Source organism: Aricia agestis, chromosome 9 (assembly GCF_905147365.1).
Source record: "Aricia agestis chromosome 9, ilAriAges1.1, whole genome shotgun sequence".
NCBI classification, from domain to species: Eukaryota; Metazoa; Arthropoda; class Insecta; order Lepidoptera; family Lycaenidae; genus Aricia; species Aricia agestis.
Window position 1 is genome coordinate 9,294,614 of NC_056414.1, and position 137,922 is coordinate 9,432,535.

The window sequence follows — 137,922 nt, forward strand, 5'->3', positions numbered from 1 at the left end:
TATATTCGTTATTTTTAAATTGTAACTCAAAATGACCAGAGTTGAAATAGACAAAATGTGATTATAGAGAAAAAATACAAAATATTATATTGTAATGAGTGGTAAAATTCAATTTCAATAAACCTAATAATGATCAAGAAATATAGTACCTATCTCAAGCAATAAAAATGTCAGGAGCTACTATATACCCTTTACTATGTACCTACCCTATTAACTATACCGTATTATAAGATACCGTAATATTATAAGATAGAGGTCAGTGCTCGATACGCACAAAAAATGCCGCCATTTTCTTAGCAGAGCTTTGATACATGTGAAACGATCTCATCTACGATGGCGACCAAAACATAATTTTATCATAGATCTTACAGTCTCCAAAATAATATTATAAAATCAGGAACACCATGTTAACGTTATTATTACCTAGGTATGGATAATAATAATTTAACACAACTATTATTTAGTTGTGAAGAAAGAACGAACTACAGAAAGAACTGCAAGAAAACTATTATTTAGATGTGGCCAGGAATTGATGATAGGTAGGTATTATCAAAAAATAAATAATGTGTTAAGATTTAAGAAAAATCAACAAAAACACAATCCTGAAAACCTATAGCACACATTAAACCTACGCGAAAATTAACTTGGCACCTGCGTCCATAGAGTTTCCTTGAAACGAGTCGCCAAGTTAAATTCTGCGATTTATAACTCAAAAGTGGTTTTGTTTATCTCGCGAAACATTTTACAAATTACTACTAGTGAATAGTGAATTTAAAAGGAGTTCAATGACCAAGTGTTTTAGACAGATCCTCACCTAAGAGTGCATGGCTACTTTTGTAAGATCTACTACTTTTTAATATGAAAATGTATTTTTACAGGTTCAGGTTGTACATAGTATATAGTTATCACAACAAACGACACGGCTTTTACGTAGACAGAACGCTTAGGTTATCTATTGCCCTCGTAATTAAATAGGACTTTACTTACGGATACTTAAGGTTTTTTTAGAATAAAGCCTTCTTATTAGTTACCTATAATGTTTCTGTGATAAAAGATACAACAGCAATATTCTGGAGGAGTTCTAATTTTCTTCTATTAATATTAAAAACTTCTATAATTTCTTCTTCTATTTTATTCTATTTTAGTTAATCAAAAATGTAAACCAGTAAAAGATACCAGAATATCAGAAAGGCCTGATAAGCGTAAGATAGGTATTCAAAATATTTTCCCTTTAATGTGTGCTAACTCAAATACTTAATAATAAAGGTCAATGCAGCTGTGTGACCTACGTTATAGGCAGGTACTTAGTTAATTTCGTACTGAATGCAATAATCTGATCTAGCTATGTATTATAATGTCTCTTGCTATTGTATCTTTGTCTGTTTAAAAGCTTACTTTATAAATCGTTATTAAATTTAAATTCCATGTTATAAAAATAATTTATTAATTTAATAATGTTTTCTTTTTGTGATATTGAAACTTTAATGCATTTTATTGGTGAAACCTATTTTATTGTTGTAAATTATTATTATTATATTTGTTTTAATAAAGCATACTAGTTAATACTTTGTCTACTTAATTTTACACAGCCCATAATAATAATTTGCGTAGGTAATTCATTAGTAAATTATGCTGGAAAATGGGAAACTTAAGGCATACTTACCGCATACCGCATGTGAGTCTTCGGGTATTCAGTTTTCAGAACCTTGTAAAGGCTATAAAGGCAATAAGTATTAACTTTTTGTCATACTAGATAAGTTTTTGTAGCCAGATTTTCGAGTATTTTTGTAGGCACTCTACTAAAAAAGAATTGGAACTGTTTAGTGTTAAAAACAAATAAAAAGCTTGGCTGGGGCACTGCCGTGCCCCCAGATAAGTAGATAACACTAAGTGACCTATGCATCCTCTAGTACCTATATTTTTATTTTATATTTATATTATCACCTTTACAATCCATTTGAGAATTGAGTTTCCCTAATTAGACAGTGAAGTACCATTCTACCAGCATTTTAACTTGCATACCTAGTCCTTTAGGCTGAGCCTGTAAATAAAGTGGAACACTCAATGATATAATATGAAAAACTCAGTCTGCATCGAGCGCAGTCACGAACGTGCCGCGTCTTGTCTTACTTGTTCTTGTTTCGAAAATGCACCAATTATGACTCGAAAGTAAACAAAACACATGAAACCTGTTACCACATGTCTTGATTGCAATAAATACCTCGATTATTTACATTTTCAATTATTTTTTAAACAATCTGGAAAAAATTGAATTTTCGTCATAGCTCAGGCGAAGAAAGAGACAGCGATACGATTGGACGTTTAAAAATATAACTGTCTCTTTTATGTAAATGGTTTATCATATATTTTGTTTGAAAATTGTTCGGAAGAGATTTAAACCGGAAAATAGTATGGACATAACATATCTGTTTAAGTAAAATATCATTGATATAAGGTCAAATTCCGTACTACATCCAATTAAATTATAAAAGTACTAAATATGTAAAAAATTGGACACCCAGACACTTATTATTAATTATAATGATTTTTAATAATAGATTTTTAAATAACTATTCGATATTTTATTATTATTGAACAAAATTTTGTTGTAATTTGACTACCGCAATGGCGGCCAAGTAAGCTCGGCAAAGCTTTAAATGCAGGTTTTTTTTTTATGAAATAAGGGGGTAAACGAGCAAACGGGTCACCTGATGGAAAGCAACTTCCGTCGCCCATGGACACTCGCAGCATCAGAAGAGCTGCAAGTGCGTTGCCGGCCTTTTAAGAGAAAATAGGGTAATAAGGGAGGGTAGGGTAGGGAAGGGAAGGGAATAGGGGAGGGTAGGGAAGGGAATAGGGTAGGGGATTGGGCCTCCGGTAAACTCACTCACTCGGCGAAACACAGCACAAGCGCTGTTTCACGCCAGTTTTCTGTGAGAACATGGTATTTCTCCGGTCGATTCGTGCCGAAGCATGGCTCTCCCACGTATAAAGCAGGTGGCGAAAAAAGGAACTAACGCTGGCACATACAAAAACGACATATTTGACAGTTCTTCTTTACCAGCAGCGCCCCCGCCCAAGTTCATATAAAGTCTTGTCGCACACTTCGAAGGATAATTTTCATAAATTTCAATTTGAAATATTTCCTCAGAATTACCGGTGAACCCACTTTTTTTGGGCTAAAAAAATCGCAAATCGTGCAAAGAAATTAATAAGCAGTTTTTTAGCTGCTTATCTTTGTTACAAACGTCGTGCGAAAATTTTTTTTCTCGTCATTTAATACTTAACACTGGCATTTATTATGGTTATTTATAGCCAACAGCCATTAAAAAAACAGGCACTGTTGTCACTTATCACTTAATCACTTAATCACTTATCATTTTGAAGTTTGGTGAAGCTGTCAAGCTTAGTGATCATATTTACTACATAGACATAATATATGATTTACTATATATTTTAGTGTTCGATTACAATTTGAACTACAGTCGTGAGTCGTGACTAGAGTCCGGCTAGCGAAAGATGAGACTGGCTTTTTATCCCAAAACTGATTATGCTAACACTGTCATTAACGTCAGTGTCACCTATAGCATCTGTTGTTTATGTGTCAAAGTGAAAAATATTTCTGTGGTTTACGTGATTTTCTAATTTAAACGTGATGAAAACTTTGAAAAGAGATTTGCGAAAACTGCTTTTAGCTATGATTAGTAAATACGAACAAAAAAGAAGTGAAAAGGATGCAATTTTTAAACAAAAACAAGATTGTTTACATGAAATATCCCAAGTACAGGTAAAAGATTTTGATACTTTCAATTACAAGTAATTAAAATCATTATTATTTATCATGTAATTGAATTTATTGTTTTGCAGGTGACATGAATGATGCAAAGGATTCAGTTATGCAAGTTAAAATATCAAGTATAAATAAATTATGTGATATTATGTTCCAAGAAGAGTGTTTAAAGACAAAATCAGTTCCCTGATGAGATTTCTTCTTACACCGGTAAGACCCTAACGTTACAAAAGAAATACCTGAAAGCAACCTTGTTATTGAATGCTAACTTTATTTATGAACATATTTTCAGATGTCAGTATTTGTACCCTAAAAAGGATTAAAAAAGAAGGCCACATAAATAAAGGCGTGTGAATACGGGAGTTTGGCTGGGAGGTGTTAATGCATCCGCCGTATAGTCCTGACCTTGCACCTTCAGATTTCCACCTGTTTCAATCGCTGCAGGATTCCTTAGGCAGTATCAGTTCAGTATCACCACTTTCGCAGTTTTGTCATCAGAAGCCCTAAAATGTTTATAGCAATGGGATCGTGTCCCTACCAACAAGATGGCAAAAAGTTGTCAAACAAAATGACACCTATATATTTTAGTCAATTGTAAATAAACTTTATAAAAAAAACCTGACGAATGTTTATATAAAATGCGAAAAAAAATCCGCAACCTTTGATTTTCTGTGTTGTTTTTTCATTTCCCCTTATTATTAGTTTCAGGCATGTACAAGTATGTATTAACATATTTGAGTATAATTAATACAATCTATGATGCTTGCGAGTAATAATATAATATTATATAAAATTATTTAACATTTAAATTAAATTATATTTAAACTTAGAAACAGTAGTGACAATTTTAAGTTTAAGAAAATGAAGGTAATTGTTTGGTTAAATTATATTTTGTAATATATTTCATGATGTACGGTAAGTATTAAAGAAGAAGTTTTAATACTCCGACAAAAACATGCAAGAGTTTTCGTCAAAAACAAAACACAATGAAATGTATTGCAAAATAAAATTTAAGTAAAGAACAACAATAAACTTATTCTTGAAATGAGTTATCCAAACTAAAATATAATATTATTGTCCTAAATAATCAAGTATCAAAACTAAAATTCCGACTATAGACAAGGTTGCCATACGTAGATTTTTTTAATTTGCCGCCTTTTTCCAGTCTCATCTTTCGCTAGCCAGACTCTAAAATAGTAGGTACCATCGAGAAAATTGATTCCTAAGTAGTTGACAGATCAACGTCATGTAGTCGGATCATGTCAATTCAATGTTAATTGTGATCTGTCGGTTGGGTTTAACTTTAAACGCAACCAAATTACTTAGGTCCGCCATCTGCCTAGAAATTAATTTCTCTAATTGTTCTATTGTAATTTTAGACTATCACTAAATATTATAAAACAAAGTTTTTTCCCCATGTCCCTTTGTTCCCTTTAATCTTTAAAACTACGCAACGGATTTTGATGCGGTTTTCTTTAGTAGATAGAGTGATTCAAGAGGAAGGTTTATAGGTATAATAACATTCCTTAAATAGTGGAGAAATACTGTTATTGTTGGGGTTTCTAATGTGATGTCGTAAATAGGTGATTACATTTTTTTCCGCTTACATTACAAACGCAGGCTGAACCCTACTAGATTATCAAAATAATGTACCAAGTACTGTACACATTGAAAAGGTCTACAGAAAACTCCGCAATGGTATATGTCTACCTCTTATGGAAATCCCACAATAACAGTTTTTTGTCATTTACTTTTAACGACAAAATATTATAATGGCTAATTTGCGAAACGATTTTAACCAATACGGCATTAATCCTTATTCAATAAAACCACTTTAAATACATTATAAATTGAATATCTATACTAATATTACAAATGCGAAAGTACCTCTATCTGTCTGTCTCGCTTTCACGCCAAACACTGAACCGATTGTAATGAAACTTTGTAAACAGATAGTCTAAAGTTTGAGAAAGGACATAGGCTACTTTTTAACTGGAAAAAGGGGTTGTAAAGGAGTGTTTATACGTAAATTTGTTCAAATTAAGCTAGTTCCAAAAATTCATTATAGATGACGCTGTGCGTCGTCCTACATCGCACAAGTGCTTACTCAAACGTGTTTCTATAAGATGTGGTAAGGATAACGAAAGTTTTTCGCGAGTTCATTTGAAGTTAGAAAAAGATTTTTGAAGTTTGAAATAATATTTATATGTGGGAGAGCCATGCTTCGGCACGAATGGGCTGACTCGACCGGATAAATACCACGTTCTCACAGAAAACCGGCGTGAAACAGCGCTTGCGCTGTGTTTCGCCGAGTGAGTGAGTTTACCGGAGGCCCAATCCCCTAACCCCTACCCTATTCCCTTCCCTACCCTCAACTATTCCCTTCCCTTCCCTTCCCTACCCTCCCCTATTACCCTATTCCCTCTTAAAAGGCCGGCAACGCACTTGCAGCTCTTCTGATGCTGCGAGTGTCCATGGGCGACGGAAGTTGTTTTCCATCAGGTGACCCGTTAGCTCGTTTGCCCCCTTATTTCAAAAAAAAAATCGTGCCGCGGAAGCATTTCTGTAGCCTACATGGAAACGGGAACTACCGCACGCTACAAGCTGAAGTCCTCACGGACGGAGTCGCGGGCAACAGCTAGTAGATCTATATGGCCTTTAATAAATATATTTTCGAAGATATTACAAATTTAAAAATTGCGAGACTTAGCTTTTCCGGCGGTACCGACCAATGCGGGCCACCGGCCACGGGCAGATATAGATAGAGTATAAGTAAAGAATAGAAATCAAAACTGCTGAATCGATTTTAATCATTTTTTCAGTGGCTATATATTTTATTATACCCGGGCCGTGCGAAGCCGGGGCGGGTCGCTAGTTATTATACAATATTATACATAAAGCTAAGTGATAATACTTTAGGATGTGTATGTGTTCCTAACATAGAGTTCACTGTGAAAGTAGCAGCGCTGAAAGACCATTTTTTTCACTTCTGTATGGAGAAAAAGAATTTGCTCATTCAACGCTGCTACTTTCACAGTAAAGTTTTTTTTTTTATTGGTGTCAAGTATTTCTTTTTGGCAATCTATTGGGTATCAATGTATTTTTTGAGATCGTTATTTTTATTCCCTTGTATAATTAAGTAGTAATAATTATTATAAACATGCAAAGAGTCTTTTGTAATACCTAAATAACTTAATAAGCACAAAATATATGAGTCAAATTAATTTCATTTGCTATCTAGTATTTACTCTTTCAACTTGCAAAATGATTAAAAATGATTCTTGTCAATACCACGTGAACAATTGAAGGGGGGGGGGGGCATATACCACGTGTGGTCACCAGGGGGGGGGGGGTGCAAAAAATCTTAAAAAGTAGGTCACGTAGTATGGGTATGCTCCCTTACTTGTCGGTAAGGTATTGATTTTTTGGTATCAATCGATGCAGGATGTTTTATTCTACTATATATGTCGAATTTAGGTCAGAATCTTTGAATTTATAAATGTTATATACATCCTTATAGAATATTGTTTTCCCGCCATAATATTATGCTCGACACTGGCCATGGTTATAGCCGAAGTGCCATAAGAAAAAAAAAAGTAATTTGACATTGACATTATGTCGAGAATATGTCGAATGTTTACGCTTGTTTGCTATTCAGTATTCACATCAGTCAAAAGCGTAATTATTTATAAAATAAATAAAGACGATAAAGCTACTTCTATGTAACCGAATAAAAATTCATACAAGAAAAGAATAGCAAGTAATTTCTCACAGACCACGATGCCAAGCCAATACGATGAAGAGCGGGTCTGGGAAGGATCTACACATGGACAGTATGAGGTAATTAAGATAATTCATACAATATTCAGTATTCATTTTGTAAGTAAGGTAAACAATTCTAAATACGTGAAATTATATTTACAGGAGGAAGGCGCAGAAGATGTTATTGATAACCCTGAAGAAGTACTACAAGAATGCTTGGAAAAATTCAAGACACCCGACTATATAATGGAACCAGGAATATTTGGCCAACTTAAAAGATATTTTCAAGCTGGAGGAAACCCAGAACAAGTGATAGAACAGCTATCAATAAACTATAATGCCGTTGCTCAAATGGCTAACTTATTAGCCGAATGGCTTATTCTTGCAGGTATATTTGTTATAGAATACTTATTAAGTAATAATTTTATTTGTTGTGCTTATCAACAAGCTAATTGTTTATTTACATAAAATGATGTTATTTTTAAAGGTGTCAAAGTAACTGAGGTACAGGCGATGGTTGAAAACCATTTAAAAGATATGATATTGAAAACCTTTGATCCTAAGAAAGCAGACACGATCTTCACTGAAGAGGGTGAAGTAAGTATATTTTAACAAGTAAATTTATACTGCTACTAATTCAACCTTACAATGTTCTCATTTCATTCAAATAAATTCACAGTCTACCTGAGTTTTTATTTATATTAAAACTCTTATGACGGCTTTTTAAAACTTTCCTTATTTTTATGTATAAACATAAAATTGTAAATTTTAGACTCCAGCTTGGTTAACAGAAATGATTGAACATCCAACATGGAGATCTTTGATCTACCGTCTGGCTGAGGAGTACCCGGACTGCTTGATGTTGAATTTCACCATTAAGGTAAGCTTGTTACTTGTGCATTGTTAAATTGACAAAAAATATATTTTTATTTTTAAGACAAACAAGAATATTGATCATCATATATAATCTTATGGAAAAATCACAGATGTAGCTAATACAGATAAAAAGAATTATATTAATAAAAATACTTCATTTTGAAACCTTGTTTTTACCAATCTAATTTTTTTTTGCAGCTTATTTCCGATGCTGGCTTCCAAGGCGAAATAACTAGTATATCAACAGCAGCACAACAAATTGAAGTATTTTCTAGGGTCTTGAAGTCATCAATAGTAGGCTTTCTACAAAGTTCTGTTGATTGGCAAAACAGTGTTACAGAGTGTGCTGTAAGTTATTTTGTAAAAATATTATAAACTATTTTAATAACTTTAAGAAATTTCCTATTATCAATAGTAAAAATTATTATTATTAAATATTGTAGTCCCATACTTAGATGTTACCAAACAATCTTTCCCACTGGAAACATAATATCACATAACAGCTACAAATAATAAAAACTATTATTTTGCCATAACTATACCACATGGCCACTTTCTAAATCTATCTATGGTAATGGGTAGGACACCTGGACAGTAAGGGAATTACCCTTACTGTCCAGGTGTCCTACCCATTACCATCTTATAATTTCTCATCTTAAGTAGTGATGGGACTCGAATCAAAATTGAGTATTCAAATCCATTCGAATCACCACGAAAGTGATTGAATCGTGATTCGAATCAACCTTTGATTCGAATAGACTTTTGATTCTAATCAAATCTTTAATTCGAAAAGATTGTTGATTCAACTCAAATCCTTGGTTCGAATCACGATTTAAATCAATAATCATACAGAAAGACATAACTACACCAAAATGAAGCTGTCCATTTATCATTCTGTCTGTGTCTGCTACACTTTCACGCATAAGCCACTGAATCGTTTTCAATAGGCGCCTTCGCGCCCGCACTGGCCCAATGAGAGCTCGCGTCTCTATAATCGTGGTATATAAAATATACGTGGGAGAGCCATGCTTCGGCACTAATGGGCCGGCTCGACGGAAGAAATACCACTTTCTCACAGAAAACTGGCGTGAAACAGCGCTTGCGCTGTGTTTCGCCGAGTGAGTGAGTGAGTTTACCGGAGGCCCAATCCCCTACCCTATTCCCTTCCCTACCCTCACCTATTCCCTTCCCTTCCCTACCCTCCCCTATTACCCTATTCCCTCTTAAAAGGCCGGCAACGCACCTGCAGCTCTTCTGATGCTGCGAGTGTCCATGGGCGACGGAAGTTGCTTTCCATCAGGTGATCCGTTTGCTCGTTTGCCCCCTTATATCATTAAAAAAAAAAAAAAAGAAATCGCACTGAACATTACTTTATATGGTACTAATCTATCGCGGGGCGTTGCATTGACGTGATTCGAATCAGCTCGTGGAATCGAATCAGCTCGTGGATTCGAATCAACTCGACAATTCGAATCAAATTATGTTCGAATCAATTTAAAAACTGACTCGAATCGAGATGTAAACGTCATGATTCGAATCAAATGTGATTCGAGTCCCATCACTAATCTTAAGGATATTAACAACTTAGGTTTTAACGTGGTTTCAACCAATATGTCGAGCTTCATTGCTATATTATAATGTTAATATAATTTATTTTATGTAACATATTTTGATACAGCCACAAAAACTATTGCAACTTAAATATTTTTCTATCTTCTATCTAATAATATAATACAGGGTGCAATTAAACCTTCCTGCCAAATTTTGATATATTGATCCTTGTTAAAAATAAAAATACACGTATTTTTTCTTTTATAATCACTCAGTACTAAAATGTTGAGAAATAGCTTCCGAAAGTTATCCTAAAAACACTACAATTAATGGATACGATGCGTCGGCAGCGCGTGACCACAGAATATATATTAGTAGTACCAACAGAATTCCCACTAGCGAAACCCGTTTAAAGAAATAACGACTCATGCTACGATACTATAACGTTCAAATTTCGACCGCGCAGTGCTAGACTACAATTATATTTACCTACATGTCCACACTCTTTCTATCGCATAACTCGTACCTTTTCTGACGAAATCAAGGTTTTCGCCTTTTAGAAAACAAAATATATATTTTTTAATTACTATTGGTACGAATAGCAAACCTTTTTATAGTAATATAAAATTTTAGTAATCCAACCTGTATTTTATAGTAGTTTTATATATTCGATTATAGTGCTTTCCTGCACTATAATCGAATATATTTTTTACAATTTAAACATAGTAACTTGTGTTTATTTCTGTGTAGTTTGTGTGTTTCTTTATATGAAATTGGTTTATTTGCTATGTTTGTATAGTTTTTATTTACTTTTTGTATTTAAATACCTTATTCAAATACATATTTCATTGGCCTTTTTTAATTGTTCATTTTTATAAGATTTATAACGATTTTGTCACAGTGGTTAAATCAGTATCATGAATCGAATTCCTCTATAATCAGTAAATAGTAAATACGCGACGAAAAATCTTGCGCGTGCGTCACCGCTCGCTTGTGAGGCCCTAATGATTTGCCACCCGCGGGTGGTACTTACAGTTAGATACCTACACGTACGAGTGAGACAGGCCTGGCGTGATGTGCCCTCGCGCGCGCGCCTCCCCCCGCGTTACCCCCGATCATTCCCCCGCACCGCGAGTAACCGTTCTGCAACGATTTTAAATGGGATAAAAAATGTCATTGAAAAAAAAATAACACCCATTTTTTTTTTGTTAAATGGGCTCTCCTAATGATACCTAAGCCCTGGAAAAAAATTGGCAGGAAGGTTTAATTGCACCCTGTATAATATCTAATATACAATGTGCCCGAACACCGGTGTCCAATCCTTTAATTTTATGATGTATGGCATATTTTAATGACAAATTGGCTATCAATTTTTTTTCTTTTTCCTCTAACCTTTTTTTTTTAAATCTCTGGCCCTCATACTAATCTGACCAATATTTCATAAGGAAATCGTTATAACTTACTAAACTATCTGACTTTGAATATAGAAGTTAAAGGAATTTATTTAGCAAGAAAACCTCCTCTGTCTTTTTTAAATAAAAAAGAACCAGTTTAATGCGCTAGATTTTCCACAAAAACCCCTTTATTAAAAAATACACAATTTTTTTCTTTAAAATTTGATTTTTCTTTGTTTAATTCCACGAAATTCATAATGTGTAAATCACTACCTGTGTGACCGTAGTCAACAAGGATATTCATAGGATATTTACATGAGAAGTATTGGTCAGATTAGTGTGAAAGCCCGAAAAAGACTAAAATGGCTGCCATTTTACAACCGTGAGTGAGAGAAAAAATTTGAGTGCCAATTTGTCGATAAAATATGCTATACATTATGACATTAAAGGATCGGACACCGGTGTCGGGACACATTGTATATCTATAGTAGAATACAGCTCGACAAGGCTTTAAATGAACGTGGCGAGAAAAGGAACTAACACTTCCATCATACAAAAACGTCATTTTTGACAGTTGTCCTTTACCAGCAGCGCTCCCGCCCATGATCATTTAAAGCAGGGGTTCCCAAACTTATTTTGGCTACTGCCCACTTTGAGAACAAATCGATGGCCCCAACGAATAAACGTGCAATCGAAAAAAGACAACTTTTCAGGAAGACAAAAAACGTTTGGAACCACATAAATTTGACTACATAATAAATAGACAAATATAATGTATAATCAAATTAAAGGTAAAAAAATATCTTTCAGCTCATATATTTATTAAAAATCCAATATTAACCGTTTACCACATATATACAAGAAAAAACATATTAAATTATTATTCTAGTGACTAATATGTGACTCGTTAACACTATTGTATCAATGCACGTTTATTCGTGTCATAAATGAAGTTTTAACAAGTGCAGGGAAATGTTGCATAGTTATTCCACGTATATTTTTTTTTCCCCTGAGCCATGCTCTGGTCATTTACACGCTTATTCCTGTATATTTTGTTGCTTTTACATGTTTGTAAAGATAAAAGCCCGTATATTAGTGTTAAGAAGATCGACTTATTATTTATGTAATACGACCGTATAAGTGCTTGGTATAAAATATAAATCTATACTAATATTATGAAGTGGAAGAGTTTGTTTGTTTGAAAGCGCTAATCTCAGGAACTACTGGTCCGATTTGAAAAATTATTTCGTTGTTAGATGGCTCATTTATTGAGAAAGGCTACAGACTATAAATTATCACTCTAAGACTAATAGAAGCGAAGAAACATAGGAAAATGTGGAAAAAACCGGGAAAATTACTTAAATTTTCATTTATTAACATTATCTCGCGAACTACTGGATGAATTTTTAAGTTACTTGGCACAGATGTAGAGTAGACCATGACGTAAAGGAACATAGACTACTTTTTGCGAGAAAATGTACGGTTTCCGTGAAATTTATCATTTATGTGGTCGAGGCCGCGTGGAACGTCTAGCTAGCTAACATTTTCTTGTTAATGGTTCAGTGAAAAAATATTGTTGACCTATTGTTGTTGTTGATAAATATTGACCTTCCTCACGCCTATGCGTGACATATAAAATGGAATACAACCTTGCCTATAGATCCTTAAAGAGAGAGATCACTCGGGCAAAGTAAACAGCACGTCAATAGTATTGGTGAGAGACGCGAGTGCCTTCCTTTGGGAACCCGTGAATTCTGGTCCCTGGCCTAAGCTATTGAAGGATATTTCTGAAAGCCATCCTACCATCCCTACAAGTCAGCGCCCAAAGTGAATAGCCCCGCGTGCCCTTGATATCCAAAAGTCGAGTGGGCCTGACGGAAACCCTCCTATTGCGTTGAAAAAGTGTGCTTTAGAGTTGGCTCCGGTCTTAACGCGTTGTTTTCGGTTCTCCTACCCTTCTGGCATAGTCCCGGCTTCTTAGATGACAGCCTTAGTGAACCCGATCCCCAAAAAAGGTGACTGCTCAAATCCTTCCAACTACAAACCAATTGCTAAATCCTCCTTCTTCTCGAAGATAATGGAATCCATTATCAGCTCTTTCAATACTTGGGCGGCCAGACATTACTAAGCGACAAACACGACAAATAGTACGGGTTCCGAAAGGGTCGCTTTGCTGGTTATGTCTTGGCGTACCAAACTCATCGTTGGGCTCAGGTGCTTGTATGGAGAGGAGAGGCATTGGCTGTTAGTTTGGATATTGTGAAGGCCTTTGATCGGCCTTTGATCGCTGCTATCAAAGCTTCCATCATAATAATATGGGCTTCCCGAGAATTTATGCAAATAGGTCACAAGTTTTTTGGCAGATCAATGACATGCTACAGACCAACGGCATTTATTTTTATGCAGATGATAGTACAGGTGATGCCCTATCTACCGGCTTCCACCATATTTCTCGGTTAAATGTCATTGACAGTCGAAACGAACTTATGTCTCAAATAAAGAATTCACAGGAGAAAGTCTCTGAATGGGGTAGACGACACTTAGTCCAATTCAACCCCACCAATTCTGCCCGTTCACAACTAAAAAGTCACCAATGGTATCATCGTTTTCAATCCCCTCCTAGCATTAAGTAAACATATCGAGCGAAGTCCAGTTCCGATGTCATCTAGAGGGTGATGCCAAGTTAGCCTCAAAAATCTTGGTGTTATTAACAGGCGAGACAGTGTTTCAGTCTGGACCAATGACTGCAACTCTACAAGATGCAGGTTTCTCCTCATATGAAATACTGTTCTAATCTCTGGGCAGGGGACCCCAAAATACCAACTAATCTCTTTGTATCGTATCCAACGAAGAGCCGCTCGAATTGTTTACTGCCATAATGTTTCAAACATGCTGAACCCCCTTGGAATTACGCCGAGATATAAATAGCTTCACTCTGCATCCTCATTCGGTTGTATCACGGGGAGTGCTCTGAGGAATTGTTTGAAATCATACCTTCTGCAACTTTTCGCCACCGTTCCACGTGAAAAATATACCATCCTTATAACTTTGATAACTGGCAGTCTTCAGCAGTCAGCAGTATTTCCGGACCTATACGACCTGCAAACCTTCAAGAAGAGAGCGTATTCCCTCTTAAAAAGACCGGCAACTCACCAGCAGCTCTTCTGATAAACTTTACAATGGCTATTCGAATAACCTTTAAGAAAACAGAGAAGACAAGAGAAATTAGTAAAAGATAATAGAATAGCTGTGATTATTAAATTCAAAGTTTCGTCATCTGCAATGAGGCATTACTCATAAGTCATAGAAGTCGCTTGCATTTTTACACGAATAATCGTGCAAGAGTTATAACCCAAAGGAAAGGATAGACACGTGCGCCAGATTGTTTTAACACGTTTATTCAACGAACTCAAATAAACAAAATAATCTGCAATAAGCGCATGTTTTATTATTAATGTGATATATGTTATTATTTTTTCCGTACAATAAAGGTCTACATTGCTATAAAATCGTTATTTTAAGTCAAAAAAATTCCAAAAAATTTACATAGGTGTATCATAAGCCATGCAAACGAAAAATCAAAAAAAAATTTTTGGGTAAGAGCTCTTGCACGTTTATTCGTTGGGGCCATCGAAATTATGTTTTAGCGCCCCCATTGTTTCAATTTCAAATTAATCCCCATGCCTCTACAAAACGCCTCCATTTCTTTTCTGGGTCCCACACCGCCTTTAGACCTTCAGCGCCCACAAGGAGGCGTTATCGCCCACTTTGGGAAGGGCCGATTTAAAGCCTAGTCGCACTTTACTAATTATTTTGTTTTTTTTTTCAGAAAATGGTATGTCATGGTGCCCACACATATGTTTATAGTCAAGTTATTGTACACATTTTGTCACAAGAACCTCGAGGAGGTGCCATTATGAAACGATTAAGCCAAGAAATAACTCGCTGTGCTCAACAAGGGTAAATTTTTCCTAAATACAAGCCATAGTATGGGCAGGCCTGTCCCACTCGCGCCTGTAGGTATCGAACTGTAAGTACCACCCGCGGGTAGCACATCACAAGCGAGCGGTGACGCACGCGCAAGATTTTTCGTCGCGTATCTACTGTTTACTGATCATAGAGGAATTTAATTCATAATACTGATTTAACCGCTTTGACAAAATCGTTATAAATCTTATAGTTGGGGAGGGGAAGAGGGGATTTCGGGAGTAGCTCCAGCGTGTTAGATTAAGCTTGTATAGGCTTCCAACATGTGTCTAGTTATCATGGTATAGAAATCAGATTTCTCATGTGGTGGGTTATTTTTTTTTTCTTTTTACATTGAAATGTCATCGGATCTATCAGATTAAGATACTGGATGTTTAATATACCCCAAAGAAGCTTCCATATAAAGCACTGACGATTCAAAGGGTTGGTAAGCCTGTAGGTACATTTTAAAATATAAAAAAGTAAAATACAAAAAGTAGATAAAAACTATACAAACATGACAAATAAACCAATTTCATACAAAGAAACACACAAACTACACAGAAATTAACACAAGTTACTATGTTTAAATTGTAAAAGTTTCCTGCACTATAATTAAATATATAAAACTACTATAAAATATAGGTTAGGTTACTAAAATTTTTTATTACTATAAAAAGGTTTGCTATTCGTACGTACCAATAGTAATTAAAAAAGATTGTTTTGTTTTCTAAAAGGCGAAAACCTTGATTTCGTCAGAAAAGGTACGAGTTATGCGATAGAAAGAGAGCGCACGAGTAGGTAAATATAATTGAAGGCACCTAGCACTGCGCGGTCGGAATTTGAACTTTATAGTATCGTAGCATGAGTCGTTATTTCTTTAAACGGGTTTCTGTTGGTACTACTAATATAATATATTCTGTGGTATGGGCTATAATGCAACCAATTTTTTTCTCTGGTTAAACTTACTCAAAATTAAACTTCTCTGGTGTAATTTGTAGTATACCTACTTGTTAATGTAATATACTTTTTTATAAATTATATAACCAAATTTATTAATTATATTTATGCAATATATTGAACATATTATTTTCAGTGGGCATGATGTTACACCAATCACTCTAGCACTGACGCCCGGCGAGTCGTGGCGCAGCGCCCGAACTGCTCTGGCGGCCATGTTGTCGCGTGGTGCACTTAACCCGGCAGATATATCAGTATTATTCCGAGCGTACACGCAGCCTGAACCCCCACCAGTACACCTGCTGAGGATACCACAGTTCCTTGGTTAGTTTGACTAATAAGTTTAACACCCAACTAGTGCTCTTGTGCAGTATGCCATCAAAAATGAGATGACAATATTCAATGGCGAATCATAAAAAAACTATAGATATTAAACAAATGTCACAAAGTTTATAATTAAATTTTACTAAATTTTAGAATTACTAGTGGATTCACTTTTTAAACTTGGGAGCAAGTTGAACCCTGAACACAAGTCAAAATACATGTACTTGTTGGCATATGCCGCTAGTATATGTGAAGGCCCAGCCCCCGGGAGACCTGTGAGAGAGGAGCTGAAAGCGACAGTCCAGGCGATTGAGAAAATCCACACCGTGTGCAGCAGCTCCGCTAGCTCCAGTGAACTACTGGCTGAGCTTCCCTCACTTTACCATTGTATAAGGTAGTTTACTTTTTTAATTTGTTATTGTTTATTTAAGTACTTACATAAAATTGTTTTTAATTTTAACCAACAAAAATCTACCAAGGAACTTATTTTGCATCATTAAAAAAACTCAAGTCTCAAAATCACACTAATGTTATAAAAGCGAAAGCTTAAAAATGTTTATTTGTGACTTATTTACCCAAAACTGGCTGACTATTTAACCTTTGACATGGTAGTAAAGATAAACTACTGTCTCATATTACATATTATTTGGTTTCAGATTTCCAGTAGTGGGCATGGGCGTACTAGTATGGGTGGAGTGTGTAGTGACAGAGCGCTCGTACTTCAAGCTGTGTACGGAGCACTGTCCCGTTCATCTGGCACTCCTCGACGAGGTCGCCTCCTGCCATCCGCTGCTGCACCACAGACTGCTAAAACTGCTCATCAAATTGTTTGAAACACCACAAGATGAATTGGAAATTTTAGTACAGGTATTGTACTTTTTCTACAACATTATGATTTAGGGTTGATGTAAAATGACGCTTATGCTGAAATTCACAGATAAGCCGTGGTTACTTTTGCAATGCTAACTTAATGACAAAAAGGATTGATGAATTTGAACACTGCATAATTGTCATTGGAGAAAAACAAGATTTTATATTCATACCTACTCAAATATGTATTATTTCACTATTTTATCATATCCCAGTTGGAGCTACGGAAGATGCTTCTAGATCGTATGGTGAACCTGTTGAGCCGTGGTTGTGTGGTGCCGGTGCTGAGGTACATAAAGCAGTGCGTGACGCGTGGTGACGTCGATATATCACTCATCAGATATTTCATCACAGAGGTACTATACTTCTTTTACATTAAGGGCCTGTTTCACCACTTCCTGATAAACTGCCGGATAGGCTATCCACAACTTTTTTGACAGATTCTCCATACACTTCTGTCAAGTTAAGTGGAGGATAGCCTATCCGGCACTTATCAAGAAGTGGTAAAACAGGCCCTAAATGGGTTGAATTTATTATTTAAGCTTCGCTTAACATTTCAGATGAAATTTAAATCGAAATATTGCAGGAATAAACTAACACTATGTTTAAGATAGAGGAACACATATGGCTCACATTAACAGTTTGTATACACTATACAATGACATATTATGTAACTGGAACGAATCATAAATGTGGGCAAGGATAGTGTAGCTATAGGTGCAATAAAAAAATCAGGACACCAGGATATAGTTTGGTTTTTTGGGCGGGGAATTCCAGTGTCCACAGAAATATCGAAAATATTGAAAATTGGTTAACAAACGGCGGAGTAATCGTTGAATATAAAAAACGAACATAACAGCTCCCCCATTTTGAAAGTCGGTAAAAACTGTAGCCTATGTGTTATTCTAATGTATAAGCTATATTATTGTAAAGTTTCATTAAAATCCGTTCAGTAGTTTTTGCGTGAAAGAGTAACAAACATCCATACATCCACACATCCATACATCCAAACAAACTTTCGCCTTTATAATATTAGTAGGATATTATAATATAAAAAGTTGGAATTTTGGTAAATTAACAAAATATTCTGAAACTTTGAAAGACCCAGGAACTCATAGTCCCTACTAGGATTTCCCACAGGAAATACCAGTAGTATAGTCTCTCTGTGTGTCCATGGTACACATACCATGGACACACAGAGAGACATACACAAATAACACTCAGATCCGAAAATAGATATTCAAACTCATCATTATCATATCTACTACAGCCGGGAATCGAACCCGGACCCGGACTTGATGACACAAAGTAGGTTACTACTTTATAGTACAGTTAAAATATTTTTCATTAAAATAGGAAATCCAAAAATCACGAAAGGCGAATTTACACGCATCTATTCGTACATTCATTTGGGTATTTTGCTAGCTACACTTATTTTAATAATAAAAGAAGATAATAAAGTAATTCCTTAGATTGTTTTACATGTTTATAAATATTTATTAAACTATCAAAATCATCTACTTAATATTTGTTATTAGTTTATTACTCGTACTAATCGCGGCAATGCAACGTGACGTATCGACAACAAGAAATGACAGGTACATCACTATCTCACGGTCACGGCGCTTATCAGCTGCCGTGCACGGAAAGCGACCGATTCAATATGCGCAATTTTCATTGCTCGCTTAGACTGTTTTTAACACCAGGCACGCTACACTTAGCGAGCAATGTAATGCGTTCAATCGTTAGGTTACATATTTCTCTCAGTACCCGATTGAAAATTTCTAATGCAATTATTTTAACGAAAAAAATGAAATTTTGGTGGAAAATGCTGGAAATACAAAATTGTTTTTGTACTTACCTATGAAAAGTGACCCCTTCAAGTTTATGGTCACTTCGATTCTTGCATACAACCACAGAACAGGCATTTCAAAAAAACACTCCCGTAGTAGGGTTGCTGAGGATTCCTCTTCCTCTTCCTCATAATGAGGAAGTTCCGCAATATTTTGGGTTCCTCAACCGTTACCGCATCCTCAAAAATAAAAATACAAAAATCCTCTTCCGCTATCGCTTCCTCAAAATTTAGGAGAAATTTATGAGGAATTTCACTGCGCATGCGCATCGCGTATCCAATCATGGCAACGCACACGCCAGAGCGCGATGCCGGACCGAACGGGCGAGCGAGACCTCCCCTCTCGCCACCGCGCTGTTCCTTGCTTGTTTGTTTTAATTTTATTGATATAATATAGCAAGCGTTGTTTTGTTTACGCGTGTACGCAGCTACGCACGCAGTGCGATAATCTAATAATTTGAATTCTTTTATCGAAAATCGAAATGAGACCGAAGTGTAGTGCTATATCAGGGGTTCCCAGACTTTTTTATCCACTGCCCACTTTGAGAACAAAATATGTTTTAGCGCCCCCATTGTTTCACCTACTTTCTTTTCCTAATTTAAATTAAGGGGCTTTTGCCACAAATTTGCCGGTATTATTAGCCCCCACCCTCTACAAAACGCCGCCATTTTTTCTGAGTCCCACACTGCCCCCCTTTAGACCTTCAGCGCCCACAAGGGGGCGTTATCGCCCACATTGGGACGCTGTACTATATGGACGTACTTCCTCTTCCTCACCCGCATCCTCTTCCTTAAAAAAATATCCTCTTCCTCATCCGCATCCTCTAAATTTGCGCGTGACAATTCCTCTTCCTCCTCCTCTTCCTCATAATCACTTCCTCAACAACCCTATCCCGTAGTACGAGTACGCGCTAAAACAATCACGTCCCGACTAATTGTGTTTTCGCGTAGTTTGCCCGTTTTGGTCATACTTCACTTACACTGGCCACGCCCCTACAGCCACTCTTGTTGGTTTAATGGTACAGACTTGCTGCCGATGACATCAAAGGTAATGGGGAGTTTAATTCTTAGTAGACTTCTGCCCATAATAAAGGAGAAAAATATTATACCTGACCACCAGTTCGGTTTCCAGCAGAAACATGGCACAATAGAGCAGGTCCATAGATTGGTCAAACAAATAAATAGAGCTCTTGAGAAAAAACAATACTATACAGCTGCATTCCTAGATATAGCCCAAGCTTTCGATCGTGTATGGCACGAAGGTTTGCTATTTAAAATAAAAATAAATATTACCAACAAGATATTATGAAATCATAAAGTCATACCTGGCAGACAGACACAGTTTTTTGTTAAAGTGGGTGACGAAATAACTCCCTTATATGAAATCCTGGCTGGAGTGCCCCAGGGAAGTGTCAGTTGGGGACGCCAACTCTACCTCATTTACACAGCTGACCTACCAACTTCAAGTGCTACTGTAACTGGAACATTTGCCGACGACACGGCCATCCTGGCAACTGATAAACTTCCGGATCTGGCTTCATCTAAACTTCAAAAAAGTTTAGACCAAATAGCTAAACGGCTAGTAGACTGGCGAATCAAAGCAAACGAAACGAAGTCTGTCCAAGTTACCTTTACAAACAGACATAGTACCTGCCCGCCTGTTACATTTTTTTTTTATGAAATAAGGGGGCAAACGAGCAAACGGGTCACCTGATGGAAAGCAACTTCCGTCGCCCATGGACACTCGCAGCATCAGAAGAGCTGCAGGTGCGTTGCCGGCCTTTAAGGGGTAATAGGGGAGGGTAGGGAAGGGAATAGGGGAGGGTACGGAAGGAAATAGGGGAGGGTAGGGAAAGGAAAAGGGTAGGGGATTGGGCCTCCGGTAAACTCACTCACTCGGCGAAACACAGCGGAAGCGCTGTTTTACGCCGGTTTTCTGTGAGGACATGGTATTTCTCCGGTCGAGCCGGCCCATTCGTGCCGAAGTATGGCTCTCCCACGTCAAAAATGGTAATTAAATGGTATAACAATCCCTGAAGCCAACGAGGCAAAATACTTAGGAATGTACTTGGACAAAAAACTAACCAGGAAAAAACATATTTACACCAAACGCCTAGCATTAGGCCAACAAGTCCGAAAAATGTACTGGATGTTGAGACGAGAATCTCAGTAATTGTCTCTTACAAATAAACTCCTATACAAAACAATAATAAAACCAATTTGGTCTTACGGAATACAGTTGAGGGGTACAGCTGCTAACTCCAACATTGAGATTTTTCAATCTAAAATGTTAAGAATGATAACAGGTGCACCCTGGTACATAAGTAATGATAGACTACATCATGACCTCAATATAATTACAGTTAAGCAAGAAATAAAAGATAAAATAAAAAGTACAACTCGAAAATTGTAAATCATCCGAATGTATATGCCAAAGACCTAATGAGCAATGACGAGCCACTAAGGAGACTCAAAAGAAAACTACCGCAGGACCTACTGTAGAGTGTAGGCTGCGTATAATATAGAGCGTACTTGATGCTGGTCAAGTAACGCGCAAGTCATCTAAACAACACAACAATTACTCAATGTCAGGAGACAGATTGTAATATTAAATATAGTAAAAAAAAATATAGACCACAGTTGGAGAAACAAGATTATTATTATTATAAGAAGATCTTTATTACTTTGCTAAATTGAAAATTGTTTTTAGGTACTAGATGCCATAGCTCCACCTTATACGCAGGAGTTTGTTCAACTGGTTTTGCCAATGGTCGAGAATGAGGAGATCACAGGTACAATGAGGGCTGAGGGAGAAAATGATCCTGTTTCAGAATTTATTGGTAAACTTAAAATATTTTTTGCTGTTTATTATGCTTCATCTAACTAGATTTAGTTGAACTGATCATACTATAACTCCTAGAACTGCACTATGTCATGCATTTTTAAATAATTCTTGGTTCTCTTTACATTTGTATGAAACTCATGAGTGGTCTAAGAGCTGGCTGACCAATGGGCAATGACTTACAAGATCTAGTCAAATCCATACTAATATTATAAATGCAAAAGTGTGTCTGTCTGTCTGTTACCTCTTCACGCCCAAACCGCTGAACCGATTTTGCTGAAATTTGGCATGGAGATACCTTGAGTCCCGGGAAAGGACATAGGATACTTTTTATATCGGAAAAATGTACGGTTCCTGCGCAATAAACTAATTTTGGCGCAACGGAGTTGCGGGTATCATCTAGTCAATTATATTTTGAAAAAATAAACTACTGATTAGGCGCTTTGCAGACAACAGGGCTGAGCACATGCAGCGCGGTCTTTTTGCCCGCCGTGTGCGTTGGTAATATAGGATTCCCTTTGTGCTATCGTTCGCGGCGAAATTGACCGGCCCGCCCCGCCCCGCCCCGTCGTCTGCACAGCGCCATAATATAGACTAATTAATTATTATTAAACTTAAAATATTTTCTTTGTTACAGTTCATTGCAAGGCACACTACATGGCAGTTTAGTTGAAATAATAAGACTAAATAAAAAATATTTTATATTACATAATTAAATTATTAAATTAAATCTTATTATTGATCTTTTTTATAGTTTCTAAATATTTCGTGCCGCCTTTCTTTCATAATACCTCTTAAGAGCTTGATCAAAAAGCTCACCAACACATCTTTTCTTCCAAATATCAATTTTTATCTTGGGTTTCTCTGGTGACATCGGAGTTTGTGGCTCCTCTTGGTTTATTTTTTCTTTTTTCTCTTTTATTTCTTTTACATCTACAGACTTAACTTTCTCTTCAATATCTTCTTTTTCATCTTCTTTTGTTTCTTCATCACTAGACTCCTCTATAGAAAAGTCAGAGTCTGCATCAATATTGTCTTTATCTTGCTTGGACTTCTTGGAAGTCTTGATATCTTCTAAATTACAACGATTTATTTCTTCTTCTGAGTCTTCAATTTCACCTTCTGATAACTTAACATCATGTGAAGATTTCCTCTTTCTGTAATTCCTTTGTTTTGATTGCACTTTGTTAACCTTCTTGTTCTTATCTTCACCGTTTGAGCTTTCAGATGGTTTATTTTCTGATGTTTTCGTAGTTTCTGTCTTCTCAGATCCTAATTTTTGTTCATACAAATGTCTGTAGAAGCCTCCTGTAACAAATAATTAGATAATTTATTCATTAGTACTTCAATACAAAATACAGCACAAATAAGCAAAATCAATTTTATTTTTTATACTTTTCCTTTTCCATTAATACACTGAGACCGAATTTCCTCGTTGATTTAAATAATTCTACACAGGGTTGACTTTGGTACTGGTGATTCTCCCTACAAAGTTCATCATGTAACTTTCCACAATCATAATCTGATAGAAGTTTAAATTTTTTAGATATTGATAACGTTTTATACTAACGTTTGCACATTTTTACACACTTATCCCTTGCTTTTAGGTAAATAACTGAGATAGTACTAACAAAAAAGCATTCACAATAGAGGACGCGAAATGTATGTAAACAAACAAGTTTTGACATAATGTCAAAACTTGTTACCTACACCTAACATAAATTGTCTCAATATGCAGGTTAATGAGTTACATATCGAAAAAGTCTTACTGCCGCACTCAGAGTGGAACATTAATTACTTAATTGTAATTAATTCAAAATTTTGACATAAGCCCCATACATTATCTGTCAAACTCTATGAAATGTCTCTGAGTACGGCGTTTAGAATTCTAATCTCATTTGACTAGATTCAAAAATTCCATTAACAGAGATAATTTAATGAAATAGTGCCGGGACTTTATTGCAACTGTCAATAATAGAGCTTTCACATTTGGCCAGGTCCCGCTTAACCAGGTTTCACTGTATTATTAGATACAAACCTAAATCTTTTTGTCGAGTTACATCTCCAATACTTTCTAAATACTCCTCATATTTTTCTTTTTCTTCTTCTAATCTCATTTCCTCTAATTTCTTTTTATATGCAGACGTAACAAACACTTCCTTGTCTGCAAATTCTTCTCCCTCCTTTTCCCGTTCTTTTTGGACCTAAAAAAAAATAACATACTACACTTACAATATCATAAAGTTTATCTCTTTACACTGAGGCTCATAAAGTTACACTAACAATAATTTCAATCAATATTTTTGAAATACTAATTATTATTGATGTTTTTCTGTGTTTTTTTAATTGCATAATAGAAACTTGTCTTGCAAAAGCACATAAAACATATTATACAATGTGTCCCGACACCGGTGTCCGATCCTTTAATGTCATGATCTATGGCATATTTTATCGACAAATTGGCTCTCAAATTTTCTATCTCTCACGGTTGTAAAATGGCAGCCATTTTAGTTTTTCTCGGGCTTTCACACTAATCTGACCAGTAAATATCCTATGAAGATAAAAAAAGGTCTCATTTGATAGCTTAACTTGTGGACTACGCTTACACAGGCAATATGTTATAAATTTCGTGGAATTAAACAGAAAAACCAAAGTTTAAGAAAAAAAATGGTGAAATTTTTAATTTATGGCTTTTTGTGAAAAATCTAGCGCATTAAACTAGTTCTTTTTTATTTTAAAAAGTTTAAGGAGGTTTTCATCTTAAATAAATTCTTTATTTCAATGCTCTCAGTCAGATAGTTTAGAAGTTATAACGATTTTCTTATGAAGTATAGGTCAGATTAGTATGAAGCCAGAGAAAAAGTTTTTTTTTTCAAAAGTTGGAGAAAAAAAATATTTGAAAGCCAATTTGTCACTAAAATATGCCATAAATCATGACATTAAAGGATCGGACACCGGTGTCAGGACACATTGTATTGTAGTACCTTAGATACTAAAAAACCATAAGTTGAGTTTGGAAATTTTGAAATGTTATTTTACCTGTCTTTCTATACGTCTTTCATTTTCTATTTTCCTTTTGTTAGCTGTTTTTATCAAATTTTCTATATACTTGGGTTTCTTCTCTTCTTTGCTCTTTTTAACTTGATTTTGTTTATCTACTGTCATTGAATCATAAATTTCATCATACTGGTAAACAGTAGGATCTTCCAGTATAGCCTTCTCTTGTGTCAGTTTGGTCTAAAATAAGACAAAAGTATAACAAAGATTTTTCTCAATCAATTAAAAAATACAACTTAATATTTTACTTTATGTTGGATAATTTTTAAATTTTACCTGTCTTTTTACATTAGCGTTGATGCCTAGTGGTGGATTTTTTTTCTTGTTTGTGTCATCGTCTGATTCGGAATCATCTCCAAAAACATTTCTGGTCGCTTTGAAAGATAACTGTGGCTTGGACTTGTCTGGCAATATTAAACCATACCTACAACATACAATAGATATTTACGAGTATAAAGTTTCACCGTTCTCCTAAGATAAATATAATTTGTAACATTAAGTATAACATTAAACCTATGTTATGATACAACAATAAAGTATAGTTTATACACAGCCAATACTGGTAGCCAATAAGACTGGCAGCTAGTATTGGCTTGGTATATGCCGCGTGTGAACAGTTTTTCAAGCCAGGCGAACGCTGACTGCCAGTATTGGCGAGAATAAAGCGCCCGTCTCTTTTTCTAGCCAGTGACCTCCGCCTGCATACCCCTCGAACCCCGCGCCCACGGTGCGGTCATGTGTAGACGCATCTCACCAGTCACTGGAGAACGTCTGCACGGTATACATGTGTTTAGAATTTCTAGGACAAAATGCTGAGAAAATTCAACGAAGAGGATACTTTAAAATTTATATAACTTTATAGGGAGCTCGAATGCTTGTGGGATAAGCGTTGTGATTCATACAAAAATAAACAAATTATACGCGCTTCAGCACTAGAACAACTTCATGCCGGAATGAATATAAATTAAGAATTGTTTCGTTTTCTTTTTTTCTAATATTTCAATCAACTCTTCTGTTAAATAGCTTGGGATAATTAGGAAATTCAGACTGAATAATTCGTGTAGTTTTGAAAGTTGGTACAGTTGTTCCTAAAGGTGTCCAGATGAATATACTAAAAGTTCCCGAGGGTGGGGCAAGAGCCGGTGGTGGGGGAGGGGGGAAAGGTCTCTTTTTCAAGGTTTTTGCTTGTGACTCGAAAATTATTTATAATATCTCTTTAGTGACTTCTACAATTCTACATAAAAATTTCCTTTAAATTACGTCCAAACATTTTTACTGAACGATCATTACTTTAGGAAATACAGAGTATTAAAAAAATTACACTCGCACTGTTTTTCCATACAAACGTATTCCCCAATTTACTCCCTGGACAATGCGTTTATGATCTGTTATAGCTACTTTTGATTTTATCTAAATTTAATAAATAATAAATAAAGCCTTTATTCACTGACTGTAACCATACAATTTTTATAGCAAAACAATAAAAAACACATTTAGTCAGGTTGTCCTTCGACATAGGCCTCCCCCATTTCCTTCCATTTGTCTCTGTCCCTGGCAAATCTCCTCCATCCTTTTGGAAGGTCATCCTCCCATCGTTTAGTCTGACGTCTTTTTCGTCTTTTCCCTTGTCTAGGATACCATTAAATTAAGTCCTTGGTCCATTTTTTCCCATTGTCTGTTCGTGTTATATGTCCAATCCAGTTCCATTTTAGTTTTCTAGTTTTTATTAATATGTCTGTTACCTTAGTTATTTTTCTTATTTTTGTTTTTGTCCACCGGTCTCGTAGCCTTATATTTAGCATACTTCATTCCATGCTTCGTTGACATACTGCGAGCTTATTGGTGTTTTTGCCCGTGGTTGGCCAAGTTTGGCACCCATATGTAAGGCATGGAATAACACAGGTATTGTACAATTTACTTTTAATCCATTCTTGAATACTTCTTTTAGAGACCAGTACCTCTTCCATGTGTTACATATTCTTCTTTCTATTTCCTTCGAATACTGGTCGTCGGTGGTTGATATTATTTGTCCTAAATATATGTACTCATCAACGTACTCCACAGCTTCTTCTCATAATTTTATTTTTTCTTTTATTCCGTTTGTCATTACTTTGGTTTTCGTTGGGTTCATGGATAGGCCTGCGATCTGACTTTCGTAGCTTAGTTGGTTTAGCATTGTTTGTAGCGTTTCAGGTGTTTCTGCGAATATTACTATGTCATCGGCAAACCTAAGGTGATTCAAATTTGACTCATTGATGTTTATACCCATTGTGTTCCCGTCTAAATTCCTGAATATATTTTCTAATACTGCTCTAAAAAGTTTTGGGGATAGTGGATCACCCTGTCTTACTCCTTTCTGGATCTTAAATTCTTCACCCTTTCGTTCTAGTTGGATCGTAGCTGTTATATTTTTGTATATTTCCTGGATAATTTGAATATATTTTCTTTCTAAGCCTTGATTTTGTAACGTTTTCCAAATGTAGTCGTGATTAAGTGAGTCGAAGGCCTTGTTGTAATCAACAAAGGCGATATAATACTTTTGGCTATATTCGTTTAGTTTTTCTACGATTTGTTTTACGACATAAATATGATCGATGGTGGAGAAATCTGCACGGAATCCAGCTTGTTCTCGTGGTTGGTGTTCGTCTAGCTGTCTTGTAATTCGTCCAAGTATTATTTTTTAATTTTTTTATATAAATTGGACATTAGGCAAATCGGTCTGTAGTTATTTATTTCGCTTTTATTTCCTTTTTTGTATAGCAGAACTATTTTCGATTTCGTCCATTGGGTCGGTATTTGTTTGGTGGTCAATATTTCGTTGAAAATTTTTGTTAGGAATCTAGATGTCGCTGTTAGATAGTTTCTGAGTACTTCGTTGGAAATTTTGTCATCCCCAGGCGACTTTCCGCTTTTCTGCGTTTTAGTCGCTTTTATTACTTCTGACTCTAAAATTACAGGTACTTCTTCAGCGTAAGTATCAGTTTTTCTTGTTTCAGTTATTGTTTGATCATTTTTCGCGTATAAGTTTTTGTAAAATTCTGTAGCTAGTTTTGCTATTGAAGTCCTCTCTATGATTAATTTGTCTTTCTTGATGTTACATTTCATGTTAGGTATCCATTGTTTGTATTCCCTCAACTGTTTTAGACCTTTCTTAATTCCGTTCGTTTTTTCAATTTGTTCCTTTAGTGTGTTAAGTCTTTCTGTTTTCCTATGTTTTCTTATTGACATTTGTATTCTTTTGCTAATACTTGCGATGTTCTGTTTGTTCTCCTTTCTTTTGTGTATCATTATTTTCCTTTCCTCCATCAGATTTAGTGTTTCTTCTCCTAATTTGCTCTTTTTCTCTTTTTTGCAACATAATTTGCTTATGTTTATCAATTCTTTTTCTAAAATGTTATACTTTTCTTGAATTGGTTTGGTATCATCTATGTTGACTAGCACATTTTCTAATTTTTCTAAGACATCATTTGGTATATGGGTTGGTGCACTGGGGTATTTAGTGGCGTTTTTAATGATATGTTTCCTTGATTCTTTCGCTTTATTTTGAATGACCCCTCTTAACATATAGAATGTTAAAGTAAGTCCGAGTTAAAGTTTAAGTTGTTGATTACTTCGACATCTAAAAATATGTCTGTCCCTTGATAAGATGAAATCTATTTCATTTTTGTCTCTACCATTTGGGGATATCCAGTAGTAATGGGAATTAATGCTATTTTCTATTAATTTCATTAACATGCTAATTTTGATGTCACAGCATGCTAAGTATTATTTCTTTGCTATTTGCTAAAAACGCGGCATTGTGAATTATCGGTTCGCATCCCACCGCTCGCGTCGTGTATTATTTCGCATCGAGTGAAAAATAGCAATTCATTAAAAGTTAGCACCGCGGTGCGAAACAGCGCGGACGTGATTTTTATCATAGACTTAATATAATAGGTTTATGATTTTTATCATGATCGCAGACTGTTGCTGCGCACGATAATATTAGCAATCGTATTTTTTAGCAAGTACGATTAATTTAATTATTGCTAATAGGCATTTAACAATTAATTATTATTGCTAATGCTATTTTTACCATTGTTTGCACATTGTTTGCAAAAGCGAAATCTATAAGTCTTTGCCCGTTTCCATTTCTGTTCAACAAATTCTTCCTTGTTTGTTTTTGTGCCCACTTTTGCATTAGTCTTTATTATTATTTTTTTATTTTATTAATTTATCTTATATTATATCTTTAAACGAGCAATTCTTGTGTATATATATATATATCTTAATATATATATTTCTTGTGTGCGTGTGTATGTGACTGAACTCCTCCTAAACGACTGGACCAATTTTGATGAAATTTTTTGTGTGTGTTCGTGGAGATTCGAGAATGGTTTAGATTTACAGTTTGGTCTACTGGAAAATGTTTTTTCAATTAATTTCTCATTTATAAGGAGTTGTTGATTTTGGAATGTTTTACATTAGATCCGGCGGACGGCGCTATCATCGCATTCAATATTATTCTATTTCAATTTTAGTTTGTCCTGACAGATGGTGCTACGATTAATTTGAAAAAAATTTTGTTATTCAATTCATGTGCTGATTAAAATATTAAATAAATAACACATAGGCTACAATTTTAACCGACTTTCAAAATGGGGGAGGTGTTATGTTCGTTTTCTTATATTCAACGATTACTCCGCCGTTTGTTAACCGATTTTCAAAATTTTTCTTTTGGTATATAGGGTATCATCCCAATTTGGTATTATATTCCGAAAAGTGATGATCTGATGAAGGATCCATAAGTAATCGAGGGAACTCCTCAAAACTTATAGGGAAACATATGGTGACTTCGGTTTCGTGAGAAGTATTCTAAGCATATGCTACCAACAAGTAAGATTTTGCACCGAGATATACCTGGTATACCGTGGTTCGGAAGGTGCTGAGAGAATTCCTGATTCTTTATAGATACAAGTTTGGGAGTTTCGGCGTTGTTTTAAGAACAGAACGCATATGCTACTATGCAAATTACATTCTTCATCATCATCATCATCATCATCACTACCATATTATACCATTTCATAGTCTTTTAGATCGAGACTCGAGTTTGTCAAGCGATAATTAAAAAAAATCTATATCTACCTAATATTATAAACCTGAAGAGTATGTTTGCTTGAACGCGTCAATCTCAGAAACTACAGGTCCGATTTAAAAACTTATCTCAGTGTTAGATAGATCATTTATCGAGTAAGACTCATCATTTATCGAGAAGGTTATATTATATTATTACTCTAAGACTAATACGACAGAAGAAACTCAGGAAAATGTGGGAAAAACGGGGGAAATATTTTTTATGGGAAAATGTACCTACGGATTCTGTAAAATTTCTAATTTACGCGGGCGAAGCCGCGCGTGACATCTAGTATATATATATATATATATATATATATATATATATATATATATATATATATATATATATATATATATATATATATATATATAAATGGAATCTCGGAATCGGCTCCAACGATTTTCATGAAATTTAGTATATAGGGGGTTTCGGGGGCGATAAATCGATCTAGCTAGGAATCATTTCTAGCAAATGTCATTTTCATCGGATACCGAGCAAAGCTCGGTCAAACAGCTAGTATTTATTATATATTTGAATTTAAAGTCATTAAAGCTTCTCGCCGGAAGCAGGAGGCTTACCAATCCTGGGCCAACGCAGTGTCTGCTCGGGATTTAAATACCAGCACATATAAAAAGGAGTACAACCTTGCCTCTAGGTCCCTCAAGAAAGAGATTACTCGGGCAAAGCAACAGCACGTCAATAGAATTGGCAAGAGACTTGAGCGCCTCCCCTCGGGAACCTGTGCATTCTGGTATCTGGCCAAATCTTTCTCACGAAATCGAAGTCACCACATGTTTCCCTATAAGTTTTGAGGAGTTCCCTCGATTACTTATGGATCCTTCATGAAATCACCACTTTTGTGAATATAATACCAAATTAGGATGATATTAGTAGGAAGTAGGACTAGTAGGATTCCTTAATTTGATATGAGTGTCATAATTATAAATTATTATCATTCAAAACATGCTCGCAAAAGTTACGTGACTACAACAACCACAAATTTTTTAAGGAATCACTTGTCCTAATTTAGTAACAAAATCAGTTGTGACCACGCGGCGATTTTGGCCAGACGTCTTCTTAATGGCTCCAGTTCTGTCAAAGCAACAAAAAATTGGTCTTTTCATAGGCTTAGCGGTTGGCTCAATGAAAATCAAAATAAATAAAAGGCAAAAGAGATGGTTTAAAGAATTTTTGCTCCATGAAAAATTATGAATTATGAACTTTCTGAACTACTTGGAACCGGCAGACTTTAGAAATTACCTACGAATGGATTCCAGATCTTAATTCTTATAACATAATATAAATTGACTTTAATACAGATTTAGGAGTTCCCACTACAGATAAAAGGTTGAAACCATCTGGCAACACTGATTTAGATAGTCAGAAGCCACATTTTTTCCGATTTAGGATCCTAATTATGATCCTAGCTTTCTAAATGTTATTTCACTTGACTAAATTTTTTAGGATCCTAGTTAGGACTTCTAAATTTAGTGAAATGGAATAAGCACTTAACACTGCGACTAGAGAATGTTATATGAAAGCTACAGTATATTTAACTATAACCAAATAGAATTGACATTCTAAGAAATATATGAACAGTAGATTTTTCATAAAAATACAAAATAAAAGACTTACTTCTTTGGAGAAGGCATGTCAGCCATGTCAGGCTGAGTGTATTGTATACTATATATTATGTTAATTATAATTAGACGATAGCAACTCTCCGATCTTATCAATTAAAATGTTTTATGCTTTTCTAAACCCTAAATATACGCAGTTCCAAAACGTTTGTGATAATCTCGTGGTAAACAATAATCATTAGTCATTAGTCGAGTTCTTCTTCTTCTTCTTTACAAATGGCCGACTCAGTGAGTTGCCAATGTCAGAGTCACAAACTTAGAATGCTAGCGCATGTCAGAATGGTTTGAAAGACTTTGCTCTATTGCGGGCGCCAGACATGTGATCAAATACGCAAACTCGCCAAGTGTGGCACTGACATTTGCCTATTTGTGCAAAGTTATTGCTGGCATTTTCCTATTTGTGCAAAGTTTGCTCAAACTTTGAAGCCCATGTCTGGCGCCAGCTTATGAAATGAAGGTCTGGTGAAGTAAGTAAGGCTTCTATCATACAAAAACGTCATTTTTGACAGTTCTTTACCAGCAGCGCACATTGACTGACATTGACACATTCAAATAAAGACTTGTTAGTTGTTGAACTGTATATTCATTACAGTGTTGCCATATATACAGATTTCTCCGTATTTATACAGATTTTTTGGTGAGTAATACAATTATGTAGTAATACAAATAAGTAAATAAGTAGATATTTATACAGAATTACAGAATTTTGTAAATATGATTAATTTTGTAAAAATTCAACAACGAAACAGGCTAAATCGGGCACCATTGTCCATTGAAGGTCTTTTGCATACAAAGTAACTGATTGGTGCCAAACAATGCTAAAGTCTGGCCAACGAAAGCTGAACCAAGCGAACCGCGGCAAATTTAAAAATTATTTATATGGTATCACATAATGTAGTAGGAAAAAAAGATTTAGATCATTTTCTGCTGATGCTAGATATTATATATATACAGGGTGTCAAAAGACCGCTTCCGATAACTTCGTGGGGTTATTATAGGGCATGAGATATATCCATTGGTGCAAGAAATTTTCATGTAATCGCCAGTTTTTAAAATAGTCAAAATTTTCAACACGCAATGTATAATGCGTGCAGTTAATGCGCGATAATATCGCCCGCCGCCGATGAATGAAACCCCGGGCCGAGCCGGCCCCCCCGCGCCGCCCGCGCCGAATACCGCGCGCGCGGCTCTGCGCTAGTCATGAGTTAAGACAAAACAGCTGATCGTGGTGTGCCCTATACCCTAGCCCGTAGGTAGTGAATAAACCACCAATATTGTAATGATTATTAAATTACAATAGTTTTCACGATTTAACAAAATGTTACAATTTATTAATTACCGTTTCTCAGGTTTCTACTCAAAAATACTCAGTTTTTACTTCCGGCCAAAAAGGAAAAGAAATCATAATTCACATCCGATCATCATCCGATTTACACATCTGTAAAAATACATACACAGTTACCTACTGCACCTATCAATACCTATCAATGGAAAACAAACGTGATAACATGTTCACTGACCTGTGATCAGCTGTCTGCTTTTATGAAATGCAGTTCGAACTGTGTTCCATGATCCATCTAACTCGATGTAGATTGCAGAGTTATTCAACACTTAACAAAAGTAATTACAGGAGACATTCCAATTCTTTAAACACTTTTTATTGCACTGTTTAAACCGCACTATCGTCTATCGACGACGATGTTCACCTGTTCCTTAAAGCATCGCACATTCATCGGACGTATCTTGTCACGGCCCGTTATTAATTACAAACATAAAAAAAAATAGTTAACAATACACAAAACAAGCAATAATATGACATCTAAACGTAAAATTACAAAACTTAAACAAAAACGTCACAGTACCTACACCAGCACGGCGCGTGTTAGACAGCCGACTGAACAAAATTGAGGAAAAAACTTTGTAAAATAATAGGGATGTATCCCTGTGCAATGTGAATATTTTGAGTAATTGATAATTTTTTTATCGATAAATCGTATTAATTGTTTTACATACGAGTACGTATTGATTACTGTCAAACTAAAAATAAACAAATACCTTCTCAATATTAAGAAAAGCGACAATAATTAAAAGTTATTTAATTAATTAGGTATTAAAGTATTTTAGACGCGCATAACGCGTACCACGGTATAACAATCACTTTATCACGGTAATGTAGGTATCGAATTTAAAAAATGAGATGAGATCTACTAAATAATAGTTATAATTTTTATTATTTAATGGTACTTTAAATATCGACTAAATAGTATTGAATTTATAGGGTACAACACTTAGATTGTCCTTGAAATGGATTAGCGACACGTGCGTCGGGCACCTGCAGAGCGGCACGCTTTGTCGGCGCCGCGATCAAAGCAAGCCGCCGTTCGGTGTCTTTTGACTACTTCCGAAAGTCGATACACGACGAACTTTATTTCAAAAATTAAAATAGATTTTTTAATTTAGTAGCCATTTGAGCATTGAGGTAATAGGTTGTTAGAGTTGTTAGGAGATAAGTTTGATTTTTTAACAATTACTTCAAGTATCAAAACGTGGTAGTATTGTGTAAAGTGTTAATAATTGATTATTATTTCAGTTGTAATAAAATACTTTGTGGTGTGATACATTTCGTTAACGAGAAGTTTTTTTGACGTTGTTGGTGGTGATTGGTCTTATTGCTTGATGTTAAGGACTATTTTCAAAATGCATAAAGAAATAAGAACACTTGAACTCAACATTTTTCACGTAAGTTAATTGCCAGTTTTATGTATGAGGTTTTTTCGTGTATCGTCTGTTATTTCGATTGATAAGTGACGATTGCGGATAAACAGTTCATCCGCATAGTTTCGTTACTTACGATGAACTTTTTAACTAGTCTAATAATCTTAGAAGTTTGCCATACTGTCGTAAGTTGTTACACATGCACAGACAGTTACTTACAGTTTTCTACATGAGCTACCATTAAACTCTTAACACTGCAAGTAGCTTAGATGAGAGGTCAGAGGTCAGAGTTCTAAGTTCCACGTCATGGTGACCTTCATGGGTTTGAAATTGAAAAGACATACATTAGGGTTTCTGTGTGTTCTGTCGTAAGTCGTAACTCGTAGTGTATCGTCATTCGTCGCATACGACCTTTCGACTTAGCGTGCGTAGGGCGGAGCTAACAGCTGATTAACGCGGTCAACGTTCTCGGGTTTGTACTCGGAACCCGAGAACGTTGACCGCGCGCTTGCAAATGCTTATTGGGGTAAAAATAATAAAATTTAAAAAAATATTTGAAAATATTTTTCTATGTGGTTTATTATCATGTTTAAAGGGTTTTAATTATAAAAAAATAAAGAATAAAAAATTTAAAAAATTAAAAAAAAAATTAAAAAAAATACATATTCGTAATCAGAAAATGTAGTATAATCATACCCCAAAGTTATCGGAAGTGGTCTTATTACACCCTGTATATATATCCAATGTGCAATAATTATGCACCTATAAAAGAAAAGTCTAACATATAGCCTATACTGACTTAGAAAATATATTGCTAACTAAGCCTAGTAGAAGTGTTTCGAAACCGGTCGTGTTTTTAGTTTTTTATAATAATAATAAATGTATATAGTGGAAAAAGTGCACGTAAAATAATTGTGTTTTATTTGTGTTTTCGTCTAATCGGTATTAACGAGAGAGTAGAATATTCGATGGGTAATTAGGTCACAATGGTATGGTGGAAACTTTCCTGTTTCTCATCTGAATCTTCGTGAAGATTTTCAATAAAAATACCATTTATTAAAATAAATAACAATATGTCTAGTATGAAAAATTAAAAGATCATAAGAGTATAAAATAATAATTATGACCAAGTATCAAGATCATGAAATCGTGCAACCGCAAACCATCGACTGGCAGAATAGTGTTGCCAGTCAAAATAAATGCTTGGTTCAGCTTTCGTTGGCCAGACTCTATAAAGGTTGATGAGCAGTTGCTGTCGAAATTTAATAAAAAAATTTACAAATGAAAATAATATTTCTATCTAAGGGGGATATTAGATTCTCATATATATTGGATCCGAGATCATTGAGTCATAGATATTGGATAATGTAATATAGACATATGATTCATTTCTTCCTTGATCATAGATTTTTGACATTTGCTGAGAGATTGGATCCAATACGGTCATAGAAATAGGTGTTGCCAGATATAATATAAAAAAGAGTTTATAATTTCTTGTTCGTTAATATGTTTCAAATAATGTAATGTAATTATTTTTCTAATTATATAATATGCAGATATGACCAAATGATCATATATATTGGATCCTATATATGATCATAGAAATGATCCAATATAAATGATAATGTAATACCCCCCTTATTGCTATGTTTTTTTTATTATGTTAAGGGCCTGTTTCACCACTTCCTGATAAGTGCCGGATACTTAACTTTCTCGACATGTAAGTATGGAGAATCTGTCAAAAAAGTTGTGGATAGCCTATCCGCCGGTACGTTAATCAGGAAGTGGTGAAACAGGCCCTTAGTGCATTTAATTTTTTTTCTATTAGATTTTAAATTTTTATAAATACAAAGTTACCAATTTATGTACGAGTATATTTTTATTTATTATACGATTATCACCTTATCACGTTAATACATATTCTTTTTTTCATAAAAAAGCGTGGATAATGATTAATAGGAATATTTTTGTTGACTTTAATACAGATTTTATACAGAAAACTAGCTGTGGGCCGCAACTTAGTCCGCGTTAATGTATATTATTAAAACTGAGATTAAGAAAATTGAACACCCATCTACGACATTTTATTTGGATCTATATTACACACGAAATTTTTAATTTCCATCAAAGACCCAGGAAACTTGAACCTCAGATACTTATCGTTTTGAAAACCTCCTTTCTTGCAATTAAACCGCAATTTCGGGGAGTTTCTTCAATTCCATTACTTATCAAGTCACCGTTTTTAGGGTTCTGTACCCAAAGGGTAAAAACGGGACCCTATTACTAAGACTTCGTTGTCTGTCTGTCTCCAGGCTGTATCTTAAGAACCATTATAGCTAGAGTTCTGAAATTTTTACAGATTATGTATATCTGTGGCCACTATAACAACAAATACTGAAAACAAAATAAAATCAAGATTTAAGGGGGGCTCCTATACAACAAACATAATTTTTTTGGCCTTTTTTGCTCGATATCAATAATGACAACAGGCAGGCAGTTTAAATTTTTACAAAATTCTTAATTGTGTGTACTTTAATAATTAATAATAAAATTAGAATAAAATTAAAATTTAAGGGGGGCTCCCATACAAAAACACAACTTTTGGCCTGTTTTTTCTCTATAACGGTACGGAACCCGTCGTGCGCGAGTCCGACTCGCACTTGGCCGATTTTATTGTAAATATGTTATCAAATTCGGGCAATCTATACAACAAAAAAATAATTTTGAAAATCTGACCACAAACAGCAAAGTAAACATTAACTCCTCCTTTTTTTAAAGTCGGTTAAAAAAAAGTATCTAAGATGTTGACCAGGGATGACATCATGCCAAATTTCATTGAAATCGGTCCAGCGGATTCAGAGATTAGCCTGTACAAACAGACAAACAGACAGAGAAACAAAAATTTCAAAAACAGTTAAAATGTGTTCTATTACTCTTATTATAACATGTCCCTGAGTCGTTTTTTCAAGTTTATTTTCAATGTACAAAAATTTTACCTCTACGATTTTATTATAAGTATAGATAGATATAGATAGATTGAGACAATATGACATACAGATTTTATACAGATTTTAGCAGTTCCCGCTATGCAGATAAAAGGTCGAAACCATCTGGCAACACTGATTCATTATAATATATTACGGTATTCTCTTTGTTGTCGAACTGTAGTGAGGTCAAATATATACATAGAGTACATTCTTATAATTGGAAAAATATATACCTACTAGTAATCTGTGAGTGAGGTTAGGTATTATAACAAGTAGGTTATAATAATATTATTGTTTTTATAATACCTATTTCGTATTTTCACTATTTTACTGTTAATTCGTTGAGTTTATGTTTATTGGTCAAAATAAAAGGTCTTGTTTTGTTTTGCATAGTCCAAGTTCCATAATCCATTAACAAAATGGATGATTTTGAACGTAAAGCTCCACGGAGTGCAATCGCCTTGTACATCAAAATGTATTCGAAGCAAAAGAAACAAAACAAAAAGGTATTATAGCTAAGTCTGATTTATAATTTCGTATACTTTATAACATTACATTTTTACAAGTGTAATAACTTGTGTTACAGGGTACTAGCTTAATAACAGAAGCAGCAAAATCTTGGCTGTCTCTAAGTGAAGCAGAAAAAAATGAATTTTCGAACAAGTACAAAGAATGCAAGTTACTCCTACGGAAAAAAGTTGCCAATCAATTAAAGAATATACAACCATATATGAAGAAAAAAAGGAAAACAAACTCTGATAAGTTTTCAAGGTTAATATTGGTAAAACATGATTAAAAAGAGAAAACTTTATTGCCCAGCCACAGCAAAGCTTGTAAAACATGATTAAAAAGAGAAAACTTTATTGCCCAGCCACAGCAAAGCTTTGACTAAATTAATCATGATTTCTGACTGAAACTAAATCTAAATTAAAACAAAAATGTATAGAAACATTAAACTTATGGCTTTGGGTAAAGATTTTGGTGTGGGCTAATCAATTAGATGTCCTTGATCCTTGATTCCAGCTTTAAGGGCCAACGCTAAAACTCGTGCTGGCGCACATGTATAAATGGAAAATAGTATGGGCAGCGTTGTTAGTCGTCGCACGTGCCTGCTTGCCCATACTATTTTCCATTATTAAACACGCGAGCGTGGGCCCACGCGAGTTTTAGCATTGGCCGTAAGTTACATAACTCAAGTTATTATTTTCTATTTCAGTGACTGTATTGAAGACTTAAATAATACATCCAACATATCTTGTGATCAGAATGAAACAAAAACTTTAGAAGAAAACAATTTAAATTGTGTTAACAATGTATTATCAACTTTAGAAGAATATAACTTAAATTGTGATCTGAATCTATCAAAAAATTTTCATCAAAACAGGATTATTGGTAGCCCTGAACATAATTTTAAATACAAAACATTAAATGATATGACGTAAGTTAAGATTTTATATTCGGATGAGTCAAAGCAAATCTTTTGTCATGATATAACAGTATGGGTCTTATTTGGTTTATAGGGAAACACCAGTTGTCCATGAACCAAATCCACCATCACTATTGTGAGTAAAATTTATATAACTTGTAATGAAGCCAAATGAATATCATAATTATAAGAATCCTGTTGAGCTGGCTTTTATTTATGTAGTATTATGTGTATTTATCAGTATTTGTATTTCTATTTTAGATCTGGGCAGCAGTTATTTGATATGATTCAGAAGGATGATAATAAAACTTGGGCTGAACTTCTACCATCACAGAGAAGACAATATCAAACTGCTGTTCTATCAATAAAGAAAAACTACTTAAAAGAATATAAATCATATCTAGAAAGTCTGTCAACTGTAAATCTCTTAGAACATTATAGAAATGTAAAAAATGAACTGGTATAGTTAATAAAAAAAAGTTCACATAATTCTAATAATTTTAATTTCCTTAATTAATAATAGTAATTACAATAATACAGTTTAAATCCTACAGCTAATACAAGGAATAAGTAATTTTTGCGATTATAAATTAAAATTTGGATAAGCAATTATTTGAGATAATTAATACTTAATTTCCACAGATTAATCCAACAGCCATTCCAGCAACAAAGGATGCCAAGAAAACATGGGATTCTGTTGCACGGTAATGGTCATCACCAACAAAATTATTATACCAACGCTTAGCCTTCACTTCCTTTCTTTTCAACAGATCTTCAGCCTTATCCAGCTTGCGATCCACAAATCTTTCAACCTTCAAAGAAAATTTTCTTTGACAATAAAATTTATTAGGAATTATTTATTTAAAAGAAACAACAATTTTTAAAATATAAAATAATATTTGTAGAAATTCACTAATTTACTTGACCAGGGCACTTGCTTGTACATCAACCTAAAATATATTAGGATGATGCAATACCAAAGAATAATCCTCCCGTAAACCCAGCAGAATAGTAGGAATTATCTTTGACAAATAATATTACCTGCAACAAAAATGTTTAATGAAGAATAATAAAAACCCCTTCCCATAGGCATTTTATCTGGTCAAGTATAGAAGTGAACCTAAAAAGTTTTATGAAGGTTAAAAGAAAACAATGCACTATTAAAAGAATCTTCAAATAATCAATAAGAATAATCAAAAAGCAGAGAAACAGAGTAAAGAAATGACTAATATTTCAATAAAATAAAAATCTTCAATGTGTACTTTTATAATTTCGGACGTCACGTTATCGTGGATGCCAACTTCCACAATAAAGCGGGTATGTTAAATGCCCTTTGGATACGCACCGCGGATATTTTGTGCGGTTCAGAAGAGTGTAGACATTGTGATGTCCTCTAACATGCACTGTAAAAAGTTATCGTCGATGGAAATTTAAAAATCTTCATATATTTCCATACATTTTACTTCCCTATATTATTGTATTACCGCCACATCCAAAATTATAAAATCACAAGTTATTCACTTTATAAGAAGTAACTTACCATTTGATGACAATGAACTGGTAACTTTTTTTCAACAAGCAGCGTGCAAAAGAAAATCTAAAGATGTAGCAAATAAACTTACTTTATTAAACCAGTCTGGTGACTTTCCTGTTGCTTCTTTTTCAATTTTGTCCGTAATTTTATCCACTTTCTTTGTGATTTTGTCCCAATTTATATCAATGTAACCCTTTTGGCTGGCAATATGTAGTAGAATCACCCCTCCACCTACACCAACTGCGGCGATTTTCCCAATTTTCATTGTAAGAAAGCCAGTAATCCTGAACAACAATTAAATTTACGATATTGATGATCAAATAAGACAAATATTAAACAACAAAAGATGATGCATACCATCCTGACGCAGTTCCTAAAATTAGTTGCTTTGTAGCTGAAGTTTTACCGATGTCCGAGATGGCCTTTTCGATGAAATTTTTAGCATCGTCTACTACTTTTTTAGCATCGTCGGCTGCATCTTCTACCTTTGGCTTAGCCATTTTTTATAAATTTAGAAAACAGTGACCACTTGTGTTTAGGAAAAATTCTTCCCAAAATGAAAACCAAAATGAAAACTGACGAATTTTTTTTTTTTTTTTAATATTTTATTTTACGGGCCTGGATACTGGTCCTTTTAGCCCAATCGAAATTAAATACAAGTCACAAACTATATAGAAATTAGAATGCTAACGCAAATTATTAAAGTTTTTTCTCAATATTTTTAAAAAAGCTGTAAAGCGGTCCATATAAAGTACTTTTCTGAAGTAAGTCTTTCAAAGACAAGTTGTCTATGCTTAGATGGCTGTCACTGTCACTGTCATCTTTGTCCGTTATTTCACTGATTTCACTACACAACATTAGGCGTGCGATATTATGCTTTCCACATCGAAGAACCAGATGATCAAGAGTCTCCTCTTCAACGCCGCAGTCACAAAGTGAGCTATTTACCATCTTCAATTTATATAAATGAGATTTAATTTGGCAATGCCCAAATCTCATCCTGTTCATAGTAACTATGAATGATCTAGACATTTCTTTCAATTTATGGTACCACGGTTTGGCGGGCGGGACCTTTTGTATGTCATAATACCATTTTCCTTTTTCAGACGACGTTTGGGTAAAGTATGCCTTGAACAACTCTCCCAGGCAGTCTTTCATAGGAGCATGTATATCCGTATACGGTATGTGCTGTAGTTGACTGTGGTCTTCGTCTGGATCTCCTCTTGCTGCTGCATCAGCTTCTTCGTTGCCAGTTATTCCAGAGTGAGAAGGTACCCAAATGAATTTAACATTTTTACTATCAATATACATATGGTACAGAATTTGCTTAATTTTTAGTATCAAATAGTTTGTATTAAATTTTAAAACTCTATTCTTAAGTGCAGTTATAACACTTAGTGAATCAGTTAAAATCAAAAAATTGTTTTCATTAATTAAAGATATATACAACAATGCTCTATATATAGCATAACATTCAGCAGTAAATATACTACATTGATACGCTAATTTTAAACATTTTTTAATTTTTTTCTGAGGATCATAGTAGGCTGATGTAACAATATTTAAGGTTTTTGACCCATCAGTATAAATTCTGTACTCATTATCTATAGTATCGAGAAGATCATTTTGATTACTTATTTGTTGCTCACATATTGTTACATCATGCATGTAGGCATTATATTCAATATTATACATAGGCCAATGATTTTCTCTAAATATATAATTTCCAAAATTTAAGTAAATATTTATCATAATTCTTAAAAGTTCTGGCAATTTTCTAGAAATAATGTTAGAAACATTGGTATATGGACCCACATTCATGCTATTTGATGGAACTATAGGAAGAATTCTTTTTAAAAGATGATCATTTTTAGAAGCAAACACCTTTAGGCAAAATCGTTCAGCTATTTTTAACCTAATGATAGTTAGTGGAGGTATGCATGCCTCGGCCTCCATAATATGTATAGGAGTAGAGCACATTGCACCGGTTATGACTCTAAGAGCTTTATTTTGAATAACATCCAATTTTCTTAATAAGTTATAACTACAGTTGTAATATGCTAAGGTGCTGTAATCAAAGTGACTACGTACTAAACTCTTATATAACATGGATAAAGTTTTAGGGTCAGATCCCCAGTGTACTCCTGCTAAAGATCTAATTATGTTAAGACCTCCACAAGCTTTTTTAATTATTTGTTGTATATGATTTTCAAATTTTAACTTATTATCAAGATATATCCCCAAAAACTTTTTTTCCGAAACCCATTTGAGACTGTTGTTGTGAAGTTTAATGTTAAATAAACTTCTTGTATCTGATTTAGAGAAAATCATGGCTGTACTTTTTTCCAAACTTATCCATAACTTTAATTTTCTAGTATAGTAATTATATACTTGTTCTAATGCCTTATTCAATATATTTACAGCAATATTTACATCCTTATGACTACTATATACAACAATATCATCCGCATACTGTAGAAATTTAACATTACAACTTATGATATATTTACACAGCTGACTTGTGTATATGCTATACAACAGTGGCGAAATAGTGGCACCTTGCATTGTGCCTTTATATATATGTCTAGGTCCATGTAATATGTTATTAAATTTGACATACATTGTTCTTTTAAATAGAAATTTAAAAATCCATTCACAGACTTTTCCGGGGACACCTATATCTATCAAGACTTCAACAAGGATAGTTGGATCAACATTATCGAACGCCCCCTGGACATCAAGAAAGGCACAAACAGTGGAAGAAAATGAATGAAATGAATCTTTAATATCCCTTAATAATGCAACATAGCTTTCTACACAACTTTTACCTTTACGAAAGCCATACTGCTCCTTCGGTAAGATATTATTCGATTCAACATACCAGTCTTTTTACCAACACAAGATGACAAAGATATAGGTCTATATGAGTTACATTCATTTTCCGGCTTTTCTGGTTTGAGGATTGGTATAATACATTGTGTTTTCCATGAGTTTGGTATTTGATTGTTTGTCCATAATAAATTATAAATATCTAATAAAAATTTTTGGACATCTTTATGCATGTAACCTAATATTTTGTAAGGGATATCGTCTAAGCCTGGAGTAGTGTCTTTTCTAGATTTCAAAGCAAATTGAAATTCTTGCCACGTAAAAATATTACTCAAAAATATGCTACTAGAATTGCCTTCCTGGGAAAAATATGAATTTAATAAATTAATGTCTATATATTTTTCAGGTGGATCATCGGGTGCATACTTATCAAGAAAAGATGGAATCCATTCACTGTTTTTTGGTCTACTAACAGAAGAAGCTCTTTTAAATCTGCGGATATAATTCCAGATGACGGTAACAGGTGTTTGTCTATTGAATGATTCACAAAGGCTTCTCCAACCATTCTTTTTCTTTTCCCTTAATAACTTTTTTTTAATGGCATCAAATTTTTTATATTCTATGAAATTTTCTACAGATGGATGTTTTCTATAAAAATTTAGTGTAGCTTTGCTTTTTTTAACTGCTTCTAAGCATTCATTATCCCACCAAGGAACTGGTTTTTTTCTAATGGTTGGGGAAGTTATATTTAGTTTTGGAATACATAATTCTTTTACTGTATTTAATATTACACAAAATTTATTATAAGTAGTTAAAGGTTCATTGTGATCAATAGTGAATGACCTGAATGCCTTTTCTGTTTCAGACGCAAAGAGTTTCCAATCAGCCTTGTCATACAGAAATCTTTCTGTTGGTTGACCCACTTCAAAATCTTGTGGACGGAGTTCAATAACTGTAAAAGTGGGATAATGATAGCTGCCCATTGGATCATCACTAACACTCCAATGGCATAGAGGAGCGATTTGTGGGCTAACACAAGTAATGTCAATTGAAGATTGGCTATTACGTAAACTACCTACTGTTGTTGGAGCTCCCGAGTTAAGGATACATAGGTCACACTCATCTAATAAATCGTAAATGTCTGTACCTCGAGGCTTGGTTTGGAGACATCCAAAAGCAACATGATGAGCATTTAAATCTCCGGATAGTATTATCGGTTTTGGTAAATTATTAATAATTTGTTTAAGTTGTCTAGACTTAAACCGTCCTCTTCTTGGTGGACTGTAACTACATAAGATAGACAAATTACCAATATCAGTTTTAAGAACTATAGCTGCAGATTGTAAATCTTCATAAAAAGGCAGATTGACAGTAATGTATTTGAAATTATTCCTAATGAGTATGCCAACTCCACCACGGCCATTAAGGCCATGTTGATAAATAAAATTGTAACTTGCTATTTTAAAATTATGATTTTGTTTTAAATGTGTTTCATTTAACAAACATATATCAATGTCATTTTGCTCTAAAAAAGTAATAAGAAGAGGTTTTTTACTATTAAGATTTTCAACGTTAAATTGACATATTTTTAAAAAATTACTATCCATGTTTAAGGTTATTTAATAATTCTTCCTTTATTACAGATGTTGTCATTTTTTTATTACTGTTACTTAAATTTACCAATGTTGCTACTAAAGACTTTAAAATATTATCGCTTTTTAATATACCTTGCATTAATTCCTCATTAGTTATCTCACGTTTTTTAGATGGTAATGCCGGGAAATCAGTGCTGTAATGTGCCAAACTGTAAGTGTGGTCAGTGTTTTTAGTCACATTTGCGTATGCCATTTTATTTTGTTTTTCCACTATTTTCTTTTGCTTAACCGGACAATTTCTAGATATAGCAAGATGTGGTCCACCACAGTTGGCACAATGCAGTGCCTGATCATCAGGGCATTGAGAATAATGATGTTCCTTAGAACAAATCGAACATTTTTGGACACATTTACATATTTTAGCATGGTGATTAAATTTAAAGCATTTGTAGCATTGCAGCAAAGGAGGGTTATATTCATATACTTTATAATTAAAAATATCTAATGACACAGATTGAGGTAATATATTCGAGAGAAATGTAACAGAAACCGTTTGAAACGGTTTTACTTTACCATTTACTTTTTTGGTAAACCTTCTCACTCCAATAATTTCGGATGATGAAGTTAACTTTTTGAAGAGGTCTTCATTGCTTATCTTAGTTGGTACATACCGTAATACACCGATTTTTTCAATGCTCTTAGCTGGGATAAATGCTTTTAAATTATTCTTGCAATGGAAGGCTTCATTCAGTAAGTAATTATTAGCATAACTTGCCTGGGAGAATGATATTGCTATTTTATTAGCTGCTACTCGTTTTATTCCAGTCATTCCTTTGATTTCTTCTTTGAAGATGGATGTTAGTGTAAGTGGATTTTTGTTGCCGATATTGCTATCGGCCTGGGTAGATTCGGTATATACTATGTACTCCTGAGAGTGGGACTTCTCCGGGAACAAGCGTCTGTAGCCGGGTTTGCTATAGGGGATGTAAAATGACTCCTCAAGAACATCCCTGTCTTCGTCAGTATCAGGCCCTCGCGGCCTTTTTCTACCGGGTTTCCCAGGGGCTGTCCCCCCAGGATCCTCCATTTCAACGTCTATTATTCCACCGTTTTGCGCTGTTTTCCTATTAAAATTCTTTATAAAAACTATTTTAAATAATTAATTTCGCAAAAGTTGAAAAAATACGCTTCTCTTTTTAAAAAGCCCGCCAACCAGAAAAAAAAAAAAAAAAAAAAAAACTGACGAATGAAAATAAGGGTGACCATATTTAAATTACAGATCCTGCCATACTTTGGTCAAAAAACTGCCAAATCCTGCCAAAGCCTGTAGTAAAAAATGCCCAAATTCTGCCAACTTATTTACTGTTGTTTTAAAGTATAAAAAGTAAAAATACACATTTTATATTGCAATTTTTTATTAGATTATATCGTATTATAGACTAGGAGAGAGACTTGTATCGGTGTATATGAGTAAAAAGCGTATCAAGTTATAGGTAGTCTGTCAAAAAAGTGAAGAAATTAAAAAGTGGCAACATCGTAGTGTCATCCTTTTCAAATCAATCTCAGAAAAAAGGGATGACACTACGATTTTTGACGTGGGAGAGCCATGCTTCGGCACGAATGGGCCGGCTCGACCGGAGAAATACCACGTCCTCACAGAAAACCGGCGTGAAACAGCGCTTGCGCTGTGTTTCGCCGAGTGAGTGAATTTACCGGAGGCCCAATCCCCTACCCTTTTCTTTTCCCTACCCTCCCCTATTTCCTTCCTCACCCTCCCCTGTAATTCCCTTCCCTACCCTCCCCTGTTACCCCTTAAAAGGCCGGCAACGCACCTGCAGCTCTTCTGATGCTGCGAGTGTCCATGGGCGACGGAAGTTGCTTTCCATCAGGTGACCCGTTTGCTCGTTTGCTCCCTTATTTCGTAAAAAAAAAAAAACGATGTTGCCACTTTTTAATTTATTCACTTTCTTGACGGACTATAGGTCCGACCTACTCGGTCATAACAAAGGATATAACCAACATATTTTCGCTTCATCACCACACTACCATACCAGTTGTTAGTATAATGCCACCACCAGAGAGTTGTTAGTATAAAGCCACCACCAATAATAACTATCACCCACGATACCAGTTACCACACAAGAGAAGTACAGTTCGACAAGGCTGTTAATAAACGTGGCGAGAAAAGGAACTAACGCTTAGTTATCATACGTAAAAACGTCATTTTTGACAGTTCTCCTTTAGGCTGCTGGTAAAGGAGAACTGTCAAATAAGCCAATGGGCGCTGCTGCCAGCAGCGCCCATTGACATAATTGAGGGATTTTCCTCATTATTCATAATAATGAGGGATTTTCCTATTTTTTTTAATTTGATTGTCAAACAGTTTCCATTTTAGTAACTAGATGGCGTATGGGTAGACAACTATCGGTAATACCAGGAAATACCATCAATAATTGCTACAAAACTGGGCAAAAGAATGTAAAACTTGATACATTTCAATTTGAAAAAGACGCAATAATATTCCAATGAATAGGATAATAAAGTTATTATAACGATGTTTTAGCTAAAATTCATGGAAGAAATAGCCCTATTTACCGATATTCACACTAAATGTCACAGGAATAATACATTTTGGTTTTGACAACATCTTATCTGCACTTGTGCAAGATAACGGATATTTAATGGCTAATATTTTACCAATAATGAATATCAAAAACCCAAATAACCATAGACTTACTATATATTTATGCAAATAACACAATTTGGGAAAATATAATAAAAACCACACCAACAATAAAAAGTAGAAGAAGTTTGAAAGTGACATGCCCGTCAAAACTCTTTCAGTTGTCAAGTTTCAGTTTGACAAGTTTTTAGTATGTCAGAGTGTTCCTAAACTATTACCAGTGTACTGCTCAAATCGCTTAGGCCAATGATCGCTTAGGTTTAAGCATAAACCTATAATAAGTCTATGGGTTTAAGATATTTTGATTTATGTCACACTTGACAGTACACTGATATTTTTTGGAAACACAACCCATATGTAGTCAGGATGCCAACCTGCAGATAATTTTAGATCGGTGAGGAACCAATAGAAAATCTAGAAGTATCTATCCTTACGCCATCTAGTTAAGATTGTTAAAATTAAAATTAAAAAATATAAATGAAAATCCCTCATTGACATATTCATTTAAAGCCTTGTCGAACTGTGTAGGGAAATACCCCGTAAAGTATCCAGGGTTGCCATTGTCGGAAATTTGAGATGCAATAATAAAATTTATTTTTCATACCCCAATCCTGCCAAAACCTGCCAAATTTTCAAAACGTTAACCGATCATGCCATAGGCCAAAATAAGACGCCAATCCTGCCAAAATGGCAGGAACCTGCCACATATGGTCACCCTGATGAAAATGACGAAAGGCTACCATAGAGTGTAAACTGTAGACAATGTCAAGACTCAAGTGACATTTGATATGTCAGAAGTCGGACAAGTCCGTACTCCGTGTACAAGTTTTGAATTACATAAGGTACAGGCTGTCAAGAAAGTGAAGAAATTAAAAAGTGGCAACATCGTAGTGTCATCCCTTTTTTCTTCGATTGATTTGAAAGGGATGACACTACGATGTTGCCACTTTTTAATTTCTTCACTTTCTTGACAGACTGTAAATGACTAGTGATTGGACAGTACAAGTACAATTTATAGTTGAGTTGACACTTGACAGACATTGGATAACCTCTCCGGCGTCGCGCGTCACCCGTGCCCGCAAAAAACTATCCCCGTTAAAGCGGGGAATTCACTAGGTACCGGGCTGCCCGCGAGCCGCCCGGTCTGGCACAAGTCTGCCGCTTGCCCCTATTGAACACACACAGAACAGGCAAGTCAGTCGAATAGATAGAGGGCTGCAGCTCGGTCGTGGACTCATGGACTCAATCTTCTTTGTAACAAATGATAGATCAGCATCGGCATTGATTTCTTTGGATTTTTCAATAAGTTCGCTGTATTAGCGGCATTAGGTAGATCGGTATTCATGTAATCCTTGCTTTTAACTTTCTACAAACAAGGATACGGTAGACAGGTAAATGGAAATAAACGAATGTCAAAATTGTTTTTGTTTCTTAATTCCTAAGTTTAGTGTTTGTATTTTTTAGAATAATATTTTAAGTGCACTCCAGTAGTCCAGTCGTTCTCCAAGGCGCGAATGACGGCGGGCCGCCCGTCGCGACCATACATGTACAGACTTGCCCGTGCCCGCGCGGGAAAAATGCGATCTCGCGGGCAGGCTGCGGGCACGGGCCAACGGGCATGTCTGTGCCCGTACCTAGGAATTCACGAGCAGACATGCGACAGACCTGCCCGTGACGGGCGGCCGTAGCGGGCGGCCCGGTAGTCAATTCCCCGCTTTATCGCGCGTCACCCGTGCCCGCAGCGGGTGGGAGTTTTTTTTTTTTTCTCATTTAAAAAGTTAAGCTTGTCCACAAGTGTTAGGTGTTCTGTACACTGCCAAAGTCATCGATGAATAATTAGTCTATGCCTGTTTCATACTGTATCTATACAAAGTGAATTTATTAAAAGATATAATCTGAGCCATTTTTATTTCATCGTGACTCGGCATTTTCAGGTTGTTGTGTACAGTTATTGTGAGTGTAAATTATTCGGCACTACAATATTTATGCCACAGCCGCATATATGCGCAGTGCTCCGCGCTAAAAACGATACTATTGGACGATCTGCGTGTATCGTTCAATAGTATCGTCTCATAGCACGAAGCTTCGGACGATAGACGCATATGCGGCCGCGGCATAAAGGTTGCTGCCTGTTTTTAAAATAATAGAACGCCTGATTTTAAAGAAAGACAGGTAGTTTTTTTTATAGTGTTTTTGTGTTCTGTCCATTTTCAATAAAATAAAAAATGTTTTATTTCTGAGTAGATTTTAAGAAAATACTTTCAGAATGTTAATATTAGCTACGGTGCCTACCACCGGTTCGGGAACTATCCCGGCGAGAAGAACCGGCGTAAGAAACTCGCACGGGGCCCACTTTTTTTACCAAAAAAAAGTGAGGTGAAAAAATTAATCTTTTAAAATAAAATTTACAATGCTGTAACCGACAGTATATATTATGTCTATGGCTGTAACATAATGACTATTACTGTCCAATTACTAGTCATATTATATTCACCCTATCTTTTATGGTAAATTTTCAAGTTCCTTTAATTGTCTAGAAGAAGATGGTTTAAAAAATTACACTTGACAGCTGTTCTTGACAGTTGACACTTGACTCTTGACCGAAACCACAACATTCAACAGAAAATTTAAACAAATATTTAAATTTTACAAACAAAAATACATATTAGCACAATAAAAAATAAGTAATGTATACTGTTAAAGTAAAGATAATTAATCCATGCCTCTAGTTCTTGTTCATAATGATTAATGACGAATAATAAATTTTTGGACACAAAAGCGTATAGGACATAGGTTAATTTGTACGGTGTACCTGTTTTTATTGTTCTGTGATTTGTACAAAGTTATACTCTCCTTGTGAGTATGGTATTCGTTGGTTATACTTTTAAAATCATTAATAATAGTGCTATACAGCAAAATATAAAATACCAGAAAGGTATGAAAAGCTCGCGCTCGACTATAATTTGAGTGAATATCAGTTCTTTGAAATATGACGTCTCTTTGCAAAAGTGCTTTTGATCCTTTAAAAGCGACAGTGTTTTATAGGTGCATAAGACACAAAAGTAGTTTAGGCTTATGGGTAAGCGAGTTTTTAATTTATCAACAATATTTCTTTAAAATTACAATTGTTTAAAAACGATAAATCATAAATAATAATGATCCTCTTTGTTTTTAGCACGAAAATATTAATACAGATATAAAACACAAAATAGAAAAGCATTGGGCTAAAGATGTGACATGGAAAACTAAACGCGCGGGAAAACCAGTCTATGTTTTGCCCATGTTTCCATACCCCTCTGGAAACTTACATATGGGACATGTGAGAGTATATTCTATATCAGATACAATAGCTAGATTTAACAAACTGAATGGAAATGAAGTCATACATCCAATTGGTTGGGATGCATTTGGATTGCCAGCAGAGAATGCTGCCATAGAACGTAACATCCTACCTCACTCCTGGACAGTATCAAATATCAGTACAATGAAGGAGCAACTGTTGCAGCTTGGTTTCGACTTTGACTGGGACAGAGAGTTTAGCACATGTGATCCGAAATATTACAAATGGACACAGTACATATTTCTAAAACTATTTGAGAAAGGCTTAGCATATCAGAGCAGGGTAAGATAATTTTTAGGGTTGTGTACCCAAAGGATGAAAACTACCTACCCTAGGGACTAGGGACTAGGGACCCTATTCATAAGACTTCGATGTCTGTCTGTCCATCTGTCTGTCTCCAGGCTGTATCTCAAGAACCGCTATAGCTGGAGTTTTTAAATTTTCACAGATTGTGTATATATGTTGCCGCTATAACAACAAATACTAAAAACAATATAAAATTAATATTTAAAGGAGGCTCCCATACAACAAATATGATTTTTTTGGCCTATTTTTTTGCTATAACGTTATGGAACCCTTTGTGCGCAAGTCCAACTCGCACTTGGCCGATTATTATATTTTACTGCTGTTCATTTTGGTTTCTTTATCTTAATATATATATTTCTTGTGTGCGTGTGTATGTGACTGAACTCCTCCTAAACGACTGGACCAATTTTGATGAAATTTTTTGTGTGTGTTCGTGGAGATTCGAGAATGGTTTAGATTTACAGTTTGGTCTACTGGAAAATGTTTTTTCAATTAATTTCTTATTTATAAGGAGTTGTTGATTTTGGAATGTTTTACATTAGATCCGGCGGACGGCGCTATCATCGCATTCAATATTATTCTATTTCAATTTTAGTTTGTCCTGACAGATGGTGCTACGATTAATTTGAAAAAAATTTGTTATTCAATTCATGTGCTGATTAAAATATTAAATAAATAACACATAGGCTACAATTTTAACCGACTTTCAAAATGGGGGAGGTGTTATGTTCGTTTTCTTATATTCAACGATTACTCCGCCGTTTGTTAACCGATTTTCAAAATTTTTCTTTTGGTATATAGGGTATCATCCCAATTTGGTATTATATTCAGAAAAGTGGTGATCTGATGAAGGATCCATAAGTAATCGAGGGAACTCCTCAAAACTTATAGGGAAACATATGGTGACTTCGGTTTCGTGAGAAGTATTCTAAGCATATGCTACCAACAAGTAAGATTTTGCACCGAGATATACCTGGTATACCGTGGTTCGGAAGGTGCTGAGAGAATTCCTGATTCTTTATAGATACAAGTTTGGGAGTTTCGGCGTTGTTTTAAGAACAGAAAGCATATGCTACTATGCAAATTACATTCTTCATCATCATCATCATCATCATCATCATCACTACCATATTATACCATTTCATAGTCTTTTAGATCGAGACTCGAGTTTGTCAAGCGATAATTAAAAAAAATCTATATCTACCTAATATTATAAACCTGAAGAGTATGTTTGCTTGAACGCGTCAATCTCAGAAACTACAGGTCCGATTTAAAAACTTATCTCAGTGTTAGATAGATCATTTATCGAGTAAGACTCATCATTTATCGAGAAGGTTATATTATATTATTACTCTTAAGACTAATACGATAGAAGAAACTCAGGAAAATGTGGGAAAAACGGGGGAAATATTTTTTATGGGAAAATGTACCTACGGATTCTGTAAAATTTCTAATTTACGCGGGCGAAGCCGCGCGGGACATCTAGTAATTTTATATATTATTGTGTACCAATTTGTTTAATATCTACATAATGCTTGTTTTTAACAGTTATGATTATATCATTTGCACTAGATAATAATAAAAATAATAAAATGTCACATTCCAGGCTAAGGTCAACTGGGATCCTGTTGATAAAACTGTCCTCGCCGATGAACAAGTTGATGATAATGGTTGCTCCTGGAGGTCAGGTGCTAAGGTGGAGAAGAAGACCCTCACCCAGTGGTATATCAAAACAACCAGATACGCAAAATGTTTGTATGATGGCCTCGATAATAGTGAGTTAGAAAATTGGAGAGATATAATAAATTTACAAAGACATTGGATTGGGGAGTGTGATGGAGTAGTTGTGGATATGCACCTAAAATATGGAAAAACATCTAAAGTTATCAATGTGTGGTCAGCTGATGCCTATAAATTTATTCACGGGGAGTTCTTAGTCATTAGACCCGACAATGTCATGTTAGATGAAATTTCCAAAGAAGATAGTCTCAAGTGTTATAATCCTATTACTGGTGTAGAAATACCAGTTTACATTTCTGATAAAATAATCTACCCAGAAGGCAGAGAGACATACATAGCCTGTCCATCTGTTGATACGAAGGACGTAAAGATATCTGAATGCCTAAACATACCAATGAAGGAAATAACCAATATTAATATTGAAAGTGAAAATAAAAGAGCAATTGAAACGGCAATCAACAAGGATTGTGGAGGTTACCCTGTGAGCTCTAAACTGAAAGATTGGTTGATATCAAGACAGAGGTGCTGGGGCACTCCAATCCCAATTATTCATTGTCCGAACTGTGGAACAGTCCCTGTCCCTGTTGATGACCTTCCAGTTGAACTTCCAAATCAAAGTCTCTCTGATTCCAAAAGTCTGACCCTGTCCAATTTTGAGACATGGACGAATTGCAAGTGTCCGAAGTGTTTGGGAGATGCTAAAAGAGAAACAGATACAATGGACACATTCGTTGACTCCTCATGGTATTTCTATAGATTTTTAGATCCGTTTAACGAAAAACTACCCTTTGATTACAATAAACTTGTTGGATATGTCCCTGTGACATGTTATATAGGTGGCAAAGAACATGCAGTTCTTCATTTGTATTATGCTCGTTTTATGAGCTACTTTTTAAATTCGATCGGCTTATCTCCTACAAAGGAGCCGTTTAAGAAGCTAATCGTTCAGGGCATGGTTATGGGCCAGTCGTACAAAACAAAGTCCTCGGGAAAATACCTTCCACCAGACCAAGTGGAGAAACATGGTAAGGTATACAAGCAAAAGGGTACCGGAGAAGTTGTGATAGCTCAGTGGGAGAAAATGAGCAAATCCAAACATAATGGGGAAAATCCACAAAGACTTATCGAAACATATGGATGTGATACTACTAGACTACTTATTCTAGCTGATGTACCTCCTGCAACGAGTAGAAAATGGTCAGACGCAAGTATGTAAAATCTCTTGGATTAAATTAAAGTTTATAATATTTCTTTCAAAAGAGTATTTGGATAATATACAAATTTATATATTTAATGAAATAATTTTTATTTTGTTTCAGCACTACCTGGAGTTATAAATTGGCAACACAGGCTATGGTTAACAGTTAGAGAATTCCTAGAGCACAGAAATAATGTTAAGTTGTATGAAAGTAGCAATTTATCAGAGGAGAAATTTAAGGAGTTTGAATTAAGTTTAGGGAATTCTAAAAACTACTTTACTGCTACAGCTACCTACCACTTCAAGTATACTCATCAACTTAGTGTGGGCATATCTCGGTTACAAAGTTTGACCAGTGCATTGAGGGTAGGTTGAAGTTTTAGTTTTTCCCAAATAAAAAAAAGTTCTACATTCATAATATTATGTAACTTAAATTGAGATGTCATTTTGATTTTAGAACAAAATACCAGCAGACGTGATAGCTAAAAGTAAGGAATATGAGATGGCGCTAGCGGCTCTTATAATAATGTTGTCGCCTGTGACGCCCCATTTCTGCTCAGAGCTCTGGGCGGGTTTTACTTCTGCTCCCCACAAATTGGGAGATTCTTTTATAGACTGGAACACTGGAGTGCTAGAACAAAGATGGCCGACTGTCGACTCTAATTATCCACTATCATTCCAGTGTAAAGTAAGCATGTAAAACAATATCTAATTTAGCAATATTAATAAAAAAATCATTAGTAGTTGTAATGTTCTATAATCTATTGCAGAAAATATATATTTTTTCATATACATACTTATTATTTTATTGTAACAATTATTACCATTAAATATTTACTTTTCAAAGGTTGATGGAGCAGACAGGTGTGAGCTCAAAATTGAAGCCTCGAAGCTTCCGCATTTAACAGAAGAGAAGGCCTTACAAGCCATGCTACAAGAGGAATCAGTGCAAAAGACGTTGAGACATGGTATCCTGAGGACTAAATATGAGCTATACCCCGATTGTAGAGCGATACTGCATATTTACACCAACAGAAGTACAGCAACTAAAGCCAAAAAAGACGAACAGTTAGAACAAGCTAAAGCATAGTTAGTAGAAGTGGAATGTAAATAAAGAAGATGTATGGTAATGTTTCAAATTTACACATTTTTATTTATAAAATAATTTGCTTTAACAACTATACAGAATCAGTACATCATAATATTCCATAACTGATTTAATCAAAATATATTTCTCTATGAATATGTAGCAACTAGCAGCTATATATAAAATAAACCAGCCTGTTAAGTATTGTCTTCGAATAAAAATGCTAGAGATTACAGCTCAATAAAACGTTTCTTCGATTTTACAATTTGTGATGTCGAAGAATTTTCTTCTTATGCAATGATATAAGGTAAAAGCACTAATGGCAGACGCTTTAAGGAAACATAAAACATTTTAATGTTATAAAATATATATTTATGAAAATAAAGGATTGCTAACTTCTTCCATGTCTTTAGTAACTCTTACAAAATAAAACTATTATAATTATTCTCTGACAAATCAATTAAAAAATATATTATTGGTCTTTTTGTAGACTTAGGGGGGTATTACATTATCATTATATCATTATATGATAGTGTAATACGCAGACATGATCAAACGATCATATATATATATATATAGATATCAAGACAGAGGTGCTGGGGCACTCCAATCCCAATTATTCATTGTCCGAACTGTGGAACAGTCCCTGTCCCTGTTGATGACCTTCCAGTTGAACTTCCAAATCAAAGTCTCTCTGATTCCAAAAGTCTGACCCTGTCCAATTTTGAGACATGGACGAATTGCAAGTGTCCGAAGTGTTTGGGAGATGCTAAAAGAGAAACAGATACAATGGACACATTCGTTGACTCCTCATGGTATTTCTATAGATTTTTAGATCCGTTTAACGAAAAACTACCCTTTGATTACAATAAACTTGTTGGATATGTCCCTGTGACATGTTATATAGGTGGCAAAGAACATGCAGTTCTTCATTTGTATTATGCTCGTTTTATGAGCTACTTTTTAAATTCGATCGGCTTATCTCCTACAAAGGAGCCGTTTAAGAAGCTAATCGTTCAGGGCATGGTTATGGGCCAGTCGTACAAAACAAAGTCCTCGGGAAAATACCTTCCACCAGACCAAGTGGAGAAACATGGTAAGGTATACAAGCAAAAGGGTACCGGAGAAGTTGTGATAGCTCAGTGGGAGAAAATGAGCAAATCCAAACATAATGGGGAAAATCCACAAAGACTTATCGAAACATATGGATGTGATACTACTAGACTACTTATTCTAGCTGATGTACCTCCTGCAACGAGTAGAAAATGGTCAGACGCAAGTATGTAAAATCTCTTGGATTAAATTAAAGTTTATAATATTTCTTTCAAAAGAGTATTTGGATAATATACAAATTTATATATTTAATGAAATAATTTTTATTTTGTTTCAGCACTACCTGGAGTTATAAATTGGCAACACAGGCTATGGTTAACAGTTAGAGAATTCCTAGAGCACAGAAATAATGTTAAGTTGTATGAAAGTAGCAATTTATCAGAGGAGAAATTTAAGGAGTTTGAATTAAGTTTAGGGAATTCTAAAAACTACTTTACTGCTACAGCTACCTACCACTTCAAGTATACTCATCAACTTAAGTTAAGTATTGTCTTCGAATAAAAATGCTAGAGATTACAGCTCAATAAAACGTTTCTTCGATTTTACAATTTGTGATGTCGAAGAATTTTCTTCTTATGCAATGATATAAGGTAAAAGCACTAATGGCAGACGCTTTAAGGAAACATAAAACATTTTAATGTTATAAAATATATATTTATGAAAATAAAGGATTGCTAACTTCTTCCATGTCTTTAGTAACTCTTACAAAATAAAACTATTATAATTATTCTCTGACAAATCAATTAAAAAATATATTATTGGTCTTTTTGTAGACTTAGGGGGGTATTACATTATCATTATATCATTTATATGATAGTGTAATACGCAGACATGATCAAACGATCATATATATATATATATATATATATATATATATATATATATATATATATATATATATATATATATATATATATATATATATATATATGATAATGTAATACCCCCCTTAGTCATAACAACTAATAGATGACATCACAGAAAACGAACATCACTAATAGTAGACACCAATATGAACTAACAGTTGACATAGAACATTACATTACATTTTACATTTTTCCTATTATTAGGTCTTTATTTTCCGTTTTTTTTAAGATTTCATTAACTTCATCATAGTAACTACATGCATATGAAATATTATCCACGTTGTCTCCAGATTCTATATTTTATTCTTCTTCCATGCTAAAACTATCTTTCCTTTTATTTTTATTTTTCATATATTTTTTCCAAGCAAATTTATTTTCAGACTTTAGTCTCCATGCTTCTCTTGCCTCTTCTTCTTTCTCTTTCTTTTCTCAGCTCTCTTTTTTCTTCTTTTTACTGCTAAAAAACTAAAACAATCGATTTTTAGATCAGTACAAGTTTTAGATATGTCAATTTTTAGGTACAGTAGTTCTAGATATGATATTGAATGTACTGTCACTTCTTGGTGGAAATTCATCTTCAATATTAAATAATTATACACTTTCCTTGCACTTATTCCACTTTATTTTAATATATTTATTACAAAATTGTTAAATACACGACCGGTTTCGAAAAAATCATCATCAGGTGTACTGCAGGTAATTTTAAATTTTTAAAAAATTTGTAAACAAAAAATGGGTTGTCAGCACCACAAATTTTTCCTACCATTCAGTAAAATTTTTATACCATAAACAATATTTTCTACCAAAAATCACAAATTAAATTTTAAATGTATACCTATAACATTGATAAACTAAAAACAATAATTACTTTAAAAAATATCAGCAAATCAATTAAATGTCATATAACCATAAGTAATAATACAATAATAATAACAATTCATAAAAATACGTCAATCTTTAAATAAGTCAATAATGTCACAAAATAATAAATTGATAAAAAACATGTCATAGTAATGCCAATGTCAGTTTATAAAATCTCTAATAACTAAATTAATTAATGTCAAATGTAAAATAATGTCCTAAAATAAATTTTAAATGTCTTGTAATAGTACCGAATTTGAGAGGCATGTCTGATCATTTAAAAGGTTCCCATATTTCTTGTGTTTGTTTATTTCCAGTGCTTCTAATGCATCCATCTTCCTGCTTTTCGGCAATACATGTAGATATTCGATGTTTTTATCGGGATCGAAGTGATGTCCATTGGTATTTAAGTGTTCGGCAAATGTGGATCTATCCGTTTTCTTCTTCCATGCTGTTAGATGTTCTTTGATTCTTGTTTTAAATTTTCTACCTGTTTGGCCTATATATACTCCACTACATAATTTGTTATACAAAGTAAAAAACTTAGTCGTCTATCAGAACAACAGAAACCTAAAATAATAAAATCAAAAACATCGTTCTATCCAAAAGTAGTAAATAACACAAACATTAACTTTACTAATAAAGAGATAAATATTTTAGAAAAAGGCTTAAAATACTGTCCTAATATAAAGAAACCTGAGAAGGAAATAGATAATCTGGCAGCGGACCTAGAAATAGCTTCTAAGGATAAAAAAATAGCAAAACAGTCTTGTGCTTTAACATTACACAAATTAAAACATGACCATAATATGTTCTCTACAAGTTTAGAAGAGTCTAATGTAATAAAAAACTTAAAGAGGAAAATAAGAGATAATGATTTAGTTATCACTAAGGCAGATAAAGGTAATACAGTAGTGATTGCAACAAAAGTTGACTATCAAGAAAAAATAACAGATTTTTTAAATAACAATGAATTTGAAATTTTAAAAAAGGATCCTACTGAAGTTTTTCATAATGAAGTCAAAGAAGTAGTTCGCTCCACCGACAGTGTGCTTAAAAAGATACCGATAGCAACAATTTTACCTATGAACCCCCTGCCACCGAGACTTTATGGATTCTACAAACTACACAAGCAGGGAGAGCCAATAAGACCAGTAGTCTCATATGTCACAGCACCAGCTTATAACTTGGCTAAGAAAGCTAATATAATTTTCAAACAATTGACAAAATTTCAACCAAAACATACGATATATGATAGTCTACATTTAGTAAATAAAATCAAAAATATTCAAGTCCCAGAAAACGCAATTCTTGTATCGTTTGATGTAAAAAACTTATTTTCAAATATACCGGTTAAGGAATGTTTGAATATATTAGACGAAATTTTATGCACGTCACATTTGGATGCACAAGAAATTATAGATTTAAAGGCTATTTTTAAGGTTTGCCTAGACCAAAATTATTTTATATACAATAATAAGATTTATAAACAAACGGATGGACTAGCGATGGGCAGCCCTTTGTCTCCTCTATGCGCAGACATTTACATGGACGATCTGGAAACAAAAATTCTTGAATCCTCATATAAAGACAATATTGTATATTGGTACAGATATGTGGATGACATCATTTGCCTATGGAAAGGTGATCACTCGCTGTTAAATCAGTTTTTCAGGCATATTAATACTTACAGCAACAAAATACAAATGACGATAGAAATAGGAAACAACACATTGAATTTTCTAGATTTAACGGTGCGTATAGAACGTGGCCGACATAAATTTAATATCTTTAGGAAACCTACGTACAGCGACAACATCCTCCACGCAAACTCATGCCATCCATATCAGCATAAGCATGCTACATTCCATGCTTTTATACACCGGCTGCTAAAGGTACCTCTGGATACAAGAGATTTCAGGGTGGAGCTAAATACCATCAAGCACATTGCTGAAAATAACGGCTACAAAAGAGGATTGATCGACAGAATGTTAAAGAGAGCTAAGAAGAGAATGATAGAAAAAATGCTGTATAACCATAGAGAAGAAAAAGAAAAAACAGTAAAAACATGGGTAAAAATTCCTTTCATTGGTCCATTATCCTACAGATTTCAGAGAATTCTGCAAAACGAAGATACAAAGGTAGCGTTTTACACCACAGGTTCCCTTAAGAATTTATTGTGTAACAATAAAGACAAATATAATATCACAGACAGCAGTGGTATATACAAACTTACCTGCGATACATGTAGTGGAGTATATATAGGCCAAACAGGTAGAAAATTTAAAACAAGAATCAAAGAACATCTAACAGCATGGAAGAAGAAAACGGATAGATCCACATTTGCCGAACACTTAAATACCAATGGACATCACTTCGATCCCGATAAAAACATCGAATATCTACATGTATTGCCGAAAAGCAGGAAGATGGATGCATTAGAAGCACTGGAAATAAACAAACACAAGAAATATGGGAACCTTTTAAAATAATGATCAGACATGCCTCTCAAATTCGGTACTATTACAAGACATTTAAAATTTATTTTAGGACATTATTTTACATTTGACATTAATTAATTTAGTTATTAGAGATTTTATAAACTGACATTGGCATTACTATGACATGTTTTTTATCAATTTATTATTTTGTGACATTATTGACTTATTTAAAGATTGACGTATTTTTATGAATTGTTATTATTATTGTATTATTACTTATGGTTATATGACATTTAATTGATTTGCTGATATTTTTTAAAGTAATTATTGTTTTTAGTTTATCAATGTTATAGGTATACATTTAAAATTTAATTTGTGATTTTTGGTAGAAAATATTGTTTATGGTATAAAAATTTTACTGAATGGTAGGAAAAATTTGTGGTGCTGACAACCCATTTTTTGTTTACAAATTTTTTAAAAATTTAAAATTACCTGCAGTACACCTGATGATGATTTTTTCGAAACCGGTCGTGTATTTAACAATTTTGTAATAAATATATTAAAATAAAGTGGAATAAGTGCAAGGAAAGTGTATAATTATTTAATACAGTAGTTCTAATTTCTTAGTTTGTTAATAGAATTATATTTTCAGAGAATAGTGGTGATATTTGCAGTAGAATAAACTACAAAATAACTTTAGTATGTATTGCAAAACTAAAAGATGAGATCCATGTCATCTATTAGGTTTTTTACATTTTCAAGAACTAATAGTAGAGACCCTTTATATTGTTAGGAAAAATGGATAAAAAATCATAAATAAACATTAATTAGTGTATACAACATGGCCGTTAATCCAATGAAATCAATAGAAATTAGAAAAAAATCAAATAAATGTAAGTATACAAAACTTACTTGTAAAATTTCGCCTTCCTTAAGAGGATTCCACACCGCCATTTTTTCCATACAAACGTTGTCCCCTGTTTCCTCCCTGGATAATGCTAGTAGAGTTATAATTTTTTTCCTGAATATCTACGGCCACTAATACAATGTCCCTATGTTTTCTTTTTTTTCATAATTTAATTATTAAATAAGATATGAACGTTCAAAAACCCAAAAAAATGGCCAGATTTTCCACTGTGTTCAAACGTCCAGAAAACAGATTTGGATAGATTATACAAAAAAAGCAAAACATAGGAACACAGCTCAAGCCTTTTTTTAATCTTTAATGAAAAAAGTACTTAAATCGGTTAAGTTTTGGAGAAGGAATCAGGGGACAACGAATCGTTGATTTTCTGGATTTTCTGCAGTTGTCTCTATCGCGTTCTGCGGTATAGGCTTGAGGTAAGGGAGACAGCTATAGATATTACACGTACTTTTTTTTCATTTCTCTAGCCGCTGTGGTATCCTCTTAACTTATTTGCTAAGAAATTGCCGAGCGCGTGTTGACGCGGTAACATTATTTACGAAAACTGATCCCATTTCAAAATTTTGTTCCCGAAGGCGTCCCTAATATATTTTTTCACATCAACAGATAGCTTGAGAAGCTTATAAAATTTAAAGTGTTGAGAAAAAATTAGAGTAATTCTTATTTTTATGGTATTTTAGTCGTAAGTGTCATCTATTAGTTCCGAGTCTACCATTAGTGCTTTTACCTTAATAATAAAAAACTCAAAGCAGATAGAGATATGTTACTACCGCGCGCGTTGTGAAGCTTCAAATACGACCCAATTGGGCCGTCTTTTATTTAGTCTGTCTCTTTTATGTAAATGGCATTTCGTATCTTTTGTTTTACTAATCTGTCAAATTTGTCAATGTTATTCGGAAGAGATTTAAGCCGGAAAATAGTATGAACGTAACAGATCTGTATAAGTAGAATATCATTGTTCTTATGCATGTTCCATTCGTGTTCTACCGTCTACGCGTTCTTTTGTTTCCTTCTAGAATTTTCATATTTCGAGTTGGTCGCGGATGACGTCATGACATCTAGTAGGCCACGCTTATCAGTTTTTCATGTGTGAGTGAGATGGCGATATTTTTCATGAAATTAGAGCGGGACAGTTGAAATGTATGAACACAGCCCCTATATTATTATCGCCACAGCCGCTAATTACTATCAAAACAAAATCATTCAAAGTAATGCTTTTACAAACAAGTTTATTAAGTACCTACATGAATCACAAAAAGAGAATAAGTACTAGTCATATAACTCATATACCTACACAATACACTTTATTTATAGGTTGCGACTTGCACAGTAAGTTTTTTGCTTTGGTGTTCAAGAATTTTACCCTTATAACCTGACATCTTAGTACTAGCTGTACTTTTAAAAATCCGTACTTAAGTAAGTCGTAATAAATAATTACAGCACCAAGGAGCAAATAATAATATTATGTAGGTATAGATATGTACATACATTTTACGACTAAAAAGGCTTATTTGTCCATAACTATGGCACTTAAGATAATTCACAAAAGACAAAATAATAAAGATCCCTTGAAAACAGAAAAGAAAATTGAGTTTTAAATCTAAATAATTCATCCTAAAATATACACCAAATTAAAAATTACAACTAAAAGTGTATGCTATCTTGTACTTCTTGTTTTCTTGCCACTGAATATTTCATTCCAGTATTCTTTCAAGTTTGCTCGAGAATCCTGTAAAGATAACCAAAAAACCTATAACATTCTTGACGAAAAAACCCACTTTAAGTAGGTACTTAAGAGTCCGTATACGAAATTTTGCCGATTTCGCTGATTAACAGACGTGATTTAACAGTTAAAATACAGTATTTTTATAAGTTTTAATGCACAACATGTAAGATCATTTCAATTATAATCTAATGTTGGAGCTAGATTTTTGTTTTTTTTTTAAGTATTTTTAAATAATCCAACTCAAACCCGCGACAGTTTTGTGATTTTTGCTGTAAAAGGTTTAGAATATCACCCGTTTATGGATTGTATTGACGTCTTAACGTTATGAAAAAAATACAATATACTGTTGAGAAAGTCGTCTATACAATGTTGGAATTACTTTTTACCACTTTAATATGAAATAGTTGAGTAAAAAAATATGTAAATCGGCAAAATTTTAGAGAAAATGGGCAAAGAATTATTGTTAATTTCGGCAACTTGGAGCTATAATTCATAAAAAGAAAACGACAGAAATAATCTATACTAATATTATAAAGAGGTAAACTTTGTTTGTTTGTTTAATTGTAATGAATAGGCTCAAAAACTACTGGACCGATTTTAAAAATTCTTTCACCATTCGAAAGCTGCATTATTTACGAGTAACATAGGCCACTTTTTATTTTGGAGAATATAGGGTTCCGTAAGATATTTCAGTTTTTCGGAAACAACCAGAAAATTTACTTATTTTGCGTACGCTGCCTAAACTATAAAAGATAGAACTATACAATGTTCTAAGTAAATGTAGATCTTATAAATATCTACAAAAATGTCCGCGACACACTATACCTATCTATGTCAAGTGAGGCACAACAACCATTTTTTTATTTAAAAGTGTAGATTTTTTTTGGACTACATTTAAACGCATTTATTTTACTCATGCTACTAATCTTTATCAAAATAAATAATTTCATCACTAAGTACAGTTTATGTAGATTATATTTGCTCTTTGAATGATTAAAATTGGACGTTTGGTTTAGAAGTTATGGCGAAATTAAAATATTGCGATTTACGCCCGTTTCGAAGTGGGCGCTACCTATGCCACAGAATAGATAATAGTACGAGTACCAATGCAGGGGCACAGTATAGCAATATGACATATAGGGACTAATATTGCTATACTGTGGCAGGGGTGCGCATTGTACACATTGGAAAGGTCTACAGAAAACTCCGCGATGGTATATATATATTTTTTTTTTATTAAATAAGGGGGCAAGCGAGCAAACGGGTCATCTGATGGAAAGCAACATCCGTCGCCCATGGACACTCGCAGCATCAGAAGAGCTGCAGGTGCGTTGCCGGCCTTTTAAGAGGGAATAGGGTAATAGGGGAGGGTAGAAATGGGAAGGGAAGGGAATAGGGGAGGGTAGGGAAGGGAATAGGGTAGGGGATTCCGGTAAACTCACTCGGCGAAACACAGCATAAGCGCTGTTTCACGCCGGTTTTCTGTGAGAACGTGGTATTTCTCCGGTCGAGCCGGCCCATTCGTGCCGAAGCATGGCTCTCCCACGTATAAGTATATATCTTATGGATATATACCACAATAACATATTTTTTTGTCATTTACTTTTGACTTCAAATAATGGCTAATTTTCCAAACGATGTTAACCAATACGGCAATAATCCTTATTCAATTAAATACTTCAAATACATTATTGATTTTGGCCCTTTACAGCATAATTATTACGATTTTAATTATAAATGAATATTTTCGAAGACATAACAAATTTAAAATTGCGGGACGTAAGTAGCTCTTGCGGCAGTACCGACCAATGCGGGCCACGGGTAGTAATGAATATAAATTATTTAAAATCAAACTACTGAATCGATTTTAATCATTTTTTCAGTGACTTAGGCCATAATTTATTTTATACCCGTGCGAAGCCGGGGCGGGTCGCTAGTCTATAGATAAAATTCTATCCAATTCGAGAAAAAAGAAAAAAAAACGGAAAGCTAATTGTGCCAAAAAACACGATTCAAAACAACCTAAATCTCACATTAGCCTTGCGGCGAGTAATATAATGTGAGATTTAGGTTGTTTTGAATCGTGTTTTTTGGCACAATTTGTTTTTTTTTCTTTTTTTCTCGAATTGGATAGAATTTTATCTATATAGATTATTTCTTTCGTTTTCTTCAAAATTTCGTATACGGACTCTTAACACTGAAACATTAGATTAAAAAAAAAAAAAAAATCAAATTATACCTTTTTAGCTTCCCGCCATTCTAAGTTCCGAAGTCTAGCAAGACCTTTAAGATTACGATCCAGAATTTGAAGGAACTCCTTTCTGGTTATCTTAGTGGCTTCCGTGGTGTTGGTAGTGGCGTCAGTAGTTGCAGGAACCGCCTGCCAAAAATAATCAAAATATATTTACGTTAAGGTGCTCCTTCACTAGGAGTATTCGCGTGTAATGTAAGAGCCAGTCCACACGGCGCGTTGCGTCAGCGTTGCGTCGACGCAGCGCTGCCGTTGCGTTTTTACATACAAATTAAACCAGGGTGTTCACACGGCGCGCTGCGTCGTCGCAAGTCGCAACGCACACATGACGGACAGCAGCCCCCGAGACGAACTGCTTCGTAATAAACGCTGCGATGATGCAGCGCCCGTGTGGCCGGCTATGCGGCAAACGGCAGCGCTGCGTCGACGCAACGCGCCGTGTGGACTAGCTCTAACGTTACAGATTTGAGCATTACATCATTGAAGAAGGAGAACCGAGCATTACAATGCGCATCTTGTAATGATACAATCTTAATACAACTTGTAACATCAATGCGCTCCACTTCGAATCACACGTTAAAGTTGAAAAAAAAATGAATCTACAATGTTATACAGTACCTACACGTGAATGCCCCCGGTGAGGGAGCACCTTTATTAAAAATGTGTAGGCAAATAAAAAGTTATTTTACGTTCATACTTTATAGTTATTAATTAAATTATTTGAAAATTTGTCGACGCCCGCAACGGCGCGGCGTTGCGCCGAAATTCGTAATCGCTCGAGAATCGTACATTTCCTATGTCCTTTCCCGGGACTCAAAATATATCCATACCAAATTTCTGCATAATCAGTTCAGCGGTTTGAATGTAAAGAGGAAACAACAGACAGACAGACTCACTTCTTGCACTTGCAGGCATAATATTTGAAAGCTTATTCTGTAACAGACTAAAAAACTTACGTTGTCGTCGGCGAAATTGTTATTAACTAGATCAGAAATTTGATTATATGCGCTTTTGGTCTCGTTGATTTGCTGAAATTTAAAAATCATTTATGTGTATTTAGGGTTGAGTTTTATTTGCACATTTTATAAATTCATCGGGTATCCTCGATCACCTCCAAGATGACGGTAAAAATGGTCCCAAAGAAGCCCCACTTGGGTTTTGCCGGTACATTTTTTCCAGTGCTTAACACAGACTGTCGAAAAACTCTATCTTTAGCTATCGAAGAATCTGCCGTATTCTGAAATTAGAGAATTGTTCAGGTTAGCTTCATGTATCCTTTAATGTTAAATGTTAATCCATCCCCTTTAAATTTCATCATCATCATATCAGCCTATAGTCCACCTTTACCTTTAGGTAAAAGAAATTGCCGACGTTGTTACGTTTTGTCCTTTTCTGATACGTCAGAAAAGCCGCTTGATAGATAAAGATAATACTATTGAACTCTAACGTCTGTATACAGAGCATGGACATTTTAGTGTGTGTATTGGTAAGAGGATAAATTGTTGGCTCTTTCCAAATGTTGCCAAAGCCCGCCCATCGCTCCACTTGCGTTCTACGTCAACTTGTTGCCACATACCTTATGACTTATCAAGTTATCACCTAGGTAAAAGTTACATAAACCGCATTCTTTCTGTGGAATAAAATTAAAAACCAATTACACCTACGAGGTCGTTTTAAGACAACTGGTAGCCCCGAAATTTTGTCCAAGAAATGGTCCTATACAAATAAGAACATGAAAGGGACTAAGGTACTTTTGTAATGTGTGAGGTGTCAAGGTGTGACTACCGTGATCTATTTGTTTTTTTGAGAATGTCTATCCTTTGAAAATGACTGTTTCTGAACTTATAGACTAAACATCTTTAACTATAAAAAGCTTTAGCACTCGTGTAATCGGGCCTCGCAGTAGTAGAACTAGAATGTAACATGTAGGAAGTGAGTGTTACGTGTACTAACTCGTTGCGCGGCTGCCATCGGCGCGGCGGCGGCGACTGCCAGCACCACGAATAACACCACGGTGCGGCTCATACTGTGCCTGGAACGTGAGCTTTAGATGATTAGGGGCCGTCCGGTCCGTGTCAATCACGTGATACTTTTGAAATTGCTTTTGGGCCTTATAGACCCTAGCCCTAATATACCTATTACAATTTCGGTTACACGCTTAGTCTGGCATCAGTTCAGTCCATCAATCTGAGACTGACGTCAGAATGATGATCAGTCCGTAATAAAGTTAATATAGGTACCTAGCGGAATAGAGAAACAAAGGCCTGAACAAGAGAGATGTCACTATCAGTCACACTTCGTGGTAAAAAGAGACGCGTTATACATGACAGCAGTACTCTTTTTTTTGACGTCCAGTCGGCACGTGCCGCACGTTGACAATTTAATCTCATAGAAATCATTTTCAATCATGCTTGTGTAAGTTTATACGTACACATAAATAAAAATTGTTTTATTTCTGAATAAATTTGAATCAAATATTTTCAGAATGTTGAACTACATGTTGCCTACCACCGGTTCGGGAACTAACCCGGCGAGAAGAACCGGCGTAAGAAACTCGCACGGGGCCACTTTTTAGTAAAAAAGTGGAAAATTTGTCTTTTAAAAAAATAAAATTTACAATGTAAATAACTTAATCTATACAATATACAACATATTATTACACACAGATGAAACAAATTTCGGTTACGTTTGACAGCTCGAGATTGTTGCTCTATTCCGCTAGGTATATTAACTTTATGGGTTAATCATAAAATGTCTCTGAGTATGGCGGTAATTTAGCATTTTGTATTTATTTTTATAAAATTTGCGGCAAAAGCCCCTTCATTAAAATATATACCTAAGGATAAGGTGAAACAACGGGGGCGCTAAAAACAATTTGTTCTCAAAGTGGGCAGTAGTCAAAATAAGTTTGGGTTAGACGATCATTCTCCCCTCATTCTGACCAAACTGATGGACTGTTTTGATGCCAAGCTGACCATGTAAGTTGTAACCGTTGTCTAAAACAGTGCGATTTCAAACTGTTCGGTATTACGATGTCGAACAAATTGCAACAGCTAGCGCCGGCGAACTCAATATTATCTGAAACGATATTTCGTCATAGCCGTGTTTTCGTCAGAATTCGCTTCTATAGTAATACCTGGGCATAACGAGCATGGCTCTTCACTGGATTGATGCAAAATTGCATATATTTTCATTATGCAATTAACATTTGAACACCAAAATCAAGAATGTGTTTTTAAAAAGGCCTTGTCAGTAATAAACTTAAGTATATAATAAGTTAAATAGCAAAGTAAATAAGAAATATTAGCATACAATACCAGTAACAATAAAGAAATAAATGCTTTAATATTTACCTGACGACCGTTGAATGTAAGTTTTTCAGCTTTACCTTATTTTTACAGTCTTGAGTTATTAGTCCAATGGTGGGTTTTTTTTGTTTTGTTTTTTAAATTTTTCTTTTATTTTTTGGCCCGAGTTGTGACCTCCTTAAGTCGTAACCTCTATTCTTTGGCTTGGTGACTTTATTTAATGGCCTCTGAAAAAGTTGTAGAAGTTCGTGCTGTAAAATAACAAATTACCTACATTTAAATTACAAGAGTAAAAAGATTCTACCTATTTTAGTTATTACCCTAAATACCTACCTACGAATAATAAAAACCAATTATTCGTAGTTACCTCCCTAATATATGTATTATAAGTACACACACGGTTTTACTCGATAGTTTTACGTACTCTACATCGAGTAAAAATTACCGTGTGGACCGCGAAACTTACAGCTCGAAGGCTCGCATCGAGCCGGCTCGATGGAATTAAATAAATATTTTCTTTCGAACTTACCCAACGCGAGCCGTCGAGCTTTACTCAAGCCATACTCAAGCGTGTGAGTTTTGCGGTCCACACCATAATTTTTACTCGATTTGGAGTAAAACTATCGAGTAATATAATTGCTGAGTGTGTGGACAAAAGCCCGAGCCGTGGTTTTTACTCTACGTGATTTCTCGATCGGGTAAAATCGTATGTGAGTAGGTACTTACTACTTAGCATTAAGTGCTTTTATTTTACCTACTTACAAAATTTTTTTGAGGTCAACGTTCCGAAAAATCAAATTAAATTTTTTATTTATTAATTTTAACATATTGCAATATTTTTATATCAAGGCTTAGGTAAGTATGTGGCAAATGCGTAAACAGTTCGCATGTTAAAAAACCTGGCAACTACAATAATAGCCTATTCACGCAATTCCATACAAGCCAGTTAGGTACCTACGTCCATTTCGCATAGGTAGGTTAGGCACGCTGGCTCAACTCTGACCCAATATCTAGATAGGTACTTAAGTATTTATTAATTTAACGAGCTACTACGAATTTGCTGTTTTAACAAGATCTGATAATACCTAAACAGCTATAGGTACTACTACAGTAGTAAAACATAACAATATGTACCTAGTACATATAGATAGTATAGTTAGGTATGTACTAGCGGCTAGCCTATGATGCTATGACCTTATACATAGGTACCTACTAGTTACTACCTACCTACCTACTTAACCGGCGGTTTGGGTTAAGTCCGAGCTTGCGCAACTGATGTGTAGCGTGATTAACTAATAACTCCGAAAAATGTTAATTATACGGCTGCCTCATTAATAACAACTTCGTATATTTAATCGTTGAAAGACTTTGAATTTTTTTTTAATATATTTTAATGAACAATTTATACGGTCGTTTATGTTTTTAAATTCATAATGATTTACTGTGGTAATACTTAATTTTATTTAAAAATATTTAAATAACAATATTTAAATAAGTGTGAGGTATATGAAAACAATCTCGGCACGCGTCGAAGTCTTTTACCCGGTGTCTACGACTACGTGAAGGCTAGATACGTGCTGGAAGTTTGGAAACATTTAATTAATATCGATTGCGTACTCTCTAAGCCCTTATGGTATTTTATGAGTACTTATCTTCTTTTTAGAAACTGATAAGACGAGGTATTTTATTTTTATGTTTTATATGACTTAGGTTACTTGGGGACCTATTTTGAAACTCGAGTCAGTTAAGATTTTGAATTTATTAGAGATACAAAATTAAAAGATTATTTCAATTCGGATTATTACGAACGTACTATTTTCTTTGAAAGTTAGTACTTATATATCTACTTTACCTAGCTATGGCCTATAGTCAAAATTGCTCCCTAGACGTGAATATTTCAATATTCTCAAGAGCGATTACTCAAAATATGTTTGCAATAATGTAATAAATTTCAACACAACACAAAGGTATTGGAATTTAAATTTTGGGAAGGCAAGAGGTCAACACAAATCACATTATCCATTCACTTATGCGCAATCCTCACATACACTTACACTATTATCTAGTAGGTAAGTAACTAATTCCAGAAATATTTAGCACCTATATATCTCTACAAGGAACACGTACACACCCTAAAGTATTATCACTTATTTTTGTTACACCTTGTAAATCTATCGGCACATCGCGCGTGAAATTATGCAATGTTGTAATCGATTATTAAAATCGATATAATAATCGATGTAATATCGATGTAAGTGCACCTGTGTAGCGGGAGCAGGCTGCGCGGGTCCCTGCTGCGGTCGGACTGACTGAGCGCGCGGGTATCGAGGCCAAGGCCGCGTTATGTCAGGCGGCCCACTTGTGCAACGCGACTCGCAACTCGTGCAGTTGGATGACCCCGGGGGCCTAGACTTCGACGTGCATCCGTGCTATGACTACATTTTGATTTCTGATCTGGGTCTCAAGTGTCTCTCGTATTTCTATCTGCTAGGGCAGCAGCCGCCTGCCGACTACGCAGACGCAGTCGACCTAGTTACTTAAATTTTGGGGACCACGGATAGTAATAGCCGAAGCGGTAATGGGGTAATTTTCCCAGGTCCAGGACCACGTATGCAATGACGAACTCTATTATCACGAATCACGATTTTACAATGCAACATTATTGCAGCTTTGTTCCCCGTTGGATCCAGTTCGTTACAAACTTTGTACTTACTTTGTTTTTTTAAATTATTTTTAGTTTGTACTTTGTATACACTGTTGTCTGTTTTAAATGTATGAAATGTCAGACGAAGGTATGTAAGTTGTAACACAAATCACAATTTATTTATGTAATAACATTAGTTTGATGTTTATGAGAGTACCTACATGTAACAAGACATAATATTTTGCTGTTTGATAGAAAACGGATTAAAACGAACAAGGATGGAAGCCGCCATGGGCGCACCCATGAAGTGTTGGAAACAAAATATATTTTCAGTCAGATTAATAGAAGTCAATTTTCATGATTTTTTGTTTCAATAGGGTAGACTGGGTACGGTTGTGACTTGTGCAGTCGTCATAACAGCGAAACTATACGGAATATGGGGACGGGTGCTAAGAGAGAAAGACGCATCTTGCAAGTCTGAATGCTTCTCCTAACGATGCTTCCGCCAGCACTTGACGATAACGTTATCAGGGGCCTTCATTGCTTTTTAACAGTCAAAAGTAAGTTTTCTTGCTTGATTTATTTCAATGTTTACTATTTTTTACATACAAATAACGTATGTCGTGTATTTTCTTATTATAAGTTGATCATTAGTAGTTAACTACAAGTGATTATTTTTTACCGACTTCCAAAAAGGAGGAGGTTATACGTTCGGCTGTATTGTTACGGTACATGGTATACGGACACGTGGTGCCATCTAGCGACAAACCAGCGAAACTTACCGAGGGAGCACAGGCAACATATATCCCCTACTCAATACTAGATGGCATGAGGTGCGCAAGTATATACTCGAACCTTCTAGAAAGGTCCAATGTTTGTTTACGTGTTTACAGTTTATTTGTTTGCGTGTTTACGTGTTTTAATTTAGACCTTATGACTGAGTTCATAAGGTCTAAATTAAATTTTCCAAAAAATTCAACTTACTGCACCTATCGTAAGGACGGCAGTTTTATTGTGGTACATGTTCGAGCCTCCTAGAAAGTTCCCACGGTTGTTTACTTGTTTACGTGAATCGGGAACTTTCTGGAATTCGTCTCGCCATATAAAAAGCCGCAGGCAGGCCCGGCGAGTCAGTTCGATCTGAGCGATCTTCGAGGCGATTTCGGAGTGACAAATAGTGAGTGAACCAGTGAAACCTGCGACTTGGCTACGACCTAGGACAGTGATAGTGCTTAGTGATTGGACCTAGTGATTAGTGTTTGGACTTAGTGCTAAGTGTTGTGACCTAGTGTGTGCTTGTGTGACCTAGACTTAGTGAATAAAGTCTTCAAGAGAGTAACCAGGTCTTTTCTCTCCAAATCCTCGAACTCTAGCACGTAACAGTATGTATCTTTTTTTTTATGTTCAACGATCTGACGATAACTCAGCCGTTTGTGATCCGATTTTCATAATTCTTTTTGTGTTTTATAGAGTTTAGCTCAAATTTGGTACCATGTTCACGAAAGTGGTGATCTGATGATGGGACCCTGGGATGAAGGAATCGAGAGGACTCCTTGAAATTTGTATGGAAACATATAGTGATTTTTTCTGAAGCATTCGAGGTAAATGCTACCAAAAAGTAAGATTTCGCACCAGGTTCGCATGGAATCTATGAGCAATCGAGGGAAATCCTTGAAATTTATCAAAAGAGATTACTTTGAAGTCGGTACCAGTCCCAAAAGCTTCAGATATTCTGACATTGACTGAACTCACGATAAAATTTGCTGGTACCGACTTCAAATTAATGAAGACTGTAGTATGTACATACAGAAATAGTTGAGATTTAGACGAATTCTGAAAAAGGCACTATTATAGAGTAAGAGTTATTTAATACTTTTTAGTTCATATTATTATTGTTTTTACCTTGGAAGTCGGTTTTAATTTTTTGTTAAAAATAATAATTACGTAAATCGTTTAGCCGATTCGTGGCTCTTGTTTGATAATTGAAATTCTGTGTTGGGTACGGTTGTGACATACCTACATTTATCCTATATTTTTTCTTAGATGTCCCAAAAACGCTTGCAGAAGACCAAACGAACGCAGGATATTATCAGTCAATACGAAAATACTTACGAAGAAGTGAAATATAGGACTTATTTACAGAGAACGGCGAAATTCATCAAATGAATCGGATGTCGTCGTTTTGGTCGATAAATATGTTTAGAAATAGACTATGTTTTGATACGCTAGATGAATTTGTTTAGAGTAAGAATATGATGTTTTATGGTACATTTTTAATGAAATAAAAATCATATAAATAATTTTTTTGAAGTGTCACTACTGACCACAACCACTGTCACAACCGTCCTTGGGTTGTGGTCGGTTGTGACAATTTCCCTCTTTCTTTTAAATTTGATGACTAATACATCGCATTTTAGCATGATATATTAGTATTTTTATCTAGACAAATAAATAAACTATGGTTTGTGACAAAATTTTCCTGGCTAGCTGTAAAATTAACAAAATTATTGTCTTCCAAACCAAAATTGTCACAACTGTACCCAGTCTACCCTATACCAGACAGACCCCCCCTAGCTAAAATCCCAGGTACGCCCATGGGAGCTGCAGAAGGTAATGTTTTAAATATGTTACAAATGACATTGTGTAGGTAGTAGGTACCTAATGTGATATTAGGTATAACGTATATCCGGTTAGTCTCTAAAAGTAGAGCCAAATTCGATAGTTCTACTAGTAGAGAGCGTCTTCATGTGGCCTTATGTGGCAACATCACGGCCTCGATATCGACAGACCGCCAAGGTAGCGTAGAATATGTAGAAATCATCCCTCAATTCATTATTTTCATTATAAATAAATAAAAAATGGTTTTATTTCAAATAATAAGAAGAAACAATTGGTGTGTTCATTGATTTGTAGACAAGTGAAGTCAGAAATGGAAGACATTCAAGTTGTTTTTTTCTGAACGTCGCATTGACGAGACCTTAGTAAAGTCCGGCCATCGAACAGAGAGAAATGCCTAACGCTCGCGCTACCTTCTCTTTCACTCATTGAAACAAGAAAGCTGTAAATTCGTACCTATACGAGTTAGGTAGATAGGTGTTAATGTTAGGCCTCTATCAAAATTTCTATTTGTTTTAATGATGACCATACTTTAGCTAGATAATATTATAAAAGTGTTGGATAAAATACAAGATTGCTTTAAAAAATAAAGACAAATATTATATAAAAAATTTATTTATAACAATACATTGGTGTAAACAATAAATACTACAGTCTTTGTGATTAAATACATAATGTGATATATTATACTAGCATTGCTCTTCAGTCGGAATCATTATGAAGTCGGCCAAATTGTATTCATTGTGTTGTTATTTTAATAAGCACAATATTTTAATATTTACTGTGGCGTTATTTAATAGCATTTACTACTAATACTTCTTATTCAATCGACTAAGAGATAAATAAAGAGTACACTGTACAAGATACATGCAGTCATCGCCAATTCTATCATATGAATGACATCTTTCACATATAATATAGAGAATAAAACTTATAAAAAAAAACTCTAGACTCTAGAGCAGTCTTTCCCAAAGTGGGCGATAACGCCGCGCTGTGGGCGTGGGCGCTGGAGGTCTAACGGGGGGCGGTGTGGGACCCAGAAAAAAATGGGGGCATTGTGTAGAGGCTTGGGGGTGATCTATTTCATCTGGATGCATTGAAACAGAATACACGGTACAGTAACTATGACGTCACCAGCTCCATCTTGATGTACTTCTTCCTCCTGGTGGAGACGGGGTCCTTGAAGAGCACGGGGTCGAGGCGCAGCACGGAGCGCACTAGCGGCATGTAGCCGAACGCCGCCGCGAACGTGTTGAGGCACGACTGCCGCTGGACGAAGTGCTCCGGGTCGCTCCACGATGATCTGGTTTTTTTTTTAATTTATTGAACAGTTTATTGCATACAAAAACATTTGACAAGTTTATGGATTCTAAAGTAGTGGATGCCTTCGTTACGCCAAAATTCGTTTATCGCCCGGGAACCGTGCATTTTTCCGAGACAAAAAGTATCCTATGTCCTTTCCTGGGACTCAAAGTGGTTATCTCCATACCCAGCAAAGTCCGATCAGCGATTTAAGCGTGAAGAGGTAACAGACAGACACACTATCGCATTTATAATAATTATTAGTATGGATTATGCATTTAAAAAGTAGATTAAAATCGAACCCTCTTTTAGTAATAATAACAATGTTAATACATTGTACAGCTAATACGGGATATGGTCGCGAGTGCGACACGTCACGGTCAAATAGTGGGATAGCCGGCCGTATAAAAGTCCTACATATCAGATATACATAATATTTTTTTTTAATATAGATCGAGAAATCGTAGAACTAAAGGTCGACACCCCTAAAAATTACTGATTTTGGTCGCATGCAAAATTATGACCTCACTTCCGGTTGTGATTCCGGACATTATTATGACCCATAAGATACGTGGAAAAAATTAACGAGAAAATAAAGTATTCAAATATTATTATTTTCAAAGCTCGGCAAGCACAATTCAGCCGCGACCGAGCGTCGACCACGATCAAAGATAAGTAGGTACATATTTTTTGCGTAATTTTTCTTAATCATCAAATACATTAATTTTTAAGCGATTCTGAAATTAAATCCCTTAGATAACTAAACGATTATTTTTACGATTTAGGTGTCGACCTTTATTTTATTTTTATTTTTTATTTATTAAAAACTTTATGCACATACAAGTACAAAGGTGGACTTAATGCCTTAAGGCATTATCTACCAGACAACCTTTGGGCGATACAGGAAAAAAATTGTATAGGTGCCAGTCAAGTAACAAAAATAGGAAAAAGGAACTAACTAAAAGTATAATACCTTTAGTTCAAAGCTTCTAAGGTTTCTCGATCTATATTCAAAAAAAATTTCATTTATCTGATCAATAGGACTTTTATACGGCCGGCTCTCGGACTACAAGATTATATTTTGTAAGCAATAATTGTATGAGCAAGCAACAGCTTTAATGGTGGATTTACACGGGTCAATTTTAGCCGTGCGGCAAGTCACTAGTCGAATCGCCTGTCCAAGCCGAATCGCCACCCCATTTACACAGACATCGCTTGTGACTAGTTCATTCTGCGTGAAAATGTCGCGTAAAATAGTCGCATTGCGTAAGGGGAATTGTAATCGTTCGAAAATCCATTATTGGAGAAATAATTATTTACCAATTAAAAATGAAGAAAAAGGTACTAAGATAAGGCTACAGTGCAGACAAACTATGTATTCGTAGCAAGCGATCGCTTGCGATTGAACGTTTGCACGGTTGATTTTAGTCACCAGCCGCATGTGGCCAATGTAAATGGGGTGGTGATTTGGCTCGACCAGGCGATTCGACTAGTGATTTGCTTTGCTGCACGACCACCATTAATGGGACTCGCTTTTAGTTTAACTATTTAATTTAATGACGATTTTACGTATCCATTATTCAGTCAATTTCTTTATTAAATAGAAGTTAAGAAGTTAAGTAATGATTAAATATTTCTGAGTGCGACCCTACTGCCGTTCGTCCGCCGCCGCCGCCTCTCGGACGTCACCGACTAAAATTAAAATAAAATACCACTATAAGACCTCGGCTATAGGTTTCATAAGTTTTATTTTCTACCAACATTGATCTAGCGCTTCGCTGTCGCCGTTTTGTAGTGGTGTAGACACAGACATTGATCTATGTGTGTGGGTGTAGATCAAAATGAAACCTGGGTCATAAAGGGGCTTTTTTTTGTGAGAGACGTCCCAGTGACGGCGGCGGTGCACTATGGAAAATGGTAGAACTAGAGCATATCATAAATGGTTTTTAAAAATATCACAATTTATATTTATACTCTAATAACCTAATAATCCTTCCTAATCAGACATTTTTTTCTACTAAAACTGCATAAATATTTTTTTATCATAGGTTGAAGTAAGTTGAAGTAGCGGATGGCTCATTCAAATGTTTGCATACGCATAATTCAAATGAATATTGTGAAAAAAATATTTAGCACATGCATGCGGTTTTATACATTTTTAAAAAGGATATTTTATGTTCCTAATAATGAGCTATTAACTTTTTTTAATATGCTTTTTATTTTTGAGTAAGTACTTAAAAATTGACATACCCTATTTTTCACTTTTTTTTTTCGTCGAAGGTTTTCACATTTACCCACTTCTCCCCACGCGCCACTTTATGTGTTATCTGATAGCCTAACTATTCATAAATGAAAAATTAAAGAAATCAGCTGCGGAAGTTTGCGGTCCTGGAAGTTATTGGGAAAAATGTGATAGACGTCGGAGTAGATAATTCGGTATCTTTTGCGGTTACTACTGACATAGTGTGCAAAATCAATATTAATCACAATATTTTGATAGCAATAGCTTATTATATTCTATTCTGCACTCGTCCTGCGTGAGTAAATATGCATAACATTGATATTAGCACGTATTTCATGTAAAAAACCAGTTGGGGAAGCAAATATCTTCAAATTGCACACTTCAGCGTGTATTATATAGTGACACTTATTTAAATTGGTTATTTCCTATGGTATTCTATTATAAAAAAAGGTAGATATCGCACTAGCGCGTACAGTCTGATACGGCCAAATGAAGCTAAGTCCCTTCTTTTGAATTAGTTGCATGTTGGCAGCGAGTGAGCGACGAGGTGTCACGTTTTTGATTTAGAATGCCAAGCTGCGTTTTTAGGAAATGCAAAAATTATACTTATAATGTAAAAAAGGATGAAAAAATTACGTACCACAAGTAAGGACATGAAAACATCTAGTAATTAATTTTTATTTGGATATTTTCCAAAATTATCGACAAATTATTCAATGCAAAAAATAAACTAAAAAAAGGATAGAAAATACGGACGACAACTGCAGCGTGATAAGGACAGATACTTAATAGAATAATCAATTGAAATAATCAGAAGCGCTTGCGTAGGCACTAACATGTAGGCATCAACTAATTGCGTAATATTGTAAACATATTTTCGTTTTAATATTTTTTAATTTAAAACTACACATGCGTTTTCCCTTTTAACATTTAGCCCAAACCATGTTAGATTAATTCTTTTATAAATTAAAATATGGATAGGTAAGCTGTCTAGTACGCCATGCGCCGCTCGGTTTCCGGGGTGGGTCTATAGGTATTATATTATAAATCTATACATTTTATAAGTAAGTATTTTTATAAGTATTATAAAACAGAAGTAATATGCCTTTAGAAGTTAGTATGACTGGATGCCTGAAAAAAATAGTAAGTACAATATGTTCTGCCCATTTTGAAGACCAAGACAAATATACTACGCCAAAAGGATGAGAAAATTTGCGGTGCCTGTGGTTTCATCGGCAAGAGAGCACAATTTTTAACCGACTTCAAAATTCAAAGTCTCAGTAATAGGGTCCCGTTTTTACCCTTTGGGTACAGAACCCTAAAAACATCTATTGTGTAAAGTTAACTAATGCGACCACATCTTGTCCAGATAAACTCATTGTAGTTTTTGCGGCAAGATTTCTTGTATTTTGTAATATTATTTTATACAGTAGTAGTACATTGTAGTTTTTGCGGCAAGATTTCTTGTATTTTGTAATATTATTTTATACAGTATTGAGCAAAATAAATAAATAAAATAAATGATTAAAAAATTTCAAAATAGTATATTGTAACTAATGAATGTCTCGAGAATTACCGAAAAAGGGACCGTTCTTTTAAATGAATTTTTTGATAATTTTTCTGATAAGCAGACTAAAAAAACATTGGGTGAAGCAAAACATAAACCTCCTAGATATCTTTCAATGTGACCAGTTTGTGAAACCATAATTTTTCATCGGTAAACAAAGATGAACGACACGTTTCACATTTCAAACGTTCGCAAAGTTTTCTGGAAACCCAACCTGAAATATATCCAACGATTTGTTCCACATTACATAAATCGTTTACCTCGTAAAGGATATCAGTTAAAACTGTAACATTATCTTGAGATTTTTTATCACTTGGTAAAAATATATTATCATCCTCGGATCGATCTTCTTAACCATAAATGTGTCCACCACAAGTGTTATTTATATTATTAACTGCTGATGAGCAATTAAGTATTGGAAAATGTTCCACCGGTAAGTATACAATTTTATGTAAAAGAAGACCGCAGTTCCAGGTGGTTAAATATTTTTTTATGCCCTTGAACTAAATTGTATCTGGATTGTTATTATACCCTCCGTGTCGACGAATATCTCCGAACAATATTTCAATATGGTCCTGACTAGTGACTGTATTAGTCTATATATCGCGATGTATGTCAATCTATTTTCATTTTGGATCAGGGATGTAGTGTCCATGGGTGACGGTAGTTGTTTCCATTAGGTGACCCATTCGCTCGTTTGCCCCCTTATTTTAAGATTAAAATATATATTATACTTAAAATAAGGGGCGATACGATTTTTGGCGCAACGGAGTTGCGGGCGTCATCTAGTAAGATGACGCCCGCAACTCCGTTGCGCCAAAATTCGTTTATCGCGCGGGAACTGTACATTTTTCCGGGAAGTATGTACCTATATACAGACAAAGAGAAAAATATTTACACGTTAAACACCCCATGTATTAGGATTTTTTAAAATATTATGTACATTGGGTACACTTTTGTTTTCCTACGAGTTACGACCGAATTTATTATATTATAATATTTATAGAATAATAAAAAAATATCGAACAAACAATTTGTTTTATTAAATGTCTCTCTGTTCAACAATAACAGTATTCTCTTGATCTATGTCGCGCATGCGCGCCGATGCGCCTGTCAAGTGCAACTCAAAATATATAGCAATCCTTTTCTATATCATTCGTTACGTATTATCTGTCGCATTCATTGTTGTAATTTATAGATATATACCAGAGGTAGGTATTTATATGTCGTAAAGGAACAAATTCTGAGGACCGCTTTGTATGAGCATACGCCATCTTTATTAAAAAATCATTGGTTATTTCCACTTTCAACTTTCAACTGTACTAAGGGCAATTTCATCATTCCCTATATCGAGCGTGGCAGAACCTTGGAATCGTTGTCCATAGTTCTACAGCAAACATTAAATGTTTCTGAAAACAACTCGTGTTTTGTAATTGGTGACATTCAAAGACATATTCTGCCTTCTTTCAATAAGCGCTGGGCTCAAGCATCACGCGCATGTATTTTATTATGCTTGTGTGATAAGTAATTGTTTAAGTTTTCTTAATTTTACTCATATTAGTACTTACTAGCTATTTGACCGAGCTTAGCTCGGTATTCGATAAAACACGAATAAAATGACATTTTCTAAAAATGATTCCTAGCTAGATCGATTTATCGCCCCCGAAACCCCCTATATACAAGAATTGCTCGTTTAAAGATATAAGATTTATAAAAAATAAATAAACATAATATAACTACTCGTATTACTTTTTCTCTTTTCTTTTTTTTTAACCTCAAATAAATATGTATACATTGAAAAAAATACAAAAATTCATTATTTTTTAAATCTTTGTATATCACTGTATACATGTGCCAAATCTCAATACAATACGATGAAAAACCTTGAAGTTACAGATTTTTGATTCGATACGGACCCAAATTTTCCACTGTGCGGTGGAGTGGTGGACAAACGGTCTAAGAGAGTACCGACCTGGGTTGGGCGTGCTTGTACCGTCGACGGGCGGCCAGCTTGAGCGGCGGGCGGCGCGCGACGTGAGCGGCGACGCAGTTGAGCAGGATGTCCTCGCAGTTGCGCGCGCGCCGCACCGCCGCCCGCAGTGCCGGCGCCGCCGCCCCGTACAGCGCCAGCAGCGCGCGGTGCACCAGCGCCGCGCCCGGCAGCACCAGCGAGTACGACCCGCCCCACCGCGAGCTGTAGCCCCACGCGCCCTGACACATAATAATCATAATAATAATAACTCCCACACCGGTTTCGGTGACGGTGGCCAGCTTTATTGAAACCAAACCAGTTACGCAGGAGTAATTTTAGAGTGCCCAAGTGTGTACACAAGAGCACTCTCTATTCCTTTTACTCTCATAACCCAGCCACAGTGGCGGCCTCACACATTGCGAGGCCTTGGGCGGCAGGTCATTGCGACAGCGAGGCCCCGGGCGATTGCCCTGTTCGCCAACCCCTAGGGCCGCCACTGTATAGCCAGATCGGAGCCCCTAGCCACTGATCGCAATGTATGGAACTGACATGTCACAAGCTATATTAAGAAGGCGACTAATCCAAAATTGACGATTTTATAAATCATTTTTGTACTTGATAATAAGCCCCGAATTGTTTAATTTTCTAAACACAGATGCTACAATATATTTCCGAGAATTCGATCTGAGCGAAAACACAATATCGTAAAATTTTCTCGATAGAAAAAAATCACAAACAACCTAACTTTGACGATTTTTTTCATATATTGCAAAAACCATGCATTAAACTGAGTTAATATTTTTACACATCATATAAAATTCTATCACCGAGGGTTGACCTAGCGGATTTTTAATATTCTTTATATTTTTAAAGATATTTAAGAAAAACCACATTGGAGCTTCACCGCTAGATTTGTCTCACCTCTCAGTCGCCAACAGTCGCGTTCGCGCGCGCCTGAGGAGAGGATGTACTCCTTTTTCTTTACTCCGGATTGAGAAATATTTAATCGAAACCATGGGAAACAAACAAAAATTAAATAAACACACTAAAAGCAACCATTACACGAGAAAACGGGAGCCGTAGAAGGCTTTTTAATTTAATATAAAATATGTTTATTTGTTTACGAATATGATAATATTATCATGACAAATAATTTGTCAAACCCAATTATTGCCGCCGCACATGCGTAGTGCTTCGTGCTTGAGATGATACCATTGGACCATAAACCTATAATGCTATATATTAAGTCTAGGCATTGGACGATCTGCGTGTATCGTCCAATGGTATCGTCTTATAGCACGAAGCTTCGTGACGATAGACGAATCAGCGGCCGCGGCAATAGAGATTGAAAAAATAAATCGGCTTTAAATCGATATCGTTTTGACAAAAACTAGTGTATGACAGCGATTTGAAAATCGATTTGGTTTCAATTAATGTCGTACTCGATACTATGGAAATATCGAATAAATTTCTTCGGAACAACGCTACGGTCTTGAAATGATAAGATTAAATTGTCAAACAGTGATAACATTATAATATTATATGCAAAATTCACTACTTCGACCATTAGCTTGATAATAAATAATAATAGCCTGGTTTTTGGTCTGCTACACTAAGAAAGCTGTAGGTAAACCTGTTTAGAGCTAAATTCTCACCTTTGATTCGTCCCAGAAGTGATTTCGTGCAGGATATCCGACGATGCGGTCGGGAAACTGTTGCCAAACCAGGAAAGCGAAGTCTAGCTCCTCAGCCAGCAGCGGGGCGTCGCCGTCGAGAGAAAACACTGCAGCGGTAGGGATCGCCCACAGCGGCTGCCAGCGCGCGGACACGCCTTCCCTAAACATGAATGGTGAATCGTTAATTTGAACTTCTTTTTTAATTAAATTTTTTTTCCTATCTATATATTTTAATATTGGCATTATTTAAATGTAACTGACTTTACATCTTATTATAATATAAAAATCCGTGTCGCGATGTTAGTTACGAACGTGCACCGAAACGGCTCGGTCCGAGAATCCGCCAAGTTTTAAAACTCAAAATAACGTAGCGTACCAAACGACGCAAACTCTTGAATCGCACTGCTGATAGTTTTCTAAGACCAACGTGACATAAACATTAACAACCTCTGATATAGCTCTTACCAGCTGATTAGCTAGTAAGAGTATAGGAATGTAATATCTACCCAGGGTAGTGTGTAGTAGCGTCGATGACGACGACCGGTAGAGGTTCACGAGGATCTCCCGCCATTCTTGCCAAATACTTTAGGGAGGGTGCTGACCTCTCGCTATCCCAAACTAACACCACCTAAAAAACAACCATTATCTCAAAATTCTTATTATTGACGTACAATAATCGAAAATGGAAGAACATACACTGTTATTAGTGCTAAATGATTTTTCAAATAAATACAAAACTAGTACCGAATCTTACTTTTTCACAGTATTCACTGCTAGCTATATTTCCTAGAAGCTTGTGTAGAGCTGGTGATGTAGCTTGAACATACAACAGAGCTGTAAACGTGGACCCGGGCGTCGGTGGGGGCGCGACTGCGGGCTCAGAGGGCGCCGGCAGGGGCTTGAGGGCGGGGGCGAGGGGCGCTGGCGGCGCGGGGGGCACCGCCACTGACAGCGGAAAGTGCGCCCGGGAGTCCCCGTAAGCGGCCAAAGTACCTAAAGCTCCTGGAGAACTGTTCCAAATCAACATCTCACGCTGTCTTGAAGTTCGATGTGCCATTATTCTTTCGAAAATAATCTGAAATAATAAAAAAAATAAATACAATAACAAAAATAGTGGATTGAAAGACAGAAATAATTTAGATTATTTCTTAAATATACCTCTATTGTTGTAAATACGATTTTTTCTATAGAAGAAAAATATTGTTCCCACAAAACTTGTGTCTGCTGTCTAAGAGCAAGGATGCGTTCAGGGGGGACAGAGCGTACAAGCTCTGGCACCTAAAAATATGAAAGTTTTGGTTATTCATACATTATACAATGTTATTCTGTATGATAATACAGTTTTACCAACATTTACAGTATACCTGTAGCAAAAGACGCTCATCAGCCCAAATAACAGCTCTTCGCCAATCAATGCGCTCGTCAAATGGCAGCCTCCAACCGTTGCTGAGTAATACAGGAACACACCCAGCAGCAAGAGCTTCAAGAAAGCGATAAGACCCCAAACGTCTACCTCTTGCTACCAAACAGAATGTTGAATTTGCCAGGAGTTGCTCATAGTCATATCTAAAACAATAAATTGCAACTGTAATTAGTTAACAAAAATAAATATCTAAATACAGGGCTGAGAGCATATAAGTCAGTTGAATCTTATCTTATATCTTTAAACGAGCAATTCTTTACAGACTATATATATATAATTGGAATCTCGGAGTCGGCTCCAACGATTTTCATGAAATTTAGTATATAGGGGGTTTCGGGGGAGATAAATCGATCTAGCTAGGAATCATTTTTAAAAAATGTATTTTTATTCATGTTTTATCGATAATCGATAAACTGAAAAATATGACTCTTCCTGACATCTATTGGCGAATAATAATACTATTTTGTGAGCAACTAATAGGGATGATGACAAGGTCAAAGATTAGCGAATTTTGTTAATAAAATAAAGAAATCACGGTAAAAAATAAGTGCTCCCAAAATTTCAGTTCGATAGCATTTGTATTTTTTTTGGTATGCGCCTTCAAAGTTGGATAATCAAGTCGAATTTTTTTTCGATTCAATCCATACTTCCATACTAATATTATAAATGCGAAAGTGTCTGTCTGTCTGTTACCTCTTCACGCCCAAACCGTTGAACCGATTTCGCTGAAATTTGGTATGGAGATACTTTGAGTCCCGAGGAAGGACATAGGATACTTTTGTCCCGAAAAAATGTACGGTTTCCGCTCAATAAGCTTTTATGATTTGCGCCCAAACCGCTAAACCGATTTTGCTGAAATTTGGAATGGAGATACTTTGAGTACCGAGAAAGGACGTAGGATACTTTTTGTCCCAGAAAAATGTACGGTTTCCGCACAGTAAACTTTTATGATTTGCGCGTAAACTATTTTATCGATTTTGATGAAATTTGGTATGGAGATACTTTAAGACATAAGAAAGGACAAGGGATACTTTTTGTCACGGAAAAATGTACGGTTCCCGCACAAAAAACTTTTAGGATTTGCACGTAAACTATTCAATCGATTTGGATGAAATTTAGTATGGAGATACTTTGAGTCCCGAGAAAGGACATAGGATACTTTTTGTCCCGAAAAAATGTACGGTTTCCGCACAGTAAACTTTTATGATTTGCGCGTAAACTATTTTATCGATTTTGATGAAATTTGGTATGGAGATACTTTAAGACATAAGAAAGGACAAGGGATTTTTTTTGTCCCGGAAAAATGTACGGTTCCCGCACAAAAAACTTTTAGGATTTGCACGTAAACTGTTCAATCTATTTGGATGAAATTTAGTATGGAGATACTTTGGACATAAGAAAGGCCAAGGGATACTTTTTGCCCCAAAATAATTAATGATGTCGCGTCGTTACTTTTGAGTTTTAATTTTCCCTTTTAAGAACAAAGTTACAACAAAACATACAACCAAAACTAAACAAATACTTTTTGGCTGTCATTTGATGAATATGCGGAGGGCTTTGACGTCGGCCCGTAACGTTTGGCCACAAACACTGCATAGCTTTTTACATGTGTTTACGGATTCTCATTACTTGAACTATATTATATCTTTCTTTTCTGGGTTGTAATGTGCTTCGAAATGATCGACGAATAGAAATATTCAAGAAAATAAACGCACACTACTTGTATGAAAATAGGCACAAAATGGCTACGCGATGACGGGCTAAGGTTACATCTATACTATAATACTTCATCTATGATAAAAAATATATAATGTATTACTTATCATATTCTTTATTATCTTCATCACACCTCTCATCTCTTAAATCTTTCCAGGATTTACCATGTCTGCATGTGGTTACTAAAATAAGATTATTGCTGTCATGCAAATGCCACAAGGAGTTTCTTGTTTCACTTCCTATACCGTGGACATATCGTTTTCCTTTGAATGCCAGCAAATGTTTGCGAGGAGCGGGTATAGGATTCCCAGTTGCACTGGGAGGGGTGCCGCCTTTCTCTGGGTGTTCCTTGTGAAACAATGGCAATGATACATCAAACCCATCTCTAAATATTATTTCAGATGCACTCGCCCGAGCCAAGATGGCTTCAGCCGGATCGAAACCTAGAGCTCCTTCCGCGTAATCTGGCCAAGTGCCCGAATATAAATTAAATATTAAGTGATTTCGTCCATTTTTCCAGTATGGTAATCTTGACAGTTTCGATGCAACATCTGACACATGCTCTGGTGATAATGGGTCTGCATCCAGGGTGTCAACAGCTGGTATAAACAAGCACGCTTCGTTGGGATCGCTGGTGGCGTATCTGGAATCCCGAACGACCGAGAGCACTTTCCGATACGTTGCACTCACTGGCCCGTCAGTTGGATACACGTAGACTTTAGGCTCACTACCACACTTGGAAAAATCGAAGCAAGTCGCCATACGGCATTCTTTCACTGTATTTTGAGGATTTCTCTTTTGACGTGACGGAGCTGCGGATAATTCCTCGAGACTTGCGAACGTTGGTAAATAGTCCCGGCGAGTTTTCACCGCTGTTCCTTTGTTCAGGCGATAAGTGTTTAAAAAACAGTATATCAGAAAAAAACATGATAATGCTAAAATAATGTATCTCTTTTTGGCTTGCATTTTTGTTACATTGTAAACTTTACAGAAAAGAAAACATTGTGCACTTCTAAATAAAAGTTTAATGCATTATACACTCTTTATTTTTCTCGTGAACTGTACTCAGGTAATTTTTTTTTAATATTTATAATTTTTTATAAAGAAAATACTTTTCCTATTAATTTTCTGTCTTGAAAATAACAACAAACCGCTATCACGAATCACATACAAATTGACATTGACACAGAGTTCAAAAATCAAACTTTTTTTTTTTCATATAATGGCACTTCGGCTATAACAATGGCCAGTGTCAAGTATAATATTATGGCGGGAAAACAATATTCTTTTACACAATTTTTTATATATTATCGTCAGGTCAGTCAGGTCCAAAGTCTAGTCAAAGTCTAAGTATAAAGTCAATACAGTCAAGAAGTCAAGTCGGTCGATTCAGTAAAGTGGTAAAGGTACAGTAAAGGACGCTTTACTGAAACTTTTGATGGAGTTTTGGAGGGAACACAAAAGAGCACGTTTCTGGTTACTACATCACTTTCCCACACTTGTGCACGATAACAAATATTTAATGGTTAACCTTTCGCATGTTGAAATGACATTAGCCACTTTGCTGTGTCTGTGGTACCGGGAGCCGGTATGGTCCATAGACATAATATATACTGTCGTATTATGTCTATGGTATGGTCAACAGCATAGACATATACGACAGTATATATTATGTCTATGGTCAACAGACAGCCCTAGACTTTTACTGTTACTGGATTTTTTCCGTATCTAGTACGAATCAAGTCAATTCAAGTTATAAATCTTAACCAATATTACACATTAAAAACCCAGATAACACAATTTTAGGAAAATAATATAAAAACACAACATCACTCTTTCACATTCTCCCAAAAACTCCAAAAATCAAATTTCAAAGTTCAAAGTATATGGACCACAGACTACTTCGGGATATGGACTATGGAGCTCTGTGCCAGTATATATTAAGTCTATGCTCTGTGCTATGGAGTATGGAGTTCGTATCCAGGACCTCAATGGTATGGATGAACTATCATGGAGCACGTATGGAGTGATAGATGGAGGAGAAGCACAGTAATAATATAATAGCTCCCACACCGGTTTCGGTGACGGTGGCCGGTTTCATTGAAACCGGGCCAGCTACGCAGGAGTAATTTTATAGTGCCCAAGTGTGTGCGCAGTACACAAGAGCACTCTCTATTCCTTTACTCTCATAACCCAGTGGGACGGAAGACCGACACGACCGGTGAGAGATCAGGCGCAGGACCGACTTTTTACATGCCCATCCGACGCATGAATCATCTTACTTGTCAGACAATCAGGTGATCAGCCTGCATTGTCCTAACCAAACTTGGAAATAACATGTTTCCAACGCGGGAATCGAACCCACGACCTCCGAGTCAAGAGCCGCGCTCTATACCACTAGACCACGGAGGCGTTAGGAGGAGAAGCACAGTATAGCAAATAGCTATACTGTGTAAAAAGCATTGAGATACTGTATTTATAGGAGAGAGCCTTATATCGGTGTATAAGCGTCAAAAGCGTGTAATGTTATGTCCTACTTACTAGGATATACCAAAGAAGTCGGTCTGCATATTTCATGTAATAAAAGTGTTAATAAAGGATTTTAGTGAACATTTTATGCTAGATATTGTTGATTTTTGTGGTTCCGCTAAACAATAAACCATAAGAATGGCCAAAGAATGCCTCAAAAACGTGGATTTAACATTAAAAATACGCAAGTTTTGAACAACATTTTTTGGGTTTTTCAATCGGTATTTTTGTAAGCTAATCAGATAATTTATAAGTTCAATAATTCCACATTTGTGCTATATAAGGCATTAGTGCTAAAAATGTCACATCAATTAACATTTTGGCCACAAACATTGCATAGCTTTTTACATGTGTTTACGGATTCTCATTACTTGAACTATAGTTTATCGATATCATAAAATAAATGACTTTCTTTTCTGGATTGTAATGTGCTTCGAAATGATCGACGAATAGAAATATTCAAGAAAATAAACGCACACTACTTGTATGAAAATAAGCACAAAATGGCCACGCGATGACGGGCTAAGGTTACATATATACTATAATACTTAATCTATGGTAAAAAGTGTCCGCTGAAATGCGTTAAATTAGGGTGGCGCTACAGTAGCAACAGGGTTAAACAAGGGTTAAATCATTTGTGCGTCAAGAATGTCTAGGAGGCGAAACTTTTTTTTTAAGCAATAGCAACACTCTTTTGACATTTGTCCCTTTGTTGTATCAATACTCTATGACATAAAATTTACAAAACAAAGATTTTCAATTTGCTTAAATGTAGTTTTACGATGTGAAAACTACATATTACTGTGATTAATATTAATAATTAAAGTGAAAGACGTGTCATAGTGCTGAAAATTTGAAGATTTTCATTGAAGAAAAATAGTAATACGCGAAAATATCACTGAAATTCTCGCGTCCACATTTCCGATTCTGATCGCACAATCGCCATAGTAGCAGGTAATTAAGCGTTTGTTTTATCAATTTTATTTGTTTATTTTATTGTATAATGCAATTCTAAATAGCCTGAGTAAGTATTATGTGGTATAATAAAACAACACTTTTACTTAAACCTTATGTTTACGTAAACAATGAACTGTCAAAGAAATCTATCATTTAACGCGCCTAACAATGATTGATATTTTGACTTAGGTGCTTTGCGTTTTTAGACGTGTTTTTTGTATTTTCTTAAATAAGTAGTTCCATAATAAAAAAGGAGTGAGCTTCTCTCAGCTCTCACTGGTCATCTAAATAGATCTGCAGCTCTCAGGGAAAGGGTACCTAAATAACAGGTGTTATAAATTCATAATAATATGTAGCACTAGTGACTAGATGTCCCTGTTAACTTCGTGTCACTTATAAACCTTCCCTGGACTTCCAGGAATATTTAAAGACTAAAATTAGCCACATCAGTTTAACCGTTTAATCGAGTTATTGCATTTTTTATATAGTCCGTCAAGAAAGTGAAGAAGTTAAAAAGTGGCAACATTGTAGTGTCATTTCTTTTTAGGGTTCCGTACCCAAAGGGTAAAAACGGAACCCTATTACTGAGACTTCGATTTCTGTCCGTCTGTCCGTTTGTCCCCAGGCTGTAACTCAAGAACGGTTATAGCTAGAGAGTTGAAATTTTCACAGACTATGTATTTCTGTTGCCGCTATTACAACAAATACTAAAAAAAAATAATTAAATATTTAAGGGGGGCTCAACATATTTTTTCAAACATTTTTTGCTCGGTAACAATTATGACAACAAGTAGGCACTTGAAATTTTCACAAAGGCCATAATTATAATATGTGTTATTTAATAATATTTAAATAAAATATAATTCCCATACAAAAACACAATTTTGGCTGATTTTTGCTCTATAACGGTACGGAACCCTTCGTGCGCAAGTCCGACTTGCACTTGACCGATTATTTCTTAGATTGATTTGAAAGGGATGACACTACGATGTTGCCACTTTTTAATTTCTTCACTTTCTTGACAGAGACAGACTATGACATATACAAAGATTATAATAGGTAGGTACTTTACATAGATTAGATTGTTTCTTGTAATGTCGTAAATTAAACACACAATATAACTACATCATAATTATTTCAAATTTTCTTAACTACATAATATAATAATATATATAAACTGTATTTAATATAGTATCAAAATCTTTTATAGTGACTGGATACAGTGTGGCCATAAGAGGCAACACCGGAAACAAGTGGCGACTCTATTAATGTCGTGACTTTTTTGACGGGCTATATAATATATTATAGCTAGTCATACGAAACCAAAATTGGTTTTCATCTGTGTGAAAAATATGTACGTACGTATACACTTAAACTTTTTGATTTCGTTTTTTCTTATTAGTTTTTAAAACGTAATATGATATTATTCTTAAATAACACAAAGCTTCTTCCGTCGACGACATGGTAACCCAGTGTACTCGTGTGTCACCGACGACGGCGAGCCGAGTATACGGCGAGCTGAGTAAGTTCGCGAACTTAAAACCCGCGTACGGTACTTTAAGTTCGTACGTCTGTCAGGCACTTAACAACCTGCGTGGGCAAACGTTTTGATCAGGTGTGGCAACCAAATATATATGTACTAGTAATCTGTGGTAGCAACTCTACAAATAACTAGTAATCTGTGGTGGCAACACTGTCTGTGCCTCCTTGTGAGTTGTAAGCTGTGGTTGTGAGTAGGTATTCATTTGCAAAGTTGCAAAGTGCTTCAGAAACCAGAGAAATAAAAGGTATCTATAAATTTATTAATTTGGGTAATTATAAATACATAAAATGGATTATGCACGTTTGATCCTGTATAACTTGGATCTTGGGTATTCTAGACGTGACGTAGAGTGACGATTGGCGTGACGCGGTGTCGGAATGCGTCTCGTCGCCATTTTATGCCGGCTAACGTGTGAAATTTTATATTCCTTTCAGGTCTTCCTTAAAACATTAGAATACAACAAGTTTTTAAAATAAATTCTTATGTACACATGTTAGTATCGAGTGTTCTGGCTAAATAAATGCGTATGCTGCCAGTTGCCACATGTGGAACACAAAGGTGGAACAGTCGTTGGACTATAATTTTAAACAAACTAAATAACAATATGTTAAACATGAAAATTGTTAGATCTTGAAGGAGTTTGAGAAAAAAGTTACCTTGTACTTAAGTATCTCAAAAGTTTTATGAACATAATAAGTCATGCCATTTGCAAATTTTTGGAAATACAAGTTATTTTTCTCCTCTAAGGGACAATGTCATCAAGAGGTAGAGGCTACGGGGGCCGGGGTAGTTACAATGGAGGTAGGGGAGGCTACCGAGGCTCTTATCGTGGTAGCAGCAACCGCGGAGGCTATGAAGGCGGCCGTGGTGGAAGAGGTGGAGGTTATTCATCATATAATAATGAGTCTCGCTACGTCAGTAGCGCGAGCAGGTATAATTCCAGCCGTGATAGAATGGACGACTCTTACAAGAAACCATATAGACCGGTAAGAATTGTTAAAGAAATATAGAAACAATGATTAGAATTGTTATGCCAATTCCAATATAATTTCAAATCAGTGAAATTTCAAGATTGAAGTTGATGACAAAAATTTGCCACTAGTGAAATCCTCGCTTTAATATTATCTACAGTCAGCTTTATAGTTACTATCCATATTATATTGTATAAAGAAGTACAAATTACCTATGACTTACAGATTAAAATATTTCATTATTCTGGAAAGCAGTCAAGAACTGTGTGTCTTGTGTATCTTCATCGTGATCATCATTTAATCAAAGAAGATGTTTATAATTATATTATAATACAATCATAGTTATAACAACTGCCATACATTATTATTATAAAGATGAAAGATTGTTGTAATAAATAAGAGAAAAATACCAGAAAATATTTGGACTTTTCAGGAATCTTCATCTAACTATTCTAACCGAGATTATAGCGGTAGATCAGGCTCTCCAGAAAGAAAAAGGATGAGAATGGAGGTTAGTTGAATATAGTGTAAGTCATGACCTGCATAATATTTATTTAGACATGTGGTAGTGTGTCTATTCTCCAGCCAATATAAACTTCAGAAAAGTCTTGAGACCTTCATTCTGGTGAAGCAAATGTAACACCAAAGTATAGTTTTTTTTTTTTAAATAAGATTGTCAACTGCTTTGTACGAAATAGAAAATTTGGAATTGACATTTCCCACCTCTAATGTCTCTTATAGTCGAATACACTATTTATTCTTTCAATTTGAAGATACTAATGAATATATTAACCAACTTCAAAAAAAGAGGTTATGTGAACCAAAAGACACAAAACCAACTGGAGAAGTGGCAAATTTATAGTGACAAAAGGAGGTAAGAAGGAGAAATCTTTGATCATAAGTAAGGCTAACCCTAAGTATGTAGTAAAAAATTGTAAAGATACAATAGAGTACTGGCCTGCCTAAAACAATTTGTATAAAGCAGTTATGATTGGGAGACAATTGAAAGAATAAATGTTGATAGTCTAAACGCCTAACCATAGATTGGTTAGTAACATTACGGAGAGTGTCAGGGACATGTAACACAAAAACTAAGAAAATGTTCAATAAAATCATATTATGTCAATTTCCTTAACCTGTGACAATGATGAATATGGCCTGCCCATGATAAACTATACTCTATGTGCACCAATTGATGATATGCAACTCTTATTTTACTAATAGATTCGTGCCACTGACTATTATCTGATTTGATGTAGTATTGACAAATAAACCTAAAGCGGTCACATAATATAGCTCAACTTCATAGTAAGTAAAACGAGGAGCCAGTTTGTCGAGCACGTACATTCGGTTCTGTAAAAAATCCAAACACGAAAGTTATGTACAGGGATCGAGCGATAGACGTAGCCACGATGGTGGACATTACGGTGGCTCATACGGCGGGAGGCAAGAGAGCTACGGCGGCGAGCGGAGATCCTTCGCCAGCGAGGACAGAAGGCGCTCGCCAGCTCGAGAGAGCTACCGCAAGCCGAGCGGCATGGGACCCCCGCGCGAGCCCCCGCGCTCCACGGTCCGGCCGCGCGCGCCCCGTCGCTCCTTCCGCGGCCGGACTATGCGCTCCCGCGCCACCTTCCGCGGAGCCTCCCGTTCGCGAGGCGCTTTTACCGCCCGCCGATACGGCGAAAGATCACTCGGATACCCGCGCGGGGCGTTCAGGCCTGTTAAAGGTCGAAGGTAAACTTGTACTTACATTTTATATCTTGTCCTGTTGATTTTGATGGAGTGAGACGGAGTTTGCTATGAAACATGCCAGATTTATTTGCAAAATATACATTTATATAATACTAATGAAAGATCTGCTCGAGAATGTTTTCAACTGGTAAGCAGAAAACCCCAGGTTTTTCAGTAATAGAAAATGAGTGATTAAATTACGCATAATATGATATATATAAAAAACAATTAGATCACGTAATGTCAACATGGACTTGAAGATTTTTGGAAAACATGGTGTCGGTAGCAGCCTTTTCCAAAGTGGGCGATAACGCCCCCTTGTGGGCACTGAAGGTCTAAAGGTGTGGGACCCAGAAAAAAAATGGGGGCGTTGTGTAGAGGCTGGGGGGTGATATGTAATTGCATTTCATCTGGATGCATTTTGAATTGAAACAATATGGGGTGCTAAAACATAATTTATTCCTAAAGTGGGCAGTAGACAAAACAAGTTTGGGAGCCCCTGGTCTATAGTAAAGAGTCACTACCAAAGCTTTAAATGCCACTGATCAAATGTGAATATCATGCTTAAATTATATACGCAAGGCTGCTATTAATATACATAATTAATAATCAAGTCTCTGTTTATACACTGAGTAACTAGGTAAATATATATATTTGTTATAGAATATTGTTTAGTTCTAAAACTTTTTATTGTTTTCATGAAACCAACAATATGGTTTTTTGAAGATTTAATTTAAATAAAATAAACTTAAAGATAGAAGGATAATTTCTTATAACAATAATTGACAGCTCTATCAAGTCCAAAGATGAGGAAGCGTCTTCAACTGATGAGGACTGGGATGCCGAAGAAAAGGAAGAAGTCATTGAAGAAAATAAGGAATCAAAGGCTAAGTCGCCCAAAGTGAGTTAATTTTTTTTTCAACATAATTGTTTTTATGGTATAAATAGTTTTTCTTCCCTGGTCATTTCTGCTATCAACTTTAAAATTGTTGCTTTACCTCTGCAATATAGAGCAAAGTCTTTCTAAACCACTCTGACATTGGCAACTCATGGAGCTAGCCTTTAAAAAAGAAGAAGAAAATGGATGTGGTTTAAAATAAAATTTTGCGTTCATTATTTAGCCGGAACTGGAAGCTTCCGAGGGCGAGGGTATAGAGGGCGGTGAGGACACCGACAAGGAGGCGGACGCGGCCTCGGACGCCATCCCCGCCAGGCCGTACGTACACCTCACGTGCGTACACTGCAAAGCCAAGTGTTCATCCTTTGCTGTAAGTCAAATTAGCCACATCTACATTTTTTTTTCTAAACAACCATAAAGACTTATCTGTAGATAACCCACCAGTCACCCATCGTAAATAGAGTTTAATTTTGAGTACAGAGGAAAAATAGCTAACACACTGATTTTTCAAAGTAGTTTTTTATTTAAGCAAAAACAGTTTTTTTACATAAATTATTAGAAACTAGCTGTTGCCCGCGACTTCGTCCGCGTTAGTATAGTAGATCACGTCCCAAGTATGAGGGCTGCTATTTATGTATCCGGAATTAACCCTTCAGTAAGTGCCAAAATCTTTGCAAAAATGTAAGGTACGTGGTTTGCAAAAAAAAAATGGCGCCCGGCCTACCCTCTTTGTACAAATAATGTAATAACCTTACATCTAATCCATATTTTATGTTTGTGTGAAAAATATTATAATATATGTTAAATTTTCTATCTATCAAGCCATCATAATATAGTATTTAGTCAGATGTGATATTTGTCTCATCACTGTAAACTTTGAAATCTATGTTTCTAACTATTTCGCAACAAATATATTAATACATTATTATAATCTCAATAACACAGAGCTATACAAACTGTTTATGTAAACAATTCTTTGAAACAACTTAACTTGTTATCAATAAACAGATAAGAGATAAGAGTAATAAAAACCGGTTTTGGTATTATACACAAGCAAACTTCGTCCTTAGTGCAATACAAATAAAGTTCAAAATGGCCGCGGCCGGCAAAAAGCCGTTATAAATAGGTAATTTTTATCTTGATTATTTTACTAAAACGATACTATTATATACTATTACTAGGATCTAAATCGTTTTGTACACGATAATATACGCTTTTAACGTCAATTATTTGCAAAAATATTAAACAAATCGCGTTCAAATCACATAAATAAAAACCAAATTTTCTCGTGTAAACTAGAAGTTATTACGATGTAAGTATTTCTTTCAAATGATTATCTAAAACTATTTATAAATTATAATTAATAAATTAAACTATTTTACTACTTACATTCGTTAAATCCATCAATAATATCAAACAAACAACACAACATGGCAGAACACACACGAAAAATTCACGATTTTCAAATGACTGACAAATATTCGTCGACCACAGATTGTATAATATTTTGCATTCAGAATGTGGCAAATTTATCGTAGATCATAACTAACCAAACTTCTTCATACAAAAGTAGTCTCTAAGTCAACGAAATACGTAATTCAATCGAACGAAAGAGCGCGGCCACATCCGGCCGCTTGGGTGTAGACGGAATGGCTGCAGTATAATCTGTGGCGGCCGGATCCGGCCGCTTGGGGATTAAAAGGTTAAAAAAAGAAACAAACATATATCATTTAATATGGTTTTATTGCTTTTCAAAATATTCGCCGCGATGATCGACACACTTTTGCATACGCTGGAACCAATTTTCATAGCACTTTTTCCATTCTGATTGAGGTATCTCCAAAACGTGCATTTTGAACGCATCAACAGCCTCTTCGCGGCTCGAAAAACGTTGACCACGTAATTTGTTCTTCGCGTATGGAAATAAAAAGAAATCGTTAGGTGCCAAATCAGGGCTGTACGGCGGATGACCAGTCAATTCGATCTTTTGACCCTCCAAAAACTGAGTTGTTTCAGCTGAGGTGTGACAGCTAGCATTGTCGTGATGTAATATGATTCTGCGTTGTCAGTTGTCCTATCTTATTTCTTCAAAGACTTCTGGGTAACAAATGGTCGTATACCATTCAGAATTAACCGTTTTACGATTCTCTAATGGCACTGTAGCCACATGTCCATTAATTCCAAAAAAACAGGCGACCATTTGCTTCAAAGTACTTTTTGCACGAGTAACTTTTGTTGGTTTCGGCTCATCTTGGAACACCCACACCGTTGACTGTTGTTTAGTTTCGGGGTCATATGCATAGATCCAAGATTCATCACCTGTGTAGATATTATAAACGGTTTTTGACGTACCACGGTTGTATTTTTTTATCATTTTTTTGCACCAATCGACACGATCCCGTTTTTGATCGATTGTCAAGTTGTGCGGAATCCAACGCGAACATATTTTTTTTACAGCCAAATGTTCGTGTAATATCTTATGTATGCTCGTCATACTTATGCCTAAGGACGCCTCTATCTCGCGATATGTAACAAGGCGATCACGCATTATTAGTTCCCGCACAGCATCTATATTTTGTGGGACAACAGCTGTTTTTGGGCGACCTTCTTTATTTTCATCCGTGAGCATAGACCGCCCACGATTAAACTCACTGTACCAGTGATAAACAGTGGTTTTTGATGGTGCTTCATCTCCAAAAGTTGCGGTGAGTTGAATAAAGCACTGTTGTTGATTTAGCCCACGCCGAAAATCGTAGTAAATCATTGCACGAAAATGTTCACGCGTTAAATCCATGGCAAATGAAGACACGCAATTTTCAAAATGACGCCACAATGGAAAAATAATTGACAGTCACATGAAACAAAATGTATTCTTCAACCAAAGAGTTCTATTTTCAAATGTTGTAATTACTTTTTAAATATTGTTCTTGTAAGTGGCCAGTTCCGGATACATAAATAGCAGCCCTCGTATTATTTATTGTACAAAAATATTCAATGTATTGACTTTCCTACGATTTTATTATTTAAATGTCGCAGGGAAAAGAAGATATCAGGGATATCCCGAAATCCCTAGGGATATCACGAAATCGCGGTAGATACCGAATATTCTTGTTTCTTACGTCTTCTTACTAAACAAATCTAGTGATATGTCATTTCACTAAACTAAATCTAGTGAAATGTCAGAAAAGCGGATATCGCCGAATAAAAATCGAGCTACGCATTTCTCTCGCTCGCTCAGCTCGAACACACGGGCACTAGTGGAAGTGAAACAAATGAGCCGCTCGAGCTGGCGCGGCTCGTGTGATTTTAGTCGTTAAATTATTACGTGTACGTTAAGTTTGAATGCGATTTTCTAAATATCACCTTTTACGACTCTCGAGTTTCAACATTTTTTAATATTTTCCAGACTTACGCGCATGTTACTTGCATGGTTCGATAGCCTGTTAAATGTATATTATGGGGATATTAATAACTCAATACCGATAATAAGATCCCTTCACGCTGATAATGCCCCATTCGCGTTAAGAGGGCGACTAACGCAAAAAATCGTCCTTCGCTCTTCACACTCACGCCCGTCTTTCATATGCCAGGTGAAAAAGGACGACGCGGATTCATTTAAATAAAAAGAAAATTATTTTTTTCCTAATAACTCGATAAATATGTAACATTTAAAAAATCCGCTAGGTCAGTTCCTCAATGATAGAATTTTATTACAATGTGTTAAAATATTAACTTAGTTTAATGCACGGTTAAGGCAATATATGAAAAATTCGTGAAAATTAGATGCATCTTTCTGATCGAGAAAATTTTAAGATATCGTGTTTTTGCTAGGTCTGATTCTCGGAAATATAATGTAGTATCTATGTCTACAAAATGAAACAATTCGGTGCTTATTTTCAAGTATAAAAATGAATTATAAAATCGTCAATTTAGGGTTAGTCGCCCCCATAAGAAGAGGGTAGCGAACGAGAGAAATGCGTAGCTCAATTTTTATTCGGCGGTATCCGCTTTTCTGACATTTCACTAGATTTAGTTTAGTGAAATGACATCACTAGATTTGTTTAGTAAGAAGACGTAAGAAACAAGAATATTCGGTATCTACCGCGATTTCGTGATATCCCTAGGGATTTCGGGATATCCCTGATATCTTCTTTTCCCTGCGACATATAGATGTTCCGCGCGGTTTCGCTTACGTAATTTAGGAAATTCACGCGACCGTACATTTTTCCGCAAAAAAAATAGCCTATGTCCCTTAACGTGGTCTATTCTTCATGTTTGCCAAATAACATAAAAATTGCTCCAGTAGTTTTTAAGAATCTTAAGATAATAAGCAGTTTCATATAATTTCCCCCTTTTTTCACATTTTCCTCTATTTCTTCGCTCCTATTAGTCGTAGAATAATAAAATATAGCCTCTGACCTTCCTCGATAAATAGGCTATCTAACACTAAAATAATTTTTCAAATCGGACCAGTAGTTCCTGAGATTAGCGCGTTCAAACAAACAAACAAACTAACAAACTCTGCAGAATTATAATATTAGTATAGATAATGCCTTTATAAATTATTTAGTTTAACTTTTAGTGCTGTTTTCATATAACTGTATTCTACAAGACTAACAAAAAATGATTACAACAGAGCTATGCAAAGCACCTGGTGTCGTCGGCGCACCGCGCGGCTATGTCTGGAGTGGCGCGTCGGCACAAGGCGCAGCTGTTGCGCATGCGCATGGCCCAGCGCGGGGCGCAGCGCGAGCTGGAGTCAGCGGCGGGCGCGGAGCTGACGGCGCGCACCACGTTCTGTCTCGTGTGCCGCCTCAACCACCGCACGTCCCGCCACTCGCACAACCTCACCGACACGCACCGCGCCATGAAGCGCTTTCTCATGCCCTTTTGCCGCATTTGCCGTCTGACGTTCCGCTCCCCGATGAACTACGAGCACCACATTTGCTCCATCGACCACCTCAAGGTATATATTATAACTTTATAATTGTTTTCTTTTCATTTAAAACCTCAAATGCCTAACGCACTCGTAATTTTTTAGAAAAAGGCCTCCCAATCGGCGCGTCGGGCCAGCCCGAAGGCGGAAGGAAGCGGGGACGAGGGAATGGATGTGGATCTTGATAACTTCATGACGTTGGACTCTGTGGGTGACGTAGATGGTGGGTTAAATTTGTTTTATTATTAAGATCATGAGAGAGTAGAAATAAATTTCATGTAGAAATATAATCACAATCTGTAATGTGCCATAATATGCTCACTGGTGTCAAATATGCTCCAATATAATGACACTAATAGCTGTTGACAAAGTCTTTTGTTAAGAACCATTAATTTTAAGTATTCCTCAATATCATTTAGAAGTAGAAGAAGATGAGTCTGGCGGGGAGAAACCTGATGAGACTCCACAAAAGAAACCAAAAGTGGAAATCAATATTGGAAGTGAAAATATAAAGAAAATAGAGGTAAGCTACTTATTATTACAATATGCTAATTAAATAATACTTACTCATAATAACTTATATGTAATAGTTTTGGAAACACTGACATTTAGCCGAAAAATAATTGAAATGTGTATAAGTACACATTTCCTATAATATAAAAATGAACAGCTAAATGTGTTGCTCACCGCTAATCGCTCTCGAGATTAGCGGTGAGCAACACATTTAGCTGAAACGATTTCGCTAATTGTTTTATGTCGTGCAGGTGTACTGGTGCGAGCTGTGCCGCGTGTATCTGTCGCGTGGGCCGATGGGCGGGGACGCAGCGGAGGTGCTGCGCCGCCACTGCCGGCTGCGCGCGCATCTCGGCCGCTACGTGCGACACCGCGACACGCGCACGCTGCGCAAACAGGCCGAGCGCATACACCGACAGCTGCACCAGCAGAAAGGTACACTATCAACGTTACTATAGATCTACCAGGACCTGATGGCAAATATGCTATCAGATTTTGGTAGATCTATATTTATTTACTATCAGAGAAGTTGCTTCCTAGGCAGATGGTGGATCTAAGTAATTTGGTTGTGTTAAGTCAAACCCATCCGACCCATCACAGCTAAATGCTAACATTGAATTGACATTAGTCAACCACATGACATAGATCCATCAACTGCCTAGGAATGAATTTCCTTGATTGTACCATTCGAGAAGTTGATTCATAAAGAAGCGCTTACACGGGCAACACGAATGGAGCAATATGGAGCAATTTATTTCATACCGTTCAAAGTCATGTCATTCAAATATTTGATGGCCACATCCATGGAGCTAATACAAAGAGGAGCTGGCCTAAGCAACTGTGCACTGTGATTTTCAACTAGGTCCTGACGTCATCATTGTGGGCGGGGCTTAAGTCAATACACTTTCAGTGTTTGTCAGGTGCACACATAACGAGACTCCCAATAAATTGGTGTTTTCTGCGTTTTTAACAAAGAAAGGATGAAGTTTTGTGTTTTATTTCAAAATTACTCGGACAGACCGACTGCCCCTGTGGGACGTAGAGGCCGCAATGTATACTAAGTCAACTAACAAATTGCAAACTTTACAGGAAAGCGTCAGAAAGAATGAAACATTATATTGTTAACGTCATCAAAATTAAGAAAAAATAAATGGTCATAGATAAATTACCTATCAAAAGGCCCTTCAATACAGCAAAATAAAAATACATTATTTTATTATTTGCTGAGATAATATAGATATACTAGTATACGTCGATTATCTGTAAGTTGAAATTGGATCAACTACGACTTATATTTTTATACGTCGTATATTTGAATCTACGTATTTTGACAGTTCTAAATATGGTATAAAATATGGTAAAACTATTTTTAAATTGGAGTTTTCTATCCCATTTTGGTCTCATAGTTCGTTTATGTATAAATACTAGCTGTTGCCCGAAACTTCGTCCGCGTCAACATAGTATAATAACAAAGATGGATAGTCCGCTAGTCCTCTGTTCCCTTGATATCCAAAAGTCGAGTGGGCCTGACGGAATCCCGCCTATTCCACTGGCATCGTCCCGGCTTCCTGGAAGACAGCCTTGGTGCACCCGATCCCCAAAAAAGGTGATCGCTCAAATCCTTCCAACTACAGACCAATCGCTATAACTTCTCTCTTCTCGAAGATAATGGAATCCATTATCAATAGCCAGCTTCTTCGATACTTGGACGGCCAGGAATTGCTAAGCGACAAACAATACGGGTTCCGTAAGGGTCGCTCGGCTGGTGATCTCTTGGCATACCTGACTCATTGTTGGGCTCAGGCAATTGAGTCGAAGGGAGAGGCATTGGCTGTTAGTTTGGACATTGCGAAGGCCTTTGATCGGGTTTGGCATAAAGCGCTGCTATCAAAGCTTCCATCATACGGGCTGCCCGAGAAATTATGTAAGTGGGTCACTACTTTCTTAGAAGACAGAAGCATAAAGGTCGTAGTTGACGGCGAATGCTCGGAAACTCAGTCTGTTAATGCTGGTGTCCCTCAGGGCTGTGTGCTATCGCCTACTCAATTCATACTGCATATCAATGACATGTTACAAACCAACGGCATTCATTGCTATGCGGATGATAGTACAGGTGATGCTGTAAAACCGGCTCCCCTAATATTTCTCGGCAAAATGTCACTCAGAGTCGAAACGAACTTGTGTCTAAGGTGGAGAATTCATTGGAGAAGGTCTCTGAATGGGGTAGACGTAACTTAGTCCAATTCAACCCCGCCAAGACACAAGTCTGCGCGTTCACCACTAAAAAGTCACCAATGGTCGTTTATCCTCGTTTCGAGGGCACATCTTTAACCATCTCCCCTAGCATTGAGATACTTGGCGTCAACATCGAAGTCCAGTTCCGATATCATCTTGAGGGTAAGGCCAAATTAGCCTCGAAGAAGCTTAGCGTTCTTAACAGAGCGAGACAGTACTTCAGTCCGGACCAACGCCTACAACTCTACAAGGCGCAGGTTCGGCCTCATATGGAATATTGTTCTCATCTCTGGGCAGGGGTGCTAAAATACCAAATGCTCCCTCTGGATCGTATCCAACGAAGGGCTGCTCGAATTGTTGACTGCCATAGTGTTTCAAACAGCTTGGACCCCCTGGAATTACGCCGAGATGTAGCTTCACTCTGCATCCTCTATCGGTTGTATTACGGGGAGTGCTCTGAGGAATTGTACGGAATCATACCACCTGCAACTTTTCGCTATCGTCCCACGCGAATAACATACCATCCTCATCACCTTGATTCTCTCTCTCTCATCCTCATGACCTTGCAGTCTTCCACAGTGCGTTTTTCGCGTAACTTTCTGCCGCGCACTGTAAAACTCTGGAATGAACTGTCACCAGCAGTATTTCCGGACCGATACGACCTGCAAACCTTCAAGAAAACTACTGCAGCTCTGAGTACGTCCTATAATATTCAAGATTTTTGACATCTAGTGTAAGATAGCTGAACTACGTAGTAACATCAACATCGACCTAAGCTAGTAGTTTTGCTTTTAGCCGATAGATGAAATATTGTAAAGTGGGCGGAGCTTGACACCCCCTCACCCCGCAAATTGTCACGCGTTGTTTCCTATGGAAATTTGATTAGCACACCTCTTTGTATTAGCTCCGTGGCCACATCACTCAATATTGTATTGCACAATATTGCTGCTTGTTGCCGCAAATTGCTTGATGTAGTCGTGACGTCAAAGTTGACGAGAATTGACTGGAGTTGAGCAATTTTAGTTGCCCGTATAAGCGCACCAATAAGCAGATAGCGGACCTACGTAATTTGGTCGTCTTATGTCATTCTCAGCCGACAGATCAAGACTATCATTGAATTACTAAGAACAAAACATTCGGTCGGGTTATGTCAATTCAATGATAGAATTGACATAATCCGTTACCCGACCCAATGTTTTGTTCTTGGCTCTTGTGTTGGAAGAGGCACTCTATAGAAGGATTAACAATGTATAGCATATTCAATTCAATTTGTTAAATTTTTTATGAGTGAGGAGTAAATACTAGTATAGAGAACATTATTTTTTATAAATCAAAGTTGAAATTTGCCACAATATTTAAATAGAAGATACAGTAGGGCCTCAATAGTCCGAACCCCAGCTAAACCGAATACCTCTATAATATAATAATCTAAATGACCTCCCTTCAGGAACTAGTCTAAGCGATAAGTTCAGAATGGCGAAATATGTATAGAGATAAGGGTCATAAAAATACGTGCGATAGCTCATTAGATTCGGGAAGACGTCTAGAAAAATGTATCGGAAGCGTGTATTAGCACACAAAAAATTACAAAAGTTATAAGCCAATTAGGTTGCCAAAAAAGGTATTACGTTTTTTGTTAAAAACTCCGAAACTATTAACATTTAAGAAGTTAAAAAAAAAAGATTCTTAAAGAGGAGGAAATTTCCATAAGAAAACTCCCTACTCCCGGAATTCTATCTCTATTATTTATAATTCTAATTTAACGCTGAAAGTAAGCCTCCGCGCGGCATTTTTTGGTAGCGCGCGAGGCTTCAAAACTGAGCACGTCACACTGATTATTTTTTTAAAGGTATTAAATATTAATTTAAAAATTTCAAAAACTTATGGTGTATTCCAAACACTTCAAAGAATTTGCTCCCGTTGGAAATTTAACTTTCCAAGCAAATTCTTTGAAGTGTTTTTTGGCAACCTAATTGGCTTATAACTTTTGTAATTTTTTGTGTGCTAATACACGCTTCCGATACATTTTTCTAGACGTCTTCCCGAATCTAATGAGCTATCGCACGTATTTTTATGACCCTTATCTCTATATTTAGCCATTCTCAACTTATCGCTTAGACTAAACCGGTTGCAAAGATTTCACATACTCAAGCTGTGTCTGCCTTAAATACTTGCTTGGAATGGGCAGAAGAAGTCGATATTTCTATTTCGGAAAAAATGCTTTTGCGTAAATTAAGGTATAAAGCGTTTTCAATGTCATTAAATACTGGTTGTCAAGGTACTATACTAGAATTCTTTAAGAAAGTTATTATAATAAATACGTTTAGGTTTGTATAAGTAAGTTTTGCTTTTGCATTATTAAAATATAGTTGTTTTTTTATTAATAGTGTTGTTTTCCGAACAGGGTATAAATTTTGGGTGTTTAGACTATTGACGCCCTACTGTATTGTCTTTGCTAGGAAAAAATTTGAAATATGTCTGTCATTTATTTTTTAGAAGAAGAAAAAGAGAATGCTGAGGAGGAAAAGGCGGAAAATAAAGTAAAAGTTGAAAAGATTGAGACAAACACCGACAAAAAGAGTCTCGAAAATGGTACTGAATCTACCAATATTGCCGGTAAGTGGACATAAATTTAATTAAAAAAAGTACTTTTAAATATTTATAATTATTACGAGCTTTTGCCCGCGGCTTTGCTCGCGTTAAAAAGTATTATTATATACAAACTTTAATTCCCTATTTTAACCCCTTGGGGTTGGAATATATCAAAATCCTTTCTTAGCGGATGCCTTCGTTATAACATCTACCTGCATGCAAAATTTCACCCACATCCGTCCAGTGGTTTGGGCTGTGCGTTGATAGATCACCATGTTAGTCAGTCACCATTGAGTTATATAAGATTAAATTAAGAAGAAGAAGAACTTATATGCCCAAAATTTTACATAATGAAATAATATTATGTAAACAAAATCGTAATTTATGAATTGTTTGTAGGTAATGAAGATAAGTTGTGGGATGATGTTGATAAAGATATTGGGGATTTGCTACGTGAGGTAGGCCCTCCTGGTGACGAAGCAAGTGATGATGAAGAAGATTTAGACAGGTATTTTTATCACTTTTTTAAAACATTACTACATCTTAGCAAAAAATAATCAATTTGAAACAACAATGTCAAGTTTAAGTGGTATTATATTTATTGTTTCATATGATCTTTCCACTTTGATATGTAACAATAATTAATTTTAACATAATATTAGTAGTTATTTTAATGATTTTTTTTTACATTTCATATAGATACGAAAAGTATCGTAAGAACGACAAGAAGTCGAAGGTAGAAGACACAGACGATGCAGAGACTAAAGCAGATGATAAAGCCAATGAGAAGGCAAATGTGGAAATAAATGCTTCAGCATAAAAATACTGTTTGTATAATTATTATAGTGGTTAACATTAATGTACTTAGCTATAGTTTGGTCAAATCTGTTACATGAATAATCTTATTGTTTGAAAATGTTATGACTTATGACATGTTAACAGTAATATTATGATAATTTGTTTTGAGCAGTAAGCTTAGTTTAATGTAGTAAAAACAATATTGGATTATAATATATACATAGCTGATGTATTGTAAAATGTAAAGGTTAGGCGGCACTGTTTGTAATGGTAGAATTTTGCTCAAGTCTTACAAACACCTGAGCAAAATTTTACTTGCTACTGATTCTTTATTTAGCAGATTCGACCCTTTTACTATATATGTAGCAGGCCACTGGTTAAAATAGCCGTTCAATCAAACAGCTAGCCCTTTGACTGAACAACGCCATTTAATCACACGGCTATACGTCGTTTAGCCGACTTGTTGACTGCAAAATTCAACACTACAGCTAGACGACGCTTAGCTAACTGGTTAAATGGCAAATTAACTAAGGTAACCATTAGAGTTATTATTAAGTACTCAAGCGTAATGATAACAAGCAGAATAAATTGTATTCTAACTCATTTTGAACACAATTGCAATAAATACCTTGGTGATGCATTTCATAATCCCGTAATCTCGAATATTTGTTTAAATTTTGATTCACTCGTATCTGCACACATAATTTCTGTCACTTTAATAACACTTGTAACGTATATTTACGAAAAATATCTTAATACAATCACAAAACACCGGCTAGATGACGCCATATTATATATATAAACAAAACGCACCCAGCGCCGCGGTGGTGAGCGCTGAACTAATTCAATCAAACGGCTGCTTTTGAATCAGCTGTAGTGTTGGAACGTTTTGTGCGACTGAAATATTCAATTAAAAAGCTAGACGTGTGATTGAATGGCATTGTTTAATCAAACGGCTAGCTGTTTGATTTTAACCATTTGGCTGCGACATATATATTTATAACACTTGTACACCGCACTAGGAGACGCGTACTAAAGGTACGCGTCTATAATGGGACGTGAAGTGTCGCGCCGCTCCGATGTGCAATCCCGCCTTGGGCGGTCTCACCCTAAGAGCTACACATTGGACGTTAAGTATAGTCATAAAGTTAATATACCTAGCGGAATAGAGCAACAATCTCGAGCTGTCAAACGAAACCGAAATTGGTTTTCATCTGTGTGAAAAATATGTGTACGTATACACTTACACAAGCATGATTGAACATGAAATCTATGAGATTAAATTATCAACGCGCGGCACGTGCCGACTGGACGTCAAAAAAAGAGTGCTGCTATCATGTATCACACGTCTCTTTTTACCACGCAGTGATACTGATAGTGACATCTCTCTTGCTCAGGCCTTTGTTTCTCTATTCCCCTTGGTATATTAATTAACTTTAAGTATAATTTTCACAGAGCCAGTACTGGCTGCCAATAAGACTGGCAGCCAGTATATGCCGCGTGTGAACAATTTTTCAAGCCAGGCCAAACTATTCACACGCGGCATATACCAAGCCAATACTGGCTGCCAGTCTTATTGGCAGCCAGTACTGGCTCTGTGAAAACTATACTAAGTATATGGTTTCACCTGGCTTATGAAAGACGGGCGTGAGTGTGAAAAGAGAACGACGATGTTTTTTCTCTGGCATTATTTGCACTCGTAATATAGATATTTTATGATTATATGCAAATCTTTCTATATAAAACTGTAATAAACATGTAAAAATTTTTCTGTTTAGGCATGAAATAAATTATTAATGATGAGAATTGTTTTTTTGTTTTATAAAATAGCTAGTGTCCGACCGAAGCTTCGGCTTCGGCTAAAAAAAAACACATTCGTCGAAACCTTCGGCTTCGGTCTAAAACCCGGACGAAGCCGAAGCTTTGCCGAAGGTCCGAGCAACCGTCGAAATTGAACGAAAGACCGAGTGAGTCGTGACTCGTGAGAGAGCGGCGGACCGGTCGTGTATGCAGAGGGCACTGGGAGTCAGTAACGGATTAACCCTTATGGCCGATTTACACGGGTGACCTAAAGCCGCACGATGTACGCCGGCGAAAATCGACCGTCTAAATGGCAATTCGACTACGCCGCATGCGGCTAAAGTCGCAAGCCCCAAAGTCGTGCGGCCAATGGCCGCATGCGGCTGGTGACTAAAGCGGGGAATTGACTACCGGGCCGCCCGCTAAGGGCTGCCCGTCACGGGCATGTCTGTCGCATGTCTGCTCGTCAATTCCTAGATACGGGCACAGACATGCCCGTTGGCCCGTGCCCGCAGCCTGCCTGCGAGATCGCATTTTTCCCGCGCGGGCACGGGCAAGTCTGTACATAAATAGTCGCGACGGGCGGCCCGCCGTCATTCGCGCCTTGGAGAGCGACTGGACTACTGGAGTGCACTTAAAATATTATTGTAAAAAATACAAACACTAAACTTAGGAATGAAGGAACAAAAACAATTTTGGCATTCGTTTACCGTATCCTTGTCTGTAGAACAATCGTACATGTTGCTTGTCTTTATTTACTACCTACTTCGGAGGATCAAAAGAAAATTCGTCAATTATACTGGACTCATCCTTTCACAGCGGATAGAATTATCAAAGGTTTCTTTTATCAGAAATACCATGAACTTCGGATGTATCCCAAAAAATTCTTTGGCTATTATAGAATGAAAATTCTATTATAGAATGAAAACACAATGGTGGTCTTTCTTGTACTGCGACTATCAAATGTTCCACGTCTATCTTCGTAATGTTTGGGGACGGACACTCCCGTAGTGATTATATTCTCTTTGGACACTCCATTGGAGATACAGGCGTCGACATGTTTAACAAAGAGTATAATATAAACCACTACGATCAACGATGTTTATTGTTGGACAGAATATGATAATTATGTATTAGGCCCAATTCACACCGGATCGGCAGCGGCGCGAAGAGCACTTTTAGTGTGAAATAATTTTAAACTTTATATTGTAAAAAGTTTTCAGATCACATTCAAGCCAAGCCTTCAACTTATTTTGTAATTTAAATCAACATTCAGTGAATTTATCAATAGTTTTCTTTATTTTATAACTACCTATTCAAATCAAAATATTTTTTATTCAGAGTAATTTTTTTACAAAAATATTTCTGAACGTCGATACTAAGGTGCCTACCACCGGTTCGGGAACTAACCCGGCGAGAAGAACCGGCGTAAGAAACTCGCACGGGGCCATCTTTTACTAAAAAGATGGAAAATTACAATTTGAACATATATAGTGCACCAAGGCTTTAAATGAATATGTCAATGGGCGCTGCTGGTAAAGAAGAACTGTCAAAAATGACGTTTTTGTATGAAAACAGCGCTAGTTCCCCCTCTCGCCACGTTCATTTAAAGCCTTGTCGAACTGTAACAATATTATGACTTAAATCTATTTACAACAGGAATTATAAAGAGTATTCAAGTAGCCTGTAAGAACCACCCTATTCCCAAGGTGTGTTGTCGTCGATGAAATCATTGATTTTATAATATTAAGCTTTAGTACACAAACGTTCTTTTACAACTTTTTTAAATTTATTGATAGAGAGATTTTGAACGTTTACTGGGATTCTATTGTACAGGCGTATACATTGGCCTTTAAAAGATTTGCTGACTTTGCTAAGTCTGATTACTGGTATTTCTAATTTGTTCTTATTCCTAGTGTTAAAACAATGATTGTCGCTATTCTTTTTGAAATTATTTAAGTTCTTTCTTACATACAATACATTATCCAAGACGTATTGAGATGCGACGGTCAGAATATTTATTTCCTTAAACTTTTCTCTTAAGGATTCACACGATGACATCTTATAAATAGAACGTATCGCTCGCTTCTGCAGCACGAATATTGCATTAATGTCCGCTGCATTTCCCCATAGAAGGATTCCATAGGACATAATGCTGTGGAAGTAACTAAAGTAAACAAGTCGCGCTGTTTCTACATCAGTTACCTCTCTGATTTTTTTAACAGCATATGCTGCAGAACTGAGCCTATCCGCCAGATTTGCAATATGCGGACTCCACTGTAATTTACTGTCTAAAGTTATATCTAGGAAAACAGTGGTGTCCACTAATTTCATTTTCTCATCACTTAATAGTACATTGGTTTGTACTTGCCTAACATTTGGCAAACTGAATTTTAAACATTTCGTTTTATTAGAATTTAATAGTAAATTATTAGCATTAAACCATTGTACTATTTTTGAGAGAGCACTATTTACCTCGTCGAAATTATATTGTTGTCACTAGTTAATTATAATAGCAATCAAAAATAATAGTCATTCAAAACGTAATGAATTAATGAAGCACTATAATATTATCCCATCAATGAAGCGGCACCCGGCTGTCGCATAAATATTATATTACTAGCTGTTGCCCGCGACTTCGTCCGCGTGGACTTCAGTTTATAGCGCGCGATGTCAACAAAATTGGTGTCAAAAGCTTTTATAAAAAAACCCTGGTACCCATTAAATCAATACAGCTGTGCAGTGTGCAAACAATAAGTACTTCATTTTTGTATGTTAAACTTTATATATTATGCCAAATTTTAAAGCTTATTTAGCCCCCCAATTACACAACTTTACCCATAAACTATTTATCATTGATAGGTTTAGCCCCAATTTCACCAACGTCTGTTAGTGTTAACAGCTTGTTAAAATATCCTGTCTTCTCTTTCATTCATATGAAAAACGAAACAGCTAACGTGATACTAATTCGAGCATTAACTTTAACAGTCGTTGGTGAAATTTGGTATTAAGGTTACGTCACTGCCTGCACAGATAAAGTACTGAGTTATTTAATACCGTAGAATAGATATAACAATCGAAAAAAATCGAGAATTAAATGTAAGATGATACCACCTCTTATAGAAAGACTTTTGAGCAAGCGTCAGCGCGATGTAGAAGACGCACGGCGCCATCTATTATGAATTTTTTGAACAAATTTACGACCCTTACAACCCTTTTTTCCAGTAAAAAAGTAGCCTATGTCCTTTCTCAGGCTTTAGACTATCAGTATACAAAATTTCATTACAATCGGTTCGGTAGTTTTGGCGTTTGGCGTGAAAGCGAGACTGACAGACAGACAGACAGACAGAGATACTTTCGCATTCATAATATTAGTACAGATTATGTGCACACTGCACAGCTGTTTTTGGGTATTTTGATTAATTAAGAGGATTCCACACCGCCCTTTTTTCCATACAAACGTTGTCCCCTGTTTCCTCCCTGGATAATGCTAGTAGAGTTATATTTTTTTTCCTGAATATCTACGGCCACTAATACGATGTCCCTATGTTTCATTTTTTTTTCATAATTTAATTATTAAATAAGATATGAACGTTCAAAAACCCAAAAAATGGCCAGATTTTCCACTGTGTTCAAACGTCCAGAAAACAGATTTGGCTAGATTATACAAAAAAAGCAAAACATAGGAACACAGCTCAAGCCTTTTTTTAATCTTTAATGAAAAAAGTACTTAAATCGGTTAAGTTTTGGAGAAGGAATCAGGGGACAACGAATCGTTGATTTTCTGGATTTTCTGCAGTTGTCTCTATCGCGTTCTGCGGTATAGGCTTGAGGTAAGGGAGACAGCTATAGATATTACACGTACTTTTTTTTCATTTCTCTAGCCGCTGTTGTATCCTCTTAAGGGCCGCGCTACACCGGAATGGCAGCGGCGAGGCGAGCACTTTCAGCGCTGCCATTCCGGTGTAGCGCGCTGCGCGGCCCTAAGAGGGGTACCACTTACCAGGGTTTTAAAAAGTTTTTAAATTTGACACAAATTTTGTTGACACCGCGCGCTATAAACTAAAGTCCACGCGGACGAAGTCGCGGGCAACAGCTAGTTATGAATAAAAACAATAATATATAATAAAGTAGGTATGATTAGTTCTGTTATAATAATGAAGTAAAAAAATAAAGCGCCATCTGTTTTCATATATTAGAATTAAAATGTTGATTGCATTGATATATTTTCTGGATGGAATATAGGCCAACACAACACACTCGAACTCCTTAGAAATGCAGTAGGAGTTCTATAAGATAAGATAGATTGATTATTATTATAGCAAGTGATAACATTATTAAACATAATATTCTAACGTATTAAAAACTATAAACAAAAACATAACAACTAATAAGTATGATTAGTTCTATGTTACAACGAAGTAAAAAAAAAAAGCGCCATCTGTTGAATCGTATTAGAACTAAAATGTTCATTGCATCGCGTCGATATATTTCTGGATTTTTTATAATATTATACATAAAATATATTTAAGATTTTTGAAATATTATTTTAATACACATCCAAGACCCAGGAACATTGAAAACTTTTTGTTCCGCCTGCGGGACTCGAACCCAGGACCCCCGGGATGAGCGCTGGCCACGCGCAATGCGAAGTAATTTTCATCGATATTTTCATGGAAATAAGATATTTTCCCACATCAAAAATAATGTAGCCTATGTCCTTTCTCAGACTCTAGAATAACTGTGTACAAAATTTCATTGCAATCGGTTCAGTAGTTTTGGCGTGAAAGCGAGACAGACAGACAGACAGACAGACAGACAGACAGACAGAGATACTTTCGCATTTATAATATTAGTATAGATAAATCTATTGTGTCTGCGATTCCCATGATCGAGGTAATAATAATTAATATTTACGTGGACTCTCCGGGCGAGCACACCCGCGCGGCGCGCCTTGACGACGCCCAATTCGCAACGTGCAGCAGAAATCGTAATATTTTAATTTCGCCATAACATTAAAACCAAACGTCCAATTTTAATCATTCAAAGACCAAATATTATCTACATTAAGAGGATTCCACACCGCCGTTTTTCCATACAAACGCTGTCCCCTGTTTCCTCCCTGGATAATGCCGGTAGAGTTATAATTTTTTTCCTGAATATCTATGGGCACTATTAGCATGTCCCTATGTTTTCTTTTTTTTCATAATTTAATTATTAGAAAAGATGAACGTCCAAAAACCCAAAAAAATGGCCAGATTTTCCTCTGTGTTCAAACACCCAGAAAACAAAACAAAACACAGCTCAAGCCTTGCTTTAATTCTTAATGAAAAAATTACTAAAATCGGTTAAGTTTTGGAGAAGGAATCAGCGGACAACGAATCGAAGATTTTCTGTTCTTTTATTAGAACTTTTGTCGTGTTGTCTCTATCGCGCTCTGCGGTGGGAGACTTGAGATTGGTGAGACAGCAATACATTTTCAAATACCTATTTTCAATTTCTCTTGCCCCTGGTGTATCCTCTTAACTGTACTTAGTAATGAAATAATTTATTTTGATAAGAATTAATGCCATAAGTAAAATAAAGGCATTTAAATGTAGTCCAAAAACATTTCAAGATTTTTTAATAAAAAAATGGTTATTGTGCCTCACTCAATATAGATAAGTATAGTGTGTTGCGGAATTTTTTGGAGATATTTAAAAGATCTACAATTACTTAGAACATTTTAACTTAGAAAAAAGTAACATTTCTGGTTGAATTTTTACACCTTGCGTCCGAAAATCCCAAATATCTTACGGAACCCTATTTTTTTTTCAAAATAAAATTTAGCCTATGTTCAGCCGAATATCCCTAAGTAGTCTGTGAGCCGAATTAATCTTTCAAATCGAATCGTATCGAATCGTAAAAGAATCTTTCAAATCGGTCCAGTAGTTTCGGAGCATATTCAAGACAAACAAACAATCAAATCTTTCCTCTTTATAATAGTAGTGTAGATGGCTGGTTAACAAATGCAAGTTCTCATTATGTGAAAGCTGATACGAGAAGCTTACCAAAAGTTCGAAACGTAATGTTGGTCGAATTTATTGCTTATTTAACGCCATTGAAGGTCAAACTAAGGTTAAACATATACAGAAAAACGATCACTGACCTTCTTCCTCGAAATGTTTTTGTAATGAGCCACGGACATAAAAAAAATAAAAAAAAAATGGACAATCCCCATTGTATTTCAACTTTAATAATAAGTAATAAAAAGTACATAAACTTGTGATTTATGGGGGGCTCCCATACAAATTTACGGTACAGAACCCTATGTACGCCAGTCTGACTCGCACTTGGCCAGTTTCATAATTTTTCCTTTCATTGTGGATAACGACCTACCTTGTTGCCAAAGGGCATTGGGTAACTTTGTATGGGCCTGTGGCGTCATTTTTTTTTCCAGCGGCCAGGGATAAAACCATAACTATTTTGTAGCACTACATTAGAGAAACATAATATATTAGTAATAAAAATTGTTCTAAGTTATATCGGAGCTGAGCTACGATTATTTTAGTATATTCATTTTTGCACCTTATTGTCATAAAATCAATAGTAATGGGGATTGTCCATTTTTTTTAAATTTTGCTCATTACAAAAACATTTCGAGGAATAAGGTCAGTGGTCGTTTTTCTGTATATAAAAGAAAAAAATACCCATTAGTTAATACCTATATTTTTGAACAAATATGTTTAACCTTAGTTTGACCTTCAATGGCGTTAAATAAGCAATAAATTCGACCAACACTACATTTCGAACTTTTGGTAAGCTTCTCGTATCAGCTTTCACATAATGAGAACTTGCATTTGACGAACCAGCCATTATAAATAAGATTGAAAGGAAATTTAAAACACTACAGAGGTCAATTAGCCGCCGATGATGACGTCAGAGCGAAACTTTAAAAATTTATTGAGAAAAAACTAGCTAATGAATTTCAAAATTATTTAATTAATATTCTTAAAATACCCTATTTTAACGAAAAAAAATATAAAAAGTACATGTGATTTTTTTTGGACAATGCCCGTTAACGTTACTTTATGGAGCTATCCTCAACAAACAAGCGTAGAAAGGGTATATTAATCTGTTGGTTTTTTTTTTTATTAAATAAGAGGGCAAACGAGCAAACGGGTCACCTGATGGTAAGCAACTAACAACTATCGCCCATGGACACTCGCAACATCAGAAGAGCTGCAGGTGCGTTGCCGGCCTTTTAAGAGGGAATACGCTCTTTTCTTGAAGGTTTGCAGGTCGTATAGGTCCGGAAATACTGCTGGTGACAGTTCGTACCAGAGTTTTACAATGCGCGGCAGAAAGTTCTGCGAAAAACGCACTGTGGAAGACTGCCACTCATCAAGGTGATGAGGATGGTATGTTTTTCGCGTGGGACGATAACGAAAAGTTGCAGGTGGTATGATTCCGAACAATTCCTCAGAGCACTCCCCGTGATACAACCGATAGAGGATGCAGACTGAAGCTACATCTCGGCGTAATTCCAAGGGGTCCAAGCTGTTTGAAATACTATGGCAGTCAACAATTCGAGCGGCCCTTCGTTGGATACGATCTAGAGGGAGCAGTTGGTATTTTGGCGCCCCTGCCCAGAAATGAGAACAATATTCCATGTGAGGCCGAACCTGCGCCTTGTAGAGTTGTAGGCGTTGTTCCGGACTGAAGTACTGTCTCGCTCTGCTAAGAACACCAAGATGATATCGGAACTGGACTTCGCTCCTTCGCTTGACGCCAAGTATCTCAATGCTAGGGGAGATGGTTAAAGATGTGCCCTCGAAACGAGGATATACGTATACGGATATATATTTCTCACTAACTATTGCCCACGACTTCGTCCGCGTCAAATATGAATAGGTAATAATTTTTCATACATATTTTCACACTGGGTTTAACTCTCGTCCGGCTAAAATATAGCCAGACTTGAGACTATATTTCATTAGACAGTGGTTTTCAAAGGGCCGGATGCAATATTAGGCAATTATAATTATTATTGTTCTTGTGTATTAATGTGTTGTGGGTAAAATGACTCTAGGGTGTTGTTCCCATAATATAATGTCGATTATTTCCACTATTTAGCGAATTTTGCAGTATGCAAATTAGTATGACGTCCGACGCCACCAGCTTTCGGCAGAACTTTCAGTCCAGCTTTTAATTTACTTCCCGGCTCATTATAGAATTGTACAGCTGCAGGAATGTTTTATAGAATACTAGCTGTCCCAGTGAACTTCGTGTCACTTTAAAACCTTCCCTGGACTTCTACGAATATATTTTAAGACTAAAATCAGCCCAATCCGTTCAGCCGTTTTCGAGTTTCAGCGCGACTAACACATTTGAAAATCCATTTTTATAATATAAGAAGATTAACTATGTACTTACACAAAAAATATAAAAAAAATCAAAACGAATATTTATCTTTAATAAATTCGAGAAAAAATGGATTTGCATTTTTTTGCAAAAGCAAAATAAATAGTTAAAAATCTCATTGTATGTTAAATGGTTAAGTCATTCTCTAAAATGTACGAATAACTAAAATTAAAAATAAATGATGATATTAATAATTAATTTTTCTTGTATATTGTCGCAGGCAGATTGTATATTACGGCTAGCATTAATTATAGATTAGATCAGGTTGTAACATAAGTGATAATACTTTAGTTTTTAGTTAGGGTAAGTATAATATATTATGTGTCCCTTGTATAGAGTTCACTCTGTTTTTTTTTGGGTCGGGAAATTGGCTCTACCCACTAAAACCCAACCGTGTTCCTTTCTGCATGGGCAAGCACCCTGACGTAAAGAGTTTCCCCATATGAAAGTGAAAAAACATATGTTCTCTTTCAGCGCTACTACTTTTACAGTAAACTCTATAGGTACACAAAACTAATACACAGTACACACCCTAAAGTATTATCACTTGGTATTGTTATACCCTGTATACTAATATTAGGAAGCTGAAGTGTTTATGTGTTTGAAAGAGCTAATCTCAGGAACTGCTTGTTCGATTTGAAAAAAATATTTTTGTGTTGGATAGCCCATTTATCGAGGAAGACTTTAAGCTTATAAATAACGCCGTTTTTTTTTTATATTTTCCTGAATATTCAGGTTATGATTGAATTTACGTTTAGTTGAAAATACGAACTTAAAATGCCTAATATCTCGGCTCCGATATAGTTTAGCTGTATGTCCCCTATAATAAAGTTTACTCCCCTTGATATGTTCTTTCATAATATCCCAGTTTGGTGAGTGGCCGCGAGATTTGAAAATGACGCCAATATTACCCAAACCCCTTTCAAGGTTCTAAGTCTGCTAGAAGTACCTTAGAATTTTGATGATCTGTCAGTCAGTGAGTGACAAAATGTAGTAACTTTGATCATCCGTAACTATTAAACTATTTATCGAAATGTTATGTAATTTGGAGGTTAAGCTAGTTTTAATACTTGATCCTAGTCACCGAAATTCTAAATCCCTAGCTTTGTTAACATCGAAGATAAAGGGGGTGTGAAAAAGACGCGAACCGCATCGAGAAAAGTATGCTACGGCCGTACCTTTGCTAAAAAGCTTGGCTGGAGCACTGCCGTGCTCCCAGATATTGAATGTAATTTGTAAGCAGTGTCACTGACATGTCATTACAGTTACGCATCGGATCTCTTTTTGTATCAGATTAAATAGAAGTTAAATAAAAATAAAAATTGTTTTATTTCGTAGTTGGGATATTTTTTCAGAATGTCTATGTTGACCTACCACCGGTCACAGACGTAAAAAAAGTATTTACGTCCGTGCCACCGGTTTGAAGATATAACAGGCGTAAAAACTCCTTTTTTTAGCAAAAAAGTGAAAGAACAAGGGGCATTTTTGTATGGAAGCCGTACCCAAGCTGTAGCACATCCAAACATAATATATCAAAATATGAAAAGGCTTGAAAAGCTGAACATTATATTGTATGACGTAAAATCTCTAAATCGTAGGAGCAAAAAGTTAACGAGGGTAGAAGTTAAAAAAATCACAAAATACACCCTGTATTATTGCATCAATTTGCTGGTAAGGAATCATTTCTGGAAAGTAATCGTATATGGCATACTTGAGGAAAGTGTTGTATTTTAGTATATCATTGTTTAATATTTTTTTTAAATGTACCTATGGAGAAATAATAAAACCTTAAAAATCTAACTTTTTCTGGATTTTACCGCTTATTGTTACCTTGTAGAAATTGTTTAATTTCTTATAAAGAGTTAAACTTTGTTTGTTTGTTTAATTGTAATGAATAGGCTCAAAAACTACTGGACCGATTTTAAAAATTCTTTCACCATTCGAAAGCTACATTATTTTACTCGTAAATAATGTAGCTTTCGAATGGTGAAAGAATAGGCTACTTTTTATTTTGGAAAAGATATTTCAGTTTTTCGGAAACAACCAGAAAATTTACTTATTTTGCGTACGCTGCCTAAACTATAAAAGATAGAACTATACAATGTTCTAAGTAAATGTAATCTTATAAATATCTACAAAAATGTCCGCGACACACTCCCTGCGTTCCAGATGACGTTGAAACGCTAACGCTCAAGACTGTAGTTTTTCCCGTTCCACTAGCATGTGAGCGTCAGTGATACAAACCCAAGTGGAACGGATTATGGATCGTTTTGAGCGTTTTGAGAAAAGTTTAAAAAAAGAACTATAATTTTTTTTATACATAGGTACATTGAACCGAACTTGAATATTACGATCCTTTTTTTCAAGTCGTAAATAAAAGTAATTGTTTATAGTTACATTTATTTTACAAATAAAATACATAATATTAAATTTGTTTCGTTTTTAGTATTACATTTTTTCGTATTTTAATATAGTTAAACTTTTATTACTTAAGTATATGTATTTGAGTTTTCACATTGAATCATATTTTAATAACAAAACCACATACGTTGAATATTGACTATTGTCACATATTATAAACGTTAGGTAACAATACCGCGTAATGCTTAGTCAAGTACGAGGTCAACAGGTATAGGAGAGATGAAAATTAGTACTTATTATATTTTATAAGAAATCCTTGTCCTTTCATTTAAAACAATTTATTTTCCAATCAAAATATTTCATTAAATGTTATTTCATTTAATATACATATTTCAATTAAAATATTATTTGTAATGAAATAATATAAAGTTCTTTGTCTCAACTCTGTCGTGAAAACTTTCCGAACATGGCTTTCGCGATATAGTTACGTTAAAATTAAAAAAAAAAATAGAACGCCCACTTTGACCCATCTTCGTCAAGGGTCGTTTTGAGCGAAAATGATGACGTCATGAGTGACGTCATAGCCGCGATTTAGACGACCCCGGTCGCCAAAGGGAACGGCAGAAGGGGACGTTTTGAGCGTTTTGGTCAAAATTAACGTCATCTGGAACGCAGCCATGTGCCTTACTCCCGAAACTAATATCGATTTCGATTTTCAAATTCCACAGTTTTTGACACTTTACATATTATCTGAAATATGTCTAAAAAATGTCAAAAAACCGTTGAAATCGAAAATCGAAATCAATATCAGTTTCGGGAGTAAGGCACTATATACCTATTTATATCAAGTGAGGCACAACAACCATTTTTTTATTTAAAAATGTTGATTTTTTTTTGTCCTTATCAAAATAAATTATATTTGGTCTTTGAATGATTAAAATTGGACGTTTGGTTTAGAAGTTATGGCGAAATTAAAATATTGCGATTTACGCCCGTTTCGAAGTGGGCGCTACCAATGCGGGAGTGAACTCGTGGGAATAATATATAAAATAATATTAAATAATATCACTACATAATATTATTTAATATTATTTTATATATTATTACTAGCTGTCCCAGCACACGTTGTTTTGCCATATTAAAGTATTTCACCCATATTATTACTTTATTGAAGTGACTAAATATTCTAAATAAGTATAGCACCATGGCAACATCCCGATTCCCGTCGCACAAACAACGGTCGCCGCCAATCTCAAGATTTATCAAAATAATGTACTTACCAAGTATTGTACACATTGAAAAGGTCTACAGAAAACTCCGCGATGGTATATGTTAATATATATATCTCTGGATATTCCACAATAACATTTTTTTCATTTACTTTTAACTTCAAATAATGGCTAATTTTCGAAGCGATTTTAACCTATACGGCAATAATCCTTATTCAATTAAATACTTTAAATACATTATTGATTATGGTCCTTTACAGTATATTATTATGATTTTTTAAATGAATATTTTCGAAGATAATATTACAGATTTAAAAATTGCGGGACGTAGCTTTTGCGGCAGTACCGACCAATGTGGGCCATGGCCCATGGGTAGTAATAAATATAAATAAGTATTTAAAATCACTACCTACTGAAAAAAATAATAAAATCGAATCACTACTGAATCGATTTTATTATTTCTTTCAGTGACATAGGCTATAATCTATTTTATACCCGTGCGAAACCGGGGCGGGTCACTAGTACTAGATATTGCTGCTGTTCTATAGCTTTCTCGCGACAGTCTCCGAATGCCACACGTATTTTTTTTTATTTTTTAGACATTTTCCTTCAATATTTCGTCAAATTGTATGAAAAAAGTACGTTTTAAATTTTTTGGTACTCTTTAAAGTTTGACAACTATAGTTACTTCGCAGAATTTGTTCCTCGTTAGCAACACGATCGAAAAGTGTAATAAAAAATCGACGTCCATGAATCCCGCCAATCCCGGTTTTTTCAAAGTTATAAAACTCAAAAGTTCCACGCGTTAGGGATTTGGTATTTTTACCAGTTTTAGTGGTGATGATTAGCTTTCTCTTAAAGCATCATGCGCTTGCAACATCGCCTTAGTTTAGTCAGAAAAAAATAAAAACTGAAAATCGATTTTCTTTGTTTTCATGGCCCCCATAAGTCATATCCGACTGAAAAAGGGTTCATAATATAGATTTTTGTATGTACTACAAATATTATATAGCATGTTTTTGTCTAATCTTTACGAATTTTGAACTATAATAACGTTTCACTTTTTTATGGACGTGGGATTGGGATTTTCTTTTTGAGATAATTCAAAAACTATTCAAGCGAGACACCTGGGTGTTTTACTCGGGGATTTGTAATTAAATACTCATTTGAATTAACCAATAAAAAGACGATGTCCGTTTTATTGGTCGAAAAAAAAACACTGTGCGCTACGACTAATAGAAGCGAAGAAAGAGAGGAAAGTGTTGAAAAAACGGGACGAAATTATTTGAAAGGGCTTATTTGAACGCACTAATCTCAGGAACTACTGGTACGATTTGAAAAATTCTTTCAGTGTTAGATAGGCAATTCATCGAGAAAGGCTATAAGCCATTGTCAATAAATGGACTATATTTTATCACGTTATGACTAGAGTCTGGCTAGCGAAAGATGAGACTGGCTTTTTATTCCAAAATTGATTATGGTAACACTGTCATTAACGTCAGTGTCACCTATAGCATCTGTTGTTTATGTGTCAAAGTGAAAAATATTTCTGTGGTTTACGTGATTTTCTAATTTAAACGTTACGAAAACTTTGAAAAGAGATTTGCGAAAACTGTTTTTAGCTATGATTAGTAAATACGAACAAAAAAGAAGTGAAAAGGATGCAATTTTTAAACAAAAACAAGATTGTTTACATGAAATAAGTATCCCAGTGCATTGGTAAGTACAGGTAAAATATTTTGATACTTTCAATAACAATTAATTAAATTCAATATTATTTATCATGTAATTGATTTATTGTTTTGCAGGTAACATGAATTATGCAAAGGATTCAGTTATGCAAGTTAAAATATCAAGCATAAATAAAATAAGAGATATTATGTTCCAAGAAGAGTGTTTAAAGACAAAATCAGTTCTGATGAGATTTCTTCTTAGACCGGTAAGACCCTAACGTTACAAAAAAAATACCTGAAAGCAACCTTGTTATTGAATGCTAACTTTATTTATGAACATATTTTTAGATATCAGTGTTTGTACCCTAAAAGGATTAAAAAAGAAGGCCACATAAATAAAGGCGTGTGGTTACGGGAGTTTGGCTGGGAGGTGTTAATGCATCCGCCGTATAGTCCTGACTTTGCACCTTCAGATTTCCACCTGTTTCAATCGCTGCAGGATTGAGGTTGACATTACAAAACCACTTGTCGCAGTTTTTTCATCAGAAACCCCAAAATTTTTATAGCAATGGGATCGTGTCCCTAGTCCCTACCAACAAGATGGCAAAAAGTTGTCAAACAAAATGACACCTATATATTTTAGTCAATTGTAAATAAACTTTATAAAAACAACCTTTCGAATGTTTATATAAAATGCGAAAAAAAATTCAGCAACCTTTGATTTTCTGTGTTGTTTTTTCATCTCCCCTTAATCCTTGGTTTTTAATCAACTTGCAAGGGAGTGTTAACTAATAAGTTTCAGGCATGTACAAGTATGTATTAAATAAACATATTTGAGTATAATTAATACAATCTATGATGCTTGCGAGTAATATTATAATAAGTACAGGAAAATATTTAACATTTAAATTATATTTAAACTTAGAAACAGTAGTGACAATTTAGTTTAAGAAAATGAAGATAATTGTTTGGTTAAATTATATTTTGTAATATATTTCATGATGTACAGTAAGAATTAAAGAAGAAGTTTTAATACTCAGACAAAAACATGCAAGAGTTTTCGTCAAAAACAAAACACAATGAAACGTATTGCAAAATAAAATTTAACCAAACAATTATACAACAATAAACTCATTCTTGAAATGAGTTATCCAAACTAAAATATAATAATATTGTCATAAATAATCAAGTATCAAAACTATAATTCCGACTATAGACAAGGTTGCCATACGTAGATTTTTTGAATTTGCCGCCTTTTTCCAGTCTCATCTTTCGCTATAATATTATACATTTTTTTAAGTTTCATGTTAATCTGTTTTGTTCAAAGGTTTCTATGGATATTGTAATTTCGTTTTTTTTCTGTCGTTGTACTTTATGCTAAGTGTGTATTTTTCTTCCTTCATCGCTGCGGCGAGCTTGGATGGGTTTAATAATTAATTATTACAAACAGCTTAAACATATTTTATTATTTTATATTAAGTATTATTATATATTAACTATTTATATATAATATATTAATATTTATTATTATTTTAGTAATAAAATATAATATTTTATTTCGGTAGTTTTATGGACTCAATCGAATTAAATGAGGATTTCTTTTCATGCTCTTCTTCGTCTAACAGTTTTCTTAGTCTTGACAGTGGTGATGGCACACCATCTTCATTCTCTGCTCATGAACAGTTATTAAGTTCCTTTTCCTCTTTCCCTAACAACTTCAATATTGTACACGTTAATGCTCAAAGCATACCGCGGCACTATGCCGATATGGAAATGTTTAGTGATTATCTCCTGTCTCTGCCATTTGCATCTCAGAATCTTGGCTAAAGCCCTCTCTTTCATCTGCTGCTTTTGCTTTACCGGGGTATAAGTTGATTCGAAACGATCGTTTGGGCAAGAGTGGTGGTGGAGTTGCCATTTATTTGCGCAGTGACATCGATCATAAAATTATTTCCGCTTCGCCTAGTAGATACTCTGGTTCCGTTGAATACCTTTGTGTTGAAGTCACTCTACATCATAAAACTATTTTGCTTTGTGTGGTCTACAGCCCTTCTATACGTATAGATTAATTTAGCATCCTTGAGTCTGAGCTTGCCACACATTGTCCGAACTATGAACACACTGTGATTACGGGTGACCTTAATACTTGCCTCCTGAAACCCGACTCGCGCTCCTTTAAGCTCCGTTCCTTGTTGTCGTCCCTCAACCTGAGCATCCTCCCGCTTGCAGCAACCCATCACGTCCCAAATTGCACTGCTTCCCTTTTAGATCTTCTCATAACCTCCTCTCCTGACCTCATTGCGTCCCACGGCCAATTTCCTTCCAACCTTTCCTTTCACGATTTGGTTTTTCTTTCTTTTAAAATTAAACCTCCCCGCCGAAAACCTACATTTCTTTTCCTGCGTAGTTTTAACAACATAGATTTGGAGGCACTTAAACGTGATTTAAGTGATACTGACTGGTCGACTGTCTACTCTGCCAGTGACATTGATCTTAAGGTAAGGCTGCTAACTGAACTTTTAACTAACATCTTTAATAAACATGCCCCTCTCAAGAGAGTCAAAATTAATCACGCACCAGCACCTTGGCTATCGTCTGATATCAGAACTATGATGGCCAAGCGTAATCGAGCTTGGTATCGTTATAGAAAACGAATGTCTGACGAAAACTTAGCAAAGTACAAGTATCTCCGGAATCTCTGCAGTCGTCTGTGTAGAGATGCCAAAAGACGCCACATACATTCATCCATAGATCAAACCAACCCTTCCCAACTTTAGAAATTTCTTTCTACACTCGGAGTAGGAAAGACTTCATCATATTTAGACAACACCTTAGACCTAAATTCTCTTAATTCTCACTTCTCTCGGCCTCCTGTAGTCATAGATCGGGTTACTAAAGAGCGCACCGTATCCCATCTCTCTTCCTCTCCTCTCCCTCCATGCACTGCGTTCTCATTTACACATGCTTTTGCCAACCATTTGCTTTCCCCTTTCCAATCCGGCTTCCGTCCTAGTCACAGTACTGAGACAGCACTGCTTAAAGTTACTGATGACCTACGCCTTGCTTTAGAAAATAAATGTATCTCCATAGTAGTGTTACTTGACTTTAGCAATGCGTTTAATTCTGTTGACTTCGACATCCTTCTTTCAGTCCTTCGCTCCCTTAAACTCTCCTCTTCCGTGATAAACTGGCTAGATTCATATCTCCGGGGACGATCACAGCGAGTCCGCTTTGGTGAGGCTGTCTCTGACTGGTCCGATCTTGATGCAGGAGTGCCTCAAGGTTCTCTCTCCTCTCCTTTTTTCAATATTTATAAATAATATCACTCTAATAATAACATCTTACTTCCATCTCTACGCGGACGACTTGCAGATTTATCGTCATTCTCACATTCTGGATATTGACTCTACGGTTGGCGACATCAACTCAGATCTCGAACGCATAGCAGATCGGGCTAAGTCATTCGGCTTGTTAGTCAATCCTGGCAAATCACAAGCAATAATTATTGGCAGCAGGTATATGACACAACGGCTTAGTAACGTGCCTAGTGTCATTTACAATGGTACCATAATTAATTACACAGATTTGGCCAAAAACCTAGGTATAATTCTAGACTGTAACCTATCGTGGATTCATCAGGTCACTGAAGTGAGCAGGATAGTGCACTACTCACTGCACACGTTGAGATGCCTCCAAAACTTTTTACCCATACAGACCAAAATTTTCCTTGTCCAAGCACTCATATTTCCCATCCTCGACTACGCCGATTCCTGCTACCTAGACATCACTGAAGAGCCTGTTAACGAGGTTGGAGCGCTTACAGAACCTCTGTATCCGTTTCATATTTGGTCTGAGAAAGTATGATCATATCTCGGCCTACCGCTCCAAACTCAAGTGGCTTCCTATTCGTATCCGTCGCAACTCCCATATCCTTTCCATGCTTTACAACATCCTTTATAATCCTCTCTCTCCTCCATACCTCCTTGACCGCTTCAACTTCTCTCGCCCTCCCGATATCTCATGCAGGTCCAACGTCCGGTCAAACCTCTCCCTCTCCTCGTTCCAATTTCTACTCCTATTCCTTTACTGTTCATGCTGTCAGATTGTGGAACTCGCTTCCTCACACCATCCGTGACAGTCCCACCATTGCTGTCTTTAAACGTCGATTGAAAGAGCACTACCTTGAATCTCTATCTATTTAAGTACCATTATTATATGTACATATAGTATTTATTTATTATAGATTATAGTTATATTATTATATCTTATAAATATAGCATTTTGTATTATATTGATATTTATTATTTGTTTTGTCATTTTCATATATTATCTTTTGTCGTTTTAGTATTATAGTAAGTATTAGTTTTACTTTTAACGAGCATATATTATTATTGTAAATTTAGTTAAAAATATAGTTTTTTTTTAACTAAATTTACAATAATAATTTATATAAATTTACAATAATAGTTTAATTGATAAGTTAAGGTCACTGTATATAATATAAAGTACTGACTTATTAAATAACGTAAAAAAGAAATAACAATCGAAAAAAAATCGAAACTCAAATGAATGATGAACCTCTTATAGAAAGATGTTGGGAAAGCGTTAGCGTTAGCCTATGTCCTTTCTCAGGCTTTAGACTATCTGTATACAAAATTTCATTACAATCGGTTCGGTAGTTTTGGCGTGAAAGCGAGACAGACAGACAGACAGACTACATACTTTCGCATTTATAATATTAGTATAGATAGCCTTTCTCGATAAGTGGGCTATCTAACACTGAAAGAATTTTTCAAATCGGACCAGTATTTCCTGAGATTAGCGCGTTCAAACTAACAAACTGCAAATTCTTTTATTTGGTCATCGCACTGTAGGTCCTTTGTTAAATCGAAATTTATCGAAAGAACTTTCTATATACGATATTCTGGAGAGAGAACGCTCTGCTCCCCGTGTATTATATTTCTCTATGGCACTGCTTCACAGCTAGTGATCGGCATCGTTAAAAAATCTTTAAGATAATAATATAGCAGTTTGGGAAAACATCAACAAGTTTCTTTTCATAAATTAGCCAAAAGATTTCACTGCAAAAGGTGTAAGACTCTGTCTTAGACTGCAGTAAGATTTTAACTGAATGCACTCATTCACTAATGTTCGTCTACGGCATTTGGATAATGCGCCAACCTTATGATCGGATTTTTTTTAATTCTAGATAATTTTTATTATTGACAATATCGTCTATTGGTTTCAATTCGGTTGGGGGCCCTCTGTATTCGCGGGGCGCTGGGCTGCAGCCCAAAAAGCATTATAGTTGATCCGCCCCTGGTTCAGGGAAGGAGCTAAGGGTGTTTTAGTACAGCCAAAGCCACATGACCTTTTTGGTGGCCAGCTGTCTGTCGATAAGAAACAGAGGAAAATGTGGAAAAAACGGGGAATATTATATGAAATTGCTTTTAATAACTACTGGAGCAATTTTTATGCTTTTTGATACACATGAAGAATAGACCACGTGAAGGGACATAGGCTATTTTTTGCGGAAAAATGTACGGTTTCTGTGAAATTCCTAATATAGGTAGGTGAAATCAATCATTACAATGCGCCTTCTTATCTTATATCTTGAAACGAGCAATTCTTGTATATATATATTTATAATTGGAATCTCAGAATCGGCTCCAACGAATTTCATAAAATTTAGTATATAGGGGGTTTCGGGGGCGATAAATCGATCTAGCTAGGAATCATTTTTAGAAAAAGTCTGTTGATTCCTGTTTTATAGATAATCGATAAACTGAAAAATATGACTCTTATGATTGGCGAATAATAATACTATTTTGTGAGCAACTAATTGCTTTAACGACACAACAACAGCCAAAGCTATTCCAGCAGATGGCGTTGTTAAGTAACACAAAGCAATGAGTGTTTGTTTTCTATACCAAGCAAAGCTCGGTCATCCAGGTACTAATTATTATGTTCTTTGTAGGCCTACACTAGAAAAGATTTTTTCAAACAAGTATTTTTTCAGGATTTTATTAATTTAATCACTTCTTGCTTTTAGGTTCCTTAGCTGCTGATGGAGCTTTAGTTACATCGTCAGGGTTTTCCGCAGCATCCTTCAACCTCTTGGCGCGAATTCCAACCAGTTTGGCAATGGAACGAGCCTGAAAGTAAAAGAGTTATGATTCATTCACAACGCATTTTAATGCTGAAGGTAATAATTGTAAACTAAGCATTTTATGAGATAATTCTCTTTAATTTCACTAACATCCTTTTAATATAATTTTTTTTTAATTATTAATATTAGAAATTATTTGCATGTTGAAGATTTGAGTACACTTTTAGTGTAAGTAGTTTTGTAGAATTATTGGATATTTTCCCCCTTAAGGAGACTGCACTAAAGTGACACTGCAGCAGCGACGCGACGCGACACGAAACGTCAGATCTATGAAACAAAATGTCGCATTGCGATTTGCGTCACCGCAGAGTAAGGTGGTTGTCTCCTTTAATGATAAAAATCTAAGTTCTGTTGTTTTCAACTTATCAAAAATTTACCATTATCCAGTGCTCAAAATATATGGTTATTAGCATGGACTTTATCGTCCATGTTACATTATTTTGCATTTTTTTTTCTATTGGAAATACCAAATTGTTTTATCTATTATAAATTTATAACTTAAGAGCATAGCCTAAGAAATTATATGCGCATAAGATACGCACAAGACGCGCATTGCAGATGTGTGCATTACTGCATATAATTCCATACATTCTATTTCCACGGACCAAAAAGTGTGTCACGGATAGTCTGTCGTCTGCGCTGTGCTATATTTGATGCAGAGGTTACTTTAAAATTTCTCAGTACTTTTGCCTAATACATTAATTTTATTGCTTGCTTTTTTTTTAAAACAACATGACAATGTGATTTTCACACTTACCCCTCTTAGGTATTGGTATGCCTTGAATTCCTTCTCTTCTTCAGTGATGACGCGAGCAACTGACTTAGGAGCTGGCTGTTGCACTGGCATGAGTGGGCCACGCAGTTGCTTGGCCAGTTTGCGCTCCTCCTCATTAGCTTCTCCCTTCAACACCTGGCATAACAGACAAATATATTTTACAACTTACATGACTAGACTAGTAAATATAGATTTATTGTAGGAGAAATGTCAAATTAATTAATAGAATAAAATATAAAATTAATAAAGAAGTTTCAAAATTGAGAGTCGCTTGATTATTGATTCTAAGCTGTAAAAAGTAGTGTCCGACCGAAGGTCTATTTTTGGCTGAAGCCGAAGCCGATTAATCGGCAATCGCCACAACCTTCGGGCGAAGTCGAAGGTTTATAATCTTAATCTCGACTCTGAGTAATTAATTTTGTCCTCTATATTGACTGTTTCATATAGAAGAACTTGATTTAGAGATAGTAATAAAAGCTTGTGGTTTTGTGATTTATTTATTAATTATTTGTAGTCTGGTTAAGGAATGACTCAAAGGACTTATTGAGTGCGTGAGCGGGAACCTAAGCGATTTCTACTGGAACTTATTCAGGGTGCTTAGGGACAAAACATACTAAAAGTCCTGACGTCTAGGAGGTGAGCCGGAGGGAAGGGAGGGTGACAAAAGTCTCAATTTTTAGTTTTTGGCTAATACCTTAAAAACGATGCGTGTGGCAATAGAGTTCTCTAACAAAATAAAAGCTTATTCAATTCTCTATAACCATGTGATTCTACATATATAGTTTTTCCAAATTCTCATCCGTTTTTTTAACTACACGCTATAGAAGTTTCAGAATTGCTCTCAGACATCTACATTAGCTGCTGCTACAATCCCTGGTGCAGTGACAAAATATATTATTGTTTTAGTGAAGCCTCAGGCACTGGCAAGTCGCCTATTGTCCTTGGCGTCAAGAAATTACCTAAATTTTTCCACCCCCACTCTTAAGGGGTCAGCTCATTCCCGAATGTTTTTTATACATTTAACTACGCAGGCTAACAAATTAGTGTATGTTCCAACTGATGGAAGCTGGTTACCGTAATGCCTTGCGTCGGCTGCAACACCAGGGGTGCTACTGGTGCATTGCCGCGTCAAGGGGTGTAATGAGGGGATGGGGGATGTGCTTACAGCCCTCTCACTTACTGAACGCTGCATAGAAGCGGTAAAGCTACTATTCAATCAGAATTAGAAAGGAATATTTAAAAATAAAACACTTTATTTTTACTTTTCCTGAGCGTGTAGTATATGTAGTTTTCCTGAGTGTGTGTAGAAAACGGATGAGAATTCGGAAAAAGTGTGTAGAATCAAAATTATAGAGAATTTAATATATTTTTTTTCTTCGGCTTTCAAGGCTTCGGCTGCCGAAGCTGAAGCTTCGGTCGGACACTAGTAAAAAGGTAAAATTTGTTAATTTATAGCTAGATAAAATTTAATAAAGTAGGTATGTGCATTTTGTCTCAGTCAATTTGCAGGTTATGTGTAAACTATAATTGTATATAGAGTAAATACACACCTTCTTGCCCTTAGGGAATAGAATGAGACGAGCACGGTATTCCTTCAATCTTTGCACATTCAATTGTAGTGACTCCACAGATTTGTTGCGTCTACGTGGGTCTACAGCAATACCAACAGTCCTGGCAAAAGCAGGATTCAATCCTGCAGCCTGAAAAGTTACATAAAAAATATTAGTCAATCATCACCATGTCCAAACAAACTTGATATGGTCTTATAAGTAGTTGGTGAGTTTTTTGCCCACTAACACATATTTGTTACTGTTTTTTAGAGAATATAAAAACATTTATTTTGCCAATTATATTGAATAATACTGCACTATAGAGTCAACTAATTAATCACCTTTGCGCACAGCATAGTAACGGAGCTCTGGAAACTGGATGATACTTCTGCGATCCGAAGCAGCCATAATATCAGTAAAGAGCGTTAGTAGTCAAATAAAATAACACAAAATATGTACTTGCCCGAATTTCGCGAAGAGTGAAACCGCGGCCTGCACGTACTTTCGTGTGATAACGAACTGTGGGACAGCGTACGACTGGTCGTAGAGGACCGGCGACTGGTCGTGGGGCAATAGCCTTAGCTTTCTTGATTCTGTTTTGCTTTCTGCGGTGTCGTCTAGCAGGTTGGTTGAACCATGTCTTCACAAATCTTTGCCAATCTTTATGGAAATGTCCATTAGGAATCATATTATTCCCCTTCCCCATGATGAAGTCGGTATGTTATACCTAAAAAAATATAACATTTTTACTGATATAATCATAAATAACAAGGTAAACATATAGTGCAGCGTACGAAGAAAGTTCCTAAGTGTAACTTTTATAAATATATCAAAGGATTAAATGTATAAAATCTGATTAAAAATTACACCAACCACAAAACAGAACACACGACTCAAAAAGAAATTAATTGGATATTTTTTTTGAGATTTGACATTGAAATGGCAGCTGACAGCGGGACATCAACGTACAGTTTTTTTTTACTTATTATGGCACTTTGGCTATTTAACCATGGCCAGTGTCGATTATAAAATATTATATATTATTTATATATGGTGAATTTGTCAGCGGGGCTAAAATGGTCGCTTTGAAGAATCATGATATGAATCATAATATGATTCATTTTTCTAAAATCGCAAAATGCAACTCTGCTTGCAATTCATTTCTGTATTTTTGTACTGATTTCACATTTGTCAGTTTGACAGTTTTGACAATTCATTTGCTGAATTGATTGAGAGGAATTGCTAAATGTGACCATTTTAGCCCCGCTGTCAAAATGTCAAATTACTTAGTACGAATTACTAGATATGAATTGCAAGCAGACTTGCATTTCGTGATTTCATTCATTCATAACATGATTCATAATGTGATTTTTCAAAGCGACCATTTTAGCCCCGCTGAGTCCAGCTGCGGGGCTAAAATGGTCACATTTAGCAATTCCTCTCAATCAATTCAGCAAATGAATTGTCAAAACTGTCAAACTGACAAATGTCAAATTAGAACGAATTACTACAGTGCGACAAGGGCTGCGTTCCAGAAGACGTTAATTTTGACAAAAACGCTCAAAACGTCTGCCGTTCCATTTGACGACCGCGGTCGTGTTGATCGCGGCTATGACGTCACTCATGACGTCATCATTTTCACTCAAAACGACCCTCGACGAAGATGGGTCAAAGTGGTCGTTCTCATTGATACTATATACTGGAGAGAGCCTTATATAGGTGTATAAGCGTCAAAAACGTGTAATGTTATGTCCTACTTACTAGGACATAACAAAGGAGTCTGTCTGCATAATATTTCATGTAATAAAAGTGTTAATAAAGGTTTTTAGTGAACATTTCATGCTACGTATTGTTGAGTTTTGTGGTTCCGCTAAATAATAAACCATAAGAATGGCCAAAGCATGCCTCAAACACGTGGATTTAACATTAAATACGTAAGTTTTGAACAACGTTTTTTGGGATTTTCAATCGGTATTTTTGTAAGAAAAAAAGATAATTTATAAGTTTATGAATAATAATATTTATTTATTTAAAACACCAAATAATTAATAAATAAATCAATAAAGATAATTATAATAATAAGTAATAATTGCTATAAATAATGCTAAAATATAAAACAAAGACTATAAATAAAAAACTAAATCTAAGTCAGAGGCTGCGGGCAATGTACCCAAGAGGCTGGCAGCATTACCTCGCTGTATCGCAAGGCTGATACGTTGGCCGAGGTAAGCGCCAGCTCTGGGATCGTTAGTTTTCTCAACCAGTCTTTGGGATAACTCTCTGAACATTTGTTTGGCACCAGGGCCCCACGGACCCAGGGTTTCAACCCCGAAAGGTACAAAAAAGTAATCATTCCCCAGTGCTTCATATTTTCTTCTTTTGTTTGTCTCTGCTTGTGCCGCCGCAGCACCCGCTTTCCTTGTTGTGACCGTTACATGTGACGCCGCTAGCGTGTCCACGCAGGTGGCGTCCCAAACAAGAGGCCTCCCGCGGCTCCATGGAACGAGCGTCATTCCGTCGGGCCTTTTGCCGTCGTCACGTGCGATACCGTTCGGCTCGAGAGTGGCCGGCACGTTGACAGAGGCAAGGGCCCTGCGGATCACGTCGTTCAAGGAAGCATGGCGGGACTGGCGGCCGGCGCTGCGTCGACAAGACAGACCGTGGTGACCCTGGCGGTCTACTGCGGCGCCGCAGTGGCAGCGGTGGGGTTCGCTGATATTAGCTCCTAGTCGCAAACTGAGTGATAAGTTGAATGTATGATTGTCTAACAGTGTTCCGGTATTGGATGATGGGTAAGCCTGTAGCCAATAACCTGATTCCGGCTCAGCGGACGCCAGGAGACGCGCGCGATCTGTAGTGGACGATGAACTTAGGATCTCTGACTGTGCCAATTTTATTAGGGGTTCATCCCAATTCTTTTGGATGTTGGGGTTGACAGGAACGTCACTGGGACAAACACGTTTCCAAGCGTTGATCGCCTCAGTTAGTGATACAATGCCTATGTTTCCAAAAGAATTGGTGATGATTTGAATGAAGAGAGGATGGATGCTGTGAGCTGAAGAAAGGAAGGCGGGAAGAGACACGCTGGACACACTTCTAAGACCCAAGCCACCAAAACGAATCGGGAGAGTAGCTTGGGCCCAGGAGGTGTCAGAGATTTGGCAGTTAAAAATATTCATTACTGTGTCTTTTAAAATGGTGTCTAAATGGGAAAGAAGGTTGGGATACTCCCATAGGGGGCAGCACCTCAGGACATATGTAAATTGGGGCACAAACAAACAAAACCGAATTATTTGGTAAGCCATATGGGATTTTATTGCGACGAGTTTGCCAGAAGACTCTTCGAATTTTTGTTTTTGTTCCGAAACGTAAGGCTCAAAACCGTCGTTGAAAATGGGGGCACCTAAAAGGCGGAGGGATTCTTTACTGAGAATTTTGATACTAGGGGCCAAATTGTTAAATTCAGACATTATTACGTCGTGCGGCTGTGCGATTGGGCTATTGAGAAAAAGCTCACATTTGGAGAAATTTAAATCCAAATCTATTGATTTAAATTTCTCTATTAATAACTGCAAATCGTGGAGAACTGTAGCCGGGTCTCCACCGAGGGTGCCATCATCCAAATACCAGACGTTAAATTCAGATTGGAGGGATGTAATTGTAGAATGTATGGCTAGGCTGAAAATAGTGGGGCCTAGAGGATCGCCATGCTGGCACCCGGTAGAGGATAGTAGGCAATCGCTGTTGTATAGAAGTGTCGAATTGGCGCCGTAGCTTTGGAGGCTGTATTCATAAATTTCGGGAATGTGGTTATGGACTTCCTTGAGCAGAGCAGTTCTAGATACGGAGTTGAAGGCATTTTTTACATCAACCTTCACAATCACTTGACCGGTTTTGGATTTAATATAAGTGCGGAGGGCGTGGACGGCGGCTTCACATCCACCCTTACTCCCGAAGCCAAGTTGTACAGGCTGAAAAGTATCTCTAAGTTTCTTTGTAATGTGTTTGCAACAAATTTTGGATGCGATTCTACGGTAGGTGCAACCGACCGCTATGGGGCGAATACCACCGTCTTTTTTCTTTAAAGCGCATAAATTAGCACCATATAAAATACTCGTGAAATCGTGGTGGACTTTTCCAGAAAGCATCAAATTTATTAAGGCCGTCAGGTCCTCTAGAAGCGCTCTGCTGGAGTCTTCAGATGCACTGATTAAGTCCTTCAGGTGCTGGGGACTTAGACCATCGTAACCGCTGGCCGATCCAGTCCTGAAAGACATTATCGCGTTTTTCACATCCTTTATGGAGGCCTCTACGGGTTGCACAGAAGGACTAGACGAAGGAGGTATGTTCGGTGGTGGGAGTGTGGGATGTTTATCACGGAGGGCTTCTAGGGTGTGTGTGTTGTATTGGGCTATGCTATCGCTGGAAAAAAGCATGTTGGCAGCACCTTTTAGATCTCCATCGCTAATCTTAGATTCGATTTTCTGTATAGAGTTATGTTGCTTACGAAGAAGATGCGGGGGTGGGTTATCATGGGAGTGAATGGGTAGAGAGGCATTGATGGTGTGGTTGTTAAAGTTGGAGCAGTTGTTTTTGATGATGGAAGTGAGTGTTTTTTTTTTATCTTGGACTGCATGCAGGACAAGGAACGGAAAAGTGAGGAGACTTTCCCATCGCTGGCAGCTATCGGGATGCGAAATGACCTCTCTAATTATGGATGAAAGTTGCTTGGCTACTTGAATCCTAGCACCTTTCGGGATGCGTTTAAGGATGGGTAGAGACCATTTGTAGTTTGAAATTATTTGCCAGAAAGGAATGTCGCATGACGGGGATGGGGGTGTTGTGGGTGCGTTACTGACGTTAGGGCTGTGGCTGTGTGTCTTACCTATGTGAATGTTCAGGCCTCTTACCCCTTTGAAAGACCGGTTGCAAAACTGGCAGCGTATGAAGTTGATCGGTTCGCTCGCAGTCTCCGACATGCAAAGCTTATAAAAGAAATTACTACTAGATATTACTATTAGATACTAAAACAATTTACAAAGGGCGCGTAATAGAAAAAAAAAAAAAACCTAAACAAAATAGAAAAAAAAAAAGCTTCATAAAGAGCTATGCTAACAATTTACAGAGGGCGCGTAATAGAAAAGAAAAAAAAAACTAAAATCTAAACAATATAGTAAAAAAAAAGGTTATTTATAATAAAGGGATAAATACTTAACTACCTGAATTCATAACAGATAAAAATAATACACTATATTAGAAATACTTAATAATATTAGAAATACTTTAAATTATTTGCCAGAAAGGAATGTCGCATGACGGGGATGGGGGTGTTGTGGGTGCGTTACTGACGTTAGGGCTGTGGCTGTGTGTCTTACCTATGTGAATGTTCAGGCCTCTTACCCCTTTAAAAGACCGGTTGCAAAACTGGCAGCGTATGAAGTTGATCGGTTCGCTCGCAGTCTCCGACATGCAAAGCTTATAAAAGAAATTACTATTAGATACTAAAACAATTTACAAAGGGCGCGTAATAGAAAAAAAAAAAAACCTAAACAAAATAGAAAAAAAAAAGCTTCATAAAGAGCTATGCTAACAATTTACAGAGGGCGCGTAATAGAAAAGAAAAAAAAAAACTAAAATCTAAACAATATAGTAAAAAAAAAGGTTATTTATAATAAAGGGATAAATACTTAACTACCTGAATTCATAACAGATAAAAATAATACACTATATTAGAAATACTTAATAATATTAGAAATACTTTTTCCTCTGCTTCTTGTTTCTTGGATGCGTGAACCAACGAGCTGCTGCCGGTTCCGATGCCGATGCCAGAGCAGTCTACCCGCTGTTTGCGTCTCTTAGATCAATGACTACATCTTCTTTTTATTACTTAATGACAAATTGATCGGGATAGATAATATCTTTTAAAGTGCGAAAATTATGCTGCGTCTTCCCTCGACAGGCTGGTCAGAAGGTGTGAAACGGAAGAAGGCTTCTCAGATTGTTTATATTTTTACATACTATTTTGCAACACTTGTACGAGTTCGAGTAGGTATTCAGAGGAGATCTCGGGTCGATACTCAGTACTCACGGTTTTGCCCGCTTGGGCTGCTGTGGATTACTGACGATGGTAATAATAGTGCTGAAAAGGGTGTGTTTTACACTTTGTTGCTATATTTGTATAGATTTTTCTATTTATTATCGAAAAAAAAATTGCGGAGAAATTTTTTTTAACTTTATGAATCCCTTACTCGTGCTATATAAGGCATTAGTGCTAAAAATGTCACATCAATTACAAATTTGGTTATAAAAATTGCATAGCTTTTTACGTGTGTTTACGGATTCTCATCACTTGAACTATAGTTAATCGATATCATGAACTAATTGACTTTCTTTCCTGTATCATAATGTGCTTCGAAATAATCGACAAATAGAAATACGTATTCAAGAAAATACTTGTATGAAAATAAGCACAAAATGGCCACGCGATGACGGGCTAGAGCCGGCGCCAGACATGGGCTTCAAAGTTTGAGCAAACTTTGCACAAATAGGAAAATGCCAGCAATAACTTTGCACAAATAGGCAAATATCAGTGCCACACTTGGCGAATTTGCGTATTTGATCATATGTCTGGCGCCCAGGGACAGAAAACGTTATCAAAAATTTACCAAAACATTCGTTCCGTTATCGTTACTTACAAATTACCGCTACTTTTTTGTTATCGTTAAAAAGTATTGATACTTTTTACCGGTATATTTATCGTTATTTCTTAACGTTACCATTGCTCTATGCGCGACGTTGCCAGACCTCTGTGGTGGCAACGTCGCGCCTCGCACAACGTATATGTCAATACGCTAATTCTATGGACTCGCGTACTGCGTCGGAATTCGGGACACTCGTCGTCGTCACTCACCGTACTGCGCGGAGTGCAGACACGGTAGAAGGAACTTGTAACACAGATTTTTTAGCTATTGAACGTTGGTAAAGCAAAAAGTTTGTTTCTTTTTGGTATATATTATGTCTATGGTTTTGAGAGTAATCTATATCTATATCTATAAAATTGCATGTCCTGACGGTTAAAACTGTTAAAGTTACAGCCACGAAATTTTGTGATTACGGTTGTTTTATAAAGTAACCACTTACTAAGAAATGAATTTTGGAAACTTTGACCCGAAGTGGGTGAAATAGGGGTTGAAAATGTGTATGAAAGTCCGTCATTTCTCAAGTTAGAAACATGAAACTTTATTTTTGGGCTAATTGGATTAAAAATGAATGAATATATATTTAAGCGTTTTTGGAAATTCTACACCCCCAAGGGGGTGAAATTGGGGTTGAAAGTTTGAATGAAAGTCCGTCATTTCTTAAGTTAGAAACATCAAACTATTATTGGGTTACTGATTAAAATTGAATATTATCATATAATATATTTAAGGCGAGGACTTATCTCATTCCGAAACGGTAACCTTGCACACAACCAAATACCAAGCGTGTACGCATCGCAATAAGATTCATTTTAGCTTAGCATAAAATTACAATTCTAGGGGCGGAACATCTCTATTTTTCATGTGTTTTTTTTTAATATGAATTAGTGCCACCGGCACTAATCGTAAAGGAGAACTGTCAAAAATGACGTTTTTGTATGATGGCAGCATAGATAAAGTATTATAGTATTAGATGTAGTCTTAGCCCGTCATCGCGTGGCCATTTTGTGCTTATTTTCATACAAGTACTGTGCGTTTATTTTCTTGAATATTTCTATTTGTCGATTATTTTGAAGCACATTAAGATACAGGAAAGAAAGTCAATTAGTTCATGATATCGATTAACTATAGTTCAAGTGATGGAGAATCCGTAAACACACGTAGAAAGCTATGCAATTTTTATAGCCAAATTATTAATTGATGTGACATTTTTAGCACTAATGCCTGATATAGCACGAATAAGGGATTAATAAACTTATAAATTATCTTTTTAGCTTACAAAAATACCGATTGAAAAGCCCAAAAAACGTTGTTCAAAACTTACGTACCTATTTAATGTTAAATCCACGTGTTTTTTAGGCATTCTTTGACCATTATTATGGTTTATTATTTAGCGGAACCACAAAACTCAACAATATCTAGCATTAAATGTTAACTAAAAACCTTTATTAACACTTTTATTACATAAAATA

At 35.7% G+C, this 137,922-nt stretch overlaps 9 protein-coding genes and 1 long non-coding RNA gene across 16 annotated transcripts; 5 read left to right on the forward strand and 5 right to left on the reverse strand.

The window, feature by feature from the left end:
• The first annotated feature begins 7,432 nt into the window (after positions 1-7,432).
• LOC121730517 (negative elongation factor D) lies at positions 7,433-22,954 on the forward strand. Its single transcript, XM_042119597.1, has 12 exons — positions 7,433-7,630; positions 7,715-7,940; positions 8,040-8,149; positions 8,325-8,432; positions 8,627-8,776; positions 15,203-15,333; positions 16,436-16,623; positions 16,777-17,017; positions 17,280-17,490; positions 17,709-17,849; positions 22,056-22,185; positions 22,825-22,954. Exons 1-12 carry the CDS (start codon positions 7,571-7,573, stop codon positions 22,854-22,856), a joined length of 1,728 nt encoding a protein of 575 aa, XP_041975531.1. The 5' UTR covers positions 7,433-7,570; the 3' UTR covers positions 22,857-22,954.
• On the reverse strand, positions 22,876-32,209 carry LOC121730518 (nuclear speckle splicing regulatory protein 1). The gene is made up of 5 exons (XM_042119598.1): positions 31,996-32,209; positions 25,521-25,668; positions 25,227-25,424; positions 24,226-24,391; positions 22,876-23,495 (listed from the first exon to the last, which is right to left on the reverse strand). The coding sequence occupies exons 1-5, from the start codon at positions 32,019-32,021 to the stop codon at positions 22,945-22,947; spliced, it is 1,089 nt and encodes a 362-aa protein (XP_041975532.1). The 5' UTR covers positions 32,022-32,209; the 3' UTR covers positions 22,876-22,944.
• Positions 27,075-39,614, forward strand: LOC121730519. Of its 3 annotated transcripts, none has more exons than XM_042119599.1 (6): positions 27,075-27,086; positions 38,075-38,208; positions 38,289-38,473; positions 38,919-39,140; positions 39,223-39,264; positions 39,390-39,614. In XM_042119599.1, exons 2-6 carry the CDS (start codon positions 38,122-38,124, stop codon positions 39,592-39,594), a joined length of 741 nt encoding a protein of 246 aa, XP_041975533.1. In that variant the 5' UTR covers positions 27,075-27,086; positions 38,075-38,121; the 3' UTR covers positions 39,595-39,614. The 3 variants fall into 3 exon arrangements, with proteins under 3 accessions (XP_041975533.1, XP_041975534.1, XP_041975535.1); XM_042119600.1 differs by lacking the exon at positions 27,075-27,086 and adding an exon at positions 37,955-37,974 and having other exon boundaries at positions 38,096-38,208; XM_042119601.1 differs by lacking the exons at positions 27,075-27,086; positions 39,223-39,264 and having other exon boundaries at positions 37,999-38,208.
• On the reverse strand, positions 39,615-41,226 carry LOC121730520 (FUN14 domain-containing protein 1). Of its 2 annotated transcripts, XM_042119604.1 has the most exons (4): positions 41,020-41,226; positions 40,751-40,946; positions 40,050-40,169; positions 39,894-39,940 (listed from the first exon to the last, which is right to left on the reverse strand). In XM_042119604.1, the coding sequence occupies exons 1-3, from the start codon at positions 41,160-41,162 to the stop codon at positions 40,089-40,091; spliced, it is 420 nt and encodes a 139-aa protein (XP_041975538.1). In that variant the 5' UTR covers positions 41,163-41,226; the 3' UTR covers positions 39,894-39,940; positions 40,050-40,088. The 2 variants fall into 2 exon arrangements, with proteins under 2 accessions (XP_041975537.1, XP_041975538.1); XM_042119603.1 differs by lacking the exon at positions 40,050-40,169 and having other exon boundaries at positions 39,615-39,940.
• A 210-nt stretch (positions 41,227-41,436) lies between these two features.
• On the forward strand, positions 41,437-44,052 carry LOC121730521. Its single transcript, XR_006036120.1, has 4 exons — positions 41,437-41,597; positions 41,769-41,933; positions 43,322-43,517; positions 43,898-44,052. It is a non-coding gene; the product is annotated as an uncharacterized LOC121730521 (long non-coding RNA).
• Positions 44,053-50,447: 6,395 nt separating this feature from the next.
• Positions 50,448-55,486, forward strand: LOC121730514 (probable leucine--tRNA ligase, mitochondrial). Its single transcript, XM_042119588.1, has 6 exons — positions 50,448-50,848; positions 50,945-51,391; positions 53,022-54,363; positions 54,475-54,719; positions 54,811-55,041; positions 55,201-55,486. Exons 1-6 carry the CDS (start codon positions 50,759-50,761, stop codon positions 55,441-55,443), a joined length of 2,598 nt encoding a protein of 865 aa, XP_041975522.1. The 5' UTR covers positions 50,448-50,758; the 3' UTR covers positions 55,444-55,486.
• Positions 55,487-62,855: 7,369 nt separating this feature from the next.
• On the reverse strand, positions 62,856-71,234 carry LOC121730332. Of its 3 annotated transcripts, none has more exons than XM_042119335.1 (7): positions 71,193-71,234; positions 68,977-69,158; positions 67,577-67,655; positions 66,735-66,860; positions 66,580-66,651; positions 65,612-65,752; positions 62,856-63,375 (listed from the first exon to the last, which is right to left on the reverse strand). In XM_042119335.1, the coding sequence occupies exons 3-7, from the start codon at positions 67,646-67,648 to the stop codon at positions 63,304-63,306; spliced, it is 483 nt and encodes a 160-aa protein (XP_041975269.1). In that variant the 5' UTR covers positions 67,649-67,655; positions 68,977-69,158; positions 71,193-71,234; the 3' UTR covers positions 62,856-63,303. The 3 variants fall into 3 exon arrangements, with proteins under 3 accessions (XP_041975269.1, XP_041975270.1, XP_041975268.1); XM_042119336.1 differs by having other exon boundaries at positions 69,012-69,182; positions 71,193-71,230; XM_042119334.1 differs by having other exon boundaries at positions 68,977-69,182; positions 71,193-71,230.
• Positions 71,235-74,632: 3,398 nt separating this feature from the next.
• LOC121730211 (zinc finger protein on ecdysone puffs) lies at positions 74,633-106,212 on the forward strand. Of its 2 annotated transcripts, XM_042119159.1 has the most exons (16): positions 74,633-74,643; positions 80,828-80,832; positions 91,329-91,362; positions 91,866-92,104; positions 92,523-92,600; positions 93,477-93,823; positions 94,610-94,721; positions 94,942-95,088; positions 99,355-99,684; positions 99,760-99,877; positions 100,074-100,177; positions 100,419-100,602; positions 102,375-102,377; positions 104,899-105,018; positions 105,394-105,502; positions 105,694-106,212. In XM_042119159.1, exons 4-16 carry the CDS (start codon positions 91,871-91,873, stop codon positions 105,812-105,814), a joined length of 2,007 nt encoding a protein of 668 aa, XP_041975093.1. In that variant the 5' UTR covers positions 74,633-74,643; positions 80,828-80,832; positions 91,329-91,362; positions 91,866-91,870; the 3' UTR covers positions 105,815-106,212. The 2 variants fall into 2 exon arrangements, with proteins under 2 accessions (XP_041975093.1, XP_041975094.1); XM_042119160.1 differs by lacking the exons at positions 74,633-74,643; positions 80,828-80,832; positions 102,375-102,377.
• Positions 74,829-87,145, reverse strand: LOC121730210 (exostosin-1). Its single transcript, XM_042119158.1, has 8 exons — positions 86,193-87,145; positions 84,315-84,516; positions 84,109-84,228; positions 83,705-84,025; positions 83,457-83,578; positions 82,930-83,110; positions 81,275-81,513; positions 74,829-75,494 (listed from the first exon to the last, which is right to left on the reverse strand). Exons 1-8 carry the CDS (start codon positions 87,053-87,055, stop codon positions 75,314-75,316), a joined length of 2,229 nt encoding a protein of 742 aa, XP_041975092.1. The 5' UTR covers positions 87,056-87,145; the 3' UTR covers positions 74,829-75,313.
• Positions 106,213-127,266: 21,054 nt separating the features above from the next.
• On the reverse strand, positions 127,267-130,715 carry LOC121730753 (60S ribosomal protein L13). The gene is made up of 5 exons (XM_042119914.1): positions 130,626-130,715; positions 130,216-130,479; positions 129,753-129,902; positions 128,185-128,337; positions 127,267-127,413 (listed from the first exon to the last, which is right to left on the reverse strand). Exons 2-5 carry the CDS (start codon positions 130,456-130,458, stop codon positions 127,294-127,296), a joined length of 666 nt encoding a protein of 221 aa, XP_041975848.1. The 5' UTR covers positions 130,459-130,479; positions 130,626-130,715; the 3' UTR covers positions 127,267-127,293.
• Between the last annotated feature and the right edge of the window lie 7,207 nt (positions 130,716-137,922).

Coding starts and splice junctions, on each gene's coding strand:
- LOC121730517 (XM_042119597.1), top strand. CDS start 7,571: ATGCCAAGCCAATACGATGAAGAGCGGGTCTGGGAAGGATCTACACAT. Junction 7,631..7,714: donor CTACACATGGACAGTATGAG/GTAATTAAGATA, acceptor TTATATTTACAG/GAGGAAGGCGCAGAAGATGT. Junction 17,018..17,279: donor TCACTTTACCATTGTATAAG/GTAGTTTACTTT, acceptor ATTTGGTTTCAG/ATTTCCAGTAGTGGGCATGG.
- LOC121730518 (XM_042119598.1), bottom strand. CDS start 32,021: ATGGCTGACATGCCTTCTCCAAAGAA. Junction 25,669..31,995: donor GACATGCCTTCTCCAAAGAA/GTAAGTCTTTTA, acceptor TGTATGTTGTAG/GTATGGTTTAATATTGCCAG. Junction 23,496..24,225: donor AACTCGACAAAAAGATTTAG/GTTTGTATCTAA, acceptor TATTTGTTACAG/GAGGCTTCTACAGACATTTG.
- LOC121730519 (XM_042119599.1), top strand. CDS start 38,122: ATGGATGATTTTGAACGTAAAGCTCCACGGAGTGCAATCGCCTTGTAC. Junction 38,209..38,288: donor AAAAGAAACAAAACAAAAAG/GTATTATAGCTA, acceptor CTTGTGTTACAG/GGTACTAGCTTAATAACAGA. Junction 39,265..39,389: donor CCAAATCCACCATCACTATT/GTGAGTAAAATT, acceptor TTTCTATTTTAG/ATCTGGGCAGCAGTTATTTG.
- LOC121730520 (XM_042119603.1), bottom strand. CDS start 41,162: ATGGCTAAGCCAAAGGTAGAAGATGCAGCCGACGATGCTAAAAAAGTA. Junction 40,947..41,019: donor TTAGGAACTGCGTCAGGATG/GTATGCATCATC, acceptor ATTGTTGTTCAG/GATTACTGGCTTTCTTACAA. Junction 39,941..40,750: donor CACCAGACTGGTTTAATAAA/GTAAGTTTATTT, acceptor TTTTCTTTGAAG/GTTGAAAGATTTGTGGATCG.
- LOC121730514 (XM_042119588.1), top strand. CDS start 50,759: ATGACGTCTCTTTGCAAAAGTGCTTTTGATCCTTTAAAAGCGACAGTG. Junction 50,849..50,944: donor AAAGTAGTTTAGGCTTATGG/GTAAGCGAGTTT, acceptor CTTTGTTTTTAG/CACGAAAATATTAATACAGA. Junction 55,042..55,200: donor CACTATCATTCCAGTGTAAA/GTAAGCATGTAA, acceptor TACTTTTCAAAG/GTTGATGGAGCAGACAGGTG.
- LOC121730332 (XM_042119335.1), bottom strand. CDS start 67,648: ATGAGCCGCACCGTGGTGTTATTCGTGGTGCTGGCAGTCGCCGCCGCC. Junction 66,652..66,734: donor TTTTTACCGTCATCTTGGAG/GTGATCGAGGAT, acceptor TTTAAATTTCAG/CAAATCAACGAGACCAAAAG. Junction 65,753..66,579: donor ACAATTTCGCCGACGACAAC/GTAAGTTTTTTA, acceptor TATTTTTGGCAG/GCGGTTCCTGCAACTACTGA.
- LOC121730210 (XM_042119158.1), bottom strand. CDS start 87,055: ATGCAAGCCAAAAAGAGATACATTATTTTAGCATTATCATGTTTTTTT. Junction 84,229..84,314: donor ATGAGCGTCTTTTGCTACAG/GTATACTGTAAA, acceptor TCATATTTTTAG/GTGCCAGAGCTTGTACGCTC. Junction 83,111..83,456: donor GCTACTACACACTACCCTGG/GTAGATATTACA, acceptor ATTCATGTTTAG/GGAAGGCGTGTCCGCGCGCT.
- LOC121730211 (XM_042119159.1), top strand. CDS start 91,871: ATGTCATCAAGAGGTAGAGGCTACGGGGGCCGGGGTAGTTACAATGGA. Junction 99,685..99,759: donor GCTCCATCGACCACCTCAAG/GTATATATTATA, acceptor GTAATTTTTTAG/AAAAAGGCCTCCCAATCGGC. Junction 100,178..100,418: donor AAAATATAAAGAAAATAGAG/GTAAGCTACTTA, acceptor TATGTCGTGCAG/GTGTACTGGTGCGAGCTGTG.
- LOC121730753 (XM_042119914.1), bottom strand. CDS start 130,458: ATGGGGAAGGGGAATAATATGATTCCTAATGGACATTTCCATAAAGAT. Junction 129,903..130,215: donor TCACTCTTCGCGAAATTCGG/GCAAGTACATAT, acceptor GTAACTTTTCAG/GCTGCAGGATTGAATCCTGC. Junction 128,338..129,752: donor TATTCCCTAAGGGCAAGAAG/GTGTGTATTTAC, acceptor CTGTTATGCCAG/GTGTTGAAGGGAGAAGCTAA.